At 43.5% G+C, this 131,544-nt stretch overlaps 2 protein-coding genes across 5 annotated transcripts; both read right to left on the bottom strand.

Annotated features, from left to right (window-relative positions):
• Positions 1-16,763: 16,763 nt before the first annotated feature.
• On the bottom strand, positions 16,764-103,957 carry LOC124476720 (metabotropic glutamate receptor 8-like). The gene is made up of 10 exons (XM_047034024.1): positions 103,424-103,957; positions 74,552-74,768; positions 49,771-49,906; positions 48,742-48,896; positions 48,061-48,198; positions 37,320-37,520; positions 29,544-29,680; positions 28,410-29,345; positions 17,956-18,202; positions 16,764-17,232 (listed from the first exon to the last, which is right to left on the bottom strand). The coding sequence occupies exons 1-10, from the start codon at positions 103,955-103,957 to the stop codon at positions 17,183-17,185; spliced, it is 2,751 nt and encodes a 916-aa protein (XP_046889980.1). The 3' UTR covers positions 16,764-17,182.
• A 3,511-nt stretch (positions 103,958-107,468) lies between these two features.
• Positions 107,469-114,045, bottom strand: LOC124477171 (bile acid-CoA:amino acid N-acyltransferase-like). 4 transcript variants are annotated; one of them, XM_047034805.1, is made up of 12 exons: positions 113,725-114,045; positions 113,492-113,607; positions 113,202-113,398; positions 111,514-111,613; positions 111,217-111,407; positions 110,832-111,001; positions 109,897-110,016; positions 109,634-109,716; positions 109,446-109,539; positions 109,279-109,359; positions 108,896-109,037; positions 107,469-108,494 (listed from the first exon to the last, which is right to left on the bottom strand). In XM_047034805.1, exons 3-12 carry the CDS (start codon positions 113,395-113,397, stop codon positions 108,388-108,390), a joined length of 1,284 nt encoding a protein of 427 aa, XP_046890761.1. In that variant the 5' UTR covers position 113,398; positions 113,492-113,607; positions 113,725-114,045; the 3' UTR covers positions 107,469-108,387. The 4 variants fall into 4 exon arrangements, with proteins under 4 accessions (XP_046890761.1, XP_046890760.1, XP_046890762.1 ...); XM_047034804.1 differs by lacking the exon at positions 113,492-113,607; XM_047034806.1 differs by lacking the exons at positions 113,492-113,607; positions 113,725-114,045 and having other exon boundaries at positions 113,320-113,398.
• Between the last annotated feature and the right edge of the window lie 17,499 nt (positions 114,046-131,544).

The following is a 131,544-nucleotide window of genomic DNA, read 5'->3' as shown; positions in this document are numbered from 1 at the left end:
GAAAAGCCAACACAATCAAAAGCTCCTCTTTTCACTACAAAAGGATTCTGACAAATTATTAATACATGAATTGTCAAATAAGCCTACTATTGAATAGTCCTATACATGATCCACAGTATGAGATGAATCAGATTATGAGTACATGTTTTCCTTTTAATAAAGATCTCTGCACAGCAAATGGTGTCACAACTAGGGTCATTAAATCTGAAGACTTGTTCCACATAGGATCCCAACACCCAAACTGTATGCCTGAAATAAAATGCAATATAAATTTCACTTGTCAGAAATGAAGGCAATCAGATGCTGTCGAAAAATACATCCGCAATCAAAAAAGCATAATCAGAAAAATATATGGAATTCCTAAAGACAGAAAAACACTCTTTCTGCTACCGGTGAAAGGCGATTTGTTTGAGGTGACTACAAGTAAATTGATGGGAAGGAGACACAGGAGGAAAATTCAGGATGACAAATCCTCAGGCTGGATACCACTGTGAAAAGTTACTAGGTTGCACTTGCAGCTGGAAGTCCACACTGATTCCCAAAACCATTCGTCACTTCACCCTCACACTCAGAGTCCCCCGCCCCCACCGACAAATCCCATCACACTTCCACTCCACCTGCAATGGTGCTAAGTGCACCTGTTAGCCAGCCATCTGTGTAAGTGCATTGTGTGTATGTGTGTGTGTGTGTGTGTGAGTGGAGGTTGAGTAAGTTGTGACACTGATGGTAAGTGGCAATGTGACAAGACTTTGTTACCATGACCCCTCTTTGACTCCACCCTTTGCAAGAAAAACACAGTGAGGGAGAAGTCTTTGCTTCCTGTGTCAGAGGACTTAATAGTTTGTGATCCATTTCCGCTCCACGTTCACTGTTTTGGAACACTACGGTACTTGAAGAAATCGATTAATTTTTCAAGGGGGGGTTGCCCCAAGGGAGGAGAATGAGTTTAAACATTCTAAATCAATTCTCAGGTTGATGACATGGCTGTAGACATCTACATTTGACTACATTTTTCCCTCAAACACAAATGTAACACTTTGGTTTATAAATTGTCAACCTCAATTTCATTTTTTGCATTACACAGCAGTATCATAAATTTAAGACTGCAACATATTGTATCACATGCAATTAGAAGACTCAATAGTGTTAAAGCTCATGCACATGAAGCTACGTGGTCAGGGATTAACCTATCTGTCCAGTTTTGAAAACTCTCTTGTGCTTTTAAACTAGTCGGACAAAGGCAACTTGGCAGTGGCTTTTATTTTATTGTATATTTCATTTTAATTGTATTCCACTTAGTATTGCTAGTTTATGTATCCTTAGAATAGTTAGAACATATATAAAAATGTAAGATTCCTATATGTTTATTGTATACACCTTCCTGCCAAAGCAAATTCCTTGTCTGTGCAAACTTTCATGGCGAATAAATCCCTTTCTTGCTTTACACATCCTCTGTAAGCTGATACTGCAGCCTTATTTCTGTAAAACTCTGTAAATGAAATACACAACCAACTCTGAACAAGTTGAAGAACGTCATCACTGAAGAAATTGGTGCAGGTGTGGTCAGTTTCAGGCTGCTAGTGTCTCAGAATAGGAATTTATCATCATGTTCATCTGTTAGGGTTTTCAAATCTCTACAACAGAGTGTTGAGGGCACACATATTTAGATCATCTACACCTCTCTGTTGCTGACACCTGACTTCTTATTTGAGTTAAAATTGCAAGAAATTGCAAAAAAATAAGAAGTTCTGGCAGTTTGCAAAAAAACTTGACGATAATTTATTCATTCTTGTTGCAGACTGTTTTCTCCTGAGCTGAGATAAGATTGCTTTACTTCACCAAAACAAAAATGGATCCTTTCACCAAACAAACATGCAGGTCGAGGACTGTGGCCAGGAAAGACTATGAATAATGGATAGAGTTGATATGGTGTGTCGGATTGGGTTGAAGGAGTAGTTCTGGCTATTTCAAACAGTCGTGTAATATCACAAACAAAAATACAAAGCAAAAGAGAACTACAGCTCCACAAGGAGTAGAACTGTTGCAGCCAATAAATCATACCCTGAGACAATCTCACCTGGGGTTCTGACTAACATTTGACCTGTCTACTATCACAATTGCATCAAGCATCATTAAAAGGATTAAAAGGATCCGACACAGACACTTCCGATTTTTTGGTTGTTGTTGTTGCTCACTGGGGTCTAGTCATCACATTCCTCAGAGGCTCATTAGGATTCGAAGCCCAAAGCCACTGCAGCCTCCTGCTGCTTCCAGATGCATTGACCCTAACTCATCTGAGGCTGTACAGAGTACTGTGCTGTTATAGCCCCAAGATGATACTGGACACTGCCTCAGTATATAAATATCAACACACATCAGGGCCATTATGGGACTATTCAACTTCTTCCTCTAATTGTTCAAGCTAAATAAAGACACATTTTTTCACATTCTTACTTGCTTTGTCAGTCATCTCAATTCCAATTAGATTAGTTTACAGAGAAGCAAAACTTTTTTTACATAAAAAATGCAATCTATGCAAAAAATCTAGAAACGGTTTGATGGGCTTTTTTTCTGCAGTTCAGAAGAGGGTTTTTCTGTTCTTGAATTACAGTCGTTGTATTTACTGTAATACACAAAGTAGTTTCAATACAACTTTCCATTCACCGTGCGTGCCTTCCTTAACTAATTACACATCTTACTACAGCAAAAGGAACATGTTTACACAGGATTAAGTATGTGTTTGGGTAAGTGCAGTAATATAACAGTTTCAGTGAAAAAGATAGTTGTTTACTTATTTTCTTTATTGAGTGTGAATGAACTCAAGTTCATGATATAATAATGCAATTTATGACTCCCACTAGTTTCATTCATCATTGGTTCAGTTAAGACATAAATCTCTCAACCAGATTGTAATATATTTATGACATCTTTAATGCTCCAAAGCAGAGTACCTTTCCAATAAGTGACTTTTCAGGAACTCAATATTGTATGCAAAATCTGTATGGATATAGCAATGTTAATATTTTATGGTGAATAAAAACTTTTAATGGAAGTGGAATATGTCAGTCTTTAATTGCCAGAGTTTGAATAATTCATCCTACTTGAGACTGTAAGCTGCATCACTGAACATCCAAGGTTGCCACCTGTTTCTGTGGAGGAATGTATTCAGTCTTCTGTTTCTCCTAACGATCCAACTGTACCCCACAAACTCCCCCAGCCAACCACACCATTTATTATCAAATATTACTATTCATTTACTTCTGAGGTTGGCATTTGCAACGATAATTATCCCAGGGAATGGATGTCTCCCAACTCTGGTATTACAGATATGATTCATCCCTACACTGTGTGCTCTATGATCTCATCAACAGTGTATTTAGTGGAGGACTGTCTGTTCTTTTAACAAATCCATGTACCTGAACACTGAATTGTGACCAATATTTGAATCACTCGTCCTGCCCCTGACCCTTCGCCCACTACTTTGACCCCTCTTTCCTTTGATTCTTTCCTTCTTTTCTCTCCATTGAGTCTTTCTTTTTTCACTTACGTGGCTTCTTTGTCATGTTTGAAAAACCATGTACGTTTTGGGCTAGTGCCGGTCAAAAAAGTGATTTCCAAAGCAACTGCAGGGAATTGAAGTACGATCCATCAGAAGTACACCTACTTATTTGTATCCCTCAACCATTTACAGTATGTTTTGGTTCGCTGGAAATCACATAATCACGTTTAATCATGTAGTACTTACTCCTTGTCATAGATTTTCTTCCATTAACCATACTTTAGTGTCAATAGAAGAACACTACTTTGCTATTGCATAATAATCTCAAGAGAGCAAAAATTGCCTAAACAATTACAGTCAGTACGTAAGAGGTTTAAATCCACAGCATCACATCTCAGAGAACCTCGTTTATTACCCCATTCATGTCCCATTCATACTTAGATATTTACTGTACAATACATGTTTGTGTGTATATGTTTATGTGTTTTCATGTTCATTGTCTTGTCTAATAAGAGCAGTCCAATGCTTCTGTTATAAATCACCACTTTGAGAAAATATTACAAAGTTGCCTGTCATTTAGAATAATCCCATTAGTTGTTCATAATCATATGGTATAATTTCTAGAAAATTCGGGAGGGATTGTGTACACATTAAATGAGGATTAGGGGATTCCTCATAGGGTATGTGCTGTTTGTTTATGCAAGTGTTGGTTGGATGTCTGGACATTGAACATACTGTATGTGACAGTCAGTGGAAGCTTGCTTGCAAAACATCTTGTTTAGCCAAGCTTTGATCTCATTTAAATATTAATGGTTACATAGGGGGTCTTCTGAAGGACAATATTTCTTGACTTGATGCACGACTGTCTTGACCATAGTGCATGAATTACTTAATATTTTCAAGCTCTTGAGTCACAGCCAAGTCTTTGCGATTGTATAACAGATGGCCATACATGTTTCTATCATACCCACAGACTGCAACATGCACAGGACAATTGTAAAGAAAGAGCGACCAGTAGAACAACAATAGAATTCACTGTCATTGACATTCAAGTGGCACTTTGGGTAAATCATTTAAGCTTTGGTGATTAGGCTTGTTTTTGTGCTTTTGCAATGCAGTGACACAAGAAGCAGCTGGTAATTATTCCATTAGAATTGCAACAATATGTTGACAAAGGCTAACATATTGTAAATATTGTTAGCATTTAACCCCAAAGACGCCAAGGAACACACACATGAACAAGCAGGGGCCCTTGCCATTCACAAACTGGAAAGGTTGTACACACATGCTCTACCGCTTTCACACACATGCATAATATGCTTTCTATCTCACATGAACCAGCTCATTCATACGATTGTTTATTGGATACTGATTCATTAGCTACATTAGATACTGTATATGTGTGTCATTCTGAAATATTTAGCTGTTCTGTACCTGAAGGGTGTACTGTACATACTTTTGTCATGTCCCTCTCAGTATGAGACGCAAACAACCTTCATGACTTCTCTGTGAAGTTTGGGGATGAAATGAGACAAGTGTGTCAAAAGGACAAATTCTCAAATCAATAGGGTAAACCATGTTTCTCTTATAAAACTACCATGTCAAAAAACTGAAGTCAGTGAAGTAGATACATCCAAGAGCCGATTTCAATCTGAAGTGACCGAGGTCTATTCAAGACATGGACCAATCTACTCTACGGCAGGTTTGTCTAATCCTGAATTAAGCGTTAAAAAGCTCTGACAGAAATCAATTGCCATTGCCAACCGCCTTTAACTGAAATTGATTTATGGCCTCATTGATTTTAATGTTTTCCAAGTAAAAGCCAGACTAATTTAAGAAGCTGTATTAGTGAAAGAGACGAAGTAATACTTCTCCAAGCCTGATGCCTCTGTGTCCTTGTCTTTAGAGACCCTTAAAATAAGAGGGGGGTTTTGAGAGTGTTTTAAAAATAAAAGTTTCCCAAGTCAGTGTGGTGCTTTGGATCTTTCATTCTCAGACAGACAGAAAAAAATGTATGAATGAATCATTAAATGTTAAAACAAAAAAATGAGCAAAAAGGTTGTTGCTGACTCATCTGCTAATTATCAAAGCATTCACCATGCATGGTCCAAGTGTCATGTTATATAGGTCAACAATATACAGCATATTATTTAATGTGTTTTCTCATGGGTGGAAAAACACATTTGATGTCACCTCTAGACATCAAATGCTGTAAATGTCACAGAGGGGTGTGTAATTATTTTGACAATGAGTTGAATTTTAACAGCTGTGGACTATTTCACAAAGGAAATGATTGATGTTTCACTTCAAGCAGCAATATTAGCTTTTTTATTTGACTATTACTTTAAAAATAGGTTTTGATGTCTACTTGAGCAGGCAATTTAAAGCACAGAAGATTGTCTTTATAAGTGAAGTGTCATTCTGTTTCAGAGTCACATTACTTTTGATTGCTTTCAATTGAATTGAGGGAGGCAGTATAGTGGTCTTAATGGTGCACACCAGAGTGTTTCATGTCAAGATCAACAGAATTAAGAAGACCGAGTACGAGAAGTGCTACTATAGTACATTTATATATATATTGATATGACCAAAGTCATTATTTAAGCGTATTAACAAAATTACAGTAATTAAGCTTTAAGGAAAAGATGAAGTACTAGAAGAGAATAGAAGCAGGCTAGGTAAGGATAAAGAAAGGTCAATTTACACAGAACATTGCATTTCTTTATCTGGGTATTGATACTTCCACTCTCTTATCATTGGAATTATGTGGTAACCATTGGTAACCACCAGTGTCCCCATGCCAGAATTACATCTGGGTACAGTATGAAATCATGTTCAATCAAGTGGGATTGAAACCACCTTTTGTCTGAGAATTTACACAACTCATTCAAATGCGCTTTCTGTGTTAGACAAGGATACAATCAGAGACATTGTTAAGGTAATTAGCATGGATTCTTCTTTGAACAACACATCAATCTTTAAAGTGATTGATGTAGAGCTACGTTTGTATGATTTAATGGTGTTCTGTGTCCCCAATCTCCATTGAGAATGGTTCCGTGCAACCTGTGTACACTTTAAATCAAATCAGCTATTACCTAATAATACCAGCTGATATTTTCAACAAGCCCTTGATCATGTTGGTCAGGGGGGACTCCATGTAAACAAGTGCAGAGTCAGGTGAGAACTTAAATAACTGTAGTTTGCTTATTCTCCTTTTCTTTGAAATTGAGTGGTTAACATATGGTAATATATCAATATCTAGTAGCATGAGGTATTAATATTATTTGTGCTATCATAGAAGCAACTATAAAAGCAAGCGCTACACTGTTTACATATTTTAGGAGGCTCTCTGGATTGAGGAGAAGGTCTGATTGCTATTATAAAATAAACATTTTCAATCCTTGGGGGCCCAGAGGGTTAGTTAACTACTTTCTCACAGTCAATTTGAACCCCTTGAGTGGCTGAATCTCCTTAACCCTCAATTATTATATTGGATTTATGTGATTAGGCAGTGGGGAATCTCTGGCAGGCCACTGTTAGAGCTTGAGCTAGCAGTTCACAACATGAGACCAACAACAGATGGGAGAGTTTGATGAGGAAACGTGTCTGTGCTTGTAATTCTCCTGTGATTCTCTTTGGATTTTCATCATCTGTGTATTTGCCCTCTCTGTCTGGGTCCTGTCATGACCATGAAGGGACTGTTGTGGCATCATGAATCTTATCTAAGAGAGGGAACACAGTGTGTGTGTGTGTGTGTGTCCCATGACTGCGTACACCAGCCACGGTCACGAGATATCTTACAATGATGTCAAAACATGCCAGGCCTTTTTTTTCGCTCATTGTTAATGTGACAACAATTTAACACATACTCTTGAAGTGCATTTTATGTAATCACATTCATCATATAATCATAATCATATCACATTTTCCTGCTGACTGCCTCACTGCAGCCTGAGGAGGGTGGAGGTATGGTTGTGGTATGATTATTGGTGGAGACCCCCCAAAAAGTTAACCTATGTGCTAATACCACTGTGCCATGCAGCAAAATATTGGTGGGGACTTTTCAATGGTCTCTTGACATCGGTAAGGATCATGTCCTCCCCTAAACCTAAAAGGTAGATAGCCCCACACATGCTTACACTGGATACTTCCTCTCCAGGGTGAAGATTATGGTAGGGAAGTGGGATGTCCACAGTGTTGTTTGGGCGCAGTAGACATATCCTGGAGCAGTCAATTCCAGTTTGGACTGGCTCGCTAAAAACCATGATACACAGAAGCTCTGCTCCCTCTAGCTGGAGAGCAGACAGAGCAGAGCTAATAAGGGAGGTTATTGCTGGCGTGCATATTTCTATTGTGGCATGGAGCCTGCCTCGCTTCCAAAGTCATAATACACAGAATATGCTTAACACTTCATGCACACTGAGGGCCTAATGAAGGGTCCCACATCGTGTTTGTGACATTGTAAGGTTTTCCTGGAGTTGGCATGGAAATACACATTGACTCTATTATGATGGCATCATGGTTGTTGTGCTAAAAGAGTGGAACCCTCCTTGTGTTGCCGAACCTAGCTGCTTTGATGGTGAAAGGCCTTGGTTGATAGTCTAACCATGCTATTCAAACTCCAATGGGTTGTGATCTATTATCAGAACAAGCAACGAAAAACTTGTTTTGTTTTCTGGAGGGATGCTTTTTGTTGGATGAACCTCATACCAAAAGCAAAGATGAGTGGACAAAAACAGTTAAAGATTAGCTTAATCTGGCTGGTGCCCCTCCAATACATCTTGGAAATCCTTTCAGTATTGTCTAAGGAAAATGACTTCTGAAGACAGGCGACACACCTCACAATTTTGTCACAGCATTCATTTAAGTAAAAAAAGAACATCTTAGATGACAGCGTGAGACAACTGATTAGTAATCACGGAACTCTAAGCTCATCCATACTGGAGCATGTCATCTAACATGACACATTGAGGACGTAAAATGTCAGTAAATAAGATGGGAATTACCAAAGTATATGGGAGAAGATACAGAGGAACAACATGACATGTTATATCCGTGTTGTTGACTAAGCGAGTGAGCATTTTGCATAAGATATCTTTGGAGCCACACAAATACGCACAGCGTAACTACAGTTAATTTGCATGGTCATATTTGATTGTTTGATACCACTGTACTACTTTCATTGTTCATTCCATCCATTCTCTAGTGATGTATCCATACCAAGGACAATTCAGAAAAATGTTTCAAAAAATGTTGCAAAGACTGAACAGAGCCTGAAAAAATAACAGATCCTGTTCTGTAACTATAAAATCAAACAGTCACACTGTACATTTGTACAGAAGCTGTGAAATGTCCTATTCGGAGAGGATGGGGGGAAAGTTCAATTAGAGGGGGATTCACTCCATCTGGTGTGCCAGCTTTAAACTTGATTCATGCAGTGGGAGGGATAATAGGTAGCTATGTGTGTGTGTGTGTGTGTGTTGTGCTGCAGGTGTACACAAGCACCATCATCAGTACATCCTACAGCTGTGGCCTGACCTGCTATTTTAAAATCAAGATTTGTGTTTGAACATTATCTCACTATATATCATGATATGCGTTATTGTGTTAATAGGATATAAGGGCACTTTTTGATCAGTGACAAATTGAATATGCAGAAGAGAAGAATACACTTCCTAAAGACACGAGTTAAAGACCCTGAGCCCAGTCTGGACCATTCAGCGCTTGCTAATGTCAATTGAATCGAACAACACCCTCATTCAATAATCAAATGATTAAAATCTTTGAGAGGAAAATAACACATCATTCATTTGATTTTCCTGGCAGGAGCCAGCGAGTAGAGATAAGATGCCTTCTCTTTGAAAGCATGTCACAAGGTCACTGTTCAACACTTATGAAATGACCTTTGAGAATGCTTCTTGGAAGACGTGACAGACAGTCCAAGAAAACTAATTAACTCCAGTCCTTTTATCCTGCATATCTTCCTCATGCTATCTGAGGCAACTCCCTCTATCTCAGTCTCAGACGAAATCAATGAAGACAGGGCAGGTGTTGGATGCAATATAATCTAACCAACTGCATTGTGGGTAAGGTGATCTTCGCCTGTGTACGCCAGGCCCTGTGATGTCACAAGGTTTTGAAATACCTCCCGTGAGGTAGTCTTGGCAGTTTTCAGCAATCTGTATACCGGTATACCAGGAAGACTCCAAACAACCAATCTTGTGTAGAAACTTTATGAGAGAACAACTTCTATCACTAGCCAACTGCCAGGTGTTTTTTTTGCAGCAACATAAAACAATGCCGTATCATATTACATAACCATTTATGTTCATTATGAGATGAATCAGAAATCCTGTTGTTGGGTAGATAACATTTCATAGCAGTTCTCCTCTGCATGGCTGGTTAAGACTGGTAAAGTGTTACTTTTCTCTTTCTGTCTCCAGGGCTCCACAGCAGGGCTGAGGGGGGAGTAGTCCATGGCTGCTGAGGATGTTGGGCACAGCTGTAGATGAGCTGCCACCAAAGAATCATTCTGGTCATGGGGAATCAAGGGCGTACTCTGTAGAGCGCAGGTCGCTGGATGAGTACTTCATCGCCTAACAAAATCAACAGATAAGTGATATAAACCCAAAGTGCCATCAAACAAAACATCTCTCACACATGAAACCTGACTGTGCTAAAACCTCCCAATGAACAGGTGCAGTCACTGAGAAACAGGCGGCTTTGACTCAACTGAAGCATGTTGAAAGTACAAGTCATAACAAGGTGCAGTAGTGTAGTGCCCATTACCTGAGGCCAAATCTGGGCAGTGGCCTCAGCTCAGATCGGCTGTCTCTCTTTTGAACATAAGGTATGTCAGCCACTAAAGTAGTTACTGGTAATACTGATAACATTCTACAGTTTGGTAAAACAATGCTGTAATCAATTATGCTATAGCTTTATACTTCAGGTACATAGTGTAGTGTAGTAGAGTATTCCTTATTAATAAGCCTGCTCCATTCTATAGTCAACTATAATTAAAGGAGAATAATTCCTCCTTCAGTGGTAGCCAAATGATAGATAAATTACTGGCGAATAACAACTTTAACGCATGACAAGTCTTTGTGGATCATTAATTCAGGCACAGGCTGTCCAGCTTGGGTCATCTTTGCCAAGGCTCCCCCAGGGACTTCCAGACTAATTATAGTCTACCTCTGGAGGGAGCAGAAGGAGGTGGATGCTGGGTGTTTGAAAAAATATGTGTAGCCACAACTGAGTGTGTGTGTGTGTTCACATTTGTGTGTCAACCCCATCGTAGCTTGGGTCAGTGGGTGGTCCTAATGGGTGCTTGGTGTGAGAGAGGAGTCCGGAGAGTGGAGATCAAGAGCAGTTAGTCAGCTCGGTGTTTGATGACAGGCAGTCAACCCTATTTTCACCCTGAGTATAAAGTTGTCCACCCAGAACCAGTTACTAGGACTGAATACAAAATCTTGTAAATATTTTCATTAACTAATTACAAGTTTTGTTCAAAGTCGTCATGTCATACATTTATTTTAGACTCCAAATAAATATTTCGGGATCTTAGAAGTATTGATCCAGTGAATTGGATGAATCATCTTACTGGGGTTGTTGTTCATTAACCTGGACAATTTTGATGTATGAGCAGTTGGGCAGAAAAAAAACATTTTTTCACAGCTATAAAAGGAATTGTATTTTGTAAAAAAAATTGCCCCAAGAACAACAATTCTAAGAAAATGAAGGGAATTTTCAGGGAATGAGGCCGACTGTATCCTTAAACACGTGATGGGGGATGAGAAGGAGCTGTGGTTTGGATTGTTCTTGCTGAAGCTCATCATCCCAGCCAGACTCATCAACAGCCTCTGACGGTACATAGTGGACGTCCTATAGTGCATGTCACAGCGCTTACATGGTGGCGTGAGCAGACTGCCCGAGGTGGGACTGTTAGTGCCACACACTGTGTCCCGCTAGCCTGCGTCCCTGCTTACGCCCTCTCTGGCCCTCAGCAGACACTTCTCATATGGAAGGTCGGCTGGAACCCACAAACAAGTCAACATTGCAGCCCTATCTGGGCCACTGTGCACCAAGGGCTCTTTTTATCTGTGGAGCGGGTGTTGTGTGGGTGTGCATCTATGTCGAATCAAGCAGAGGGGAAGGAATGCATGTGTGTGTGTTCATGCTTAAGTGTAAGTGTGTATGCATAATGAGTGTGTGTGAATGCGTGTGTGTGCTTGACTGTATACTTAATGGTGGTGGCAAACCAGTTGCACTGTCAGAGCTCAATGAGATACCACTATTGTGACATATTCTACAGTTAGTGTAAATCCCAACTTTTTCCTAGGTTATTGAAAAGACAAGCCTTTTATTAATCAAAGGCATCAAACCTGAGGACAATGCCATGTCATGTAAATCAATGGAATTTTAGCTAATAGTCCCATTTGCCTATCAAATGTTTGTAAAGTGATCATTATTCATTACAGCAGATACCCATAAGTGGGCACTTTAGTTGAAGTGTGCTTGGTATGTATTTATGCAACGAGGACATGCTCCACTGAACAGGCTCCCTGATAAAAAATGTGAAACAGAGGAAATTATGCCCAGAAAATGTCAAGCGTAATGTGCAAGCAAATGTGACAATAGACAGAGAACTGGTGGTGACGACGCGTGTCAGAGCATAAATAAGCAAGCTGTCACTCCCAGGCAAACGTGTTCTTTCCTTCATTTGAGAAAAGTGTGGGCACAAAACAGAAGACATGACCGTTCACACACAATAACTGCAGATTTGTATCCAACTGTTCTCATTTCAGAGTTGTCAGTGGCAGTTCTGCATCAGAAGTGAGCCTGGTCGTGTATGAAATGTGTTTAATCGGTCTGCACGCTCTTAATATCTAAAGTAGAAAATGCAGTAAGTCGCAACATTGTTATGCTCATGTGGTTAATTTGGGTGTTTTTGTTCTAATCACAATGTAATGACACGTTGCAAATGGCATTTTGAGCTTAGTCATGCGCAACGGAGCGTTTTTTCCTACAACTCATCTCTGATCTTAACTACCTTCGCCTGTTACGATTGTAACCACAGGCTTACAAAACTGAATCGAGCCAAGGAGCAGGATGAGAGGGAAGATGTTGTACAGTCCACGAGAGTTCAGACTATCTGACCTACATGGCGGCAGACCAATGTTCCTCTCCCGTTAACGAGACGGCGGATGAGGCGTGGGGGCTGTGGCATTAGTCATAGTAATGTCACTGAGGATAATTCCTCAGCATCTTTCCTGAGAGCAGTTCTGAGGTTGTACCTCCACTTAGCTCCATTTTCGACCCATCAACTAAATTCCACCCTATCAGAGCAATCGCACTGAGCAGAAAATGGGCATGATTGTCTGTTAAATGTGTCCGGGGTCAGTACTGTGTAAGGATGTGGTGGGGTAAGCCGGGGTTACTCATCTGTGAGGCTTTGAATGTCTCGAGAAATAGATATTTTTTGTTGTACTATGTTGTCCAGTCTTTTCGCTCGCTCTCTTTTAACACACACAGGCACACACACACACACACAGAAAAAGACAGGAAAAACAACACTGAGGCTTTCCAGCTTGTTAACATGTTGTTTGGGTTTAGCATTAAGGAGCAACCATATTAATGGGGTTGTCTGGGGTGTAACTTGTCTAATGGCCACTCTTACCAGTGGATCCTGACTTCAATTCTGAGGGAGGAAGCATCGACGGCTGTTCCCCAAGCTGCCCTGTCCTGGCTCCTCAGACACAAAAGAGCCATGCTCTCTCAGGATCGTGACGGGCAACGGGCAAAAATCAATAGCTCGGGCAAAACAAATTGCCAGGGGGTCATAAAAAGAAGGAACTTCGATTGTGTTCAAATCAAAGGGGTCGAGAAGTTGAAAGTGCTTGGTTTAATGATGGTGTGTTGGGGATAGGCGGCTGCACTTTTGGGACGTTTCTGATAGATAGAGAGCTCATCAACATCGATGTCAATTTGATTCACATAAGAGATCTCAGAGCTTGGTTGGTTCAACAAGAGGTTTCTATGTCACTGTATGTGATTTAACGCAAATTAAATGAACGAGAGAGAATCATCACATGATGTGATCACATAATACTGTCCCTATCTAAAACCCTGAACTCAAGAGACTGCACATGTGTAAAACCGCTCTGTACAGAAACATTTCACTTCAACAGGATCTTCCTGACTGAGACGGACATGTTACTTTTCTATGGAAAGAGCAAGTACAAAATAATACCCAGGTCACATTCTAATTAATCTCTACTTTCCCACATATACCTTCACTGGAGAATGGCAGGAGGCTTAATTAGGACGTTCCTTCACCAGGTAATTGGCAGAGCGTCCAGTCTATAAAAGTGGATGAAGAAAGTGCTTGGTGGTAGAAACCTGCAGTATGCCGTCGTCGTCATCTGCCGCTTGTCCGGGGATCGGGTCGCGGGGGCAGCGACCTAAGCAGGGAGGCCCAGACTTCCCTCCCCCCGGCCACTTCCGCCAGCTCTTCCTGGGGGACCCCAAGGCGTTCCCAGGCCAGCCGAGAGACATAGTCCCTCCAGCGTGTCCTGGGTCTTCCCCGGGGCCTCTTCCCAGTGGGACGTGCCCGGAACACCTCACCAGGGAGGCGTCCAGGAGGCATCCTAATCAGATGCCCGAGCCACCTCAGCTGGCTCCTCTCGACGCGGAGGAGCAGCGGTTCTACTCTGAGCCCCTCCCGGATGACCGAGCTTCTCACCCTATCTCTAAGGGAGAGCCCGGACACCCTACGGAGAAAGCTCATTTCGGCCGCTTGTATTCGCGATCTCGTTCTTTCGGTCACTACCCATAGTTCGTGACCATAGGTGAGGGTAGGAACGCAGATCGACTGGTAAATAGAGAGCTTCGCCTTTCGACTCAGCTCCTTCTTCACCACGACGGACCGATGCAGGGCCCGCATCACTGCGGACGCCGCACCGATCCGCCTGTCGACCTCGCGCTCCATTCTTCCCTCACTCGTGAACAAGACCCCGAGATACTTGAACTCCTCCGCTTGGTTCAGGATCTCCTCCCCGACCCGGAGATGGCACTCCACCCTTTTCCGGTCGATTACCATGGCCTCAGATTTGGAGGTGCTGATTCGCATCCCAGCCGCTTCACATTCGGTTGCGAACCGCTCCAGTGAGAGCTGAAGGTCACGGCCCGATGAAGCCAACAGGACCACATCATCCGCAAAAAGCAGCGACCCGATCCTGAGGTCACCAAACCGGACCCCCTCAACACCCTGGCTGCGCCTAGAAATTCTGTCCATATAGGTAATGAACAGAATCGGTGACATAGGGCAGCCCTGGCGGAGTCCAACCCTCACCGGAAACAAGTTCGACTTACTACCGGCGATGCGGACCAAACTCTGGCACCGGTCGTACAGGGACCGGACAGCCCCGATCAGGAAATCCGGTACCCCGTACTCTCGGAGCACCCCCCACATGAGCCCCCGAGGGACACGGTCGAACGCCTTTTCCAAATCCACAAAACATGTGTAGACTGGTTGGGCGAACTCCCACGTACCCTCCAGGACTCCGCGGAGGGTATAAAGCTGGTCCACTGTTCCACGGCCAGGACGAAAACCACATTGCTCCTCCTGAATCCGAGGTTCGACAATCCGACGGACCCTCCTCTCCAGGACCCCTGAATAGACTTTCCCAGGGAGGCTGAGGAGGCAGTATGCCTGCAGTATGCCTGTCAGAGCCAATTAAGCTTATGGTGCAAGCCTGCCCGGTCTTCCTTAACCAGCTCACGACAGATAACGAGAAGAACAAGAGAAATGACAATTCTGCATACTTGAAAGCGTTCTTCTGCTGGATCATCTTGTTCCTGGTCATAACTCGTCTTTGGAGGAGGTTGAGAGCAATTCGACCGGCGATTCCAAGTCAATTCTGCTTATTCTGACATTTAAGTCCTTTTTTTAGACTTTAGATGTAGGTTACAGACCTTTATCCAACATTTGATTCAGCATTGAGAGTCGGTTATAATTGGATGGCTGTAGTTTGTTTTTGTGTGGTTGACATCATTAATTAAAATTAAGATTATTTTTTGTTGTTGTTAAATCCCTCAACTGCCTAATTTAGGTTTGAGAGGGACAGTAGGTTGTAGATAGATGTGTCACACATAGACATGGTGTCACATACATCTTACAAATAAATAAAAAGGTACAACAGAGGATGTCTGGACAGTGAATGAAAAAAATCTATATTCCCAAGCTATTTTTAGACGCAGAGACTACACCTGGGAATGTTGTGAAGCCACAAGTCGGTCAAAACTCAAATAAATCTAAAACACCTATAAAAAAAGACATTTGATCAATAACTCAGAGTAACAAGTCCAAGGCCAACTATAAACATGGCTAGTAGACCACATAGGATTGGAGACGGGGTTCCCTTCTAAGAAACCAAACTGAACAAAACAAACTGATTGCAGCGCTGAAGGGGAGCTGTTTGGTCAAATGCTGTGTTCCAGCCTCTCTCCAGAGAGCAGTCAGTCAATATCAACATGTGTTCATATTTTATCATGCCTGCTGAATTTGTTAAACAATTAGATACAAGGAGAATTCAAAGGAGAAAGTGTCTTTGTAAGTTATGAAAAATTATTCTTTTTCCGTTGAAGGACAAGCCATTTTGCCACTGGTCAAGACACTGAGGGGGATTAAGCATGTTTTTCGTTAGTTCTTCCTGGCGACACAGGGTGAAATGAGATCATCAACCAGGGAAATAAACAAGGAATGCCTGAGGGCTTCATCACTCAAACGCGGTACCTGTCCTTTTCCTCACAAGAAAAATGCCGAAATATTCATTACATGCTTGAGGAGTTTTCACTTGCAGTTTTTTATTGATTCATCCCTGCCTGTTCCATCGAGCATATTGATCTTCTTGGCTGGTTTTCACATTCTGTCGAGGGACATGTTGTGTAGTCCTACAGTGTGTGTTGAGTGGAGAGCTACGCCCTACGATTACAACATGATCATTTAAAATGACGCTCACCAAATTAGGTGGTTGAGGAGGGAAAAAAACCTTAATCAAGTACCATCTCGACTGTATCATTGTGTATTTGTATTACCATCCAGTTTCTATCTTAGTCCTTCTAAAATGCACTTTCACCAAGCTAAACATTTGCAAAACATTCCTTTATTATAAATAAAGTATTTGTATCAAAATTGGCATGCTTAAACCATGGCATTTACAGATTTCACAACTCAAGGCTACCATTCAGATAGCCAATACGGAGACATACTCATCTCATAATGCAAGTCGGACAGACGACATGAGACAAGAATTTGAAAATCTTCACAACCACAAATTACGTACTGTACGATAAGAATAACAACTAACATGGTTGATCCCAACAAAGTATTTTTAGATTCTCTTTTAACTGGTGTCGTTTTTTTGTGTGTTTACCATCGCCTTTTTTGTTTGGTCTCTAGATGGATTTTGGCGTTTTGTTTTTGTTTTGATACTGGCCCCAAAGTCCACGTCTGTATACATGACAACACGGACAGTTATCTTTTCTGTCTTAACGCCTTCTCAGTTGTTTGTTTGACATTGAGCAAGATTAATGTCTCATGCTTGTTGGACGTCCTGGTCGGCTTCGAGTGAGGCATATCCAAGTCTGCATGGGAATGCCCGCGGCGTTTGGGAGCATCGCTTTTCAAATGGCATGATTTGTGTAGCTGACATATGTAGTTTTGGTCGTCGGCACTGAAAAAATAAAGACAAATTACAAAGAGTGCAAGTTTGCCTTGTTGATTCCTACAGAATATCAATGACATGCATACAGCAGCAAGGTTCAATTTGAACTAAAAATAACTGTATGTTGATATGAGAGTAATGTTGACACAAAGACCAAACAGTAATTTGGAATAAAACAGATTAGAAGCTTTGTGGGATCAGGCCTCTACGAGATAATAAATCAATTTCAAAGAACAAACAAGTAACTTTTGCCTCTTTCAAATTCACAAACTTCTACTGACTTAAGCTGAAGAAACATCTTTGATGTTTAACCCTGAGTGTTAAGAACTTTAATTCTATCAGTTCCATCCTCAGGTGATTTTCCAACAAACTTCGATGCCATTTTTTGCCAAATTAGAATTCAATGGTCTATTTACCAGTCTTTGAAGACCATAACACCCTTAAACCCTAAAGCAATTTGAATTCACCCTAAAGCAAATTGAGACTTAAAAGGCTGATCATGCGAATACGACATGCATACAGCAATGTTACCATTATGATTACCTAAGACTTTGGCCAAACCTGGAGGAAAAAATGTTGAAACTCGTGGGGGGAATGTTGATGTATGTTGGGTATAAAGTCTGCTCCACTTGAGCACGAAGCACGCGGAATATCTCAAAACACATGCTACATTTCCCTAGGCAAACGTCTGCAGAGTAATCAGCTCAATGAAACCCAAACACCCAGACTCACGGTTGGCCTCCATGCCCTCGCAGAGCTCCGTCTTCACCTCGCCGTTGGGCCGCTCGGCGGCCAGCTGGGACAGCTTGCTGGTCATGGTGGCGGCGGTGACAATGGCCTTGAAGCTGCGCTTGCGCTTGGGCACGTTCTGCTCCGGGTGGAAGATGATGATGTAGACCTTGGGCATGTAGAGCATGCCCAGAGACACGGAGGCGCTCAGGCTGAGGGACACGGTCAGGGTGGCGGTCTGGATGTACATCTGGAGGGAGGGAGGGAGGGAGGGAGGGAAGGAGGGAAAGGAGGGGGAGCAGCATTGAGTGGATGGTGGGAGAGGGAGAGGGTGGGCGAAGATAAAAGGAGGGTTTGTGTGGAGGGCGGGGGGGGGGGGGGGGGGGGGCAGGGAGGGAGAGAGAAAGGGAGGTATGGATGGAGAAGCAGGGAGAAAGAGGGAGAGGGATGGAGAGGTAATAAGAAGGAGAGTAGGAGAGGGGGACAGGGAGAGAGAGGAACATCAGTCATTTGGTCCCATCTGCTTCAAAGTGAGTAGCCTAAGAGGGAAGTGCTCTTCAGGTTGGTGAGCAGCTTGTGTCAATCATGCACTGTGAATACAGTTTCAAGGTGCACAGGTCAAAGGTCACTGGGCGTACCGTGCTGAAAAGCAATAGGGGAGTTTTACTATTGTATAAGACCATTAGCCAGGGAACCATGCTCGTCTTATGTGCTCTGGCAGGATTGATTGGTCAGGTGGCTGAGCGGTTAGGGAATTGGGATAGTAATCAGTAGGTTGCCGGATCGATTCCTGTCCGTGCCAAATGACGTTGTGTCCTTGGGAAAGGCACTTCACCCTACTTGCCTCTGGGGTATGTCCCTGTACTTACTGTAAGTCACTCTGGATAAGAGCGTCTGTTAAATGACTAAATGTAAATTCTATCCAATTGAGTCCAGAGACATTTTGGGCCTGCGTCCGTTGTTAACTCCCACTGGATGTCAAAAATGGAACAGAGGGGTTCCAGACTAATACACATGGCGTTGCCTGGCTATCAGACCATACCTCTCTCAACTAATGTATCTGAATCTAAAGGTGTTTGGGGATGCAAGTAAATTAAATCTCGGGAACCTGGGATGGGTAAACTTTCTTTTGAGAAACATTGTCTGGCTGTCTTAAGAAAAGCTGCATCAAATCTACCCAGTGTCCTTTTCTGCTCCCTGCTCATGCTTGGTTAGTTTCAAGTTGGGTTTAACAGTTACTTTACAAATCCACTGCAAACCCACAGGGAGCTTTCCAGCCAAAAGAACTTAACCATGTACAGTACAAAAGCAAATTATGTTTCCTTAACCAAAAGCACACACGCACAAACACTTTGCCTATCCTCCACATCCTTCCACACACACACTACGACATGAGTTGGTGTTTCCTTTCTTCCACTTTGCCATTTTGCCGTTACGCCTATGCCTGTCAAAAAGCACTGATGCAAACGCACCTGCGCGCACACGCCTCAGCCGCGCCGCGAGACCACCTGAGTAGTCATGGCAACCGCCTCAGAAACCCGGGAGCAGGACTAATAGCGCTCTCATTGAGTGGTAAACTGACAGCAGGGAATCCTCAGAGGGGGGCCGCTGAAGCATGTCTCTGCAGTTTTGGCGGCGAAGAGTGAGGAGAAGGAACTCGCAACAGATGGCAACTCTCCCTGGGATCCAAAGATCGCTACAACAGCGATTCCATCGCACATCAAAGGTATCGTTAGAAAAACACATTGTGGACACTGGAGCATAAAACCATTTGTAGGGGCTCTGAGTAACGACTTGGGGAGTGATTTATAATGCAACGACCAAACGTTGTTACGGCCCCACTTACATCGCACATTTCAAGGTCGGACAGGCAGTTTTGTAAACATCACATCTGGAGATGAATTACAAGGGAGACAGAGTAGAAAACAATTTCTTAAAATAGCCTCTGTGTTCAGTGGGAGAGCATTCTTGGGAGAGTATTTGACTGCAGATCAAGAGGTGGGAGTCAGATGGCTGAGCGGTGAGGGAGTCGGACTAGTAATCAGAAGGTTGCCGGATCGATTCCCCGCCAAGCCAAAAAATGACGTTGTGTCCTTGGGCAAGGCACTTCACCCTACTTGCCTCGGGGGAAATGTACTTACTGTAAGTCGCTCTGGATAAGAGCGTCTGCTAAATGACTAAATGTAAATGTGACAACTCGCAAGTCTAAACACCCCTTCTAAGTCGTTTGGACAAAAACGTCTGTTAAATAGATAGACTGCATACAAATTATATTAATATTATATTAATCATACATAGCCAGTGACATACCTATGTTGTTATTGTTTTATACCCCACTGGAAGTCTTTTGGCACAGTTGGTTGACAATTTTTTATATCCTTCTGACTGTGATTCTCTTACTATTTTCAGTCTCCAGCTGAGGCAACATGTGGCTGTTGGCGTGTAGCCCCTAGTTTAAACCAGTTCAGCATGCTCCTTAGATCTATATTAAGAGTGATCAAGTGGAGCCTTAGAAGGCAACAGGACCGACGACTGATATCGCCCTCACATTTGGGTCACAGAGAAATCTGGGGCGCGAAATTCACTGACATTTACAGTATGCCAGAACATGGCAAAATATAGCGACAATGTCGGAGAATGACTAATAAACGTATACCCTATAGCAGCCTGATGCATAATGCAGCTGAGATTGTATGTCAGGGCAAGAGGAGAGGAGCCCTGAGGAGACAAATCGGACCAAGGTGTCAGGAAACTAGGGCTGGATGGTGTCATATATTGAGTTTGCCCCCTGTAGCCTATTGTAGGTTTGGAATGCTACCTTATACCTGCTACCTTATACCTTTAGTCTATATTCTCACCTGCTCTAAAAGGACAGAATGATTGAGAATTTCTCTAATTTTCCACTTTTTCTCCACCAAAGTTCACTTGCTGAGAACCATGTGTGTATATAATTGCAACCACTTATGTGAATGAACACATGATATCCATTCTGCGGTTGCAGAAAGGGTAATTATCCTCAATCATATTGTAAGTGTTTGCAGTAGGATGCATATTTAGGCCTCAATTTTGTATGTGTACTGTGTGGCATCACGGGAGGACGTGAGGTAGAGGGACGGTATATTTCTCTCTAGGAGCGGCTACCATGCCACAAGATGGCTGACGGGAGAACTACGTCTCCCAGAATGCACCACGCCGACAGGTGCAATTGCCTCAGTCCTCTGATTGAAGCGGGAGCTCAGGTGTGGGAGAGAGAGGACAAAAGGGTGGACACACACCAAGCAAAGAAGAGCATACCTGGCACAAACAGAGTTCGATACCAGAGAAACTTTGATTTGGGAATACCGTTGGTAGGTTCCAATTGAGGAGCAACTTTATGAAGCCTCTGTTTTGCTTTAAAATAATTTATGTTTTGCTTCCGAAAATACGTTTTACGCACAGTGGTCTAGCATCTCATGACACCACAACGTATGCACAAGAAAGCTAGGCATGCAGCATTATAAACGTTCTCCACTGCTATCTTCATGTCAACATTGATGTTAAAAACTGTCCACTAGAAGGCAGGTCAGCGACAAAATATTTGGTGGTGAAATACGTTCACAGCTACTACAGATTTTGTACAACGGCAATAACCATGGCGACACAGGAGGAGGTATTGATAATTGTGACAAGGGGGCCTCGTCAGCCATGGGTCTGGCAGCCCGTTGGCCCTTTACTCCTGGGCTGGGGAAGAGAGCCTCAATGAGGCACACCTGTTGCTCATCTACCCCACTCCTGGTGAGTACAAAAAGGGGTGATATGGTGGTTGATGTGGACATGTTTTATGCTACACAGACTCGCCATAAGGAGAGAAGAACCCTAATGATTGAGCCAAGAGGGCCAGAGGCTAAGACACCTGAAGACCGAAGAGACATGCGGACATACATTTCAGTTTCCTTTGTACTGTTTTTGTTTTACACCAAAATGTGCTATTAAAAACCTTCGGCTTACCTTCTCTCTCCCGAGTCTGTCTCAGTGCTTCAAATAACGTATGTCTTTGTCTAATTCCGAGCCAGCTCACATATTTGCTCTTCACCGTCATTGTGTAGGCTACTACTACTCCTGCAGTGTGTCACACTTATCTTTGAACAGGGTTTGACGGGCAGATGGAAAACAAGTTGTACTTTTTCAGGTCAGATACTGTCTGTCATTTTGACTGGTTAAGCCTCATTTTAAACTTCAAAGACCATTTGTTCACTACATCTCAGTCCACTGCAGTATTCCAGCACACAAACTACTACAGCTCACCTTATCTTTATAAGGCTTTCATAGACTTCAACTGAGCAAGTCTTTGATATCTGTATACGTTGACAAATATGATGCGTTCCTTTCCCCCTTACATTTTTTTCACAGCTATTTTCCAAATCTATCAAAGTGGACGATTAGCCTCGCTCGGCTGCGTGGCTTTCATTCACCTTTGACTCGAAAAAAGTCAATATGAAGCGCAATTTTATTACTACCATCCATTGCTATCATTTAAGCTCCGTTCCTATTTTCTCTGTGTACCCGTGGGCCACAGGATGGGCAACATATCATTCGTCTGCAGAGGGAAGGATCAGCCACGGGTATGGGCGTGCAATCGAAACTTTGCTTTCAGCTCTCACCACTCTCAGAAGTTCCAGTACCAGCCCCCAAAAAACAAGCTCAAACACCCTTGCACGCCAAACATACCTACCCAACAGTGCAGCCTGGAAAGCTGTGCAATGATGCTGTATCGGACTTCAAAGGCAAGAACAACAAGGAAGAGGACATCAGCTTCCTGCCATCAGTAATCACACCACCTCTTGTCCACGTAATAAGGCAATCAGTGGTGAAGAGGTGCTTTGCAACAGAGAACCGCTGACAATGGCACAGCAATAACTACCCTGATTATTTCTGACAGTTTTCTGCGCATCATCCTACCTAGGCTGTTCGGGATTTTGACGGATCTCCCAGAGGAGTATATTCAATACTAGTAGCTTAGGAGATTAGTCATGTTCTCTGGGGAAAACCCTGAATGGCCCGATCCTACCAGGAAATAAGGGAGCTGAAGTGAGCTGGAAGTGGAGCTGATGGTTATGGAGACATCCACCCTGGAGAAACAGGTCACTGCTCAAACATATTCTTGATAATACATAATGAGTGTATGTGATAACTGTATTCAAATCGTCTTCACCATCATGCTCTTGCTTTGAGTCCAGGCCCTCAGTGACACAGAGTTGGGCTTCAGTTAAACCACTGCAAGCAATAGCCAGCTTGGGAGGCTTAAATGCAGACTAAAAAAGACAAGTGCAAGTGGAATGAGTCACACCGAGCAAACTGGACATTGTGTATTTTGGGAACTGTCGTACCATGTGTTGACAGCCAATACAACAAGGCTGAAAAGGGTTGCACAGATGTAAAAACAGAAGTGGAAGTACTGTGTGACTCATGTGAGTAGACGAGTGTGGCAAATATTTGAATGAGTACTCCTAATTCTATTGGTGGGGCCAAAGTTTTTCAAAACAAAAGTCAGTTTTTTGGAAAACTTTTCATCAGGTGATTTAGACCAGCCTTCTGGACAAAGTATTTGAGTTTCATTTGTCAGAAGGACAGGATTGTTGATGTGTGTTGTTTGCAGGTCTTTACCAAATGATGCTGTGGGGATCTTTCATGGGGCGTTAGAGAGCAGAGTAATTCTGCAAAGATTAATACAGGGCTGCAGACCGTTTGAGAATTTGACAGCTATTCTGTCTTGTGGCAAAACAAACTGCTATCAGTCCACTGGTAAATGGTGAGTTTGACACATTGGGTTTGCAGCAGTAGCTTGGACTAGCGGATAGTAGGTCTAATTCAAGCTGTGTGTGTGTGCGTGTGTATAAATATGTGTCAGTCATTCGGGAGTGAGAATTGAACTCTCAATTATGCCAGGGACACTGTACAATTCCAGCCATTCATTGATTTTTCTGAGCTGCAGTTATATTCATTGCGTTGTACTATTAGCATATGTTTACACTGGATTGGGATGGGATTGGGCATCCATTTCTTAAGTAGGGTGACGGAAAAGTCAATAGCTTTGACCATAGCTGTGTTTCTCATTCGAGAGCCAAGCAGACACAACATATTTTCAATGAATAATAAACAAGCCCTTGGCATTAGTCATGTTTCTCACCGCAGTCGGGGAAAACAGTTATTGTTCACAGGTGGCTAAAAGATGACTACATAATTCCCTCTCGCGAGAGACTTATCCATATGACGTGCTGGCTCAATAGGACGGAATAGCCCCATGACTGGACTGTGGAATCAGACTTGTGCCGCACAACAAGAAAACGTCTGCACTGTCAACCCAATGACCTGCTCGTGATCACATCCCAAAGTCAGATTTGTTCTTTTGGGGGGAGTTGAACTTTCCATGACGACCCGCCGGGCTTCTGGAGATCTCCCTGGTTCCCACACCAGACGTGCAATGTGGACTTCACACGTTAGCAATTCAAATAGCCTAGGTTAGCCATCTGTGTACAATTAGAGCCGGACTAATATCCGGCCACTGTGCGAGTTTGGCTGGCCCTCAATGCTGTTGATGACAAAGTCTTTGTTGTTGTGTTCAAGGTCAACCATGCAGTAGACAAAAAACAACCCTCCACACATTTGCATACAATAGCATAACATACTGTATAGTGGATATTAAGAAACTGCTTACTAAAAAGTCCCTCAAACTATAATTCCTTACACAAAAATGTTCTTCCCAGTGGCAATTAATTAGGTCTGTATGACAAAACAATGTTTGTTAATGTTAATTTCCTAGTGAAAACATTTGAAGATATAATATGACATGTCTATACTGTAGGGAACCCAGGTGAGATGTTTGAAAGACTGCAGAGTAGCAGATACTTCAGAATACCTGAGACACAAGGAGCTAAAACTAATGAGCCAGAAACACCAGCTGGCGTAAGCCTTGCTTTAACTTAACTGGGTTTTACAAAGGTCAAGTGAGAGATCTATCGAGAACTCATTTTGTTTATTTATTCTGTGCTCCACTGTCGGCAGTCTATAATTAGCTTAGCATTGCACTCTATCGGGATTCAAAACAGGCAGCTTGTGGTTAGCATGGTGTCCCAAAAAATCTCATACAAACTGATTAGTCATGCATTGCTTGATAGGACCCCCCGTACAAAGCAATTATGGTTGACAACAACTGTGACCTTGGAGACAACATAAATCATAAAAATACCAACTACAAAGTCACTGAAAGGGGCTAGATGCAAGCTCCGGGGTCAACATGAAAAGCATGAAGTACTTGTGGAGAGAGGTGAAACCATTCTGAGTTTACCAGCTTGTTGTCTTGTCTACAATACAGACAGAAAAGGAGGGAAAATGTGAGATTTTGTAGAGCTTTGTTTTCGCTTCTACCAGGCCTTTCTAACTAAAATATTGAAAACATACGCTCAAAGTCAACTTTCATCTTTTTCCATATACTGCAGACCTACAGTATATGGATGTGAGCTCACTTAAGAAGTCTGATTCATATGTGCACTGGACATATATCCAGCAATCCATAAGTATTGCCTGCTTAATAAATGAATGAGCTGCAGTATACAGTTTTGGACCACAGTTTCCCAACATTCTAAAGTATTTCAGTTAAGTGACAGCAGATAGACCTGAATACAGATATTGTGTTAATGAGAGCTTGCCTAAATATAGCCTTATGAAGAAAAATAGCCTTCAGTCGCTACATGCCGTCTACATCCTCAGCTCATCAATTCAATGCACTCACACAAATACAGGGGATCTTAAATTGCAGGCCTCCCTTATAGAAACAGCCTGTGGGAGAATCTGGCAACCATTCATCTTTTAAAACCTTGTGTAACGTTGAATATACCATTAAACGCATCCATGGCAACATGCAGTGCTTAATTGTGAAATGTCAGAATCTTGTACTAGTGTTTGAGTTGACACATTAGCACACGCACGCACACACACACACACACACACACACACACACACACACGCACGCACACACACGCACACACACGCACAAACACGCACAAACACACACACTTCAAGACAGTGAAGCCCATTATAAAAGAACATGCCAGAGAACCCAACCACCTTCCTCTTTCCTCTTCCTCAGAGACCCCCAAAAATACAACAAAACTGAAATCCAGAGGTGACATAAATCCCATTAAGAGTCCCACCACACCTCACATGACTAACAGTTGACGGGATCTTTTTCTCAAAATCCCTGTTCAAACTTAAATTAGCAAACCACCTCACGGTAGTGTTATGTGTCTGTGTGGTAATCTCCCACCTGCAACACAATCATTTCGGGAACCTGACTAGTAGTTATGCTGTCCTATCAGAGAACAAGCCAGGCCTGAGTTGAGGTAGGCCATTCATTACAAGCCAGTGCTTACTCGACCGTATTTTAAAGACATACAGTGCCCTCCAAAAGTATTGGAACAGTGAGGCGAATTCCTTTATTTTTGCTGTAGACTGAAAACATTTGGGCTTGACATCAAATAATGAACGTGAGACCAGAGATCAACGTTTCAGCTTTTATTTCCAGGTATTTACATCAGGATCTGATGCACAACTAAGAAAATATCACATTTTGTTTGAATCCACCCATTTGTCATGTGATCAAAAGTATTGGAACAGATATACTTATTATACAGATATAACATATTTAAGTGAATAAGACTTAATATTTAGTTGCAAATCCTTTGCTTTCAATAACTGCAGCAAGTCTGTGACCCATTGACGTCACCAAACTTTTGCATTCTTCCTTTTTGATGCTTTCCCAGGCTTTCACTGCAGCCTCTTTCAGTTGTTGTTTGTTTTGTGGGGTTCCTCCCTTCAGTCTCCTCTTAAGCAGGTAAAATGCATGCTCTATAGGGTTTAAGTCTGGAGATTGACTTGGCCAGTCTAATACCTTCCATTTCTTGCCCCTGATGAACTCCTTTGTTGTTTTGGCAGTGTGTTTTGGGTCGTTATCTTGCTGCATGATGAATGCTCTGCCAATCAGTTTGGTTGCATCTTTCCTTAAATTGGCAGACAAAATGTTTCTGTAGACTTCCGAGTTCATTTTGCTGCTGCCATCATGTGTTACATCCTCAATGAAGATTAATGAGCCCGTCCCAGAAGAAGCCATGCAAGCCCAAGCCATGACATTACCTCCACCGTGTTTCACAGATGAGCTTGTGTGTTTGGGATCATGAGCAGTTCCTTTCTTTCTCCAAACTTTAGCCTTTCCATCACTTTGGTAAAAGTTAATCTTTGTCTCATCAGTCCATAAAACTTTGTCCCAGAATTTGAGGTTCATCTCTGTACTTTTTGGCAAATTCCAGCCTGGCCTTCCTATTCTTCTTGCTAATGAGTGGTTTGCATCTTCTGGTGTAGCCCTTGTACTTTTGTTCATGAAGTCTTCTGCGAACAGTAGATAGTGATACCTTCACTCCTGCCATCTGGAGGTTGTTGCTGATCTCACTAACAGTTGTTTTAGGGTCTTTCTTTACAGCTCTCACAGTGTTTCTGTCATCAACTGCTGATGTTTTCCTTGGTCTACCTGTTCGACGTCTGTTACTTAGTACACCAGTAGTTTTCTTCTTCTTCAGGACATTCCAAATGGTTGTACTGGCTATGGCCAATGTTTCTGCAATGGCTCTGATTGATTTTCCATCTTCTCTAAGACTCACAATTGCTTGTTTTTCACCCAAAGACAGCGCTCTGGTTTTCATGTTGTTTTCACCTCTGAATACAGTCTGCATAGACAAAACCTATCTTACCCAATCTGAACCTGAGTGTAGACATTCAGTGGTATTTATTGATTGAATAATGTATGTAATAGGACACACCTGGGCAACAAAACACACCTGTCAGTCACATGTTCCAATACTTTTGCTCACGTGACAAATGGGTGGGTTCGAACAAAAAGGTGATATTTTCTAATTTGTGCATCAGATCCTGATGTAAATACCTGGAAATAAAAGCTGAAACGTTGATCTCTGGTTTCACATTCATCGTTTGATGTCAAGCCCAAATGTTTTCAGTCTACAGCAAAAATAAAGGAATTGGCCTCACTGTTCCAATACTTTTGGAGGGCACTGTATGTCTTTGGCATTTTTCATGCTTTTTTGGACAGTTTTTAAGTGACATATGACAGGAAAGGCAGGGAGAGAAAGAAAACATGCAGCAAAGGGCCATGGCCGGATTTAAATCCAGGCTGCTGAGGTAAGGGCTGGTATGTGCACTTATCCGGTTAGCGAACAAGGCGCCCCCTAGACTGTATTGAAAAACCTTTGTGTATGGCGCATTAAATATAGCGAGCCTACTCAAGCATCTAGCAAAAGTGAGGATGTTAGAAACTGCCACTTCGATAAACGAGAAACATCCACTTCACTTGCAAGTAAGCCTCGGTATTGCTTTACCTATGGAACATGGACACAGAAAACAAGGTCACTCACCCTCTCCGCTGATTGTGCCGTCCCAAAGAAGATCGGTATAAAAGCTAACCAAATGATACAGGTAGTATACATAGTAAATCCAATGGGCTTGGCCTCGTTGAAGGTCTCTGGCACGCCCCTGGTCTTGATGGCGTACACAGTACACGTGACCATCAGCAGGATGGAGTAGCCCAGCGAGCAGATGAGCGACAGGTCCGAGATGTCGCACTTGAGCACGCCGCGCGCCGTTTCCGGGTCCTGCGTCCGCTGCTCGCCGTAGTCCACCACCGTGTGGGGCGGGTCGGCCGCGAACCACACAAACACGCCCAGCAGCTGCACGGAGATGAGCGAGAAGGTGATGACGAGCTGGGACGCCGGCGAGATGAAGCGCGGCGCCGTCACCGCCTTCTTGCCCTGCTCGAAAATGCGGTGGATGCGGTTGGTCTTGGTGAGCAGCGCCGCGTAGCTGAAGCACATGCCCAGCCCCAGAAAGATCCGGCGGAAGGAGCACACCGCCACGTCGGGCGCGGCGATCATGGGGAAGGTGATGGCGTAGCACAGGAAGATGCCCGTCAGCAGCACGTAGCTCATCTCGCGGCCCGAGGCGCGGACGATGGGCGTGTCGTGGTAGCGGACGAAGGTGACGATGGTGAAGGTGGTGGCGAGGATGCCCAGGACGGAGATGAAGACGGGCACCACGGCCCAGGGCGAGTGCCACTCCAGCTTGATGATGGGGATGGGCTGGCAGCCCGTGCGGTTCTGGTCGGGGCGCCGCTCGTACGGGCACAGCTCGCAGAGGAACTCGCTGGCCTGGAAGTGGTAGCCCTCGCAGCGCTCGCAGTGCCAGCAGCACGGCACGCCCTTCACCACCTTCTTCCTCTCGCCCGTCCGACAGGGCAGGCTGCACACGGAGGCGGGCACAGACGGGTCCCCGCTCGTCCATTGCATGGTCTCCAGCTGGGAGGAGAGAGGGGACAGGAAGGGGGAGGGGGGAAGGGGAGGGAATTTATTATGGAAATGAGGATCCCGACATGATCCTAATCTTCAATCTTGAGTGACCAGATTTCCTCATTCATCATAACATAATTGTATATTTTATTAACCTTCATTTAATCAGGTGAAAAACAAAGCTAGAAGTTAGTGGGTTGTGCCTACGTTTAGATGAAGCTGATCTGTCCAGTGACCTATGACCTTGTACTCTGCCGTCGACCTGTTCATTTGATACTGGAAAATGTCGTAGCGTCCCGGAGCATCTCCATTCTCATTGAATACCACAGGGGTGTTAGCACTTCCTGTAAGACAGGAAATCACACAAAAACTACAATGATAAGTAAATGGCAAACATAAAGCAGACAGTTTGACATATGTTGTACCTCCACGGAGAGGATGGACTGTATTGTTTGTGGTTGTTCATTTTCATTTCCCTGGCATGTATATTACGTTGTTCTGGGACTTCATAGATACAGACAAAACGTCTGTGAGACTGAGTTAAATACCTCTCATCAGTTTCCACAAGATAAGCTCCCAAATGATCTCTCGCACAGGTGTCCGTAAAGATAGTCATCTTAATCCAGTGTGAAAGGAGGAGGGCATGGTATATAAATGAGATGTATGTAAAAATATATATCTCGGGAGAAATTGGAGCAAAATCAATACATGCCGGGGCCTTGGACGTAAGATAAAGAGATATGAGTCACCTCTCAAAACACCACCCACAGCTGTTTGTCTTTCCTTCGTTGATAAATTAATCAGTTCAGACACTTTGCCCCTGTCTTAACGCCTATCAAACCCCTTCCTTTGGTTCGCAAAAGACTAAGAGCTGAAATTATAGTTCCAACTGCAGGGCCTCACATGCCACCACATCAGTGTTTCCCACACATAGACTAATTTGTGGCGGTGCGCCACAGAATCAACACCGGCCGCCACACATTGCGTTTCGTAAAACATTCGTCCGTCTCTCTGTCACTCATGCGTCTTTCCCACATATGCACACAGTCACAACGTCAGCACACGTTAGCAACAATGCATACATATGCCGTTCTAGTAAGACCGATATCAGCGAGCCTTCAGCATTAGTGCCGTAGCTAAAAGTCGAGGAAAGTTGAGGCTACTTTTCGCTAGGTACCTTACTCACATTTACATTTAGTCATTTAGCAGACGCTCTTATCCAGAGCGACTTACAGTACTAGAAGTTTCCCCTTCGTTCTTTTGGTGAGAAGTCTCAAGAGCTAGCTACTTACTCGGCGTCATGGAGCCGACCAGTTAAATAGTTGTTTAGCACTAGCGTTGCTACATGCATAATGCAGAAATGATATTTTAGTTGTTGTTAATTTGTGAAGGTGTGAATCATTTTGGATTAATATTTAATGTACCAAATTATTACCAAATTAACTGTGTAACGAATTATTAACGAAGGAATTATTACGACCCCCCCACCCCCCCCCCCCCGGTCTGACAACCCACACCCCTCCCCGCCACAATTAGATTTCTAATCTGTGGGAAACACTGCACATCTATCTGGCTCTCACTGCAACACTCTGGGGTCTTAATTAGACAGACAAGGAAGTTTGGGGCTCTGCAGTGACTTCCTTATTTGTTTGTTGTTTTTCAAGTTGGAACTCAAGCCTTTCTGTTTTACAAACGAAGTTCCCACAGTCATTTGTGAACTTAAAAAACATGTCCATTATTAAAGGTGCACTCATCTGTTCCTGCTGATTCCGGAAGAGCCAAAGGGGCCAGAAGGTTGTGGGTAAACAGTTGTTAGCTGGTACAAACCTCATATTCTGGACACTGAGTATGGGCGCGGATACAGGTGCTGTAGGAAACAGACTACACAGTCCCAGGGATATGGGCATGAATGGATATGGGCCTGAATACAGTACAAACATGGTTTTCGATAAACAAATGATCACAGGCCTATTTCAAACTTCCAGTTTGTCACACAGTAGAACTCCACAACCTTATTTTATCCTTCTCCTGACTACCTTAGACTGTTTGCTCTCCCAATCATTGCCTCTTGATTGGAACTTTAACAAACATGTTTTCCCATTGTGGGAGTCATTCTCAGGATTATAAGGCTGTGATGTGGTGCCTTGATTGAACCAATCCTGGACATAATCACATGTTGACCCACTCTTTAGACTCCAATTATGTGAGCCACATTCAAAGTACTTTCCTTCAGAGTTGGAATTTAAAAGGAAAGGTCTTTCTTAATGAAGGAGTGCACGCCCACAGTAATTTATCATTTGTGAGTGGGTGCTAGTTTTGATTATGTCTAAGCCCTGCTTCTGTATAAGGTGAATAAATGCATCACAAATCAAGCGCACAGCGATGAATCAGGGAAGCCAAGCGGCCTTGGGATGACGATCTGGTTCTCCCCCGCTAGCACATCCAAGTAGAGATAAAAGTAGGGCTTTCTATAACCAGCTTGCTGTATCTGTCTTGATAAATGATAAGATTTGGGCGCGAGGGGAGAGAGCCATGTCGAGCCTTGAAAATATTCCATATGAGCACTCTGTGATGGGAACTTGGTGCTCTGGGTGAAATCTTAATAATCTAATCTGACGGCCAAACTGTTAACACACTGGAAACTCACACTTTCGCAAAACATAGTAATGCTGTGTGTAAGAAGAGATGTGGTGAAGAGGCCTGCAAAACTAGTGACTTTGCAACTGCAAATAAACAAGCAGAAACCAAAATGTAGACCCAAGTTCTAAAGCCTGGAGTTCGAAGCGTACAAGGTTTGGTTGTCTAGCTCATGGTTTTCCTTATCCTACAGAGAACCTGAAACCAAGTACGTTGCTGTTTTCACATGACCATACTAGAATGACTTGAGGGAGTCGTCAAGGTTTTGACGTATCTTTCACCCGACGTCTCCAACTGCACATCAAAGAGAGAGTCAGTGAAATGGTCTCTCCATTTCCCAACCCCACCCACACTCACAAAGGCAGGCAACATTTCCAGCACACACACACACACACACACACACACACACACACACACACACACACACACACACACACACACACACACACACACGGTTCTGACATCTGCCACCTAATCTTCAATGAAATTCATGGACGCTTGTTAAATTAAGGTTAGTGGTGAATGATTAACAGCCTGGATACAAGGATACTGCAGTATATTCAAGATCATTCTTGATTTGGGCCTTAAATTAAGCAAGTCATCACTATTTTGTGAAATTTGTGAAAAATTCAATGTCTGTTTTGCATACAGTGGGCAGGGAGGAACAGGGATTATAGACATGTATCTTTTGGGGGATAAAAAAAGATAGAATGAGTGGGTTGTTAGAGTTTCCTGAACAAGCTTATTGTCTTATAATCCATAGCTTTGTTTTTGAGATGCCTCTACAGTTAACTGTATAGCAGAGGCATAGGTTTCATTATACATGTCCCATCACTTTTTTTCTGAAATGTACACTTAAAGGCTGCACCCTCAGTAAAAAAAAAGACAGACGCTGTCCCACACACATTTTAAAACATATCCATGCCCCTGGTGTACTGGAACACATTCTGACATCCAGCAGACGGTATTTAGGACAAGAGCAATCTCACTGATACTCTACTGATGCACTGCAGTGAATGTATACTTCCACACGTTCGTTCCCTCGAGTGAACTCACATTGTTGCATGACAATAAGGTTACTGATGCGTTTTATTTCACAATAGGTGTATCGTTTGTCAGGTAATCCATACCAACAAACATTAAGTCTACATATTGTGAGATACATTTCAATATAACTATTCATGTTTTCAGTATCCTACAGGAAGCGCTGTAGTTTTCAAATGGAATGCGTTTCAAAACGCCCACAGTGGAACGTTTAAAGAAGCCTCCCAGTTCCTTTCAGTTCAGTTTTAAGGTGAACTTCCATTGATTCTTTGGAGGAGTGTCTACAAAAGGCCCTTCTCTGACTATGTGTTGAGTACTGAGCATCACAGCCATTTGGATTTGAAAGCTCCATGGCAACTACTGTGTGTCTGTGTCCTTGTGACAACAAAAATGGACACCATGGGTAAAAGCACTAGCAAGCCAGCTGGCCTGGAGGTATACAATTGAAAGAAAAAAATAACAGTTTGTATTGAAGACGGCTCTGACTTCCAGGAGCCACATTCCCAAGTATTTACTTTAACGGTGCCAAACCCCCCACCTATATTTCATTTCACGGTATATCGGCAGGGAAAACAGCACGAACACTGCTCATAGATCCTCAACTGCCATTTGCTGCTTGGGGTGCCAGGCGGTGATGTGGTGTCAAGTTTCCAATGTCAGTCCTGCTGCAAGGCAAATCAGGTAAAAGTGCTTGTAGCCATGAGGTCTAACCTCTTCAACCCCATAGCAATTTTACAGTTCTAGGCGTAGAGCTGTCCTTTAAGACACTGACAGGCAGTATTAGGTCTGAGGAATGACATGGGGATGGGGGGGATTTCTGACCCATTGAAATCATCTTCTCGCATTGATTGCTCCCTGGCTTCTCTGGCTAGTTTGTTAGAGTCAGGGAGAGTAATAGACTATTCAGCATATTTCACACTGTCGGCCTGTGCAAGGTATTAGAAAGATTCACCACTTTGGGTGTGGATTTCTTGTGTTTGTTGCGCATCTTTGTTCGGCCTTCCCTTTTTTTTATGTATTCATTAATTCAGTAACACATCCTATCACATTAAGTCACACATGCGTGCTTCCTTGTTCCTTATAGGACCACGAAAAGTTCAGACATTACATCTCCCAGATGGCCTGCATAATGGAACAACAAAAATGGCAATAGGACTGCTTTTCATCACCCTTATTGTTAACTGTCCCTGTCCAAAGTAATCTGAAACATCCCCCTGACGGCCTGTTCTATTCTTCCACGCTCTAGTAATCGTATTCAAAACAAGACGCATGGACAAGGGGACTTGGTGCAGAAGGGCTTATCATAGCAAATGTTAGCATTAGGGGCAATTGGAGCTGTTTATGCTCAGTCTCCATTAGCCTCGCAACGCTAATCTAAAAATAAGGGTATGCACGCGGCCACTGGGGCGAGTGGAATCATGCTTGAGCTGGCGATTGTCCTGCGGCCTCGGTCACAGTCACTGTCAGAGTGCTGCTTAAAGCTGGACGTCTGATTTGCTACATTTCAAACTCCGATTTATGGGTAACCCCGGTGCCCTGTTCTCAGAAAAACAGTGTGTGGCAGCACATACACAAACACACACACACACACACAAACTGGTGATGTTCATGTGTGATACGTGTGGATTATGCTAAGGCTCTGCTGCAGGCTCAATCAAGCATGATTGTGCCAGTCAAGGGACACACACAGAGCGTGCAGGCCCAGCTCTGATATGCCCACACACATCTTGAAGCATGCATGTGTTACAGATGTTTTACAGTGTACTGTATACCCCTAGCAAAGTGATATCAAGTGTGGAGCACATGTGCAGCCTATAAGAGCAAACACACCCACAATAACAGACACCATAAGAACCACACACAAGACCACAATCATGCTTGATTTCACTTTTGAATGTGTTTGTCTAAAGGATTTAGGCTAAACCTTCAGCCTGAAGATTTGCAAATGTATGCATGTGTGATCTGTCATCAACAACTAAAAATACGATTTTGTTTCAGCAAGTGGGTCTTGCCATTTGCTGTCTTTCATCTCAGGCCTGTGGTGAGGTATTCTTTGCTAATCCACCATCACCCCTGATTACCTCCCAAAATAACACAGGACTGCTCCACATTTCACCATGCCTGGAAGAGAGAGGAATCCCTTCGAGGTCTGCAAAATGTGGAAAAATCAACCAAGTGAAGCTTTACCAATTCTGCATGTTTGCCTGGCTAAGCCCAGCGAGTGCGCCTGTTTCCCTCGGCTTTGTATCTCCTACAGTGCCCCTTGCTTGAGACGCAGATAGGAGAATTATTCAAATCGACTTTTCTGTTCAGGGTGAGGTGGATTCCGTGGTGGTAACTCTCCTGCCTGAAGTATTAAACATTTCAAGGTAGATCAAGGAGAAGCACGCGGGGCCAAGAGAAGAGAGATGAAGGCAGGACTTTTATATTTTTTTCATTTTCTTTGGCCGTGTTTCGCAAAAGATGATAAAGTATTGTGATAATTCCTGATTGAAGCAGTTGGGCTGGCTGGTTGTTGCTAGTTTCAAGAGGAAGAGAAAAAAGTTGAATCTTTGCGGTGTGGAAATACTGAATGGTTGGGTCATACAAACACCAGAATATTGACTATATCAGGTTTTATTTCAAAAGGCTACTCACAATTACACAAATAATTAATGTAGCATTTTATGTATTGAAGACTTTTTGGGGTTAGATACTATTGAAATCACATGTGCTACAAAAGACTATCGCTAAGATGATGGTGTTCTTAAATATTTTATCCGTGATGACGGATAAATATCCGTTCACTTGTAATTGGTATAAAAATTACAAAAAAAGTGTTTTAAAATGAAACTGTCAACTCAACGATTGACAAACTCTTTGCTAGAACTGTGCTTTCAGTCTATATCCCATTGGTTCCTAATTGACAACATATACCCTACACCAGCTGCAACAGTATTGGCAATTAAACATTTAAACTGATCTCATATTCTCAGAAATACCAGATATCAAAGCCCTGCCTTTTCCTTTAGCCCCAGCGAGTGGCAATTAAAATACAGCAGAACCCAAATCCATCTGAAAGCACGATTCGCTTCTGTCCTCAAGACTTTTCAAAGTCTATTTTTGCTAACGCTAGTCTGATACCTACTCCAGGAGAATGTGGCCCAGCTTCAAAAGATGAGCCGCCCAGGCAAGACTCATGTCTGGCATGTTTTCATGTTATCCATTACAGAGTACAGAGGCCAAAGCCCATTATTCAAAGGACAGTTCTTAGTACTTCAATAGGTTGTGGTGATTGGGTTGTTTAAAAATGCCTAGAGAGTAGGTCATTTAGGAGATAGTGAATATTAGTAGACAAAGACATAAACTACTGGAACAGAAATAGTTCTCAGAAACGTGGTCAGATGTGACGATGTGAATGATGATGGTTTTTTCCCTATTCAGGACTCAGGAGAGCAGTGAGGGGGAGAGGTGTGTAAATGGCACGAGAGAAAATGGAGTAAGATGAAAGAAGAAAGTAAAGAGAAGCAAGGAAGACTGGGATAAGATGCAGGGAGAAAAAGGCAGGAGGGAAAGAAGGGAATAATGAATAACGAAAGAGCCAAAGAGGGCGGAAGTGTCAGACGTTGGGGGAGTTGGGATGGGGGCAGAACTGGATGAAAGTGAAGAGAGACTTAAGAAGAGTGATAAAAAAGAGGAATGCATGCCATTATTGGGGTCAAGAGTAAAACCTGCACAGGGAATTTCCTCCTAAAAGATAAAGATCGCTCATCGGTCAACTGAAAAAAAGGCCTTGTATGCGTATAAATAATAAAGACTGCAAGTGTAACTGGAGTGCTACAAGTTCCTAACCTTATTAGGGAAGGTCGGATGACGATAAAAATGATGAAAGATATTTGAATATATGAAAGTTGAGCATTATCAAGGCAATGGATATTATTTTGAAGAATGAGATGATGTGACATGACATCGTTATGTGATAAGACAGACACAAATAGTCTGAAAATTGTTTACAGTTAACTTGTATGGTTATAAGATAATGAAACTGGAGTTAGACTCACTTCTACAGCTATTGTGTTTGATGATTTTGTAGAGAGGGTCCTATGCACCCCCCCCCTCCCCTTTTGTCTATATTGTTAGAGATGGCGCAAAAAAAGAACACATAAAAATAAAAAATCTAAATTCACACACCTGCATCAACTAAGCATGAGTCAAAACTAAAAAACTAAGCACAATATTTAAACAATCAAAAAATAAAAACAATACTTTACATCACTCAGTCGTTTGCAAATGTGCTACAGAAATAAATATGACCAGACTTACCGTTGAAGTTGACGCCCCGGATGTGGCTGAGCAGCTCCTTCCCGTCGATGTTGGCCATGCGGGGGCACAGCCCGGGGTATCCGGAGCACAGCTCGCGGTGCATGCGGTGGAGGGCGTGGGCCATAGCGTACACCGCGTCCATCACAAACTGCACCTTCCCCTCCTGCTCATAGGTCGAGTCCCTGCCCACCTTCTCCAGCGCTGACCATCGAAAGGAGGAGAATTTGGGTTATTATCTCGGTTTGTTTGTGGTTGTTTTGGTGGAAATGTGGTATATATGTTCATGAACATTTGATCCTAGCCATTTGATTTTCCTTTTCAGGGCTTACTGCACATGAGCACACCAAGGTTAAGGCTAGTCCGACCGTTTTGCACTATGGTAGTACAAAAATGCTGACATGGTTGTACAATTCGATAGAACACCGTCCTTGCACCGTGCAGAAACTAGAAGCAAAAAGGTCAATACATCTCTGAATGAGTCACACTGCCTGGGATTCAGCAACTTCGTCCTTGGCTCTTTTCAAGCTGATCTTGAGTGAATAATACCAGCTCACAATGTAAACTCAATGAATGTAGAAACGCTGCATTGAAAGCAAAACCTTTTCACCTTGTGTACTGTAACAGCAGACAAAACGGTGGTATTCAACAATGCACACGTTTCCAAACGCATTTCAACACCCAGTTCTTTATAAAACATGTGACTAGAATGACTCATGTTCAGCTGGACCTTGATTTTTTTTTCTCACCACAAAGTTGTGCATCAGAAAAAAGTTTGGGTTTCCAGACATTCCACCCATTTGTACAAGTTATTTGAAACTGACAAAAACGCAGGAGATGTCTTTCGTGAACACTTTTATGAATGTTTGTATCTAATCTGTGGACTTCCGATCTCTGGAACCATCCTATAAATGCCACTGTAATATTTGTCACCACTTTCCTTATGTATTTATTTATTTATTTATTTATTGCACATACCTCAAGGCAACAAACAGGGAGGGGAAAAAACAAGGCTAAGGCAATGACTGTGAACTCATTGGTCACACTGGCCCTGAATTAGTGGACATGACAACTTTGAATTAATAGGAATTTATAAATGAAATGTAATTCAATTTAATGGCAGCTGTGGGTGTGACAGATCACTCTGAAGTGGGAGACATTTTGCTCCAGCAGTAAAGACTGATTACTTGTCTGTGGTGCCATAATGAATAGTACCGGTGCTGAACCAGGGAGCCAGTGTCTGACAGGATGGAGGCGTGATAGACATGACTGAGGTGTTAATTTTTAACAGTTACCAGCTAACGTTGGGAAAGGTTAAGGTGTAGACATTGTCAGTTCACTGGTGCCTACATGTCAAAGACAGCAACACTTGAGAACAAGAGAAATCATGCGAAAATGAGACGCTGCATTGTAAAATAGAGTCAAGTATTCATATATTGTCCATTTCAATCTTTCTATTTCGTGCTTAGCTTAGACGGAGTTCTCTTGAGTTTTAGATTTTTATGTTTAGGGCCTTAAATAATACCAAACTAGCTCTGGCTTTAAGTTTAACTACACATTAGAAGAATCTTATGTGATCTGAGAATCTTATGGTGCTGTGGCAGCTAATTCTCTGAGCTAATTCCTGGTTTGTGATGCTCTGATAAGGTATGCAAATATGGGAATAGGGAATAGTCAATATTTCCAAAGTGCTCTTGCAATATGAATGTAAAAAAACATATTTTGCGCAAGGACATTTCCTTAAAATATTAATAATGTATTATTATTACCTTCAAATAGGTAGACAATGTAACAGCAATTCCTGGTAAATCATGTGTGATAATCTATGCTGTTTATAACACATGGATATTTCTATTATTGAAGAAAATTGACATTAGAACCTGGTAAGACAAAATCCCTGTTTGCAAAACAACATGCACTCTGTTGCAGCGTCTCACCAAATAGTGACTCACGGCTTACGGGGGGATAATGTGCCTGTGTGTTTGATAACGATACCAGCTAACCGATGCAGGGAAGATGAAATCCTCAATCATATTGAATGATGTGTGGCAATAAGCCTGACGGACAACTTCATTACAGACGCTGGCGTTTCAATTAAACATCACTTACAAGGGCAAATTTAATTCCCCCTCTACAGGACAGACGTGCGTTTGTTTTCCCCCTTTCTATGAAGCGCGAGGGGATACTGCTGTTTCAATTAAATGAGAAAATCAGATAAATGACAAACTAATTACAGACAGTCTTCGACTGTGAGATAAGATGAAATAAGAATAATCCCAGCTGTGGCATCAGTACTGAACGTATACAGCATGTCTGACAAGCCGGAATATATTTACATTAATATTGCATCATCATGCAGCCTTATTGTTTATGGCTAGCGTCAAACTTTTGTCATATTCTATCAACGTGGCATTAATAATGGCAGTCTGGCATTGGCTGGCCTCAGAATTTCATTGTTATAAAGATATCAAGTGGAGATATACCATACAAGATGACATGAAAAGAAAACCGCTCTGCAGTACATGTAATAAATGAATTCTGTCTGTATCACTCTTTTCTCGATTACACAGTTGTTTGTCATTGTATCATGGTCTTTCTGCGAGTATTCACTGTGATAGGTGCAGCCACCTCCAATGATGAGATTTCTCTCAGTACTATTGTCTAAAATCCATTCTCCAACCCGATTGTTCAAACATACTGGTACTTGACTTGTAAGGACTATATTATAGGCACACGAATAATCAGGATAGTATTCAGAGAGTTATAGTAAGTTAGTGAGGTCAAACAATCTTCAAAAAAATATTCATATCATTTTCTTCTAATTCCTTTACTTGCCATTATCATGTCCATCTGGTTCTCTTTGTAGCAATATACTCTGTGGGCAGCTGAGTGGTACAGGAACTGACTGCAGATCAAGAGGTCTCCAGTTCAATCTGCCTCTCCCCTCTCCCCCTACACTGCCGTTACTAAGGATAAAAGCAGCTGCTCAAATTAATTAAGTCAAATTACAATCTGCTAGAGAAAGATGAGATGAGAGAACAGTAGAAAGACAACTTGATACGCCCCCTCGCAGCCTCAAAGGGATTTAGAGTTGTTATAAGACGGTGAACCGGTGTGTCGACAGTCTCTGGTCGTAGTGTAGGAGGAGGAGGAGCTGTTGGACGCAGAGGTTGTGTGAAGTTCACGTAATTGCCACAGTCGCTCAGCATTAATGGTGCGGAGGGGACAAGCCTTGCCACAACCCCTACTCTCTTCATGACCTTAAACGCTTGTAACGTTTGAGCAAGTCAGCAAGGTTTCACCAGGAGACCTGTAGATGTATCAGGGTTTTTGCTCCCCCACATGAGTCAAGCACAATGGGATCATTCAGGTTTCAACAGCATGGATGAGACAGATAAAACACTGGACTTCTTTGTTTGCAAACTGTCTTTGCAGAGGTGATGGGAAACCATTGATTCTGGCTCCACAGTAGGACTGGTTTCACAGCAACAAGTGGTGAGAGATTTTAACTGTGTCTGTTCATCAGGCAACAAGATTAAATGGATACAACAATGATGACAACCCTGTCCTTTGGATAAACAAACACATGAACGAATAACTAAACATGATACACTTAACGGCTTGCGGACAGGGATCATTTGACCAGATCATTTACGTGCCAGACCAGGCTCGGACAAGCCTGGACCTCAACTAGCGAGAATCCCAGATGGCTAGGCCTGGCTGACGAGGCCACATCGTAATAAATCGGGCCATAAACTGGGTGCTTCGCTAATTACTTTTTGTTTTCGCTCATTAAGAAATTAAATATTTAGCCTGCCTTTAAACTAACAAATGTGTAATTACACACCAGCCTGGGCCACTTCGGCTGCCAAGCTTATGTCTACATTTGACTGATGCAGCTCTGACAGCTGAAAAGAAAGGCGGGGGTTAATTTGCGCTTTTTATGTCTGCATATGTTATTTCCTTCAATTAACAAATAATGATAATCGGACCTGTTGTTACCACCTGTCTCTTGACAGGAGGTAAATAGCCTTGAGCTTCAATGTACGACTGCAAATTCTAGTGATATGCTCCTCAGCCAACTAAAAATCATCCCTCAATTTTCTGCCATTGTACTCCGCTGTGTCTAAGAGGTGGTGAGTAGATAAGAGATGAAAAAAATCTAAAATTTGTTAAATACTTGTGTATTCCAAAACCCTAAAAGAATGATATTCTTGATTTTAATACCATAATGTTTTCTGCTAATGAAAATGATTGTTGTTGAGCAACAACAACAATGATGTTATCAGGTTTCTCTGTAAGCATAATTCAGCTACAGTATTTTAATGTGAGATGATACAACGACATTAACATGTCTGTGAAATACACATGGCACCACACTCCAGATAGTCAAAGACTTGACTACACTAATAACCTTTTATACCTCTTATTCCCCTACAGCTGTAGAACCATTAACTCTGGCTTTGCCATCTTTCAAGACAAATGTAAACGTTATTTGGTGCTAATGGCTACCTTGGGAAGACATTTGGCAAAAAGGACTGAGCACAAGAAATTTCCATTTGTACTTTCTCAAAGAAAGAAAGAAAGACATAAAAAGCATGCCTTCCAGAATGTTCTTGAGTGGTGTGCATTTAGCAGTACTCGCTGTGGCACCGACAAAAGGCAGCACCTCCCCTTAGCTCTCATGCTGTTTCCAAATCTCGAGATGGGTGCCTTTAGAGAACCGGCAAAAAGCCAGTCTCCATAACGGAGGGGAAAAACACACACCAAATGTGTTGAATAAATAAATAACTGGGCTTTGTGGAGATTGCTTTTCATCTGTCGATGATCAGAATCAAGTACACTTGTCGAGTGCAAAAGACGGTGCTAGGAATAGTGCTGTAGAAACCAACTGTCAAAATAAGATACAATATAATGCTTTCATGTTTTCCCAATGTATGTCAGGGAAATTTGTACAGTTTTAACTCACTTTTAAATGTGAGAGGGTAGACAACAGACCTATAGTAGCTAAGCGTCTTTAGAGATGGGATAAACAAGCTGAACGGACTGCAGAGTGCAACCAAGCACACAGCTGAGATGAAATATTCATAGTCCTATCGACAACACTGACAGCTTGTTTTGTCTCTTGGTACAGAGAATTTATCCTACAATACTCTACACTACCTACATAACTATATATCCTAACTACACTACCTACATATTCTATACACTAACTTCAGAACCTATTTACATTACCGACATACCCTACTATATGTGCACAAGCTTGATGCCCTTCAGGATATACAGTCCAGTAGCTCGATATGCTACATACTGTATGCTGGCTACCTATGTTCCAGATGAGGGGAGCTGATCCCCTGCCCCTTAAAACCAGTCTCCTCCAGGCAGGAAACAACAATGATGAGACACTGTTGGTTGTGGATCTCCACAACTGTTGACTATTCAGTAGTGCCATATAGGTCAATTATTATGAAGGCTAAGATAAAGGTTAGATGTTGATGTACAGGTGTATTGAAGGCAGTATGGCAAAAGTCATGTTTCACAAAGTACTGGATGGCATTTCAAACCATTTGTACTACTGTATTGCCTGAAACTGAATTGAAATTCCCTTTTTTAGGGGGAGGTCAAAGATGAAGACAATAACAATTTGAAACAATTGGCATTAGGTGGGCATACACACACACCGACAGTCCACACATACACACACCGACAGTCCACACATACACACACCGACAGTCCACACACACACACCCCCACACACACACGTTCAGTACAAGCATACACACCCACACACCCCACGTGTAGAGTACACACACATTCACACATACTAAATTACTAAATCATCGATTAGTCTCATTCTGTCTCACATGCCTGAAGGCAGGGGGGGGGGGTTGGGGGCATAATTACGTTATTGGATTGCTTTTAACAGAGGGTCATACTCTCTCTGGGAGGAAATGAGCAGTTAAAAGATGGGGCTATAAACATGTACACTGTTCAACAGAGAGGAACACATCAGCAGAGGTGGGAACACCCCGCACAACGGAACATTGGATACAGTGAACTCTGACCCCAGGTCAGTATATCTGTTAAATCTTTAACCATCACAATGACTTACAGTTAATGACTGTGGCCTTACATGAACCATCCCAGAGCAAACACCTTTTTTTTTCTTCATCTGATTCATTCATTTATTCTTCATCCTCTTTCTCTCTTCCTCCTTTTTCTTTTTCTCACTCCCTCTTACGCGTCCACTCTTTCAACCCTGTATGCCAACACTATCAGCCATAGGAGCAGTTGCTTTGCTCTTCAATGCAGCAGGCCAGTATCATCTGCCATGCCATTGCTACAATTTCATTATCATACGTAATGTATCGAGTGCACCTCCACACCCCTAGGGCGTTGCACTACTTGCGTGGTAAACCTTGTCCTGGAACAATACTTTGGCCTCTTCAGTGAGTCAGTAGTTTAGTAAACTCACAGTGCATGGTGGAAAATGTGCATAGGTAGAGTATACTTACAGTCTATTGCCATGTCTCTGTTTTGCATATGATACAAAATAAAATAGTGCTGTTCAAGTGGGGCATATATTTTTAGCTCAGTTATGATAGTGTATTTTTGTACACTAACTGGTTAATCCTGTTTGTGACTGAGCGAATGAGTGAACAGCCTCCGGGGTATTGTACGTGGGCTGTAGTCACAGTCTTGATCTTAGTCATGTTGGGATGCTCTGATGGTATTTTTGGCGTCAACAAGAAACAATAATATTGTGCCACACGGAAGCGACCACGGTAGACTGAGGCTGCTGTCTTCTGGAATGTTCCAGTGGGACAGTGACTTGCATATTGGTCGAGGTTTAGCCTACACAGCAGAGGATATGCTTGTGGTTGTATTACAAAACTATGCAATCTGACAAAACTGTAGGATGTGAAGAGAGCAGGGAGGACGGCAGTAACACAATGCTAAAATCAAACACCATTAACGTTCCACATGATATTGGAGGTGTGCCCCGGAGAGGGCTTACTGAATGCAGGCTCTCTCTAGTTACAGTGTTTCCTGTCTAAATGAATCCTTTGTGGAGGAACACATGGCTGGATGCGTGCACACACACACACGCTGTACACACACATGCACAGACACAAACACACACACACAAATGCACACATGCACCCTCACACACACTGTTTGTAATGTAATTTATATGCAGACTCTCAAATGCAGACACACAAGCAAACGTGTAATTCCACAGCAAAGGACTCACACACAGACAACATATTAACCAAACTCCCACATGCTCGCAAAGACAGATAAATACACCCACACAACACACACAATAAACAGCCCCCCCCCCCCCCCCCCCCCCCCCCCCCCCATACACACACACACAATGTACTTTTACACACATAAGCCATTGCTGTCTTAAGAGGTTTGTGAAAGACAGGCGTGTATTGTGTACAATATTGCACCGGCTGCAAACTATCGATACACAGGTACACAATAAAGAAATACACGCCACACGTCCACACACAGACACATACACACACACACAGGTGGTGTATGACCAGAGGGGTGTTGCTGATTCAGCCGTTTGTCTGGTTACATGATTACTCTTCTGAAAGCGATGGCTTCTGATAGAAGATGCCTATACAGCGCCTCTCTCGTTCCTCATGGCACTAAAACTCAATCTCGAGTTGCTAATAAAATCTATTCAAGCCGCTGCTCTCCCTGCCAGCTCCCATGAAGAGTGAACAGTAGGGGAGGCCTCCAGAGTGCTTGTGGCATCACCTTCAAAACTTCCAGCCTCATGGGAAAATCACACCCGACTTTATCACAACGCTGGACAGCTGAGCTCGTTTTTCTTCTTCTTTCGTCAGTTTCTTTCGGTTCAAACGGCTTGGCCACATTCACCACCAAATCCCCAATCCGAATCCTGCCGGGTGCGTCGGACTAGTCTCTGAAGGATCGGGCCCCTCAACAAGTGTTCTTGTTTCCAAAAAAGACCCGAACAATCATCAAGGTTTTAGATGTTGATTTGTTTTACGCCCACCCCACTGCGAGGACATTGTCGTCAGCACAATGGCACTTTGTGGTGGACGAGCTGTGTGCTAAGCTAAGTGATGTGGAATTCATTCTGGAGATGCTCCCCCCGGGCCTCTTGCGCTGTTTGTCTCAGTAGACCGAAGTGTGATGACTTTGTCTAATTTCCGGCGCAGCGAAAGTTATGGCGACACTTCGCGTTTGCGCATCTGGTTTGTTTTTTTATGGGGTGTGTGTTTTTTGTCAGGACGCTCTGAGTTATTTATATAGTTTTTGTCGTCACGCCGTCGTGATTTGATGTCTGCCTTCCCCCCTTCTCCCCTTAAAATGTGTGATAATAATCACAGGAGCTGGGTTGTGTGTTGTTGACAGACAAATCTATCAGCAGTGAAGTGTTATGTGCATCCTAGTGTAGATAAGATACAGGGGGAGAGATAGACAGAGGGAGAGACAGACAAAGAGAGGGGGAAATAAAGGGGGTGGGAGGAAGAGAGAGAACAGGAGAGAGAGAGTGCAGGGAAGACAGCGCGAGAGAGGAGGGGGAAGGAGAATGAACGAGAGAGGACGGAAAGAGAGGGAATGTAAAGCAAGCATCACTCAGGAACGACAGCTCTGTAATTATTCTCATTACTTCAAGTCGCTGTGTCAGAAAAATAAGCGTTGTCGTGGATATGGGCGAGGGACGGACGTCTGCATTTGTGTACATTCTAGGAGAAAGGAAATAGAGTGTTGAGCCAAGGGACACAACCACATTACTACAGACATTCACAACCACATGCAAGACGAGAACAATGGAAGAATGTCTAATGTATGAAAGTCATCCATGAATGTGCCATGGGGATGAATTATTGTTATTAGGATTTACAAATGTAGAATGCACACACACACGAGATAAATAAGATTGGATACCCATGACTGCTTAAATCCGAAATACACACAAGCATAAGTCACACACACACGCACAAATAGTCTTCCTCCTCTCTCTCCGGGGGTCTCCCATACCAAAGTATGGCTTCAGATCAGACATTCTGTACAACTTGTCTGCCACATGGCCGATGCTGCCCCTGGCTCTGTCAGACACCCTAAGAGCCCCACAGAATGGAGACTACCTCATCTAAATGATAGCAAACAAGGCCTCTTTGACCAAATTCTTGTTTTCAAACTCGAGTTATGAGTCAAGTTCTGTCTGAGTGGAAGTCACTGCTCGCCGGTCTCCCAGCATGCGCAACCCGCCCTCTCCAGAGGATTCAGAACGCAGCAGCCCGTCTGGTCTTCAATCTACCCAGACGCTCCCATGTTACCCAACTCCCTCCACTGGCTTCCCATCACGGCCCGTATCAGATTCAAGACCCTGGTACTGACCTTCCGAGTGGTAAACAGGACTGCACCCGACTACATCAAGTCTCTCCTCCAGTCTTACACCCCCACCCACCACCTACGGTCTTCTTCTGACAACCGTCTGGTGGTCCCACCGCTCAAGAGCGTTTTTTCACAATGTATGCTTCATGTTTTGGCTACCCGCAATGTTTGGGGCAGTCTCGTTGTTATGATCAGTGACCTATGCACTTTTGTAAAGCTCTCTCTTGGAAGTCGCTTTGGATAAAAGCATCTGCTAAATGAATCCATGTAAATGTGAGTCTATGAGGTTCCTGAGGTAATGGCCTTCAGGTCTAACCACTTCAGACAAATACTTGAATAACAAGTAAGGGACTCAGCTAGTCATGACACTTTAATCGGAGGCTGTCTGTACATACTGGACAGCCACTGCTTTAATGCCATCTTACGGTCCTCTCATCTGACCAGGACGTCTTGGTGCTGTGGCTACACAGACGGTTTGAGAGCCACATGTACAGTTCTAGAGAACCGTGTCACATGACTGAGTGGGTCACCTTTGCTGACAGTTCTGTCCGATATCACAAGTACTTTGAGCATGTGGGGATGCCGGTACAGTGTTGACACTTTGGCGAACAAACTTTCGACTTTCTGTATTTCTGGCCTGCCGTCTCGGCAGTGGGTTGTTTAAACAGGCAGGGTTTGCGTTAGGGAAGCAAAGCCTTGTTTGTCTGTCTGGCTGAGAACTGGTGTGAGGTCTGTTCATGTACACAGGCTCTGTGATATTGCTGTGCCTAAATGTGGATGGGGAATGTCAATACTATTTAGACCTGGTGCTTTGGAGAGATGAGGTCTTGTTTTAGAGCTGTTCATGACTTTCAAGTTTTAGGACTTCGAAGGCTATATATATATATATTTATATATATATATGCTTTTATATATATGAGTATGGAATCTGATACACTAGCACAAGTGTACTTAACCTTTACATGTGTGTACAGTACTGTTGCTACAGTATAATCCAATTTTAAGAAGGGCATTTGAGTGGAATTCTTTCTATGGACAAATACTTCAGCACCAACTATGCAGACCTACAGTAAATCTACTCTGAAGCCAAATTTGGCTAATCTTAAAATCCACCGTCATGTAATCAGTCTGTAATCAAGCTGGTCAATGTCTATATGTAACACACTTACATAGAACATATATACAACATTTGCATTGGTTTATGGGACTCGTCCAAACCTTCACAGGATTGGCGCTAGGCTGTGGCGCTAGGCTGTGGCGCTAGGCTGTGGCGCTAGGCTGTGGCGCTAGGCTGTGGCGCTAGGCTGTGGCGCTAGGCTGTGGCGCTAGGCTGTGGCGCTAGGCTGTGGCATACCTGTACATTTCTTAGGGCTCCCTGGCCGTTTGCCATGCATGCCCAGCTTGCAGCTGAAGTTCTCCTCCCAGAACTCAGCAAACCACACATTCCGTCTGTTGTTGGAGAGGGAGCGGCTTCGGAAGTACCGGTCGAATGCTGCAATATCCAGAAGACCAGGCAGTGAAAGAGAATCAATGAAAGGAAACCAACTTATGTGAGAAATCGGGGTGCATACTGAATATCTGATGGAAGAGTTTAATTCATGTGTACAGGTATCTTCTACATTCAGTGCCAGTTGTAACAAATCACATCTACTAATCGAATCTACAAGTCTAATCCTGATTTCAAATATGGTTACTGAAACAAAAGCAACATATCAACATTTACAGACAAGACAGGCCCATCTCTGTACTGGACTAGAGGGCTTTTTTTCTTTAATGGCAAACCTGGGAGGTTTTACATTGCAATGAATCCAGTAAGTCCAAAAAGTGATTACTATGAAAGTGCTGGGATTTCAGGCACTGCCCATTAATGTTTTACCACTATACTAATCAGTCTGCTTTAAAAGCCTTGAGACTGGCTTCCTTTGTTTTGGAGTCACTCAATTTGGAATTTGTTTGGCTGGCGTTCTGTAGTCTTCCGGAACGCTGCCACAACAATTTCGATCTAGCGAATTAAACCAACGAGGCTTCCACTTACCGTCCACAGAGGCCCTCTTAGGGAGGATGGTGACGGCGCCCTCGGCCACCCTTTCCTGCCCCACCACCGGGGAGATCTTGGAGCCCCAGCTGTCCGAGCCAACCCACAGGAAGTGACCCGTCTGGTTGTTCCGCTTGGCGGCATCCAAGATACGCCTATGGGAAGAGAGACAGAGAGACCGGCCAGTGAGAGGAGAGAGAAGGTATGGGGTAGAGAAGAGCACATCCCATTCTTTCACAACACCAAATCAAGTGAACCCCCGCCCACCCGAAACACCAAATCAAGCACACCTTGTCCAGAAATCTTCAACAAGTGACAACAAGATGCTTATTTTACAGCGTTCCCCTGACATAAAGATAAAAGGTACAGTCTCGTTCACGATAGGTAACCTTTGAGGTAGGATGTCATCAAATCAAGACAGATTACCAGAATGTGCAATCTCACTCCCTCTCTCATTTTCCATTTCTCCCCTGTTCCTCAAGTGAAACACTGAAATATGGAACGACGGCAGGGGTTCAGTGAAGATTGGGAAACCTGGCTTAGTTCCTCAACCCTCTATCGAGGACAATGACTTTTGAGGAGAGTCCACTCTCCCTGGGTAGCAGGTGTTTGAGGTGAGAAGCGTGGCAAAGTGCTTTCATATCAAACCTGAAATTATAACAGTCGATAAACTGCACTTCTTAATTTCAGCTTAATCAGATCCAGCAGAGATAACCCTGAAACGATATGCATTGAAGAGTACTGAGGTTCAGGAGAGCTTTGACGCATTGGTCCTCTTAGCCCCGTGTTCTCAGAGTTAATCGAAACATCGTTATCTCAATCCTCAGTGAAGAGTTTGTGGATTAGCTGATGGAGGATAAACAATCTGGTCTTGACTCAGAGTTGCCTAGAGTGCAGTGATGGAGTGTGTGTGTGTGTGTGTGCAGTGCTGTGGGTGCTTGTGTTTCTTTTCAGGTGTACTCGTGTGGGTTCATCCGCCAGCGTGTGTCTATACAAAAGAGACGGAAAGAATGAGAGAGTGAGTCACACCTGATATCGTCCTCATTGGCAAACATGATCACGGCGCGGGCGTTGGGGGTCTCCAGAAGGCGCAGGATGAGCTTGTCAAACTCCCCCGGCTTCGGCTCCCTGGGGATCTTCAGCGACTGGGCGATACAAACTCCACCTGGGGGAAGAGCAGATGCATAAGAGGGTGAGAGAGAGAGACATAAAAGAGAGGGAGAGAGGAAGGAGAAACTCAGAGAGTGAAAGAAAAAGAGGGGGACTTGGAGAGAGAGTTAGAGGGTTAGAGAGAGGCAGTGTTAGAAAGAGAGAGATAGGGAGATAGATTATTCTCTAATGTGTTGACTTTTTTAGTATCCTTTTGAGTACAGATATAAACATGAAGTTCATAAAGAAATATAATTCGAATGTAGGGAGACTGACAATATGGAAGAAAGAGATAGAGAAAGTGAGAGCGATGCCAATAGGAGAAAATGGAGGGGTAAATTTAAAGTGGAGAGATACAGACAAATTAAGGGTGTAGAAAGAGCAAGGTGTCAGAAAGGGAAGGAAAGAGAGAGAGATGGAGACGGAGAGAGAGAGAGACAGAGAGAGAGAGAGAGAGAGAGAGAGAGAGAGAGAGAGAGAGAGAGAGAGAGAGAGAGAGAGAGAGAGAGAGAAAAGTATGGGGAGTAAGAGGAGTCAAAAAGGCCAGGTGTCGTGTGGGACAGAGAGGTTGGGAGAGAGAAATTATAGGTGTTGTGTGGGGTTGGAAGGGGGAGGGAAAGATGAAAAAAAAAAAAAACAAGGAGGGAGTTGAGACAGACAAGTTAAGAGGGTGAAAAAGAGAGGGCCGGATCGGGGAGGCTGAGAGTGAAAGGAAAAGTTTGGCTGAAAACATGAGATAGGGAAAAGCAGAGGGGAGAGATAGAGTGGAGGAAAGGAATGAATTTTAAAAAGAAAGAAAGGGAGAGATGGAGGGTGGGAGCAGGGTCACGACAGATAGAGTTTAGACAATGGAAAGAAGACAAGAGAGAAAGAGCTAGACCATTATTATCTGATTCCCTTGACGGAGACTTTCTCAGCATACTGATAAGATATTTTGGGAACAGAATGACAAAGTCCATCTCTGTTTCCATTCCACCTGGTCCAGAATACAAAAACACTTAGATCCTCATTACATGTGATGGTATCGTCACACCTAAGTGTTAAAAAACATCAGCAGTTGAAAAACATAATTAAAAAGTCTTGTGGCAAGGTGTTTGTGAAACTGCTGAGAAAGTGGGTGAGACTTTCAGTATCGGTATTTCCAGCAGTGGGCCATGGCTAGCAGTAGGATACAGCTAACAGTCAAAAAGGCTAGCATGAGGACACGGTTAGCAGTAGGACATTGGTTGTAGTAGGACATGGCTAGGAGTCAGACAGGTTAGCAGTGGTACATGGTTAGCAGAAGGGGAGGCCTAGCAGACATGCCTACTGTAGCAGCCAGAAGCTAACATGGAACCCGTTGTCGTTTTTAATGGGGATCTCTAATAACACTGCATCATTCTCAGACCACTGTATTAAATCATGAGAGCAGAGCGCTGCAACTTCAAGCGATGATCTCCCCTCTGGAATCCAATCTCTCCTTGTTACAGTCCATTTCATGAACATCTGGACCACTTTCATCTCCCCAGTGCCTCCCCAACAGAAGGCCCTTTGTCTGGGGAGACATCACCGTGCCTTACGGGTGTCCAAACACGACTCGACTATTATGCCCTAAACATATTCCCCTTCTAAGGGTAAACACCAATCTGCACCATGCTTTGGCATTCAGGTCATGCTTGGAAAATGGTTATCCTTTATTTTGGATCATAATCCCTGTCATGATTATTTGAGGGAGCAGTAGTTTTAGGGGTTTGCATTTAAGTGGATGAGATGCACTATGACAGTATGTGTGTGTGTTTGTGTCGGTTGTCTTTATGCATTTCTGTGTCTATAGGACTGTGCAGGTCTGAGCGTGATTTTTTGTGTGTTCGTATGTGTGTGTGAGTATGTTTTAGTGTGTTAAAATCTGTAATGTGTGTGTTTGTCTTTATGTCTGTTGCAATCGGAAAGAATCTCATGACAAAATAAAACTTCAAAGAGAACGCAACTGTGGTAGGAGATTAGCCGTCTGTGTCATGACAAAATGTTCCCCAAGTGAGCAAACGCGGGTTAGGCAGTGACTTTGCGACTGGAAGTTGCCTCCAGCATCAGATCTCAAACCTGATTGCACTATACATCAAAGCTGAACTTCTATTAAAAGGGCAAAACAGATATCTCATCCCGTTGTGTGGTCAACGTCATTAGATATTCTGTGTAGATTTGACTGATTACATGCAGTGTGCGATCTACCAACATGTTTAGAAGACTTACTATCTGAATCTACACCATCAGTTCTACAAAGGCCAGCCTATATGGAAGGAACAGTTGCATTGTATCTGGAACTTTGGTAGTAGCTGATGACAACCAAGCCCACATTCCGTTGATGAGAACAGGGAACGTTTAATTTCAGAGCACTATAGCCACCCTTTGAACAATGCTAGGTAAATTACTGTTGGAATATGATGTGAGAGTGCGTGTGTGTAGCCCACACAAATCCATTCAAATTTCTGAAGAGATTAATTGTGCCCTAATGGCCGGACGGATTCCCCCTGGCACAGTACAATGTAATTTAACAACTTAACGATCATGACTCGCTCTGCCCCGCAAAACTGTGGAGCCCCTCGGCACTGTTAATATGCTGATTCTTTTGTATCATTCAATCAAGTCTCTTTGTGTGACATAAATGACTCATGTCCCCTTTTGTGGCTTTGTGGAAATGACACGGTGAGGGGGCACGAGTCATTTACAGGTGTGTTTTCACGACATCGAATAAATCACTTGATGAATAAATAAAAAAAGTGAAGGGGTTTTCGGTGTGCATCAGCTCCTTGTTGATACCAGAGTGAATCCAATTCTCATGGTGTGACACCTCCTGCTGTTTTAGTGCTATCTCTCCTTTCCTCCTTGCACATTTATTATTAATGGAAGCCCTGTTGATTGGTTGGTAGGGGGATGGGGATGAGGGGGAGATAGGGGAGGGAGGAGATGGAAGTGGAGGGGCAGGTCGAGTGGAAGGGGGGAGGTGGAGGGTGAGAAGGGGGGTGAAGGAGGGCCAGGGGAGGGGGAGGTGGGCGGGGAGACATGGAGGGGGACAACGGGTAACATGCCCCCTCCACTGCAGTGGATCAGAACTTGTTTCTGAACTATTTTGGACTCAACGCCAGAATATCCCATTATAAAGCGGGTGTGATGGCGATGTCAAAAGGAAGGAAAAGGTGTTGAGCACTGTCTGTTGGAGCTGCGTGTTGTGATACAATGTCTGTGTCAGCACGCCTACCATCACTCCAACGCAGCACAAACGATCCAGTTTTCACACCTTTGACTTGTCAGGGGGAGATGAAGAAGCTCTCTGCCCAGGTAACTAGACTGATATATCAAGAGATAACACTTTCCATATTCTCCTCACTTTTTGTGGCATGCAGTGTCTAATTTGGGTTTTTGCAGATATACACAGAACTGGTAAAAATGTCCATATTTCGATAAAGCAAATGCATCTTATTTCCTGTGGGAAATAAGGACAGCAGGGAGGAAGGACAGCAGGATGGGACAAAAGCAGAGACGGATTTCTGTGGTGGACCCCCTGGCATGTGTGTCGTATGTGACACACTTGAATGTTATGCTATTTACATCCGCATATGAACACAATCATCCACGGTGTGGTTGTTTAGGAGTCTGCATACTAACGATGGAGCCTACAGTATTGTGCCACGAAGCCACTCCTTTCTGATAACTACAATTCACACCGTAGAAACTTCCCCAAACACTGCCACCTAAAAAAACCTATTGGGAAGCATACTGCTACGACCCATCTTCCCTCTCTACTTTAATGTGTACTCCTCATTTGCCTGTGAAGATTAAATTTTCCCTCAAAAATTCAATAAAAACAATTGGAAAAGGGAAGTTTACCACTGACATATCATTACTTCTAGTGCAGCCCCTGTTATGCACAACAGAACAAACCTTTGAAGTTCCACTGAGGTGGAGTTCCTGCCTCAATCAGACAAGGTAGTATGATAGCAGGCATCTGACCTCAAGTTTTACCCCCCAGATCAGCTTTTCCAATTTAATTGCCATTGAGAGATTTTGTTTTGGTCCGTCAGAGCCATCTCAGCCGTCTCTGTCGTGGAAGGAAAGGGAGAAAGCAAAAGCGCACACTGGGACAGGGTTGCAAAGCTGCGGGAATCTTACTCACAGCTTTCCCTATGGGCTTATTTTGATTTGTACTGTTCCAGTACAGCAAAGTGCATCAGAAACAAGCAGTGCCTGCCCCCGACCCCACCTCTCAACCCTCGCACAACCCGCCTACAGGCTCTCATGTCTAGCAGGCCTTCACTGGGATCGTCTGAACCGAGCTACCTTTTAGAGGTGAGCTGAAAAGGACTCGTGAAGAACAGACCCTGTGTTTGTAGGGCGAATTTGAGCAGATAGCATTTCTCTTTCTTTGAGGCTCGCGGTTGGATCAGCGCTGCGGTGTGCCGTCTGCAGTCTAAAGCACCCTCGTCTCTGGGTACAGAGTGGCTGAGTTGGCAGAATACCGCACTGACATCCTACCCCTCTGAAGCCCCTTCAGCCCAAACATTCTCAGATGTCTGAGAGCGAAATGACTCCGACAACCCACACTCTCTCAACCCACCGCCTCTCCAGTCACACAAAACCAACATTCTAACGTTCATTATCATCATAAAAAAATACTTGTGCTGAGAAATACAATGCAAGTGCTTGAAAACATACACAGAACACTGGACTTTAAGCTCTTGCTTGGGTACCGCATTAATATTCTCACTTGGAAATGCCATTTGTACTGCCACACAATGCTTTTTCCTTATATATGCTAAGATGGTAAATGGCCAGTGTCATGTCTAATTTTCTGGGTGCAAAACAAAGTGTGCCTATGAATATGTTAGTGGAGCTGTAATAGCTCCTCTAAAGCTTTTGGCTTCGTCGGTTTAATGTTTTGCGATTTTGCGCATTGGCGCATGTTCATATTTATAATAATACCTTCAATTTAAACATTGAAATGTTAGACTCTAGTTTCCTACACTGTAGCAGTTGGTTGCTATATTTGCATGCAAATTTGCATGGGCTTTACTTTACTGTGAGAGAGAGGCGACAAACTGACTCTTCGATTCACAATTCAACAATTTAGGTAGTGACGTCACGTTGCTCAAATATTTTCCATTCCAAACCAGAATAACTGGAGTACTTACAGTATCTATGGCAGCAAGGAGAACAGATAGTGTTTCTTCGATCTGTCTTAAGGATGAATAGCACAACAGAAACATCCAGAAACATCCAGCCTAGACTGTATCCTGGGGGGTATCTGTTTGGATCTAATTAAATAGCTTTCTCATCTGTGTCCACTGATAAATTGGTGATGACAACCACTTTTGATTGTAAATTGAATAAGGCTGTAGGTGTAAGTTAGTTCCAAGCCTGCCCTGCCTAGACAGACAGAGAGATGGAGACTTAGACAGAGGTTGAGACCACAGTAGATCTGTCAGCAAATCCTCCACAGTAAGGATGTTAATGTCATTTCACGTACTATTTGAAAAAGGACAGCCGCGTCATCCAGTTCAACAAAAAGATGACTTATGGAGGGTCAAAACCTCTATCTGAGCCGTGCCATCTGTCTGCAGTTCACTCTCTCATCATCACACCCTCGGCACCTAGCTTAGCCTTGTGCGCTGCGCCCTTTTAATTCCCTATCTATGTCACCTCAGCCCTACCAGCAACCTGGCTTTTTAAGATATTCTGTGACAGGTATTTGAAACTCTATCACTTCTATTTCAAAAGTATGGTGTTTTGGGGGCCTGTAGAAAGTGTGATTGGAAGGAGAAGGGAGAACTCCTCCAGAGGTGATGGTGCCGGTAAAAACCTGATGCTGCCCCCTTTTTCTTGCCTCCACCTGAAATGTTTGTTTGGTTTTCTTATCTGGCCTCTGGGCAGTGTGTTCCCTTAAACATATTCAACAGTCCAGGCAAGAGACAAGATTTCACTGCAATTCCCGAAAGACTTGGCATTGTCAAGCGTGACACACAATACGTTTTGTAGCTCTTTCATCGTGACACTCAAGAGAAAACGCCAATGTATATCAGAGAAGCTGAAATACACAATGATACTGTTTTCCTGGGACTTTTTCCTTTTCCTCTGTGGGGTATAGGTTGATTTAGGTGCAGCTATATGAGCGTATGTGATATTGCTTATTAAAAAAAGGGCTATACGAATAAAGTTTGATTGTATCCAATCTGCTAACAATGCACTTGTGTCACAGGTAGCAACATGAGTGAGCTTATTACATCAATTAGTCACAGTTATATGATTATCCTCAACTGTTTATTACGGCCCTTTGGGTGTGGGGTTGGAAGAACATTTCTGTGGTTGGGTATCCTTGCTGAAATATAGACTTAATACAATGAAAACATTTGTGGGAAGTGTGGACCGGTTGCATGGCAAGAGGGTCAAATTTCAAAAACTATCTAATCAGCCATGACCATGAATATATAAACCCATCTCCTCTTGCTAGGAACACAACTTATTTCCCATCTCAAACCCTTTCTGGAAAGGTGAAACCAAAAGATCTAACCTGATAGCTGAGAAGGAATATCCACAGTTTTATGGGGAAACCCCTCAGGAACACAAACTATAGCTGGAGGCATGTGACATTTCAGCGTTGAATTTTACTATTAGTCAGGCAGTAATATGTATCTCCTATTAGATTCTTTGATGGATACCCTCATAACATTTCAATATGCTTATTATTTCACTGCATCCATGATGGAGATAGAGAGAGGGTTACATATTCATGAGCAAAGCTTTGGTTACAAGGTCTGTTGAGCCCTCTCTTCTAGGATCCACATTATGCACTAGCATATCTGCAGACACTACATTGCGATGCAAAACAAGACACTGTCCCTATCATTGACGCTGCACAGCATCAGATCCTACCAGCGTTTCTTTATCCCACATTAATTCTATCGATGCTCTCTGTCACCGAGCGAGATCATTTTGAGATGATTCAGTATTCATGAGCGCTGTAGTGTCAGGATTTTTACTGAGATAGTGATAAACCAACCAACATGATGGGTGACATATATATAAAATATAATACGCAGGCAGACTTTTTGTCATCATTGTCATAGTTCTCCCTCATGCCTCCGTAGTCAACCAGGAGTTTTCCACTACAGAAACAGGACCTAGTGAGTAGGTCTTAAGGAGTTGAAATCTTGCCCATTTTCAACTCAACTGAAGTCCCCTTTCTATAAAACACCACACCATCTCAAACAAATTGCAGTGATATTTCTGGTGGCTTCTTAAACTTAATTGTTCTGCTCTCTTGCGTTGCCATACCTTAATACATATCAATAGACTGATATGATTCATCATGATGACAGAACCAAATGAAGAATAGACCTCAACTGTATTGTACTCGATGGTAAGAGGGAAACTGATATGTCAGACGGACCAGCATGGAGATATTAAACTCATACACCCATAAATTCAATAAAATATCTATTGATCATTTCTTCAGTTGAATGTTTGTCTTCCCATCAAAACTCAGTGGACCTCAGGGTCATTTTACATAACTATAGAAAAGGCATGCGAACAGGTGTAAAATAAACACAGACACAGACACACACATAAGGAAAATGTGCCAATAAAAGACATGGGACTGCACTTCTGGCTCCCATGAATGAGATTAGGATGTTGCCACTGCCTCTTGTTGGTTGGGGATTGATTTCCACGGGCTACATTAAGCTCTGAGAGCACATATCTATCGTGGGCCACAGTGTGGGAGCATTGCATCCAAAGCCGGCAATTTGTCACTCCTCAAACAGAGTCCTGCGGTTCGCTCGCAGTACCTCGATTCTTTGCTGCCGACGGAGTCCGGGACACCACCCAAGGTTTAGGATATTATTCAGAAACACTCTGAGTGTTGACAGGGAAGAAATGCAAACGGGATCTTGAGAGGTTCCTCTGGACTCCCTCTGAGCAGAGCAGAGATTTTCATTAAGTACGAGCAGGAGGAAACTTCAGGGAAGACATCCACCCAATGACGCTGCCAAGACTTTGAGAGGAGAGAGCTCGAGAGAAACCAAGACAAGTTAAAGGGAGGGCATCTATTGAAACTGGTTTCCAGAGGGATAATCCTCAAACAGCTCAAGCAGAGTATTGAAAGTCCTCTCAGAAATGACACTTGGGTCGGTATATTGGTTGTTTACAGCTAAAGAAGTGGTACATGTCCCCATGGCTGTTGGGGTGAGTTGTGGATACTCAGTTATTTGTGTGTTGATTTTACTATAATATCCATCTTTCATTTACTAGAACAAAAGAAAGATGCATCTTTGTAAGAGAAGGGGGGCTGTCAAAATACCAATAAGTAACTGGACAACTCTAAGTGATACAGTTTAATAGAATCATAAGTTATAGTTGAAACAATCCCCTGAAACGACCTTTGAATTCATGGTTTGCCATGGAAACCACCATTAATTAATTGATGGCTGCACAGCTTCTGCTAAGGAGGCATGAAGCGGGCAGTCATTATGAGGAGCATGCCCACTCAAGGCCTTCATTTCCCAGCTTTGAGGGCGTCCACTTTGAAGAATGAAAGGTTGCTGAATAGAGATGGAAAGATAAGGTTTAAAGTCCTTTAGAAAACCAAACTTTGTGAGGGCAAGGCACAGGCTGAACAGTCACCTACTCTGCAAGAACCTATTGTGAAAACGTTGTTCTTTTGTTCACACAAAGATGGAAGTGGTGTTTCAAGCTCATGAGGTGGCAAGACCAAAAATCCATAATATGTTTTCATTATTTTATTCTTATTACTGCATAGTGGCCATTCATTTGAATCTGGTGTGTTGGAGCAGGGAAACATCTAGAACATACAGGACCGTGGGCCCTGTATGACCAGGACTGACTAGCTAAATCCCCCAACACAGATGGAGGAACAAAAATAAGACTTATTTTGCAAATAGTGGGCCTTTTCTTCCCCTCTCTTGGTAGCTGTGTGCTTTGCCATGTTTGCTATGTTTTTTTCCCCTATTGATAAGCTATTTATGTGTTGTCATTAGTGCATTTCTGTTAACATTTAACTGAACAAGCAGTGTGGATCCAATTGAGACAGAACCTTCAGTTCTTCTTCAGGGTTAATCCCTTCCGAGATCATACAGCTGGATAATCACTGTACTGTTCAAAAGCAAAGTGCATGAGATGGGATATTTAGACCTCTGTGAGACTGGCTGTTCCACACAAGAAAAGTGTGTGAGCGCTCCCGTCTGCAGACCTATAATAGGGAGCTATCTCGAACATATGTGAAAATAAGTCATGTTTGACACACATGTTTCCAGAACATTCCTGCAGCAAATCTTGTACAGTTCCCCCGGGGGCTTGCTGCATGAGTTGGCCAGAGATTTGCCCAAAGTTCACCTAAAAGGCTAAATTATTTTGGCTAAAATGGAAAACATAAGTTTGTCGCAAATTTGCAAGAACCAGTTGACCAGAAGCTAAGGGTAGCATTCTGAATCTCCAGCATGCCCTTGTGTGTATTCACTGAAAAGGAAAGACTAAGGATGGATTTAAACAAGCTGGCTAATAAATTGCACACAATTACAAGAGTTAAATACCATGTAAATGTATTTATAAAGTAAAGACATTGCACTCTGAGGAAATAGTAAGTCTGTGAATATATATATTGTTTTTTTTGTCCCCAGCAGGCTAAGTCACTTGTGAGTATAAGTTCAAGAGAAGGACACCTTTTTAAGGAACTGACTTGCAAGAGAGTTGTTTAAATTGTGTAAGAAAGCAGCAACAAGAATATATCAGTACCCTTTCATGTCGGTCTGCCTCGCCCCCCCCCCCCCCCTCCCCCTTCTCTATTTTATGAACACATCAACCCCCTTTTGGCTCGTTACAAATAAGTCATTGTAAACATTACTACCTTTGACCTCTCCTCGTTTAGTGTGTTTTAATTGCTGCTGAAGATCCCTCATTACTGAGTTGATGCCTCCCTCTGCTTGACTGTCGTCTCATTAAACCTTGCTTCTGTTGAAGACAGAAGAAGTTTGCGTTTACGATGAGACTGGGCAATGATACGTGATGTAACACAACGAAATCCAGCGCCACAGCCAATGCAGCTGTGTCTTGGGAGTCTTGTCAAGGTCGTTCCTCTTGTAAAATCATTCAACATTCAAGTGTTTCAACAGATCAAGAGCTAAAACTCATCACATAGAAGCCGTTATATTTTATTGCACTAAAGGTTTCCCAGAGATTACAGAAGTCACAGATATGTCACCAAACATAGATACTGAAATACTAAGAAGTTGATGATAATAGTGAATCCCACTTGTTTTAAATTGCATAACTTAACTATCAAAAAAGGATTAAAATACAGTTGGAGAGAAAGATATTAAGGCCACACAAAGGACCCCACCATCAGCACTAGCGATAAAGTTAATTAGAAGATGGATATTAAACTTGATAATGCTTAACACATAGAATGGTTGGCACCTAAGACAGACACTAACACCTTCAAGTCAAGCATAATTTGTTTGACCCTTCACTCTCCATTGACATGAACTAAAGAGAGGTATTCCAACAGGCATGTATTTCCCCATTGTGAAATACAGCCGAGTACTATGATCTGGCATTGTGAGAAAGAGAAGCCAATTATTAAATTACTTGTTTCATCAAACACTATAATATGTATGCTCTCTGCAGAAAGAGAAGAGGTCCATTTCTCAAGAGGTGTTTGCAAACCTTTCTGAAGAATATAATTTATGTACAGTGAGTGACTCCAGGAATATGGTGGCAGAAGGGGTTGTTTGATACAAGGACCGTGATTGAAAAATAAAGGGAATCCGTTCATATTCGACTCTTCTAGAAAAACTTTCCCTCGGAAACACTGCATGTCCTCGTCTTCCCTATACATTTTTTGTGCAAATGTTTTGTGCAGTATAAATATCTCTTTAGTGAGTGAGACAATGAAACTGACTGTGGGCAATCCATTTTTACTTTTACATTTACCGGATTATAAATACAGTAATTCACATAAAATAGCCCTTATCTATAACACCCTTGCTCAGAGCTTGAGTTCTTACTTTCCTCTGAGAACCTGATATGTAGTGAACAATAACACCTTCATCTATTACCAGGAAAAAGGTTGCAATTTATATTTTATCGTAATCCTTTCGCGAAACAAATAAGGCAAATACAAATAGATATTTCAATACAGTGAACCAAGAACAACTCAGGGCCCGTAAGTGGTCACTGACGGTCAGCAGACTAATGGGCTAGCATGAACTTGCTACTTGGGTATAGGTTACACAGGCACCTTTGAGCTGTGGCACATATACACATATTTGGAAAGAACGCAGCATTTCAAAAAGATACCTCCTAAAATCCTTTTTGTCTTTGTAAATACCAATTGTCCACTCTGCTTGGCAATTAAATGAATTGGTGAACAAAAAGTCCACTCAGTCAAGGAAAGATCAAGTCCAGTTGGTTTTCCTTATCAGCTCTTTGTAAATTAAATTATTTCAAAATCACATTTATGGAGGGAGGTGTGGGAGTAATAAGGAAGATTGTTTCTCTCGCTCTGAATATTTTTTAAACTTGAGATTTCTAATTATTCAGAACTCATCGAGAATAGATCTATGGTGGAACTAATTGGAGCACATACTTTCTCCCACAGTGTCTAACTATGCTTTCTCTTCTGTAAAGCTCAGTTTCTCCCTTACAGCCACGCCTTTTCATGTTTTCACTTTCATGAGAATCCGTTTCCTACCGTTCACCTACTCAGTTTGTTCCACTAGCTTCTTTTTGAGTGTGCTACTCAGTCAAACACATGTTCCCTGTGAGATGAGTAAAGTAGCTGGAATGCAATACCTTATCATAAAATATTAATACCTCACCATTCTACCCCTCAGACCATACTTTCAGGCTGAATACCTTACATATGTAGCTTGCTACTCAATTCAGAATTGTAGCTCCTCCTAGTTTTTAGATACAGTCTGTACCACTGTGTTATACATGGTCACTATCCTGTTGTTCTCTCTCTCTCTCTCTCTCTCTCTCTCTCTCTCTCTCTCTCTCTCTCTCTCTCTCTCTCTCTCTCTCTCTCTCTCTCTCTCTCTCTCTCTCTCTCTCTCACTCACTCACTCACTCACTCAGTCACTCAGTCACTCACTCACTCACTCACTCACTCACTCACTCACTCACTCACTCTCTCACTCACTCTCTCACACTCTCTCACTCTCTCTCATTCTCCCTCACTCTTTCTCACAAAGTTTTCTCTGCTACAGTTCTTTCAAGGAAACAAATTCATGTGGGAAGCGTAAAGTCATTTTGTTCTATTAAACCCCAGGAGCCAATTAGCAATACGTAAAATGTTCAGACATGGAACATTTGTTTACAAGGAATGCAGTGATCTCAGCTTAAGCTTTCGCAATACGAGGATAAACAAAATCTGGACAGACCACATACAACCACCTACTCAATATCTGTGAATGTGTGTGTGAAAGAGACAGAGAGAAAGAAGGAGGAGAAGGGACTGAGCTCGATTTCTCTCCAACAGGATTTCATAGTGATGATGCATAACATAGATGAGCATATGTAGAATGACTGCTGCCAACTGTTGAAGGACATCTGCAAGAATATCCTGTACAGCTATCTGTGTTGTGCTCCTTTCACTAATACTATCATCTTGGGTTTTGATGAGAGCATATTCCATAAACACAAACTTTAACAAACCCTACCACGCGGACACACACACACCGGGACAAATTTGTGCACACACACACACAATTTACAAAGTCATTAAATTCTGCTTTGACCAATCTTCCCTTTCATCGCAATGCAATATAAGACACGTAATGGCTTCATTTTCCAACTGCAAATTGAAAATCTTCAAGCACTGCTTCACTTTGATGCTCTGGAACCACTGCTGTATTCATTCACATACTGTCAAGAGCATTCCACAAATTATAAGCAGAATAGGCTAGGTTAGGTGAACATTCCTCTAGGAATTCTTCAAGATGATTTTGTTGGCTGTGGGATTGCTGCTTGTTTGTTTATATTTCTTCGCTCCCTGGTTTTGTATCCCTCTGTTAAGATAGTTTGATGTCATGCACTTCTGGAATTTCTGACGGGAATATCCAGATTATTAAAATGTTATACCAGAGACGTAACAGGGTGCCTGTTCTTAATCCCGAGGCAAAATGTATCGGACAATTTGGAGAGCTGGCCGGGGCAGGAGACTACTGAGAGATGATTGGGAGTCAGATGGCTGAGCGGTGAGGGAGTCGGGCAAGTAATCAGAAGGTTGCCGGATCGATTCCCCGCCGTGCCACATGATGTTGTGTCCTTGGGCAAGGCACTTCACCCTACTTGCCTCGGTCCCTGTACTTACTGTAAGTCGCTCTGGATAAGAGCGTCTGCTAAATGACTAAATGTAAATGAAATGATTGGTGGGATTTAGGACATGATGACTTGCATGGGTGAATGTATGATAAAGAATAAGAACTGAAACATGAATGCACAAACTGGAAGTCGTTGCAGTTTCCGAGCAACATGAATGTTCACTGGAGTCAATTCTCTTCAAGCTTGGCCAGGTCGTTCGAGTCAAGTCCATTTACTTGTTTGCTCAGACAGTGAGAAGTATGGTCTTATTGTTATTGGCACTTTGTGCTGTGAGTAAAGTGTAAATTAGCAAGCTGACTGTTACTGAAAATTATTCTGCCAACTTTCAATGGCAGTCAGCCTTGAATAAAGTATTCTAAAGCCCATCAATAGTTCCACCGTTGGGAGGAAGGCTGATGTACAAGTAATCCCTCTGACAGGACCATATTTGTGTACTGTGTGGACATAACTGTACAGTATAGGGTAGTGTGAACATTTATATTGGCTTTTATTCAGTCTTATCTTGAACTATGCTTCATGGTCTGATGGAAGGTGGGCAAACTGGATAGTGCATTCATTTCAACCAAATATACTGGAATGGTCAAAGTTACATGACTTGGATTTCAAATAACATTACAAAGGCATGCAAATTACTAGGCAAAAATGTTTCAAAACGAAGGTTTTAGAAATGGAGAAAAGGAGAAAAATGCCAGGCATTATGGCCAAGGCCAGAAGAACAAAAGCTATGAAGAAAGAGAGAACAAGGAGGAGAATAAATGCAATGGAAAAGAAGAAGAGCCATAGAGAAGAAGACAGCAAGGAGAAGAAAAAGCTTTACAAAATGGTTCCCTTTTCCACCCAACGATCCTCTTTGAGGAACAACCAATCAGACATGATCCTTACTCATCAACACATAGTTGTCATATTATGACTACCACTGCAACAGGAATTCTCACACAATGAGGTGGGGTGGATCATTGAGCACAGACTTCTTCCAGCAACTATTTTCGAGGTGAGGGTGAGTGTCTTCCAGCCTACAGTGGCTATCTTAAAAGTGTTATAGTAAATGCATGTATGAGAGTTTGAGCCATCTTGATTTCTGACCAAGCATACAACAAGCTGCAATACGATTTCAAAGGACACGCCATAAAATGGGACATCCAAAAACTGTTTCTACACCCAGACTAAAGGCTGGGCAGCCGATAGCTACACGAAACACATGTTCTATTTATTTTCATTTACTATTATATTATTTAGTATTAATTATTGTTACTGTTTTTGTTAAGAATAACTGCAAGGTATTGTGAATGTATAATCAAACTATTATTATCATCATCTCTCTGTGATATGACAAACCTCTGTCTCTCTGTGATATGACAAACCTCTGACGTCTGTCATCATGAAGTGCTTCGAGCAGCTAGTCAAATCATTCTTCTGCTCCTTGCTGCCTCCCACACTGGACCCTATGCAGTTTGCATACCGGTCCAACAGGTCTACAGACGATGCCTTCGCCCTGACTATGCACACCACTCTCTCCCACCTGGACCAAGGGAATACGTATGTGAGGATGCTGTTCATTAACTACAGCTCAGCATTCAACACCATCATCCCCTCCAGACTGGTCTCCAAGCTTGTGGACCTGGGACTAAGCAGCACCTCCCTCTTCCACTTCTGACGTGGAGGCCCCAGGTGGTGAGAATCTGTGAATGCACCTCATCCACACTGATCACCAACACAGGCTCTCTCTTGTTCTCCTTGTTCACTCACAACTGTGCGGCAACGCACAGCTCCAACCTCCTTGTTAAATTTGCTGATGACACAACCATCGTGAGCCTCATCTCTGACAGTGACGAGTCAGCCTACAGAGAGGAGGTTGATACCCTGACATCATGGTGTCAGGACAATAACCTCTCTCTCAACGTCAGCAAGACTAAGGAGATGATTGTGGACTATAGGAGGCGGCAGGAGGAGAAGCATGCACCCCTAAACATCAACGGATTCAAAGTGGAGAAGGTCAGCTGCTTCAGGTTCCTCGGGGTGAACATCATCAATGATCTCACCTGGTCTGCTCACACGGACAAGGTGGTCAAAGCTGCCCGGAAACGCCTCTTCCTCTTGAGGAGACTGACGAAGTTTGGCATAGACTCAGTCATCCTCACTAACTTTGACAGATGCTCTATAGAGAGCACACTGACAGGTTGCATCACAGTGTGGTATGGGAGCTGCACAGACAGGGACCGCAAGACCCTACGTAGTGTGGTCCGTTCTGCTGAGTTCATCATCGGCAGGAAGCTCCCTGCACTACAGGACACCTACACCACACACGTTGCCTCAGGAAAGCTGGCAGAATTCTAAGAGATTGTTACCACACATCCTTCAGTCTTTTTACCCCCTTGCCTTCTGGCCGGCGATGCCGTAGCATTCGGCCTCGCACATGCAGACTGGACAACAGTTTCCAAGGGCCATCAGGCTACTGAATGGACATTGAGATGGACATTGACTCACCTAACACTAGTCACTTTACACACTGGTTGCACTATCAGTAATATTGCACTACTGTACTTCTCTTGTCTTAGGCTAGATTAGGTTTATAAGGTTAGTATAGGTTATTATGTGTATTAGGGGTTTTGAATATTGTATAGAATACAATATTATCTGTATATTTAAGAGGTTTAGTTATTTAGCATACATGTAATCTACGTTCTGTGTACTTACATGTCATGTTATGCCAGGTTGCCTTGCGTTATCTTGTTCTAAGAATTTCAGTTCCCAGTCTCACCATGTGTTGTTCTGAGCATCTGACAATAAAAGACCTGAACTTGAAACTAACTTGAACTCAATCTTGGACCTGGGGGAGCCCTTACATAAAGCTAAACTCCGGTTGTAAATGATACTGACGATCAAAGTTACTGTAGATAAACAAAGTCAGGAACTTGGACTTGGGCACAGCTCCAGTAATTGGTTCTCTGCCACACAGCACAGTCTCTTCAAACATTCAACGGATAGGGTTCATTTACAAGTCAGCCTTTTGTCACTCCTCCACCCGCTGTGATGACAGGATGTTTCTCTGTCAGCCTGCTGGAGAAGCTCGGTTCAACAACGTTTAAGTTCCGGCTGCTCGCTGCGCGGCGTGGGGCGACAACAACACCAGGGACGCCAAGGAAGCCACCGGGCCCCATTTTCCGAGATCACACACACTTATTCCACGCTGTTTTGGATGTGTCCTCTGTTATTACCCACTTCCTCATTCCCCCAATCTGTCCTCGGGTCCCCGTGGGCAGCCTATGAAAAATGTGAGGATGATTTGAGAACAGCTGTGGCCTGGTCTGAGGTGATCATGTTTTGTCCATGAGGCCTTGCGGTGCTTTAGCTATGTTTAAACTCCCTTTTAAAAAATATATTTTTTACCACAAATGAACAACAACACAGTAAAACAAAATATGCTTATGCCAGTCAGAACCTGCGCAGGAGAAGATGGCAAAACCCGGGCGAGAAAAAAAGGTTGCTCCTGTCTGGCGACCTCAATGTTGGTGAAGCACACACGCGGAATGCCTTTTGAAGCCACCTCCAGTGTACACACTCAGGCCAAACCTCAGAAAACAGGATCAACATTGTTCCAATGGCTAAGGGAATTCTGCCTTATTGCTGGGCTTGAGGGCATAAACACCTCTGTGGGTTTAGCTAGTATGGAGCAACATGCACAGTAGCAAAGGTCACATTACTGGCCAGGGGCAAACAAGGAGTCGTGAAGCTAAAAATGTCCCTAAATGACTCAGACGGAACGGATGTTTGGCATGTCTCAGTAGACTGAGTACAACGTAATAACTGTAGCACCAAAGGGGATGTAATTCTCTACATTTCAGACCTGGCTAATCAAAACGCAGAATGACTGCCTATTTATCACGCTGCAGACCCGGTGATGGCAACATTATTACATGCAGGGCGGATTTGACCTCTCTCAACCCTCTCTCTTCTAATCTCTCTCTTTCTCGTCTGATCTCTAGCTCTGTCTTCCAATCTCACTCCCTTTCTCTTCCAGCATCTCTCTCTTTGTATAGTATATGTCTTGTAAGTCTGATTCAGAAATGGCAGCATGCATTCATGAACCCCAAAAAACAACCTCAGAATGAACCCAAACAACAACAACAGCAAAAGAAGAACAAATCTATAAACATAGCAGAACAAAAGCTGGTGAACACATCCTGCAGCTATGGTTCTGAGGTACTAACAGTCCTGTGATTTCTGGCACAGCTGCCTGGGAAGTGTCTGAAGGATAGAGCATGAGGACAATATTCAGTACAAACCTGCTGAGCTGTCACTGAGGAAAAACAACATTAGGTTTCAGTTTTTTCTTATCTCAGGCTGATGCCCTGAACACTTTAAGCTGCTTTGTGCATTCTTCATCTCACTTGTGTGATTTCCTCCCCCATTTTTGTCGTGGCATTTCCTTCCCAGAGGCTAATTCACATTTTCAATGTATGGATAAGAAGAAATCTATTACTGCAGTTTTTTTTCAATAAAATAAAAGAGGCCAATAAGTATACAGTTGTTTTTACATTTCACATAAAAAAACTCCTTCGCTAGTACCATGTTCCTTGGACTGTATGTCCTTCTGACCTTGGCTGCTTCTGTTATGAATATGTTTTATCCTGTATTTTGACCCAGTTCTAAAGGTCAACATAGACGTACTACCTTTAACAGTCATATGAAACCCACTGGAGCAGAACTCCAGGGAGGTTTTCTGGTCTACAGTAGCTAAGCTACTCCAGTGGAATCAGTCGTGGAGAGTTTTTTGGGGTGTTAGTCTTCCAAGCCAGTGGAGACAGTTTTTAACCATTGTTATACCACTGCCTTTAACTGCAGGTTTAGCATCAGTAAACTACTAGCAATGTTATTAAATACATATGAAATGCCCAGAGTGATTCAAATGATGTTCAGCACACTTACAATCTCGGATGTGGTAATCAAACCTTAAGCCCCAGACTTAGGATAACGGTAGTTACTGTAACTATGGAAATAATACACTCCTCTCATTCGAGTAAACCTAAACATGATTTCAATAACTGACACATACACATTGGTGTCTTGGGTAACATAAGAGGAGATAAACAAATGAAAGGAATATGGGGGTGTACAAGCTATATAATCAAAAGTAAGTGGACACCACTTTGTCAACTCCATATTAATGACCATGATTTTAGGAATGAGATGTTTGACAAGCATGTGTCCCTAGACTGAGCCAATATCTACTGTACATGCTAATGGCCATATGGTGCCTATAACCACATACCCATTTTGAATAACGGACATGAATACAGTTGCATTGGGTCCAGTGGGAGAGGACGTCCAGTTGTGAAGGTCTAGTTGTGGGAATATGGAGGGATGAAAACATTTAAATCATCGTTTAGGATGGATGAAAAACACATACGTCCTTGATGATGTGTCATTGTACGAGGGTTCGTGTTCACCTTGAGACCCAAATCGGCGGTGTTCATAAGTAAGGAACTGTGTTTATTGTACTTTGTCTCCACCATATGTTGCCATATGTACAAGGAACTTGATGAATGTCAGCCTTCAATGCATTCTTCATGGGAGTGTGATAACCTTAAGTGTGCTTGTGGGAGACGTTCTACAGTGTGGTACTGTAAATACTCACGTTTTTCTTACAACAAAGCAATAAGCAATTAGAGCTGTTCTTGAGAAAAATTGAAGGAAAGACAATAAATCTAAGATAATCCCGGCCCTATAGGGGACAAGAACAACATAACTAGGAGAAGGACCAGCAGAACTCTGCAGTTAAGGAAAACTGGAATAGAACCTCTGCTTCGGTCTCTCATGCTCTCTGTTCATTTGATTCATATCATCTCCCTGCCAGCTAGGGACATACTGAGAACATGTCAAGAAAGCCACCAGACATGGCGTTTGAACAGAAAATAACTATAAGCTCACTTCCGTACTTCTGTTGTGTGTACTACAGTCTGTAGCAGTCTGACCATGCTAGACCATATAAGGAAACGACTCTGTACATTCTATGTATGAACATGTTCAGCTAATGTACATAATAGCGATTGGCAGACAGTTGACCCACCTGATCCTTTTCATTGCTGTGCGTCCTTCCGGCCTGCCTTCTAACAGAAATACATTTTATCACCTCTCGAACCACCACATGCACATGTCTGCTGTGGAGCCTGGGTCTTCTTGGTATGTTCAACTGACCCCTGCAGTGTGTGAATGGTTCTTTCCAATTCTGCAATGTCAATAACGACACTATCTGTCACGGTGAAGGGTTGCCGCGGAAACAGCTTGGCTCAGCCAAACCCCAGGTGGGCTAGAAGAGTTATGAAAATGGCAGATACGGAAGCTGATGGCAGAAAAGTTTGAAACTTCAAAGGTAGCAAGGGAAGAAAATACATTTAATCGAACTCCTAATAGGATTACCAGGCGGGGGAAATTATTATTAAAATAAATTTAGATATTTCCTACATGGGTGTTAGAGGTTCTGCTAAAAGAAAAATGGTATAGTTCAAACAAGGTGGTTCCGGGCAAAGACAGAATTCCATTTGCCATGATATTATGTAAATGGCATCTTAATCCATGACAGCTTATCCCTGCCAATGAGGTCAGAGACTCATCGTGCATCTTGACAGTTTTTGTCTGCAGCCGGCCTGGCAGTGAGAGGCATGTTAGCTGTCGGGTGCCGCCGTCTTTATTCAACCTAGCGGGAGAATCCATTTCACTCCCTGGGTACAGTGATTGGGGATCATTACAGTATAATAACAGGAGAAGATACGGCTTCCCCCCCTCCAGGGCCTCTTGGGGTCTAAATGGAAGCTTCCAGAACCCTGTAGTTACGCTAGTCTGCAGGTGTAGATAATTGATTCACAGTTCTGTTGATTAGAGGTGGTTCAGTGGAGCAGAGCAGGGACATCCAGAGGGCCCAATTTTAATCAGAGGTAAAGGGACAAGGGGTTGGGGGAGGGGTTGCATTAGGTAGGTAGGTCGGTTGGGTAGATACTTCATTAATTGCTAGGGGAAATTGCGGCATGTGGTGGACTGGTGAGATGAGGGACCAAACCTTTTTTCATTTGTGTCAGATCATTTTGGGAGTCTTTACACTACAGGGTCGACACGTGGCAGGTGGGTTTTGTCTGCATGCCAATGGGAAACATCCTTGAATCCTTTTCTCAGACACCAGCCAAACCGCTTCTCAAACAGAACAGTACAACTAAAACAAAGTGCCCCGGGCAGAAAATGACTCAGCTGCTCAACAGACACGGATGCCACGGGCAGAAAAGCGGTTTCTTTTGATACGGCAATGTACGTCAACTGCTGTTCAGTACTTGACGTTGTTTTTGTGCACTCTAAACCAGAGACCCCATTCCCAACTCCCTTTCCGAGAGCCTTTGACGTTAGCTTCCAGGTCAGACCTCAGGGGACATGACACGTTTTTTGTTATTGTCTTCCGTTCTCTCGGTCCGTGGCGTCAGACCCCCTGGCGGCCGTCCACCGCGCCGAACGCACCTCACCCGTCTGTCACCCGTCGTCATGGAGACGGGCTCGGGAGGAGAGTGGCTGTGGGAAGTGACAGGTCTCCCCTGTCTCACCTCAGCGGTTGTTAGTGGGACTCCACACGTAGCTGGTGTTCACAGGGCGACTTCGAGGTATCTGTTGCTGGAACAGAAAAAAACTGATCTCTCCTTTCGAAAGGCCGAAATAGACTCCACTCTGAGTAGGTGTAGGCGCTCGCAATTAGGACTTGGAGGTGTACCGTTTTCTAGTGGGATGCTGAGGACAGTGTCACTTTGATCCTGTAGAAACATCCAACCAGGATGCAAACGGTCTGTCTATTTTTCAGTATTGTACTGAGGTAGGTCAGGGAGAAATCAGCACCAACGGGTGGAATCGTATTCAGTAAAAAGCTAAACATGACTTAAGTTATGCCTTTGTAATTTAAATGTTGTGATATTTTTTTTAAAGATTAAATCTGCATGAGTTGTAATTGTAATTTGTTTGACTTTGCTCTCAAAAGACCTCTTGAGTTGAACTCTGGAGGATATTACATTCAAGTCTGATGTTGACTTTCCACTATCATTACCATGTAAAGCTCTTTCCACGTCCCTCTCCCCCTTTCACGCCGGCAGAGAAGAGAAGATTGTGTAGGCCTAGGTGTGGGCCTAGTTGCTATTCATCTCTGCTACCCCTGCGGGGCGTTGTCCTTCACATCGAGAACAACATAAGGAGTGCGACCTCACACTGCGAAAAGCGGCCTGCGCTTTCTGAGGGCCTGAACGCGACCCGCCACGACGTGCACACAGCTATGAAGAACACCACCTTCCCCATCTGTCTCTCTCTCTCTCTCTCTTAACGAGCAAATTGACATCAGTGAAAAAGATACAGGCAGGTATCATTTTGTAGCCTGGTGAGAACAACACGGCTGAGGAATGGCCTTCATTATGGAGGACAACGTAGAGGAGGGAGGTGCTGTTGTGACTCCCCGAGGTAAAAAAACAAAACAACCCGTCTCTGCCTCTCTCCGTATGGCTACTCGTTATTAATCCAAACCTTTTAAACCTCATATTGCTTACATTTTTCACGATTACTGTTGCTCGCACCATTTATATCGAGATTATGCTGTTGTTTTGCCATGGAAAGCTGGCTATGAAGGCATTCTCAGGATAGGGTGTTGGGGGAGGGGAGAAGGGTTGCAGGAACGGGGTGGGTTAAGGTATTCGCTACATGGCAATCAGGTCTGATGAAGGAGCTTTAATGAACAGCCAGAGACCATCGTTGGTTGTCCTAGATTGTAATTTGCCGCGCAATCACATACACTTCGGTTGTGAAAATGTGATTTCTTGTACGGCTAGTACAATGTACCATTGGACGCTGGATGTTTGCACACTATCATTCATTGGTTAACTAGAAAGGAATATTTGGAACAGTGCATTCATACGAGAAGCCAAGATTGAAACTGCATTTCTGTATTACTGGGAAGCTTTTGATGTGTTTGTGTGGGTTAGTTTACTTGCTTATTGGATACCTACTAAACCATCTCTTTCTCTGGGATTAGCTTGGATTTCCTAATGTTGCAATTCTAAATTGCGTGAAGGGAGGCCTCTATACACACGAAAATCCACCATCAGTTCATTCCAAGGCTAACGAACCAAATGAGCGCCTGAGTAAACCAAATTGCCCCTGCTTTGTTTTCAATTGCATCCCTTGTTCCTCCCAGTGAGGGGTTTTATCTCAGCTCTGGGTGGTTGGTATTCTCACATGTGACAGGAGAGTTCAACCCAAGTAAAATCTGAGGCAGAAAACGCCATCTATTGGCCACCACACCGGACACCTACTCCCGCCCTCGCATCGGCATGTCAGCCAACCAGGATCTCTGGGTGAGTGTAAGAGTGCATTAGGACTGTTTAAAGAGGCCATCTTGTTTTCCACCTGTGCTGCCGTGCATCATCCACTTCAACGTCCCACTAGCCTGCTGACGGCTTGGAAAACAGGTGGGGGGAGTCGCGGGGCGATCAATAGCTCTAATTGATCCATTAGGCGCAGCACTTATATGAATCAGAGGAAGGCAGCGGCCCACAAGTATTAGGTCTGGCGATCGGAAGGCCTTTCCATGCTGCGGTGTAGATCTGGATCATTTATAATATGCCCGGGGCTACCAAGCACGCACACTGTTAATCTTGGACATACATGTTACAATTTATGAATTTTAATTCACCGATTACAATTTAATTAATGTGTGGCCTCATGCCTGCGTCTGGCAAAAGCTGCAATAATAATTTGATCACAAGGGCTGAGGAGGAGGGGGGGGAGGAGAGAGAGAGAGAGAGAGAGAGAGAGAGAGAGAGAGAGAGAGAGAGAGAGAGAGAGAGAGAGAGAGAGAGAGAGAGAGAGAGAGAGAGAGAGAGAGACAGAGAGACAGAGAGACAGAGAGACAGAGACAGACAGAGAGAGAGAGAGAGAGAGAGAGAGAGAGAGAGAGAGAGAGAGAGAGAGAGAGAGAGAGAGAGAGAGAGAGAGAGAGAGAGGAAAAAAGAGAGAAATAAACTTAATTGTGACATAGGTCATAGAAAAAAAACTGCCGTGTATTTACCAGTAATTACATAGATAATCTCTTTCATTAGCTACCGGTGCCTTCCCTACTCAACAAAACACGTACGTCCTAGCGTCATGTTTAAATTCCACCCTTCACAAACCAACTCTAAATTAATTTGACCGGGAAAGGGAGGCAACGCAGGAAGAGAATGCCATCTCATTTGTAGTCTTTTCTCTCATAGATTAATTTCTCTCTCAAGTGCACACAGGCTTTGTGGTGTTTGAAGCATGCAACGTCTTGACATGTGAACCCAAGTTCTCCCTTGTATTGTCAAGACAGCAAATGCTGAGCAACTCACTGTCAAACTAGACAATACTGAAGTGGATGGAAGGGACACCGCTGAGCAACGGTACGTTTTGTTCTGTATCATCTTATTTTGTGTGTCTCTTACGAATCAAACTTTTGTTTGCCAACAGCAAGTCTAGGGATCAGAGCCACTAGCTTGTTTGAACATCCTAAGATGACAAACAAGACATTTTGTTAGCCCTCCTCACTTTGCTACGGTATAGTGTGTATAGTTACACTGTTAAAACACTGTAAAGACACAAAAACAACCATGTATGTTCAAAAAGTCACCTAGCTGCCATTTTGCGACATACTGATGTACAGTCATGGCCAAAAGTATTGAGAGTGACATACATTTTGTGTTGCAAAGTTTGCTGCTTCAGTTGTTGTGGTGTTGATTCACATTGTTCCTCAATTATTGTGCAGAGTGATCAGATGGATCATTAGTATGCAGAGTGATCAGATGGATCATTAGTATGCAGAGTGATCAGATGGATTTTAAATAAAAGCTTAATTGCCCCCCCAAAAATGTAATGTATCACAAAAACCCACATTTCACAGTTTTTGGGCCCTGGCATAAAATGACTGCTAACAGAAGTCATATCATCAGTACAGGGAAAAGTGTGATCTAGTTCCAGCCAGGTGAAATGACTATCATTCTGATAGGATTTTAAGAGCAGTTTGATTGCTGTAAAAGAGGGGACTATTAGCATGTATTGGAAATGTTCGCCAAAAATAGTTTTCAACCCTTGAAATGTCCATTATTGTTTTCCAGTATTCCATACAAACGTGATTTTTTTTTCCTCAAATACTGAACTAGCAAACTTTGCAAAACCCAAAATGTGTCCCTGCCAAAACTTATGGTGACGTCTATACAGTAAACAACGACACTGAACCGAACGCATGCTTCGCCTACAGTACCTGATTCCCTGGATATGTGGACAAAGGCGTCGACCCCGCTTTCGCCGTAATTCCCCTCCGAGGCCAGGGTGGACACGTAGTTCCAGCCCATGGCCGTGACGATGTCCAGCATGGCCTGAGCCTGGTAGGAGTCGGGCGGGACCACGCGGGAGAAGAAGTCGTAGCGGGTGTTGTCGCTCAGCTCCGGGGCCGTGGAGGCGTAGCTGATCTGGGGGATCTGTGGAGGTGAGGAGGAAGAGGAGAGGAAGAGGGGAGGAGGCCGTCAGCAGGGTGGAGATAAGACAATGTACCCTTGGACGACGCTGGCTCGTGTGATTACAAGGTGAAGCCAGCCTGACATTTGGGGAATGATCTCGAGAGGAGTGTGTTCAAAATGTGGGCAACCCCCAGAACATGTCATCCAGGCCAACGGACCAGTTACCTGGGCCACTAACTGACTAATAAACGGCGGGGTATATTTGATGCCAACACAGTAAAGACAGACAAATGGACAGACAGACAGACAGACAGACATTCAGACAGACAGAGAGATAGGCAGGCAGGCAGCCATAGACAGACAGACACTGTGGGGAACCAGGTCATAGATTCCCTGGCAGACAGTTAGACAAGTCAGGGAGCGGTTGGATAATGGTCCTTTAGAAAACGATTGAAGGGTTGATTGATTTCGCTTCAGCCAAAGGGCAGACGGTGCTGGGCAGGGCCTACAGGCTGTCTCATTGGTATTCAAGGCTGAGGGGGGCGGGAGAAAGACAGACAGACAGGCGCAAAGGCTGTGCCAGCAATACAAATGCCACTCACAGCCTGGCAACTGGAGCCCATCTCTGTTCATTCTTAGACAGCTACAAATTAGAGGCTGGTAAATACAATGCAGCGGGTCCTGTTGCTCCCGCATCCTGTTTAATCCAACATCACCTGTGTGGTGCAAACATTCGGGAGTGCCTTCCAGGGGGTTAACCCATTGGTGTCTGGTTGGAGGAAATTAAGACCTGTTTAATTCCAAGGAGGCAAGATATTCAGGGCTGTAGTAAAGTATTTAAGATATTGAGAGCATAGTAGATGATAATGAATAACTTGAGGCAACTTCTAAAGCAGTCATAATCTTCTCATTTAATGAATCTTCTCCATTAAGTGATTAAGATCTGGGCTGAAACAAAGCCCACTTCTTATTTCTGCTTTAATGGGGTTGAAAGGATAGATTTCAAACGGCCGTTATCTGCTATAGCTCTCTTCCTTTTTTCCTTCCTGATCACACGTTAATCTGATGAAACACACAAGCTTCATTGCAGGGTCAGTTCAATGCATTCCAATAGATTCCAGACAGTGAGGGTTTCCACAGGGCTAAAGTGCTTGCGGGTTGCAATATAAGCAAGATAAATAATACTGGCCAGTGGCCACAAGAGATCTCGCCGAGTCTTCGTAATACACACACACACACAAACTCAACAGTCCTACATCAGCATAATGCAATGCAAACTTCTAGGATGTTTTAAGGGTCGCATACAAAAATGAATTATGCATAACTGCATTAGAGGTCGAGAACAATAAAACAAGTTGAAATAAGGGTGTGAAATATTCAATTTGACCAGTGTAGCTATTCCAGTAATTTCAGAATTAATTTGAGACATAGTTATTTCAATTTTAGATGTCATTAAACTTTTTTAAACTCTTCAGATGCTTTTGTTGTTGTTTACTTTTGGGTTTCTAGATTATACTGGCCATGAAGTACAAAAATCCCTCTTCTCTCAAATGCTAATCACCTGGGAAATCAACAACAATATCTCTACCGTCGTTTGAATGAAGTGAAAGCTTGAAGATAAAATTAAATAAAGTTAAATTCTGTTTGTAGCCTTTGTAGAATGACTGGCTTGACCAGACCAGAATTCTTAAGACCGCCACTTTAATACCACTGATGAACAGAAAGATACTGAGAGGATGCAAGATAGAAGAGAGATAAGAGTCGAAGAGAAAATAATTTTTTCAGACAATTCATGGATTATGCATACTGAAGTTTGACACACAAAATAACAAGGATGGCTTTCAACTTTGAAGACGCCCATGTGGCAACAGCATTGCTGTTGATTGTACATCTATATGAGATTAGTTGGCTAGGTATTGAGTCACTTTGCCTTTTCCAAGCTATAAGCATAAAAGATAAATCATGTACTAGTTCCACACACGGCTACTGTGGCCATCCAGATGTCCCCACAGCAGGGGGTGTGTGTGTAGAGACAGAGAAAGTATGCTGGTGTGTGCGTGAGTGTGTTTGTGAGTAGAGACAGAAATGAGAGAGAGTGCGAGAGGGAGGAAGAGGAGGAGAGGGAGAGGTAGGGTTGGTAGCAAAGACTACATGTATACTGAGAGGGGAAGAAAAAAGAGCAGCTGGGAAATGTAACTCAGGGCTGAGCAGATGTACCCTTACATTCTCTGTAGGAGTCTGTAGAGAGGGGTGGGACTCAAAGTTCTTTACCTGAAAAGGGCTGGGGAGCTCTCTGAATCCACCACACCTGCAGAACACAAGCTCCACTGTGTGCAATTGATATCCTCGTTTGGAGTGTTTCTTTTAGGGGTCTTGAGGTAAAGATTGACCTTAGGTGTACAGCATCAGACGAGTGACGTGATGCTCTAAGATGTCTGGGAACCCATTCATGACTTCCATCGTTGTCTTCTCTCTGTCTCTAAACTATAAGGCCTTTGTTTTATGTTGACGTTCACACCATACTGAAACAGGAGTTGGATCGCCTTCAACAGTCTCTTGTACATCAGGCTTGCGCAACCTCACTTCCCTTTTCAATAATCCAGCTGAAAGTTTTCTGCAGAGAACCAGAAAGCCAGCTAATGGAGATGTAAAACCATGTGGGTCGCCGGGCTGATATATTGTGTCCTCACAATCCTCATAGTAATAATCCTCCATAATCCTCAACCTAGACAACAACCTTTACTTAAGACAATTAAGCAAAGAGCTTAGTGCTAGTGTCTAGTGTCCCAATAAAGTCATGTAAACAGAGATGGATGGAACCATATATTTGGCCTGTCGCCCACTCAAATGTTTACAAACTCACAAGAAACCGACACGCGTGTTCACATGCGATCTGCACCATTAAATCCCATATTGACAACCGCCTGTTCTGAACGCTACACTTCTGCCTGCCTGCTGGTAATTAAGAAGAAGATTCAATTTGACATGACAGGGCATGACTCTTAATCCAGTTAAATTTGATGTATCTTTATTAATCCATTTATTTTCATTTCTGCTCCTCTAATTACATTTGCTTCATCTCGACAGGCACTTTTCACACAGATCTACATCCATCCATCTAGGTTGGAGATAATCTGTATCTACATCGTTCTCTTGTCTAAAAATGGCCACATTTACATTTCTTTATGGAACATTATCCAAGGTGACGTAAGCAGACAATATCAGATAAAAGGTTAGTGCCAAGAACAGTTTGTGCTTACAAGACAGGACAGCAACGGTCTCATATATTAAACCCCAACATCACAATACTTATATTGGTCCTACATTCTGTCTCAATCACATACTACCTTCATTTCTTTTCACGATGTTATCCCTGCCTAGTTAATGCAAGGGGTTCTGTAAAAACCTGCTACTTCTATTTCTGCGTAGGCTTTAGGGACAAGCACTCATGACAATCTAAGGTGGCATGTTGTCTTTGTTCAATGTGGCGACAAGGAAGTGACAGGTGAGGGGGGCACGCTGAAAACAATCATCAGGGATGGCTTCAGGTCCTGGGTCAGCGTTTCCCTGTTGTTGTTCTTATATTCTCTCAAATTGCTCTGCCCAATTCTCAACAAAATGCTTCCTTTGAAGGATGCTTGATAAAAGGAATTGTGAGTTTGAGAGAGCGATTTGGACCACATGTTCTTTAAATATATTTTATTAAAGGAAAACAAGAGTCACTGTGTTTGTGTTTTCCCTGGTTCCTTATTCTGAGGCTGATAGTATTTGAGGAACAAAAACCTTTGGACTCTGTTTCCAGTATGCTACACGTCTGTCATGTTTTCAGTGGAACAAACAGTATAATGTAGGTCCACGCTTGCTCAGAAACACCTGGAGAGTGTAATAAACAAACTCTCACGACAGATAGAATGACATTTTATGTTGTAGCATTCATATTTCCAACAGAAGAACTAAGGGTTCTAGCAAATCAACTATTAAAGATAGCTCAGATTGTTATGGATTGATGATGCCCCCATGCACAAAGCAAGGTCCATACGAAAATGTTTTGGCGAGTCAGATATGGAAAAAACATGACCTTCTTCTGCACATATCCCTGACCAAAACACTATCAATCATTTATGAAATGAATTCTAACACCATCTTTAAGCCAGGTCTAATCACCCAACATCAGTGCCCAATATTTGAGACCCTTGTCACAAACTTCAGAAAGTGTTAGACCACATTCAGAACAAGCTACACTGGTGTTAGCATCAGAATATAACATAGACAAGTAAAACCTGTCTCCCGAGTAGAATAATCCAGTCAATGTCATCATTATAATAACTCCAACATGTTCTGCAACAACTCAAACGTGGTCATGAATGCCTTGGTAAGGAGTGGTAAAAATCTGGGATTGGTCCTGCAAATACAACTTTCTGGGATCTGAGATTTTGATAATGACAAGAAACGGGTACAAAATGTGACTTCAAATGTAGTATATTGTCTTGAGTAAACTTCTTCCAGACACATTGATCTGACCTGAGATCTGGGGACTCTTGATTTGCCGCCTGTTAGTCTGCTGTCGCTGTGTGGAAGGGACAAAAGAAAAGGGCCCGCAAGAATCCAAGAGAAACCGGCATGCTGTGATACTCTGTCATCTGCTCCATTCGGAGAACCTGCCAGGCACTTTCTGAAAGCCTTGGCAGGTTTCAGGGGAACACAGTGTAGCTTTGCAGCACAGCCCGGTTGGTCTAATGTGGCTTGTCTGGCTCATTCACCCATTAATGGTGTTGCCATTTTTTTTTTACCTGGGTGACCATGCTTGTTTTGCTGTGTACGAGCGCCAAACAGCAGCCAGACAGCCTAAGTGGTAAAAAAAACACTTAGACGGCAAGTCTGGTGAACATGTGACATGCTGGGTCCATCATGGTGGATTAGAGAGGTAATCCAAACCCTCTTCACTATGAAGACTTTTCCACTAATCCCTCTATGGTACTGTATTAGCTGCTCTTCACCAGACCCTCCTGTGACGCAGTGAATGAATTCACCCCACAATTCACCCTCAGACGGAACGCACCCATAACATCACATAACATAACATCGCGTCACAGAGGACAACACCATTGTTTCAACAATGTCTCAGTTCAGGGGAATCCGGTAGTGGATATTTCTGTAATTAGTGGCCTTATGCTTACAGATGTTATGGTTCTTTATCATTTTCTCTCACAAAAATGCATACGCTCCCACAAACACGCTCACACAAGTAAACTAAAACACACAAAATCTTAAAGAAATCGTAGAAGCTTTTTTTTTTGTGAAGCTAAACCTGACTTGAACTGAGAAGGTCTAATTACACATGAGCCTTTACTGCCTGACAAATTAGTAGTTAGTGGCCCTTCCCAATCCAAGTCCAACTCACAGGCAGGTTTTTTTTGGTACTGGAAATTACTTGGAATGATTTGTTCTGTGTTAAAGTTAAACTTGTTTCTGTGTATTTATTTACACATCATTGATCCACGATGCCCTACATACATTGTGACATAATTGCTGTATACAGTTTACTGAACTAACCTCTCTAACCAATTTGAGTCAATCTACTGTACAGATGAAACTAAATAGATTATGGTATCTCTGGTATCTCTGGTATCTCTTCGTGTTTGGTAACACCAAAGATCCTTGACAAAAAAAAACACTGATTCTGTATGGATTATTCTCTTGGTTGTTGGGTGGCTAGTTGATGGAAAGTTTAGACACAGGTGATTTTTTTTTTTTAAAGGCACTCTTTTCGATGTGTCGATTTAGATACCAGCCACGCCCAAATGTCACCACGGCTGCTCCTTTCACACTGGCAGAAGTTTGGTAAAAAAGAAACGGCGTGCAGTGACGCACCAAAGTGATGTCAACAGAGTCTGCTGATTCGCCAAGTGTGCTCGGCAGCATATTTTTAGCTGGCAGGTGTGAGCTCCTGGGTACAGTAGCATGGCAACCCATCTGGCAGATTTTCATCATGTTCCCCACACAATGACAGACAGTACAAGTCAAGCGTGTGCAACTGCTAGTGAAACATCGTTGAAGTAATCAGGGCAAGGTCTACCACTCCTGTAGCCACCGGACATAATATGATGAGCTGTGACACGGGCACTAAGCAGGCAACTGACAGTAGGTTTTTCCAACCAGCTATCCTCTTTGACCTGGATAATCATGTTTAACTAACTGATTGATTGAAAACTCATGCTATACATAGAGACATAAATGTCCTTGGCTGAGGAACAACATCCCTGTATAGGCCTTCATTCATGTGGCTACAAATCATTTTCTTTGTCTCCATTTCTTTTTTCGCCCGTGAATGAACACTGTCTTCCTTCCTTCCTCTCCTCTTCCTTTCTCTCCGACACGTTTAGCAGCTCACTCTCCCAAATCCCCGTCTCCAAGCCTCCCTGCCACCTTCCTCCTTTAATCCCCTCGCTTCTCCCAGCCTCTCAAGTCTCCTCAGCCGTCACCGCAAAAGTTAATGACAGTCCATCCCCTAACCCTTTCCACCGCCCACACTTTCCTGATTCCCCTCCCCAGGGCCTTCATTTCCCTTCCATCGGGGGAATTTTCCTTATTTTCTTTTTTCCCCCCTAGCTCACCTTCCAATCGTTTTAGCTCGGTGCCCCTAAGCTCTGCATACCTCCCCAGTGAGTTCCCCTGGCTACCCAACAACCCCTGCCTTGGTAAGCAGGTGACTGTCAGATTCCTCCCGCTACGTCATCACTGTTTATTTTTCAGAGATGGGGATATTTGGGAGTTAATCCACCTGACAGCCAGACCACCGCCCCCCTGCTGCTGATAATCTTTGAGTATGTGGTGAAGGAAAATGATGTCCTTTGTGCAACAAACAGATCAAATTCACTGCAGAGTTTTTCTCAAAATATTTAGCATGTTGCTAAACATCAACAGCAGCTGGTCAATTAACAATAGAGTGACAGTACGGTAAGTGGCTAGTTACAAACTGTTGCTTTCAACTGACAAACAGCTATAATTAATGATAGAAAGAGATACACTTATCCAATCCATGTGTAGATACTGGAAATCTCGCTAGAGGTTCACTATAGTAGCTGGACACTAATGACACAATAAATGAAAATGACATGCATTTAGTCATTTAGCAGACGCTCTTATCCAGAGCGACTTACAGTAAGTACAGGGACATTCCCCCCGAGGCAAGTAGGGTGAAGTGCCTTGCCCAAGGACACAACATAATGTGGCACGGCAGGGAATCGATCCGGCAACCTTCTGATTACTAGCCCGACTCCCTCACCGCTCAGCCATCTGACTCCCTCCAAAGATGTGGCATAGATGCTCACAAGATGCACACTACATGCTAACTAGATGTACATTAGGTGAACAATGACTGTAATGCTATACAAATGACGACAATCACTCTCATGCTAAATCCCCGGCTCTCAACAGCAACCTCTGCATCAACAGTTCATATCTGATTGAACATTGATTATGGATGTTGTGTGAGCTCATATTTGGTGAGTCTGGAATATTAGTAGATCTCCTGGAAAGGGAAAGATTAACCAACTCTTAGACCCTGTCAGCATGAAGGAGAAAACAGGATTTATTCTGATGAAGGCAAGGCTGAAGATTAGCATAAGTCACCCTCTGGGTACACTGTGGGAAAAAAATGCTTAGCTGCACTTGTCAAAGTTTATCTACCTGACAGGCAGACACACACACAAAGTGTTTGTGCCCTTTCCCCCTTCCCTTCAGATTGACGCGTGCAAGCATACAACTATATAACCAAATGTAATACTTGAAGTACTTTACTACATGTAGACCTAAAGTGTCGCAAGAAAATTGTATTGTACTGTATGGACTACTAGCCATTAGTACGTCAAAGAAAGTCACCTATAAACCATCAACATATCATCAGCAAGGTCGGGGATTACTGAGTTGCTGGGTTCCAATGCAAAGTCCTCCATTAACATAAATAGCAAGACATAGTAAGTGTTAGCATTGCTTTTCCTGAACATAGTTTACCTTGACATCACCCCTGCTGTGCTGGCTTTGGCAACTAAGAAACACTGAATCATTTACAAGGGAGAAAGACACACACTAATCATTTCCCTCGACTTGCATTATTCAGGATAGACTAAGTTGCTTTAGTAGGTAATACTTTCATTTGATTTTCAGCATGTCTTAGGACGCATTTGGAAGCTGGAATCACTCTTTTTCCTGTCCTCTGACTATTCCATGTTTATACGGGTAAAATGAGGACACACAATTCAGCTACCACAAAGCATACAAATTACCTGTGTACTTTGGTTCTATAGCTATATCCTAAAACATTGCTGTTCTGAAATGTGCCTTTTGGAAATCTGTCCCATCACAACACAACTCCTAAAAGATTGTTATGTTGGTGCTATCGCAACAACAAACCATCGCTGCACAGTCACTGAAGGCAATGGAAGTGCTATGAATACGTTTTACTGCTACCAATTCACGTCAGAAGTGCCATTATTGTTAAAGTAAATCGCACAAGATATTCTCCCCCCCCCCATCTGCAAACATGAAAAAACACTATTCATCAACCTGTCCTCTTGAATCAAAGTGACATCCTTCTGTCAAAGGTTTCAGTATCTTGCAACAGCTAGATGTCCATTAAGGATTAATCTAAACTCTATTGTTGAGTATAAAGTAGTTACAGTAAATGGCTTTGGGCCAGTTGTGTTAATTTATCTCAGTGTCTTCCATGCTGCTGTTCGGATGAAGAGATGGGCTGATGACTGAAGAGCCCTGTACAATAAACTTTGTTTTTGCTAAACTTTGAAGTCAAATGCTATTGAAAAGCATTGGCTATCAGCATTAGTCATGCAGTGAGGATAGAAAAACAGATTTGAGTAAGTTCAAGATATCCCTTCCTGCCTACTCTGTCTTACATCGTAGCCCACCTTGTTAATTTCGATATATTTAGCTGCTGACAACAGTGTAGGAACACAGTGTTTTTCTTTGGAGAGTTTGCAAGATAGTTCCTTGGGCTAATTACTGCCTACTCCCTCAATAACTGCAGTCTTGTAATTGCTGGGTTTGGGAAAGAACATAGTTGAAACGGCTAGCCTCACGTAAAGACCCAACAACGGTAAATCTCTCTGCTTTGAGGGTGTGGTGAAATGGATGGGGATTACACTTCTGTATGCTTCTGAGACTGGGTATGCACAGGGTAGGGAGACTGCATTTAACAGTTAGGACTGTGAAGATGTATCCATTTGAAAAACAGCTACTTGTCTTGAGGTCTGTGGTTAGGGAGTTTTTTTTATCAAAAGCCACACCGAGGAGATCCAGCGGTACTGAAAGCGAAGCTGATTCTGACAACTGCCGTTTTCAGATCTACTTTCAATTATCCTTTCAAGCTGACAGTGCACAGCAGGGAATTCAATACAGCCGCAAAACAAGAAACTCTAATCCACAAAAACGAATGTTCAGGAATATTGTCCTCCAGCTCCTGAAGAGATGAGGATACTTCAACCGTCAGTTGTTCAGATTTCTTAGGAGTAAAACAAAGTATAGCAGAACTTGCTTAAGTCTTTTCTTTCTTAAGTCTTTTCTTTTTTTCTTTTCTATTAGAACCTTAGACTGAGACATGATTTAAATAGCGAGAATCATTCCGTCCAGTGAAAAGACCCTAGTACAGCTATGACGCACTTTGGGACATTGTGACAGTGCAGTGTGAGATTAAAATAAAGCCTGGTGTCTTGCTTGGGCTGTCCTCACTGTGATCTAAGGCTCCCTGGTTCCTAAAGCCCTATGGGGAGTCCTTGTGGAGCAGGATTTATGTAGATGGATTCCGTCCGAATAATATTTTTCAGTGTACTCAATGGCTCACTTAAAGTCTGGCCTTCTCTTGGCGGAGGAATTGAAATGGAAAATATCCTCTCCCGTCTCAGTCTCACTTCTTAATTATCAGAGAGTCAGTCAGCCTTAGGTGCGACAGAAGCTAGAGTGCATCCAAACCTAATTTAGGTGTGATGTATTCTGATTAGAGAGAAAATAGTTCTGACAAATAGAACAGGGAAGGAAAGTAGGATTGGAAGACCTGACCATGACTCAAAGACAGGATAACTAAATGTGTTGCTATTCAGGTGCCATATACCACACCACAATGTTTATTTTTGCTAAAACCTTCAATAAACTAAACAACTCCCAGCTCCAGTAATGTGATGTTTATTTATGTTAGGTTTAATATGTGGTCAGCTCTTCACTTACAAAACACTGGCAGGCTGTATTTATGATCCTGGTCTTAAGAACAGGGAAGGGTCAGAAAGCCAGTCTGCAACACTAATGAATAATGGATTGCGGTGTAATGTAATGTATATGATTACCCTTATCCGAGCCAAGATCATCTGAAGGTCATTGTCTGGGGCAAGTGTAGCTGCGTGTACAGACACAAACAAGTGTCAGCACTTGTTTTGACAGTGTAAACTGACAGATACAGTATGGAGGCGGGAAAGAGAGGGAGATGGAGTAAGAGCTTAAGCGGTGACTAGGCTACACTACATGTTTACTGCATCCTCAACTTTGGAGCGATTCAAAGTTTCCCACAAAAGCTGTCCGGGGGGCGTGGGCCAGAATACTAATGAGAGGTTTATGGTTAACAATTCAGATCGAGGACTGTCTGCCCCAAGAGAGACTGAACACATCTCGGATCTAGTCCAGGGTCAAGGATGCAGGGGGGGTTTTTACATAAGTTTGCATTGTTTGTCAAATGCTGAAACACTCAATTCGAACCTTATCCAGAAGAAAATATATCCAATTAATGATCTTCTAGCGGTTGTCTCGAAAACGTTCAAATATTCAGTTATGACTTCAGAACTTTAGTACGCAACTCAGTTAAAGTACTGTGAGCATAGCCTACTGTCTGATACACAGGTTTGGTAACACTTTATTTTGATGGTCCATCTGTTGACCTATCTGTTGATACGATCAGTAACTATTCAGTAGCATGTCAAGAATGTATCCGTTTAAATTCAACAAAACTGTTTCAACAGATATGTAGTTATGCATTCAACTCATATTTTTCTTTTAACATTTACATTGTCATTTAGCAGACGCTCTTATCCAGAGCGACTTACAGTAAGTACAGGGACATTCCCCGAGGCAAGTAGGGTGAAGTGCCTTGCCCAAGGACACAACGTCATTTGCACGGCCGGAATCGAACCGGCAACTTTCTGATTAAAAACCTCCCTACCTTTACATGAGTATATACATGCATATACATGAGTTGTGATAAATGTTTATGGTGGACGTATTCAGGCCAGGGAATTGGCTATAAAATGTTGAGCAACCTGACCAAAAGTAGTAAAAATAAAATAGCTTTTTTTCATTCCTTTGCTGCCTATAATTTTTGTTTTACTGTACTTTATAGCCTGGTATTGACTTAAGTTAACCAGTGTTATTGAACAGTTTTGCTAAACGTTCCTCTTTATGTACAAATGGTTAATATGTGTTCTGTTGACAGTTTATAGGCATTCTACAACACCCAATGGTTTTTCACTTTAATTGAATGGTCCTAAAACATTTAGTGTAGTATGCCTTTTAATAGTTTGTGAATAATCAAGAAGAGAAGCACATTATCTTTAGTTGAGAATCAATACATTATCAACAGATAGTAAAGGTATCAGTTAACTGACAATTAGTTGAATATTGGTTAAAAAACCTTGAAAGTAAGCAGACATTTTGTAAAGTCTGTAGATCAACACTTGAAATGCACCTGATAATCTACAGACAGCTAGTTGAATGCATAACTACATATCTGTTGAAACAGTTTTGTTGATTGTAAACAGATACATTGTTGATATGCTACTGAGTAGTTACTGATAACCTACAATGTGTCAACAGAAGGACCATCAAAATAAAGTGTTAACCAAGAGGGTATTCCATTTCATCTTTTCTTAGCTGCCTTCCGCAACAGAACTGATGTGAAGAACACAAAGCAGGGTGTGCCGTTTCAGCATGTCTGATATTCCTGGATATTGACTGGCCACACAAATGTGATCCAGTGCGTCTCAACCATCACGGTGTAATTGGAGCAGACCAGGCGGGCGGCGTGGCCAGCTGATCCAGGATCAGGGGGATCAAGGCGTTGTTGGCTCTCTCGACCCACAGACGCACACAGGCCTACGGGTCAGTAACCAAGGATGCCCGGTCAATCACACAGAGAGGCTTTTTTGCAGCTGAAAGGGAGATAAATCTCAGCTGGTCTGTTTGCTTCTTACACACACACACACACACACTATTGCTACACCGAACACACTTTTATTTTCCTGTTTATTTCTCCCTTTCTCTCTCTCCCTTCCCTTGCTTTCGCTTTCTCCTCCTCCTGCTTTCTATCTCTTTTCCTCTGTCTCTCCTATCTATGTCTCCCTCTCTTTCACGCACACACACACACACACAAACGCACACTTCTACCTACACATCACTGTGACAGTGTGATGACAGGAAGCAGGTCCTCGGCTGATCTATGCCTTGATGTCCAAGTGCCCAAGGGGGCGTGTGGGCGGGGTGGGGGTGGCGGAGTTCAGCAATGAGACACACGTGTCAGGACACATGAGTATCACCACTTTGGGACGGCCCACGTGGAATTGGCAGAGGATTGGAGGAGGCAGAAAAAACCCTTTCATCCAATCAGCAATCACTTTGTGACAGCTAAGCGTCTGTCCAGTCCCCGGGGGAAGCTGATGTCTCTTGACAGAGCTATATTGTTACAGTCTTTTCAGAAATGACGATGGGGCTTAAGGAAAATGTCTGTCTCTTACCTTGTAGCTACAAGTGTTAAGCACACAGCACCAACACTTGTCCGATTTGAAGTTGGCCTCCTTAAGGAAATCCTCCACTGACAAAATACTTAAGAACTGTGCACGATCTGTGATTATCTGCTGCACTTGTACTATATGTATGTCGCTTGGATAAAAGGGGGGGGGGGGGGTCAAATTGTAAGATGTGTTACTTAAGCTGTTATCCCTTGAAACGCAAGAATAAAATAAATCAATGAATAATTGATTTTGATCAGCTATTATCAGCTATGCATGTGTCTGTGGAAGATGAGGTTTACAACCCAGGTCTAAAGAACATACAGGTCCAAGTTCAATCAGACAAAACATGGTTGTCATCATCATATCTGTTTCTTTCCACTTCCACTAACCCAGAGGAGCCTGTGTGCATTGGAGGCGAACAAATTAAGTGATTTAATTACACAATGTCACGGAAACATCACACAGCAGGAGAGAAGACATATATAGATGTATAGACACGCGCTAGGCAGAAATGCAGATGCTAACGGCATCCGGCTAGGCATGAAGCCTAAGTGGTGACGGTTGAGGGTAGAGGTTTTAGTCAGAAAATACAAAATCTTGAAAGGAAAAGTCGAAAAGATTGCCCTCTTTGTTAGAGTATTGTGTTAATACATTGCTCGGTGACAGGCTTGTGAATTTTTAACAAAGAAAACAGGGAAGCTTTTCTTCTACTGCGGCTGCAAGACACCAGGCCCCTGCACCACAGCGCAATGAACAAATGACTGGTGAGTATCAAAGAAAACCTGCCAGAACCTATTATGTCTAGTGTTTGAACATAGAGCGCCACCCTCCCTTAGGATGTCCGGAAATGTCAAACTGACACATGCTTACTGGGAAGAAACAGCTCCAAGAAGTACGTTTTATTTTTATTATTTTTAAGGCACAACCAGCTGGCAACAAACCGTTACATTTCCTCTATGATCTCTGAGAGTGTTCAGAAGCATCCAGTTGGTTTTCTAAAGAAAGTTTCCTGAGTAAACCTCTGCTTTTGGTCTGCCCCTGGTTGTTAGTCAATCATGGCTTTGCGCTTTTCAACCTGGGTTTTTATTTGCGAGAGCTGCACAATTGTTTAATGACGGCGTAATGCCCTGCAGACCACAAGGGTATTTCTTAGACGGCAGCCTATAAAAAACATAACTCGACCTGTTATACCTCTCATCTGCTCATTTCTGCATCGATGCTTCGCTCTAGAGTAGTTATTGAGTTTAATCGATAATGTTTGGATGCTTATTGCGAACGGGAAAACCGATCTTGTGATTTCCATGCCATCTCGGTCGAATTCAAAAACGGTATTCTCGACTCATTGATCACCACGCAATAATGTAACAAGCCTTTATCGGCTTTGACAGTTTGCACAAGACAACGTGACCGCATCGAGCAACAGTTTCATTTTAAATGGCAGACCTTGATGCGGGCCGCTGCGTTCTATCGGTGCTAATTGTGCATTGATTGGCCAGTCATCTTACATGAACCTGTGGGGAGTGGGAGGGGGAGGGGGGTCCATATAAACTATGAATGATCAGGAAGAAAAGCAGGAAGGAGGATTAAGGCAGTCTCCTGCCCTCGGTAATTAAACCACCGCTACAGAACCATTTCGGTAATAACCACCTCTGTGGCAGAAAACCATTTCACTCGAAGGACAGCAGCTTGCCAACACAACAAATTATTTGTTTGGCCACATGGAACAGTGCCTTTATAGCTTTACTTTTTGTAGTTGAATTATGTAGCCTTGGGCTGTGTTCTTGCCCTTTTCCCCCTGCGGAGTATGAACAGAACGGGACTTGTCTTCACCCAACTAACATGTAATGAAGATAAGTTGTTGTTTTCTTGTTCATTTGAGACAAATTCAGAACCATCATTTTTTATTTTAAGGTCTCTATATGTTTAGACAACAAGCACTGTCTCATTCTATATGTTTGACTTATAATGAATTATTTCACCAGTCTTTGGATAACCAACGTGTCCTGTGGATGTCACTAAGGGGAACTAATGGTGACAAACTGTTACAGAATTGTCATTATGAATCATTGTCATTAACATCATCCTCATCATGGTTCATGTTGACAGTCTGGCTGTCTTACTTAAATAATTTTTTTACAATATTCCAATGAATGGGCATACAAAGCATTATTATTAGGCACCACACAATATACCGTGCTCCCTGGCAACTATTTAATAAAAAATGCAGTCTACTTTCAGGAGTGTGAATGCAGCTCTCCTCCACCTTCACTCTTACACATTCACTCACATCCAATCTGTGAAAAACACAGGGCTGTGAAGCCGCCTGGTGAACAAACTCGTACATACTGTTCACTGCAGACTGCACGTAGGGCTGAGATAATGGAAGCGTAGGGAAGGTAGAGTACACTCATAACCATGTTTTCCAGGGAGGTAACTGACATTAAAAGCACTTGCATTTCCAGAATACGGGACTGTGTCATTAAATCGATGACTATTTCCATCTGTGCCTAACGCATTGGTTCATCTTCTCCGCTCTGGCGTGACGTTTCATCTTGACACCCCGTCTATGAATGATTGTGTTTCACAAGTTGAGCGTTAAGAAGTGCAAGATAACACTCCCTCGCTGTAAGTCATTGCTACACACCGGTCCAGGAGGTCTGATGTCAGTGACTCCCCCCCACAACATTGTTCCATTGCCTGTGATTAGACTCCACAGTTCACTCACACAACAGATCTATGTAATGGATGGAGATGCCCAGTAATGGATCTGTTGGCGGTTATGAGGAATGAGCTTCGGAGGTGGCTGAACTTTCTCAAGGGTGTAAATCTAGCACTTTCCCCTGCAACACTGGAGGTGGCGACTTTTCCGGAATTCTCCAGTGAAATTAAGAAAGGGGAGAAGGCAGAGAATGGATCTGATTACCTTTCAAGCCGCTCCGAGTGTAACGCCTGTGGAGAAGTCAATAATTACCGCAGAGCTAGCACCAACCAAAGGTCAAAGGCCGGGGTCAAGATGAAAAAGAAAACGGTTAAAATATCCCTTGTTCAGTGTTACGGCCACGTTTATATATTTCTGTCTGCGTCCGTAGAATGGTCCTCCCTTCTGTTTCTCATCTGTCTCTCATTCATACATTCAGGGGTCCGTCTGTGATTGACTGTTCCAACTTCAACAAGTCAACTCCATGCGACTGCTCCCGACCAATCAGCTAACTTCCCAGCTTCCATTTAGGCCCCACCTGTCTTCTGACGATTGATTCTGTAGTTGTGCTGTTGAGAGTCGACTTAGTTCTGTGTGTAGTTCGTTGATGTCGGCTCTGTGTTTGTTGTTGATTGTTAAAAGTATCAAAGTTAGTAGTAAATATCATCCTCTCATTTAGTGTTTGTGCCTTTAAGTGCTAAAGTGCTTTCTGTTTGGTTTGAACATTCGCGCGGGAGCTAGGGGATAGGTAAGCTGTCCATGGGCATACATCCCATCATGTAGCATTACTTTTGTTTAATAACACTAGGTATGGAACAGGTGCTACCCCATGTTTTTAGTACAGGGCTGTTTTTCAATTTGGTACTTTTACTAATTACTTTTCTTTGGCACCGTTCATGGTTCCCTTGTTACCCTATGACAATTATTTTGTTGTAGTAAATATCCCTTTTGTGTTGAAACATTATTGCCTACGTTGTTGTGCTGTGGCACACGCACTCTGCCAAACACGGTTCATTTATTTGTTAGGCCCCTTCTCTCTCCCTAGAGAGACAAACCAAAGAGAGGGTTGTAACACTGAGTAAACAATGGTTTTAACGGCTCCTTTACATTAACCGTAATCTATACCCAAAAGGGAAAATAATTCCTACGGCAACCCAGGGGTCAGAGGTGAACGACCCACCAGGGCTGCTACAGTGTGAGTCACAGTTAAAGGGTTCCCCTTGAGGCGAGTCCTGACCAAATGCATCGGAAGAAAAAGAACAGTGAGCGAGGGTGAGGAGATGGGTCTACGCTCAGTTATGCAACCCAACGCCTCCGGGGTAGCCAAGACCCCACGTTCCCCTCGACGATGAGCTAAAGAGCCTTCAAACGTTAGCGCCGCCGTTCAGACATCAGCCCGGCAGGAAGCTCCGTGCCAACTCCTCATCCCGAGGCGGTCGGTACCGGCTCTGCGCAGAAGGATGTTTGAAGGAAGGATGCAGGTGGGAAAGACTGGAGCCCCCCAAAAAACTGTAGGCTTAGCCAGAATATTATTTTGGGGGGGTCCCATCTTAAAATGAGGAGCCTTTTTATATATACACACATAGCTTGCTTCTGATACAGGAGACGGCTGAAATAGGATCAATTGTATCCCCACCGGTGAAGAAAATATATGAACAGAGAGGGGAGTATCGAAAGCAGAGTGGGGAAAACCTCCCGAATCCCCCCCCCCCCCCCCCGGCAATTCACAACCTGACAATAATATAATAACTACCTCTAACCAAGGCTCCAGTCTGCAATTAAAAATGGCAAGAAATTGCACCTACAGTCTCACAGCAAACACATTATTTTTAACTTCAAACACTTCGCTGGTGGATTCATGCAGCTTCATCCTTGACCAAACTGTTTTCCTCCCCAGCAAGTCTGATCGTCAAACACAAGATAAATGAAAGAGGCGAAGCATGTATATTATTCATTTGAAGACATCTTTGAACAGAGTGTGTTAGCTGTTTTCAAGACGCGGCCCGGCGATGAGCTATCTGAACATTGTTATCTAAAAGCTTTCCCGATGAGGGGATGAGCTAGAAGGAGGAGAAGAGGAAAGGGGGAGGACAGCGAGGCAGGGGTTTGGGTGGAGATGAGAGGTTGTGTCTCAAAGTCTGGCCGGCCCATGAGTGGAGATGACAACCGCCATTACAAAGCATGATTCAGCTCTGCCTCTCTGTCTGCACTGTGGATTGGGTTTGATGGCTCTTTAGCAGAGGTGAGTGGTGGTTATTATGTGGCGTTCCACCTCTAGGGGCCTCTGTCTGGATGGCCATAACTGGCTCATTCCCTGTCTGTGGTACGGTGATTGAGAGACATCACAGCAGTGGAAATGTGTGTGTTGGGGAGGTAGGAACCTCCACTAGCAGCTGTGAGAATGTTATAACACAACTGTAAGCAAGTAGTGGGGATATTTAACAAACAAATCCTATGCCCTGAGTGCATTGAGGCAGTCTTTAGTCTTAAGCCTTTTAGTTTGAACTTACCCTCTCAAATAATGATCATGTATAGTTAGTATACAGTTGTACAATACTAAACACTGCAGTAAGGTATAGTGGTATAGCATGGTATAGGTTTTACTGTTCCTGGTTGATAATATTTGCCATAGCAAGTTATTATCACCAAAACAGCGTCCAAACAATATTTTCTCCAAAGTCTTTTGAACAGTGCACTCTTCAGTATTCCCCCCCTCTTGCTCTCCTTCTCTGAGCTTCTAGAAAGCCCATTAGGGTGACAGGTCTGGAGGGGGGAACTGCCCCTCCGCAGCCCCAACTCCTCATTCCAATTTAAAACTCTCAACGCTAGTGATCTAGCTGCATAGGTCAGTCTCAGTGAACTCCAGAGACATTTCGAAAATTCACGACGCAAAACCTGCATGCTATACTTGCACCCGTAACCAAATTGACTTTCACAACGGGAAATGCACACTTAGAGTCCTGGTTCATTTTCACACCGCATTCTGAATCATCTTTGTCTACTTTTACTGCTACACTATAATTATACACACTTACCAGAAATATATGGTGGTTAACAAGACATCCAAGGCACATTAAATCCTTATTGCGTGCAAATGATAGAAGGCTGGTTAGTTTCCCATCAGTTACCAAGGGGAAATAGGCACTGTAAATCTTCCCAGACATGTTTAAAGGCTCGGGGTTTCCCTTGGAGGACTCAGTCAAAGGGTAACGGCCCTCAGAGCTGTCGTCCATCAGAGCTGCATGGGTCTCCCTAATGGAGGGGTGGCATATAATGAAGGCTCTCACAGCTGTGATCAGCCTTGACTTGTCTGACCAGGGGTCCATCTTGGTGTTGTAGGGGGTTTCATTATTGGCCAGACATCCAAAAGACGTTTAAAGGAAGAGGGGTAAACGGAATATTATGATAATAGTAATTATAGTATAATAGTATGAATATTAACCAAATATTCTGGAATTACAGTTTTTTGATTCTATAGGTTAAATCAGAGCAAGAATGGTCCAAGTAAGTGAAAGGAAATATATATTTAATAACATTGCAAATGAATTAAACTATGAATTAAACAAATTACAATTACAATGAAGGTTTTAACTCTAACCTACTCTACCTTGATTATTGTAAATCAGAGAAAGAGTAAGAGGTGAGGAAGAAGGAGAAGCCAGTTCTGAGGAGAAGCCCTCAGGAGATGAAGGATCCCAAGAACAATGCTTCACAAACCCCTTACTACCCACTGTCCTCTGTAAAATCAGACCACATCTTGACCCTATATATGACTAGCAATGCTACAGTAAGTTACACAATGAGGTGTGAGACCCACCAAGTACAGACTGTCCTGCAACTCCAGATTTTTTATTAATAAAGGAAATTATGTATTAATAGTGCCTGGGGATGGGATAAGCCCTATTATACTGAGAGAGTTGAGGAATGTTCCTTAGTCCTCTCTGTGATTATGGCTTAATCTATGGTAAATTGCAGGTGATATCTGGGTGTACAGTCAGTGATGCTAACATGCTGTGCTTTCCCATGTATGGCCTTTTAAGTACATTTTCTAGAATGTTCAATGAATTGGTTCTGTGTGATAATGCGGAAACAAACCAAGTAAAGCAAATTGCCATTCAGGTGAATCTGTTCCATGTTGACTGCTGCAAAGAATATAACCCATTACAGTTGACTGGGACTACAAATGTAGTTCCATTGTTAACAGATATGATCCCCACTCATGTTGGTGCTGTTTAAATACACTGTAGAGAAGTGCTAAAGAATTTAAATAGAATTACTGTGTGTGCATTTTAACCACAGTTCTGATATTCGGATTGATTTACACTACCAATCTAGCTAGTAATCCATTTCATGTCCAGTCATGTCTGTTAACTGTAACATACATTGCATGTACCTTACTTGATTACATCATTGTAATTTATCTCTACCATTTTAGACTCTGTCATCTTGTTTGACTGACACTGTATGGTAGCTTTCCCCAAAGGGCCCAGCCTGGCACTGTTGGTACAATACAAAAGTTATTAGTTAGAATCATTTTTGGAAGATCAAATTGTTGTCCTCAATAAAGTTTATTGCTTTTGCAACATTCCTAATTCGCAGATGGAGAGCATAGAAAACAAACGAAGTTCCGGATTTTGGTTTAAATTTAATTTCCCATCCTAATTTACAGACGGCAAATCCCTCATTCACACCCCATCAACCCTTTGCAAGTATGTAATCTGGTTATATCTGGTTGTGTCTATGGTTTAGGATGCATTACCTTCTCACCGTCAGCGAGATTGCACAGAATTAGCAGCAACAAGGGATCAGTCACTTCCCTTCATCAGTCTTAGGAACATGCGCAACCCAAGGCAACCGGCTCTGTCATGACTGAATTACAAGGCCTACTGTACAGTATATTGCTTTTACAATCAGATTGGTGGTATTGTTTGCGTCACCAGAAAACAGAGCTGTCACAGAATGAATAAAAAGGAGAGTTTGCTATTTATCTTATGGTCTATGTGTATTGCAGTCCAACGATGTGGAGTGCACGGGCAATCAAGAAAACATGTTCTGTCATTAAGCCGTGCTTCAAAACGAAAAGTGTTTGTCTATGAAAGCCTTAGGATATGACTGGCGAAAGTGCATTTTTATTTAAAAATATCTTGACATTATAAAGTTCTTCCATGTGCAATTTGTCCTCGTACTCATCGTCACCAGTGCATGGAACAGATTCTCTCTTTTCAATGTCATCATCCTTCTACAAAACCCCATCTTTTAGTCAAATGAAATGTAATTTGTTATTCAACAACCAAGTAATCTAGACTCAATTAACTCCCAGATGTGTAGAGCGGAGCTCATGCTTAGAAAGCGGTGATTAATTTTTTAGTCGGTAATAGGTAAGGCGGCATAATTTTCACATTCGCCTTTTTACCTTATCAATATTTGATGAGAATACTGATTGGACCTGACATTCTCCTCAGAAAAGGATGTTAAGGTCATTTTAGAAACCTTCTCAGATGGCTACATCCTAGTCCATAAACAATACATATTTCATTCTCCTCCTCCAGATCCAAGAACATTGTTAGAGTAATCAACGATATCAAGAACAGCTACAAGCGGATGCTTGGTGTTTGCAAGTCATGAATCCCCCACCCAAGCGTTCACCATGCTAATGATCCTCCGTTCTGTGCTGTCTTACACACACCGGTCACATTCATCAAATAGTTGATATATTCTAGACTTCAAAGTTGCACAAAAAGAGAATTATAAAAACGAATGAAACACTCACAAGGTGAGATTGTGCGAGGCACGAAATTTGCATGACATTTGCACAAAACTGTACATTCTGTACAGTTTGCTTAGCGTCACACTGGAAACTGGAAGCGTGCATTCCGACACCTCTCCCATCTGCAAGATTCCAATTTCCATACTCCTCCCTTCCATACCCTTAGCTGGTGCATGGGAGAGCGAATGACAGCTTATGTTTATGTACTTACTGCAGCATTGGCGAGAATATGTGGGGGGTAAGGATGTAATAAATCGAAGGAAACCTTTGTGTATCATTCGAATAAAACTGACATTCTACAAACGGAACAGAAAAGCAGCCGCAAGATTCAGGGAAATGACTCAACCACCGACAAAGCGATCAAGGCTCACAGGAAAAAAGAAGTCGGGTTTTCTTCAAGAAAAAAAAGAATAGATCAGTGCCGACTCAAAAACGATACGTTTCTTCAGCACACGGTGTGGATCTTCCTGTGGAGTCAAGGAGGATGAGTGGGACTGCACATGCCACAACCCTCTCCCACGGTGGGGGTCCTCCTGCAGCAGGCTGCACAGCTGCACCTCGACACTTGACTGGGACTCAGTTTCAAAAGGGCCTCTGAAAATTGTCCTGTGTGTGTGTGAGGGTGGTGGGGGGGGGGGGGGGTGGGGGGGGGGGGGGGGCGGGAGGAGGGGTCGGCATGCTCCTCAACATGCTAATCCGGGTATTTGATTCTGGCCGGTGGAGAGATTACGGGGGTGAGGTGCTTGGCAATATCATTGAGAAATGAAAGACGGCGTTCCAGAGGATGAGGGATCGGAGCCAGAAAGGGCACGAGTTTGTCAGAGGTCCAAATGTCACAGTTCAATATGCCTTCAATGATTCCAATAGAAGGAATAATGGTGCCACCCTGAAGACCATCACGATTTTTGCTCTTGATTTTCAGGTTAAAAACAGAGCCATCAACACTGCTACATAAGGCCACGAGTAAGGCTACATAAAAAACAGCTGGTATATTAATTTCTCTCCTTTTCTATTTAGTATGCAAACTGCGGAGTCGTTAAACAAACTACTAACTAAAACGTCATTTTCCAAAGAGCTGTTCAGTCACACAGTTAACAGCATGACTCCAATTCTCTTGATAGTTCAGCATGACTCATCCCGGATACCATCCAATATGTTGAGAATTCTTGTGCACAGGAAAACCACAGGCCAAAAGTAAACCGATAGAAAGAGATTATCTTAACACACACATACACACACACACACACACACAAATACAATTGTTTTGCGAGGACTTTGGATCCCCATTGACCCACTCTGTGTAGATCTGAGGAAATGACTATGTGAGTAGTCAGTGCTGCAGGTCTTCCATAGTGAGGATTCCCATTACAGCAAATGGAAATTAGATTTACAATATTGCAGGGCTTATGCCATGGTGAACTCTGTGCAATTTATCAATCCTGGCAACTCTGGGTACTGGCCAGTGAGAGTGTAATCGCAGTGCATTTAAAGTAATTACTATGGGCTCAAAATTATGTTGCCATCCATTTGCCAAGAGACATGATGTAAAAGGTTTACATGCTAGGCGTAGCTGAGTCATTGTTGACGGATTGGGCAACGCCTTCTAGTTTGTTGTTAATGCCAATGTGGGGTTGGGGTTGTAGCTTTGATTGTTTGATATTCATTTTATCCAAAAGAATATAAGAACATTAAAGATTTTGGAGGTGCATAATGATCATGTGTTTCCGTGGGTTATTGATCTGTACAAGTCACAAAGCGTTTGAATCCCATGAGATTTCTCTACCTGCCTTTGATTGATATTATGAACAGCAGTTCTGGGTTTTAATTCTACAGACTGTATACTTTACTTATAGTGTATATTCTGTGGTCTTGGCAAAACGGGCAACAATGTGACTGAGACTGAGAGATACCATGCTGACAAATCATCTCTACGTCAGCCCTCAGTGTACAAGACATGCATTAATGATCAAGCCGCTTAGTCAGCTGAACAACGGGGATCTCTTTATCACTCTCTTTTCTTTCTCTCCCCCCCTTCTCTCCCCATCTCTCTCCCGCTCTTTTCTCTCTCTTTCGCACAGACACACACACACACAAATCTTTGGCTCGCTACATCACATATATTGCCCAGTAATCTCTTCTTTTGCGCCGTATTGCATGAATGGCACAATAGATAAGGTGAAAATCTTTAGAAAATAATCCCTAAGCACCCAAGTGGCTCTTGCCCCTATGTAAGGCTGTCTACTGACGCTCTCTAGACAGGCCTGGAGGTGCCGTCAAACTAATATCCAAATGGGTTTAGTTGATCCAGGGTTTCCATCAGGGGTGGCAGGGTGATAGCCTAACAGAGAAGATAATTAATTTGATTGACTCTCCATGGCACATCTAAGTGGTGTCATGGCATTTCAGGCTTTTCCAATACATTTCCTATCAATCTGGTTAGGATATGAACTGCGGGCGTCACGGTGGCCCCTGCCACTACCTGTGTGGCTGGTTAATTATAGACATGAGAGACTAATGAGGGACATAAGTCTCGGGTGCGTAACGGATAAAAAAAAGGACGGTTCCAGAGATCAACGGTAGACAGCATTTGAAAGCAGAACACATTTCTTTTTTCAAAGATATGTTATCCATTTCTAGAAATCATGGCATGCTTATGAACAAATAAAATGCAGGGGAAATGATCTTGTGTGTTCTAAAAATGCACTCCTATGCTTTTTTCAGATGCCCAATTAAGCCAGCTGGAAGTTCAATCCATATGAATAGGACCTCTGAACCCGCCTAACCTGCAGTCTCTGCAACTCCTCACTAACAACCACAGCCACGCGTCAAGACTGCCAACACAACCCCAGCAACAACTAAGAACAGGTAGGAAGGCATGATTTCAAAACATAAAAAAACATGACAGGGAATCCACCATCTCCACCCTAGTGAGGTGTCTTAATTGAACTGGCTCCTGGTGCCCTCTTCCAGACTCGCCCAAGACGAGAAGGCTCAATAATGACATTCAAAAAGGTCTACCCTGTTTTTAGAAGGGTCGGTGGAAGAAGGGTTGGGGGGGGGGGGGGGGGTTGACAGGATTCTGATGCAACCTCAATTACATGTTCAAATAGAGGAGCAGCTCCCTATTCATACTCTGTCCCTCGTCCCAAATCCGCACGGACACACACACACATACACACATACTTGCAGGAAGAGTGCAGACAGTATATTGATTAAGACTGCATTGCGACACCTCTAGCAATCTAATTCTATAATGGAAATCAGGCAGTGGCCGTCACACGTTAACTCCCAAGCAAGATGAGTTGCCCCCCCGCACACATACACACTCATGTAGGGCCAGCACGTACACTGGGACACCCTGTGCTGTGTACACATTAAGTAAATATTGCCAACTTTAAATGCTTAAAACCTATGATCATCATTAGCAGTTTAAATGATTGTGTATGGAAGAGAGTGAGAGTGTTACTGGAGAGCCAAATCCTTCACAGAACCCTGTTGCTACAGTGACTGTTTATTACCGCAATAGGTTATTATTATTCCCTTTTCCCTTAAGGCTATAGATTGATCAATAAAGTTATAACTTCTCTCCCGGGAGAATCTGTTTAAGTATTTTTAATGCAAGGGCACATCTTATTTGTGTAACTTTTCATTCAGTGTGGCTTTTGCTATGTTAGTACCCTTTCGAGTGAGTGTGTTTTGCGTGTGTTAGTTAGGGGGATGTATGCGAGTGTGTCGATGGGGAGTACGTGTGTACGTGTGTGTGTGGGGGGTGGGGGGGCATGGGAGTGTGTTTGTGAGTACATATGTGGAGGAGTTATACTATGCTGTGTGATGATAGGTCATGTTTCCACGGGACATCATTGATGACATCCCAGGGGTCAACAAATGCAGGGAACAAGAGAAAAATGTCATTACCATTAATACCATTTTATTTTGGTGATGGTGATGAATGATTATTTCAAAAACAAGGAAGACAAAGGTCAGTCCTGCAGGGAACAAGGTAGCAATGCGAAGCACCATTGTGTCGATCGTCTCAAGGCTTGTATTAAAAAAATCTTCCCTAATGATCAGAATCTGATTCGACTCATCCTTTAATATCCTGAATGGCACATATTTCTTTTGCAGTACTACAGGTCTGTACTGGGACTTTGGCAGTGATTGGGATTTTAATATGTGAGCAATATTTATGCTTACTGATGACACAGACCCAGGGGCATTTATTATTTATAAACACTCTACCGTTCATAAACAGTCAATCGAACAGCGAGCCTGTCTTAGACTATTTGTCTAGGACCACACAATTTCAAATGTGGGGTCATATAGAACCAAATAAGGCTGGTACTGTATCCCTTGTACAATACATTTATTCAAAGGTGTTTTTGCTGTTGTCATGTCATGTTTATTTCCTTTTAAAAGGCATCTGTTGAACCAGAGGGGCGTTACCACGTGAAAAGTTGAATGCTTATAGGTATTCTCCCCTTCTTCAGCCTCGCTTGTCTCACTTGAAAAACCACTCAGGCCTTCACGGTAACGGTTCGTTACATTGCACCCCTCCTTAGACACATTGTTTGACTTTGGAAAGCTCCAGCAGACACGAAATCTCTTCTCATACTGGGGTGGTGTCTCAACACTGCAACATCAGCACTATCCGGCCTCTTTTCCTCGGGTCCTTTATGGCTAATTTTAGGTAACTGATGTTTGGTAGCCCTTTCCTACCTCATTAAGAATGCCAGACTTCAACAAACATGGAATCTCCATTGTTAAAGATGATTTATGTGACTCCCTCCAGATTTTTGCCGGGTATTTCTTTTTACCATGTGACATACCCTGGCTTTGCCTTGAGCTATAGTTTGTCTGAATTATGTCCATACTCCCAGGAGAATTGTCTTTTTTTCGTAACTAACAATCCCAATTGTTATCACGCGTTTTGGTAGTTTTCCAAGATTATTTAGTCGTAGAGAACAATTTTATGAAAGAGTTGTGGTATTTGGCCAAATGAGGGACCCTTAGTTTTGTTGTCACATTCGAACTTGAACGAGCCAGAAATGTCACCGTCGTTTTGAACTTGTCAACAAAAGAGTTTCTGCTGGATGGCACACACACACACACACATACACACACACAGCCTCAGTGGTTGAGTCATGCTCACACATTAAGCACATGCAGCGCACACCACAGGTCAGCCCAGCTCGGGTCAGGAGACACGGTGGAACAGTGGAGGGGCCACATCAACGTGGAGTTCACCTCCAGGCTTCTGCAAGCTCACCCAGCCATAAAGCAGTGGAGCTCTCAGTCTGTCCACGCCTGCCTGCTCACATGTGCCGCTGATCACATCATCTTCATGTTCGTGACAGCGGCTTCTCTGGGCAGTTCTGAATTTGCTCGGGTATTATTCAAGTCCCCCTATGCACAGTTCCTGACTTCATAATTCTAATTATGTGGTGCAGAGTGACATCATGTGCATGTGCACACACACACAGTTTGACCTGACAGGTCGGTGGGATGTTTCCTTTCCTCTCTCTTTCCTCTCTCCTTCAATGTTTAAGACCCCAATGAAGGAAAGCACACCACAAACCACAGATCCAACAGTTAAGAGGGGAAGAATTGGGGTGAATGAAACGTGATCGCAGCAGCATTGCTTAGGGAAAACTAAGTCCCAGGAGCACTCTTCTGTTTGTCCAGGATGAAGCTGCAGCGCATATCCATTCCATTACGGAGATTGTAATTGGGTCGGCCTCAGCACACTAATCGATGAGAAGGAAAGAGAAGTTTGTCTGTTTATGTGAGCCAATGAAGGGTGAAATGTGAGAGTCTTTGTCCAGGATGCAACGCATCCTATAAAGGACACTGATATGGCGGACTTCTGATTATTTTTTCAAATATCCCCCAGGTGTCTGTGATGAAGAGGGAAGAGCCAGAAGGGGGCAGGAAGGAAGCAACAGATGCCTTGAGTAGCTCCGGAATAAGGAGACATGGTTCGCTCTGATTCGCGTCCCGAGCAGATGGCTTACACAGTCCACTTTGTTAGGGCAACACCTTTAAATGTAGCCTGTCAAGTCCCTTCCTCTCCTCTGAATTCGACCTCTGTAGCTGCCTGCTTTTGCTGAGGAATTCCATCAGCATTCTAATGTGGTCGGCAGAGCCATCGCTTATGGCCCCTGGCTCGAAGGCGACGATCCCTCCTCCTTCCATTTGTCCCCGCGTGGGGAAAGGCGGGGGGGGGGGTCTGTCTCTCCCTTTTCACCTTTTCTCCTCAGTTGATCAGATATTTATTCAATCTTTATTCATTTCCGCGAGCTTTCCCAGTCATGCATTTGCCGACTATGAAAAGAGGCACTGAGCCTGTTTGAGAAATGCGGAATGCCAACGCATGTCTATCGAATTTCAGGTCTGCTATACTGAGCGTTTACATGCTGTGCTTGGAACACACAAGGAGAAAGATAGAGACAAGAAAACGCAATGAGACCCACATTTTACCAAGGGGCAACACAATACTCTTGATTCCTATGAATATGTATGTTCACCTGGCCCTCCGTGCAGGATCACTAAACAGCACAGATGTGAATAGTTGTAAATATACAAAACACTTGAATTCTTTCAAAACACTTAAGACTGAAGTGAACTCCTGTAGTCAGCCATGTTGAACATCTCAAACCAGTTCCTCAGGGATTCTCACACTTGAAAATACTGCGTGCCATAATTGTAAGAATAGTATAGAGAATAGAAAGTGCTTGTTCGGGAAATTCCTGTGTTGTGCACGGCTTAGTACTCGCTTTGGATGATTGTACAAGTCTTCATTTCGGACACCATACTGTACATCTTCCAACCCACCAAACAACGATTTTAGCACTGACTCCCCTACTAATGAGCTGTCATAATGCAGCTTAATCTGCTTCAATAGGGAACAAGCCATGCATGCAGCCATGATGTTAACGTGTCAATGCAGTCAGTGTAGTGCAATGTGACATGGCATGACAAGACGACAACATTGATGTCAAGAACATCTTGGAGTTTACCACACAAGGCAAATCCCTGCATTGGGATAAGGAATGTTGCATCTGCACAAAGAGTTTGCTTTAGTGGCATAGAGTCTAGGAAAGTCCCTTCCCCATCAGAGTCATCACAGCTAAGCCAGCGCTGTTAACCCAATGGAATCACAATCTTTCATATAGAATACAATGAATCTGACCTGTACAACAGTGTTGTCCTGTGTACACTTCTACGCAACAATCCTGTTTCTGATTGGTCGACTCTTCAAAGCCTGGACATCTACATAAGACAATCAAGTCCACTTCACCTGATTCCTCGGAATCACTGATTACATCTAAACAAGCCTCTTCATTCTGACTCGGACCAAACACATGCACACCAAGACAATCATGGGATCTTGGCAAAACACACCTCTAAGGAACTTAAAGGAGCCTCCTACCTTAAACAGCCGAAGGATGTTGGCCACCATGATGGACACCGAGCTCGCCGCGGCCCCGATGACCCCGACAACCTTATCCGGTTTGGCGAAGATGGGCGGGTCCCCGTTGGCGCATCGCACGTCCGAGCCGTCCCTCTCGATGAGCGCCTGGACGAAGGTGAGCGACTGCTCCAGCGCGTAGGTGTCCCGCGAGCAGGTGTCCAGGATGCGGGCCCCCAGGGTCACGTTGGGCAGCAGCTCGGGGTCCTTGTTGATGAGGTCGATGGCGAACAACATGGCCTCCAAGCGGTGGATGCCCTTCTCCTTCTTCAGCTCGCCGCAGGGCACCCCGCGCTCGCCGCGGGCATGCACGGGGAACAGGCCGCCCAGCATGATGTCCCCATCCAGGCGAATGGAGTGGGCGTACTCCTGCACGGGCGGCTGGGAGTCCAGCGATGGCTTCTGGGCGGCGGACAACAGCCAGGAGCACTCGGCCGTCAGCAGGAAGAAGAGGAAGTGGAGGGAGAGGGAGGGGGGCTTGGACTCCCTAGCCATGGTGTGCGGAGCGGGACTGTGGCGAAGGGGAGGGGTCAACTGGGGTATCCCAAGAGCAGGTTTCTGGAGGGTGGTGGTGGTGGGTGCACGAGGTAGGGTGGACCATGGGTGCCTCCCTCACTATGGCAAGGCAGGGTAGGGAGTTTCCACCTATGAGGGGTTACCTCTTGAAAGGACAGTGCCCCTGATACGCATGCCTAGCATCACTGGAGATGGAAAAGGGTAGGAGTTGGAGCTTTAGCACAATGTTGGTGCCGAAGCGGCTGTGTAGACTCAAGCCCAACACAACGGGGATGTTGTTCACAGATCCTAGATCTCAGGAGCTCACAGCATCGTGTTTGTGCTGGGTGAGATGAAAGAGAAGAAGAATTCATCTGTTACAGTCAAGGGTGGGGATAACACAATACAAATGTCTACAATATGCGGCACACATTCTGATACAGTAGTTCATGCCTTGCATTTGGTTTACCCCGTTTTGCATTTCTCACTCTCTTTCTTTCTCACATATACACATGCATCTTGACAGACAAACAAACAAAAAACCACATGACACTGCAGGGAACCTTCCTTTGAAACTAAAACATCTTCAAGTGAACACTGTGTGCTGTCACTTCTGCATGAACTAATGCTACAAAACGGAGAATGTGCTTGATGAAAACATCAAAGAAAGCATTATCATACAATAAGCTGATGTATTGGGGATGAGACTAATCATTTGCCTTGATGTTAATTTAAATACACATTAATTTTTAATCCCTATGGCATCATGTAGCCTTCAGGGAAGTCTCATAGGTATTTTTTTCTAACAATGTATCTATTTTTCTGTTATAGAGTACAACAGCTTGATAGCATTCAAAAACAACCCACCACACAGTCCGTAACAGTACCACTGCTAGGTAGTAATAGGGTGATGTATCTCATTAGTTTAAATACTTAGCCTCCGTATATTGACCACAAGTATCAAATTACATTCTTTACTTTTGAGCACATTTTCTTTTGCATATTGACTACTTTTGTTTGCAATTGTTAGGAATTCTTACGCAGTCTTAAATGTTAAGTTTAAAAAACCTACTGGTTTTACGATGCTCCATTTTATTGCTATGCTGTAGCCAAGCAATTTTGAGCCGTTGAAAGTCCATTGAGATTGCCTATTTCCAATTATGTGGAGTTGATAGCTCCGTGTTTGTAATGATGTGGGGTAAATTTGATTATACAACGTTAAAGCTTGAACAATGTTTAGGGCTCAACATTTGGGTAAAACTGTTCAATGATCCGTACAGCGTCTCGTGTTGCCCTCTAGAAGCTATAAGCACGCGCACCTGTTCAGCACCAACCTTCCGAATGGTGCGATATATAGGCTCAATGTCAATAAGATCAATGTATTTAATCCAATCCAATTAAGGCAAAAATAGATGTTTTTAATTAACCGGTGTTGTACTGTTTGAAAAGATTTAAACTAACAGGAAAACGCGAATTTATTGCAACTCTTTCGTTTGAGTGGATTCTGATTAGGCACTGATTTAGCCGCAATTGAATGAGTGGACAGAAAATGACCATTTATATTTACAATTAGCATGGAATTGAACGTATGGACATAACTTCGTCCACCCTACTTCGATATCTTGAATATTTCTCATGTTTAATGAAGGTGACGTTTGCATTGTGTTATGTTTTACACAGCGTTTGTAGACTACAAGATGCCTCTGCAGTTTCTAAGCCATAAACTACGTTCCATTAAACTGACCATTCAAATGTGTAATCAAATTACGCATTCATTGCCGGTTACCTTTAAGCAATTCGACATGATTATTTTGGAGCAATTTGTACTCATGCTAAACACGTGATATGTCTATGCAATAGCCTACAATAATATTTTTTGTTTTTTACATTCTGATACATGTTGAAGTTGCATTGATATTTTCCCCACTAGACTTCGACAATAGGCTATCTATCACGGTGGATAACATCACAACTCACAGCAGTTAAGACATTACATAACACAGGTACAACCTTTGTTTTCTTAAGAGTTTGTTGAATTAAATCAACCAATTACAAATGGGACACTTTGAGGAAAATGGACAATATCTTCATGTAGCCTTCCTATTTTAACCTACATTTGATTACTACTTGCGGGATTATACTCTCAACTAATACACTCCGCATCTTAAGTGCGAAGAGGCAATATTGTTGAACTTTTTTTCCATTCAGAAACATGTGTCATGTATACGGATTAATTTTTAGATAAATTCAACAGTTAGTGGCTTACCTGAGGGTCACTCGTGCTCTCCCCACAGCTAGACAAGCCTATGCGCGTGGTGCTGAAATCTCGTGGTGCTGAAAGAACAGCGCATCGTGAGACCAAGCGAGCGCTTCTCGGTCTGCTGGAATCACTCAATACTCCCACACCGCCGTGATTGGTCTACCGACTCTGATACATCTCAGCATTTAGCGTAATTGTTTCTGTATGTTTTGTTGTTTCACATTAACATTGTGACTATTAAACACTTCAACTAATTTGAAGTGGTTTGAGAAAGAGACGGGCAACTGAAACGTAATTATGAAGTGACGCATTGCATTGCGGTGATATAGCAAAATATATTAACTATGCCAAGCCACCCTACAATACCCAAATATGCTAAATGCGTCGATTGCACTATGTACATTGTGAACACGAGTCATGACTTGATTTCAATGTAAAAGTGGTGAACGTCATTCAGTTTCGGGTCTCTGTGGACCGATAAGCTACAAATGCCCTTAATAAAGGAAACACTAGGTGCTGTTTAGAAATTAACTATTTTTATATTTGTATTTATTTATGAAACGACCAGGCTTCATACACCCAAGGGAAAGTCTGTATGGCAAAGGAAAGCATGCGTTGGCATTTTATGAAAGTAGGCTATGCCAAACCATAGTTGGAGGGCGCCATCTCGTGGTATAGTCTTCCAGGCTATTTCGATTTACAGAAGTTTTGGTAGAGTTAGGGAAAATGATTTATAACTGTCATAAATAACATAATATTTGACAATTTAATAACTTACAATATGACTTAACTCATGGATAACTACACTTTTAAGCCAATCAAATCCACTAGTTGTGAATTCTAAACTGTGAAAACAATCAATTCTACAAATGGGTGTGCTAACATACGGTCAGTACTTTTAAACATAATACATCTAATGAAACACAGTGGTAATTTGACTTTGACAACTTGAAATGTAATTTTTTATTACATACTGTGAAAAAATAATCATTTACACAGGAATCAAATCTAGAATTTGCAAAAACCTCCTGTGGTGTTTCTCCCCATTGCATTTGGCGCATGTGTCTCATGTAAATGAAAGACAGGAGACAGGGAAGAGTCCCAAGGTCCAACTAAGGAGATTCAAGGAACCAGTTGTAAGACCAATTGTAAGGATGCTCCTCAGCAAGGGATTAGTAAGCATACTAATAACAATAGTGTGCCCTGCTGGTACAATAGCAAGCACACTAATGAAGTGATACGAACAGAAGCCAAAAAACAGTCTAATTTTATTGTCGACCTTGGAACGCCACGTTAAAATGAGTGATGAATGCATGAATGAAGCATTTATTGTCAAATGCAAAGAAAATCATGAATTAAGTAGGCAATACCAAGAGGAGCCAAGAAACATTGTCACGTTATTGTCGAACAGCATAAATGAAAGTGATGAATGCAACGATAAATGAAGCGACACCAAGAGGTGCAGGGATCCAGTGTGGCTCCAGGTGACAACAGAAATAAAGGCAATAAAGGGCCTGGAACCAAGGCCGACCAGGATGGCTTTTGTCCTACAAGGGAGGAGAAAAACTAAAAGCTGATCAATTACTGAATGATTTTACTAGTTTTTTGCAAGTTAGGCTAATAGAAACAAGAGTCTTTGACTCTTGTATTTGGAAAGGATGTCCTTCAGGTTTGGGGTGTTGAGGAGTGAATAACCGTTTTGCCATTCAATGTACTGTAGGGCGAGCAGTTTGACCAAAACAATGATGAGGGGCAATAAAAAAAAAAAGTTATTGCGCACCGGCAGATCAAGGAAATTCTGTTTGAGGCCAGTAGAAGGTGCTCTTGTGGCTGAAAGAGGTTATTACATTAATGAATTCGAATGCAGGTGAGCAGGCCTGTTAGCAGAACCAGGTTAGCCAGGGAAACACACAACGTTACCCTTTTACATATGCCACAGTTATGCATAGGTTCCATGACTATTTTGGATTGACAATTCTACTCAAATGAGGTTCAAAATTCTTTGAAAATAAACATTCATTTTAAAGGCCGCAAACAGCATACAATTAAAATCATGTCTACCCTTGTCTCTGACGAAAGGCATTGTAGATGATGGACAGAGATGAGATTTCAGAGGTGTGATTTCAGAGGTGCGGTGCTAGAGAGGTCTATGTCTTCTCAGGTTGTGGTTCTAAGTACTGCGGTACAGGTGTTCCTCCAGGAAATCAAGGGTCTTCCTCCAGGAGTCTTCCTGAGCAAAAGAGTGTGGGACAGTCTTTCCTCCCCAGAGAACCATCACTGCATAGCAAGTTTGAAACCGTTTTAGTGAGACCTGAGCTGAATTTGGGTGTTTGGAAGTGAATTTGCATTTGGTTTAGTAGATTTTACTGGATTAGACATGCACATTTTCCTTCTGACAAAATAGCAACCACACATAGAACCAAATCACCATGTCATCAACGTCAACTCAGCGCTTTCTCTACAAACAGAATGTATATTTTGGGTATCCATAAAAGTAGGCTATTGTATACGCTTGTGCAAATAACCAAAATTACTTTGCAGAACCTGATCAACAAGATTGTTTGTTTTTTGGGGGGGGTTTTGCGGGTATTCAAGTGGCATCGGGAGCTATTTGATTAGACAAAGGAAGTAGGTAAAAAAATCATGTTGAACACTCCTAAATGTAAAATGAAACCTACCCTTCTCCCCGGTCTGAGCTGTGATGAAGTTGCTGGCCAGTATGTGAGGGGTGTATGGAGGCTCTATGAGGTGGCCCGCTCCAGGGTAGGACAGCACCGTCAGGAGGTGGCTGTTCCCTGCACTCTCCATCATTTGCTTCATCTACACAACAAAAAGAACAGGACAAAGTTGAATGTCAGACATACAAATAAGACAGCATAAGACATCTTTCCCACAAAGTCAATGTTGAAATGCTATGAGATTTGCCAACCCCCCAGATTTTGCTCACAAAGTGCCCTAATGTATAAATATTTGCCTTATTCAAATAACTATTTACATAAATAACACTATCAAAATAGAGATTTTATGACCTAAAGACCTATGAGGATGTGTTACGACTCACATCTTCTGCTGACTCGGACGCTGGCCAGTTCTGGTCATCCTCCCCAACGATCAGCAGAAGAGGACATTTGAGTTGCCCTAACTACGGTAGTGACACAACACAACATTCAAGCCTACCATAACATCAAATGTCAAAAGTGGAAATAATAATCTAGCTTGATATCTTACATCCACTTTCTTTGAGGGGTCTGTTGGAATGGGCAGGATCAGATCCCGCCAGATGACTCGATTTTCCTCATCGTAGCGAGTGTTCCTGACGTTTCTGTATGCAAGCAAAGACCACCATAACCGTTTGATGTGTCAACGGTGAAGCTGAGTCCACTTGTTTTGCATTGGAACAACGAGGGGACACTTACTTTCCGATCTGTGCAAACACATCAGCTATGGATCCTTTGACGGGCTGGACATGGCTCCCACTCACACAGACCAAACACCTGGGCTGGGAAGGACAGGAAAGTTCACTAATGTGTAGGCATAGAAACACGCATGCAAGTCCCAGGACCCTGTTGTTTTAAACGCGTCTAAGTTTCATGGCACTCGAGCAGAGCATCGCACTTGTGTGCACATCGTACACGCATTAATGTTGACAAACATGGCAGACACGTTCATTCTTACCCACCTCGATCAGATCGGAGTACACAGCCATTCCAAGCGCCACTGAGGTGCCAAAGGACAGGCCCAGTATGCCAACTCTGTCTGCACACACTTGAGGATGCTGCTGAAGAACGTTGAATGCAGCCTGGGTTTACATGGGAACATGAGTTAAATGTGTTATATATCTGTTAGTTTGATATACTATACACTGTTAAGTATATAGTATTTTATAGACTGTGTATCCTATTCCATTCACTTTCTATATATATCAGAACATGATAAGTATTTTCTGATGTGGTTATTAACTGAAAATTCAAGATATTTACAGCTAGATGTTTACGTGACAAGAAAATTGAATCGTCGTGAATTACGCTAACTCATTTGATGTGGGATTTGTTTTAAAATTCAAATTAGTAATATATTTTTTGTTTCACTTAAACAAAGAAGAGGAGATATTTGCATTGTTTTACATGGTTTGGGCATCATTTTGCATGTTTTTTTTTCCCTAACTCAGAAAAAGTGTCTTTCATTTTATAAAGAAAAGCTAAGAGAAAGTTAAATGAGCCCATTATTATGATTATGATTGAAATGTGGGTTGTCTGTATTGTTACATCTCTATCATATAGTATCAGTTCACAATAATAAAGTAGCGTTGTGTAGGTAAGCTGCTGAATGTAACTTGGACAAGGTGTGTTGGTATGGAAGAGGTCAATGAACCTCTAAACAATATAAAAAAGTTAAATTGCCCTCAGACTGATGGCTACCTTTTTATGTGCTAATTCTTCTACGGTGAAGTTAAATGATTGAATAGTTAGTTGATAGAATAGTAGACATTGACAACTTAGGTCAAATGATTGATTTACCCTTATATTGATAGACTACGGTTGTACTTTTCCCATAAAGGGGATCAGCAGGAAGCTGTTTAACACAGTAATTCCATGACAGACTGGCTTCTCATACCTCAAAGTAGGCATTCCCTACATTTCTGGAGGAGCTGTCTGCTGTTTTGATGGTGAGGTACTCCAGGGCCAGAGAGACAAAGCCTCGAGACGCTAGGAGGGCAGAGCGGTACTCCACCAGACCCCCCCCTCCTCCCCACAAGTCCAACAGGGCGGGGAAGGGCCCAGGGCCTGGAAAAATAGACAAACAATAAACCAACCATCTTCTTTGGATTCGGGTTGGAGGATCCCATCCAACAAACAAATGGAACTTTGTGTAGAGCATCTAAATATGCCAGTGAATGTTATTGGAAATAGCACATTATCGTATTGCCCTGAACAGTCTAGAACGTTGGGAGTTTAAGCTTGAGGTGCTTAAGAAAGCTCATTAAATAGATATTGCAAACCTGGAGGCAGGAAGAGGGTCCCCCTGACTCCTCCCTCAGTGAAGACGACCCGGCTGACCCCAGGTGCCATGTACCAGCGCTCCACGACCACACTGGCCAGCGCGGCCTGCTCTCCGAAGCCCTGGCTCACGTGGCCTTTGTACACAGAGATGCAGACTAACAGAGGAGTATGGACCTCTTTCTTTCTCAACCTGCAGTGAAAATACTGGATTTATTCATCTGCTGTGTTTCTATTGGTTGAGAAGACTTAGTGGAGACAATCATTCCAAAAGTTCTAGGAGTGTAAAGCATGTTTGCCTGAGTCCAGGTCGACTGCCTGGTACTGGTCTTATACTCCATAGAAGACCCATAGGTTCAACGCCATCATACGTCCCTCCCAAGCTTGCATCATTGGCACCTATAAGAAAGACGAGGTTATTTGCAGACCTACTGATGAAGGTCAAAATGTGTAATGACAATGCTGAACATATGTTCCCAATATAATCAATCCTCCAGATATAATAAGTAATGATAATGATGAACTTATATTCCAAATGTATGATTATGCACCAAGATGTGACTGTGTCTGTGAATGTGAGAAATAGGCCTTGCTCAGGAGAGTATCTTTTAGTGAGGAGAGGAATGCAATAGTCAGCATACTAGAAGGGAGGTGGGAGGGCTATACTAGGGGACCAGGAGAGTGTATAATGGGCCTCACAAGTCTTCAGAGTGGGAGTCATCACCAGGAGATAAAAAAGATTCATTAGACCAGGGGTGTCAAACATACGGCCCGCGGGCCGGAACCGGCCCCCAAGGAGGTTCGATCAGGCCCGCAGGATAATTTGAAAGTGGAAAAAATGCATAAAAGACATGGAATTAATATTTTTAAATCGCTGTAATTCATGGATTATCCGCTAAGGGGCGCACTCTTTCCATCAGAGTAGAAGACAAGCCGCATCACTGAGACAGACTGAAAACAGCAGACGGTATCAATTAATACCTTGGTCTCTACTAGGGATGGGCGAACGATGCCTTGTGAAGCTTTGGTGGTTTCTTCCGGATTGTGCCGGCCCAAAGAGCCGAACTATCGGCGCTTTGAAAATGAACAGCGTCATCTAGCAGCCGTTTAAACTGGCTGAATGAGGCGTTGTGGTTGTCTCCGACGGTAGACTACCCTACGTTATTCAATATTTAATTAAGGCTACATGTGTTCATTTTGATCTGATATTAGTGCTCACACATTAAAATGTTGTGATACATCCGTAGGCCTTTAGAATTATGTCATTTTCTCACAGTAAAAGTTAAAGAATATCGTACGAGATTCACTGGACTGGGGCGCGAACTTGGGATCCCAGATTCGCATTAACAATATGTAACCGTACAACGCTTTAACCAACTACACCACCGAAGAGATCATTACTTGTTAAAGCGGTTGGACGGACTTTATACGATATGGTCTTTATATCAATTAAACTAGATAACACAGAAGAAAGACATGATATTTTGGTTATTTATAGCAGAGTATGGTATAATTTTAATGGTCCGGCCCACTTGACATCTCCCTAGGCCGTATGTGGCCCACGATGCGAAATGAGTTTGACACCCCTGCATTAGACAGTGGAAAATGTATCCCTTAGCATCTGGACATCACCAGCCCCCCACCCCCCCTAGGGCATCATCAGACCTCTGCCCTGTCCCCTCCCCCCCTTGGACATTATCAGACCTTTGGACTGCCCACAAACTCCTATTGAAATCTAATAGGATGAGCGCATCCCCTCCCCACTGTCTTCTGACCAATGACCTAACAAACACCTCCCTCTCAGGTAGACCTGAGACACAAGACCTGTGTGCCTTGCTCTAGTCAAGACACCTTGGTGTGTTGTATTCATTGTTTGTTGCATACTTTCTTATTAATAAAATACAAAGAACTTGGTCTGGCATTTAACCTTGTATTCTTCTCCACCCAAATTAGAACATACTCTACAGTACACAGTCAATTTTCATACCGTTCACCACTCCCAAAGCATCGCTAACATAGTGTCCAAACGAATCCCAAAAGTCACCGTCGTCTGAATGGATCTGCGCGTGCAATGTGATCTGTTGAATGGGTGGCAAACTACTGACTTGTACCGTGAACTTTTCATCCACGAGCCCTCTGGATGGGTCAACCGACAGCAAAGGACACGGTGTTATTCCAGCCATTCTGTAACCAGACAAAACAAGATTTACTTTGTGGGTAAATTTGACTAACAGCGCATTATGCCTGTATACTGTAGGCTACTGTGGCTTAACTTACTATGTTTCGTACGCGTAGCGCGAGACAGTTTGGACTTGTTCACTAATAACAAGGCAGGGTCAAAGTTTAGGTTTATAGCCTACTGCACGTCATCGCGCTAGACGGTGAAAAAAAATCTGAAAGTGGTGGTACAACACAGACACATTCACATTAGCTGTAGCAGTCAGTAGAGTATGCCAATCCAATCACTGCTTGCATACAATTGTACAATGGAAAATTACCATGAAACTTACCGTAGCATTGTTGTGCATATTTTCCCCAAAGAAAAAACAGCTTTTCCAGTCAAATTTGTGTTTGTTTTTTTTATAGGGAGGGTGGGGGTGTTCTGGTCAAAGATGGGCAGCTACTAGTCCACAAAACATTTTTAGCCGCGCTCCCCTAAAAATCTTATTTTGGCAATCAAATTGACAGTAAGTGTCCAAGTAGCGCCCGGCCTTCTTATACTACGATTTCGTTTTTTTTTAAGAGCGCTTGAATGATAAGTTTAAGTTTGTTTGTGACACTTCCAGCCTGTGCTTCACAATGCTGAAGTTCTAGCTGGACTACGAGTTGACTTCTTCTTTGCAGTCTGATTGGCCTCTCGCATCTAACTGGTTGAAGCAAACACCGCCACCTTCTGTGCTGGAGTTTGTGGCCTGTCACGACCTACCTAGCTATAGGGTTTTCACGGACGCGTCATCAGACCGGAAGTCGCCATCTTGGAGGCACTCCCTATCACAACACTGCACTGGCACTGAAGTAAATCCCGAACGTCGGCGAGGAAAATGGTGAATTATTGCCGTGTTTCAGGTTGTTCAAATAGGACAGATCGAGAAAATCATTTGGTTTATTATCGACTTCCAAAAGTTATTAAAAACCAGGGAAAGGAATGCCAGAGATTGTCAGAGGAGGCGCTTGTGGTTGGCAAAGCTCAACCAAGACTAATAACAAAATAGTTTCTCACCACTTTTTATCAATAAATGATAACATGTAGGCTTATCTTATCTTATGAAACTAACTCAGATAGTGTACAGTGTAGGCCTATATAGCAAACTGGGGGTCTTTGAAATGAAAAGAAAAACACGATTGAGTGTCAGTTATGGTTAGGTTGATTTAAGACGTTATTGCATTACTTACTTTGGCCTTCACAACACAACGGTCGTTGAGGACTTGGTACTGCATCTCCCTCACCCATCCACACACCATCTGATTATAGGCCTCCAAACCTTTGTAAGCTTTAAGGTCTTCCGCTGTATATGGGCTCGGCGAGAAACTAGGTAGTTCACAATATCTGGATATCCGACTGATGGCAGAATCACAGGGTCCTCACAGATCCAAGAAGAGGGAGCTAACTGGTAAGGATCTGCAGCGCCAATAAATCCAATTTTCTCATCATACCGACGGTTTTCTTGCGGTCCAAGGCCTTCCCTGTATGCCTTAGGATCTTGGACACGTTTTGGTGGCCTTTTCGGTCGTTTAGACATGGCTAGAGTTGTACCAAAGAGTATAGAATTTGCGTTATTTTCGTTGTACTCCGTTGAGTTGTTTACATCGAGTGCCTCCAAGATGGCCGCGCATCCGGGTTACTGCCCAGAATGTGATGTCCGTGAAAACCCTCTATAATGTATTCTCCTTCACACAACCCAGTGTCCATAAAAAACCCGACTAAAATCCTCCAACCTGATCCCACCTTTCCCCTCTCGCACTACACCTTCTAAGTTCAAATCCCCGTCCAACCTCTCCGACCTTCTCATTCAACCTTTCCCTTTCATTGTCAGACACCTCACATTCAGTACATGCTCAACAGTCTCCTCCACCCAGCACCCTTCATACAATGCATCCCTGTTACGACCTAGTACATAACCTATTCCATACCACTTCCTCCAACCCCCCAGTACCACCACTTCTCCCCTTACACAACTGTTAAACAGAAAAAGCCCCTTCCTTTAGAGCTATCATCCCCCTGCTTTTGACAGAGTGCTGTACTTGCCAGGATCAATGATTTGGGATGAAAGTTTGCCTTTCAGTAGTCCTTTCTACTACTACAGGAAGCTCCTAAAAGCTCTCCAGTGTTATTTTGGCCACTTGACCAGCAGGTGGGGCAATTATACAGGTAAGTATGAAGGTCGAAAAAGAATAGAATGCTTGGAATGAAAGATAACAAATTGACAATGTATTATTACATGTTTTGTGGCAAACTTGTTTATTGAAGAATATTCCCACATTCTTGAGCTAATCCAAATTTCAATCATCTTTAAAAAAGCTAACAATTAATGGGCAGTTCTCAATTACATTGAATTATGTTGTTATCATAATGGTTGTGCCATTAAAGGAAGAGGCTGTATAATAGTGATAGCACTCTGAGAAAAGGTCTCCTTATCCTTTTCCAAAACATAATTGTTTATGCTCTCATGTCCTATCCCACCTCTATGACGCATGTAAGCTCTCTGCAACATAATACCTTAAGTAAAACCACAACTATAGTGTGTATTATTGAGAGAGATAAAGAGACACAAATTGTGCAAGAGAGAGAGAGACAGAGAGAGAGAGAGAGAGAGAGAGAGAGAGAGAGAGAGAGAGAGAGAGAGAGAGAGAGAGAGAGAGAGAGAGAGAAAGAAGAGCCCTTATGTGGGTAATGGCATAGCACAAGATAAAGAAGAGGACTAATCCGTTTCCTGTCAGGCACTCCTTGAGCTTCAAAAGGCTCCTATCAAGCACACTCACCATCACAACAAAGTTTGTGTTTCAACATGAAGCCTTGTTTCCTCCGGTGTGTATGGGTGTCGGCCATGTTTGAACCCATCCTGAACCAGATGTGTAGCCTTTAAAGCACAGCTGTCAGGGTATTTTTGTCATGAGAGTAGTGCAGAGGAAGGCAGTGTTAGCTGGGCTTGGCTTGAGATTCTTAGGCGAACAGCTCCCCTAAAATGTGTAATAACCTGGTGTAGCAGAAAGATGGGAACTTGTGTTATAAATACTTGGGGAGGAAGGAAGTCTTGAAATGGACAGTAGATCTAAATCATGCTCACACCCGAAATGTGTGTGCATAGGGAGTGTTGCTGAAATATGCAGATGTTTTTGTTTGTGCAGGCAAATTGGTCATAGCGCAGACTTACAGCGCCAGCATAAGACAAAGAGATAATCTCACCGACATACTATTTTTCCTTCACTCCTGACATGTACAATATTTAATCCATATTTAGTATCACACCAAAACAAAACACTGGTATTAACATTCTTAAGCTGTTTACCAACAAAAACCCACACCCCCATTTAACCCTACGGTGTAAAGCTGTTTGTGTGCGCTACAGTAGATTCACTCTCTTGGAAGGGCTGTAGACAGTCCCAGCTGAATGCCTGCATGCAGCCCATACTGCTGATGTGGGCATTCCTGTAGGACAGAGTTGGCCAGGACAATGAAAAAGAATCACAAATATGGAGCACAGACAACAGTGGGATGAGATAATGAACATTTAGTTTCCCCCTCCTCCTTTTTTTCGTCTCCACCTCCCAACCCGACATTCCAACTCAAAGCACACTGTTATTTCAGGGGTTGGTGGCGGGTGGGGGTCGGGGGGTGGGGGTGGGGGGGTGGTGTTAGTGGACAGGACTGTACAAGCTCTGGACTGGATCAGCCAGGCGCACATGGGCGCGTGTAGAGCCGGTGATGTCATTATGGATGGTTAGGGGTGAAGGTTTGTGTGTGTGTGTGTCTTTCAGGCAGTGGTTTGAGGGTGGTAAGCTCCAGGGTGTGAGTGAGTGGATGTTTAGATGAACTGTGATGGAGGTGATTTATGTGTTTGTGTTGCCTTGGGATGGGGTAAGTTGGGAGTCATGGCCAAAGATATTTTGAATGATACATATATTTTTGCAGATAGTGAAGGAATTGTTTCAGACCATGCCCCAGTTGGTTTGCTTTTGTGTCAGAATAATTGAGTAGAGTTCATCTGAGGGTCCTTGGAGAAGGCGAGAAGTGAGAAAAACAACACCTTTTCCTGACAGAGCCCTGGTCGTTTGGGCTGGTTGGAAGATTCCATGCTGAACCACACACTGCATCTTACCGAGCTGAAAAGGAACTCATCCGAAACGATTTTTACTGTTTCTAACAGTGTATTCTTTCATTGGGCTGTTGAATGTGAACTGTGCAAAACCCAAGCCATGAACCTTAGAGCTTGCCCGATGATTTCTACTTGTGTCTCACAAGCAAACCAATACATCCACATGAAGATGTTTATATACCTCTCACAGCTGAACAGTTCGTGTTCCTCCTCGGTATTCCCCCTCCAGAGGCGGGGTCCAGCCACCCAGCCGGGGGAAATTTGGGTCACAATCAGCAGGAATCCGAATGAGCTCAGCCTCGTTAAACCAGAACCATGTGAGGTCCGTTAGGCCAGAGTGGAATCAGACGTGGTGATCTCAGCGTCTGTACCCTAACCCAACCCCCCCGTCCCCCCGTTCCCCCTGTCCATCACACAGTGCAACCTCCCAGTCGGTCCCATGGAAACGAGCTTCGTCTCCACTTGCTGTCTCTGGAAGTCTTTAACGCTTAGGGGGGAGACGTCCTCCCTCTCTCTCACTGATACTTTCCATACGTCTCCCTGCAAGAGAAAAAAAAAAATGTGCATACCGCAACAACAGACACACACATTCCTGGGCTGGGAGACTACTGGTGGGAGAGACAGGGGCAGACTGAGAAAGGAGAGAAAGCCGACGTCTTCATCTCTCTTGTGTTTTTGATTTGATTTGTATAGAGTTCAGCTGGGATTTGAAATATTTCAACCTGCTTGTTTTTTTGTTTGTTTTTTGTTGTTGTTATGGAGTGGAGAGTGCGGGGGGGGGGGGGGAGTTGGGAGTGGAAGTCAACATGTGACATGTCACAATTTTCATCCCAAATCCTCTTATGTTATAAAATAATTGAGAACTCTTTGTGCTGGTATATATACATAAATGTTTAATTAGACGCTTTGTTGAATGTCATAACAATGAAACTGCTGCGACACTACACCCTGTTGACAATTCTCGAGAGGGTTGTATGATATCATGGTACAAACCAATTAGACGTGAGTTCATACCTCTGCAGAACTATTTACAACAGGACAGAAGCCTCTGGTGCCTGGCAGCTCTGAACCAACAGACAATCAGTCGCCGGCCTCGCAGAGCCACACCCCCACGAACGGACAGTAAAAACAGACAACAAGTCATTCCAACCTCGCCTGCGTAAACCCAATGACCCCTCTCTCTCTCTCTGGGAGAGCCCACCCAGCAGTCACACACACACACACACACAGGCGCACCACACGCCCATGCACCTTTGACCCCTGGAGGGGCCCCGGGTTGCTGCGGCGTTAGCCAAATGAGTGCACAATCACAAACCAGGCCCTCGTCTCTGTATCATCCTTTACTGAGGCGTACCATCTGCCCCCCAGGGGCCCTTTGACCTCCAGCAGGAGACCTGAAACATCGGCCTTGGAGGGGGTTTATTGACAGGGTCGTTGATGGATCACTGAACTTCAGCAGGTGCATGGGGTATCAGGTAAGAGGAACGTGAATCCCTGAAGGAGAAAAAAAAAGAAACAGAGAGAGGGAAAGAAAAAAAGAAGAAAGGGGGAAGGGAGGAGAGAGCAGATCAAATGGTCATTTTATTTCACAAAAAAAATGCATGTTGAAGATGGATTTTGGATTTTTCTTTCTCTGGGAGAAAATGAGGCCTTTTGGAAAGCAAAAAGAACGAGGGAGAAAAGAAAGAATGTAAAACAAACAAAAACGACAAAGACAGGATCAGCAACGGACAAAAAAGGGAGAGGGGCCTCGGAATGACAGGACACAACACTTTTTTTTTCTCAAACAAAACGTAGCAACTCATTCACCCCGTGACACAAGCTAGTAGTTTAAAGAGTTCAAGCGTCTGCTCTGGGACAGTTACCAGACCCTTCCACGGTGGCGCTCTGCACTCGTCGACCCCCACAGCACAGCCTGGCTCTCCCTGGGTATCTGTCTGTGGGCGATAATGGATGCCTGGCACTTGGCAGGGCATCAGATGCCCAACAGCCCTCGCTCCATGCTGGCATTCCTTGGCAGAGACAGCATGTATCTGGCCCCCATTGTATTTCCTGTGAGAGAATGAAGATTTAGTAGCAGTTCGCTACAGTACAGTTATCCACCACTGGTTTCATTGTAGTGGGGAAATCTCAGGCACTTGTTTAACTTGATATGTTTACAGGAACAAGCTGCCATTAAGCCATTATCTGGCCAAACAATGAGGTACAAAAGCTTTGAGACACACCAAACCCCCATCCACTGTCTAATGTTTCTGTTTGGCCACAGCGCTCCATCATATTCCACTTAATGTCAACGTTACCGCCACAGAGTCTACAATCTATCGGTCAACGTCAAAGCAACGATAGAACAGATCAGAAGATATATCATATAGTAAACAAGCACATCCTTTGTGTTTGTGTGGTATGACAAAAACAAATACAAAGCCGTAAATTCTAACAGCGTTTAGCAGTGCTAATTTTATGGATTTTGCTTATATTAGTCTAGCCCCTAGAAAATATGCACATACAGTACATACACAAACACATACACACACACACACACACACACATACTGTATGAACTACTAATTGTATTAATACTCATATTAAAGTAAATATTTGTAACGTCTGTGTTTGTAACGATGTTGGATAGAGCAAGTTGTATGCATCAGTCAATCTAAAGTCCACTCTCAAATTGTTTATTTTCCAGTGGTATATTTTACCAAATTATATTGGACCAAACCTAATCTACAAAGGTCTGGCAGAGGAAGCACAAGCCATATAATATACGATTCAGTCCTTTCAGAGTCACGTTTGACAAATAGCCACAACCACCCCCTTCAGTCTGGATATTTACACCCATGATAAATTAGCTACTCCCAATGATGCTAATAACCACGCCTTGTTGAAACCATATTGAGATGAGTTAAGAAGACAAAGGTTGGCTGTCCCGGACCTGATGAAAAATGTTTGACACCACTCCCCCTGTTGCAGAGAAAGGGTACGCTAACAAAGCTAAAATGCTAACAAAAGGAATTGGTTAAAAAGCATATTGAAATGAATGTTAAACACATGCGTAGCGGGGGTATCCTGCCATTTTAAGGCGGGATATTCATGGTCTCAATTGGCATTGTCTGGTTGTTTAGCCGGGTGACAGACAGTCTCTCTCTGGAGAATGAAGCCACAAAGGAGATGGCACCTGTTACTAGACTGGCTATGATTATTCAATCATGGACCCCTGGTGAGTGTATAGGGGTCTTTGTGTGTATATTTGAGTGTGTGCGTGTGTGTGTGTGTGTGTGTGTATGTGTGTGTGTGTGAATGAGCACAAGTGTGTAAGAAAGGGAAAGACAGAGAGACGTAAATTTAAGACTGAGAAACTCATCTTAATGGTAATACATCTTCAACAATGTTTTAAATTAACATGAAAAAAATAAAAAAATATGATGGAAAAGGTCGGAATACATTAATCTTTAGTGTCAACAGAATTGGAATGTCATTATGTTCAGTTGATGTCAATCCAAATGCAATACACTACTAACTGGTGTGAAAGAATCGCAACACGGGACATTCAGCTCAAATCCGCCATTTTTACATAAACAAGCTGCTATTGTGGCCTCAAATTTTTTAGACCACTCGATTTAAAGCCAACTTGCAAAATCCGAGATGCAGACGTTCTTCTGTTTGGCTGCAGAATGAAAGGATCCCGAAAGAGTGATGTGAGTCGCGTTGATGACATCACAACACTTTCATGCGGCATCGCTAAGACGACCAGCTACATTAGGGGTGGTCTGTTCTGCAGAGGAAGACGAAGAACCTTGCACCATGCGGTGGAAAAGCAGCTAGACAATGGCAAACCTTCAGAGTGAAGACATAGGGACCCATGGGAATATCCATTTGGAGTCCTAACAGATGGTGTACAGAGAGACCATGCACCCCCCCTCCCCTGGCCTCTTTTGCTCTCTCTGCCACACCCTTCCCTCTCCCTCCTAAAATCCCCCTCCCCCCATGAAGCTCAGCCCCATCCCCCCACAACCCCAGACACAAACCCCGCCCAAGTCTCTCTACCCCATTGGTTTGAACATCACCTCAAGTCACTCCTCATACATTTGTCTTTTTTTACATCTTCAGCCACGCAACCCAACTGTACAACACCCTATGAATACGCCAGTGATGATTAAATCCATCATTACCCAATGCTGCCTAACACAATAACTCATGTAGAGTCCCGCCGCATAAACGGGTACAGTAACATTGTCTCTGTCATCCATCCCTGACAATATGGTCAAGTGTCTTCTACCTCACAGCTGGGTAAGTGCTACTTATGCAGTCACTATTCATAACAGGTGGAACCCTGCAAAAACCAAAGAGGAATTTGTAATCTTAGTGTTCCACCTCAAACCTGTTTCCAGAGGGTGTTTCCTCGGTTACGAAGGATTTGACGGACGACCCCTTGTGGACCATACCTATTAAATTCTGTTCTTGGATTTCTCCACCTCAACCCCCACTCACTTTCTCACCCCCCCAAACCTGACTCTCTGACCCCCATTTAGGAGCCTGGGGCAGGACCAACTGGTGCAGAACAGTGGGGGTTGAGGTTGGCAAGAAATCCATAAATAACAGGAGCTAAGGATCTCCACACACACACACACAGACACACACACATATAGTCCCTGGATTAACTAGAGGAAAGATTCACACTCATACAGAATTAACCCCATGAGAAACGCAGCACACAATGTACCTTTTTATAGCGTACTTAGCCCGACGACCACCCATACAAACATCTTACATTGTGCACCTGGGGAAAAACACCCTGCTCCAGTTAATGGGTTGAGGGAACAATTAGAAAAGAAGAAGGATGTCAACGAATCGTGTCTCTCTACTGTTCCTCATCCTCCCTCTCAGCACCTTCCCCTCTTTCCCATAATCATCTGTCCTTTCACCCTTACTCTGCTGCACTCCTTCCTTCACACGCGTTCTCTCTGTAACGGAGGCACACGATAAAACGTAATTGGGTTCAGATCTCTGAAAGACACCGAGGGCATGTGAGGACACTCCAAAACCTCACTCGCCGTGTTATTAAGGCAGACTACAACGAGATGTGTTTGTGTGTGTGTGTGTGAGAGAGAGACAGAGAGGGGGGTAGAGAGGTAGAGCGAAAGAGAGATGGGGAGAGGGAAGCACGGCTTTAGAGATAGAGAAAGAGTTTATTTATAAACAAAACAAAACTTTCAAATATTTACAGTGTGAAGACATGTACAGATACTGTAAGCACACAAGCACGCAAACACACACGTATAAACTCTCTCTCTTTCCCCCTCTCTCTCTCTCTCTCTCTTTTTCTCTCTCTCTCTGTCTCTCTGTCACAAACACACACACACCATGACCACCAACACCAGTTTCAGACTGTCTGTCTCCTTGTCGACCCCAGACTTGCTACAGCAGGAAGCTAGTGGTTTTAGTCCAGTCACCAGAACGCCCTCTTCCCCCTCTGCACGGCCTGCTGTGGAACCACAACTCAGCCAGTGACACGTCTGGATCTGGATTCAGACGCTGTGTGGAATGTGACCGTGTGTATATTACTGTAATGTCTGGGCAAGATATCTGACCATCTGTGTTCAATATGGGAGAGTTTGTAAGAGGGACGGAGGGAGCAGAGGGAAAAGGAAACTGAGAATGTGTGAGCATTGAAAATTGCCAACTCAGGATGCCTGCAGTACAACTGCACAGTCAGGGCAATGCATGCACTTAGGAATCGACGGAAGCACGCCATGGAGGTTAGGATTAGGGTTGACGGTGTTGGCGAATGAGGATCACCTAGCCTGTGCCAGGGTGCAGAGGAGGTTAGGATGTACATTAGAGAACGACGCAAAGGACGGAATGATCAGGAGGGATTGCTGTCTGTGCCTGACTGGGTGGGGTTTTCCTCAGCCTCTGGGTTGTTGAGTAGGTGTGTGTGTGTGTGGAGAGGGGGAGGGATGCTTATGTGTCCATACAGTACACAATTGTGTATCGGCTGACACTGGTGCGTGAAGTGAGACGCAGAACAGCGAGAAGAGAGAGCGTTTGAGCTGTGTGCGCAGAGAGCTGCTCCTCTGCTGTCACAGTGAGAACATGCTGTCCTTTTCTGGACTCTACAGGGCCTCCACAGGGGGCACACACTGGCCACTTTTGGAATCTGGGAGGGAAAAAAATCCAATAAAGCTGTGCACGACCAAACACCCACTGAGCAGACAGACAGACTGTCGCTACGCACACACACACACACACATACATACATATACACTAGTTGCATAATTCCTGAGAAAAAGCACGGCTGCTCCCTGGGTTTCTCCAGTGTAGCACACACAGAGGGTCACTGTTTACTTGTGTTTCCCTTCTGACCCTGCAGAAGTGGGGGAATTGATAACAGTTCTGTCATAGGTCCCACATGGCTATTCTTGCCCTGATTTACTTGGCCCACAGGCAATATTTACTTTCGATAGTGGAGTGTGAGGTTTATTCGAGTACAGTCTGACCTGTTTTTAACCTGATATGGACTGTGGCCTTCCTGGAAGCTCTCTGTTGAAAGGGACAGTCTCTCATCGAAGCCAGGCAACACAAAAATGCGAAGGGATTTGCTTTGACTGTTTCCGATAAGAAAAAGAGTCATTCTGTATGTAAAGACTGAATGTTCTTTCTAGAAATCTTTTCTTTTGGTCCATCTTGTCCACTTGATATAAATGTACGAGCTGCTACCTTCAATGAACTTCACATGAAGCATGTAGTTATAGAAAATGTTCATAGCAGGGTACACAATGTACACACCAAGCCAGGCAGCCCATCTCTACAAAGAGGCAGACCCCGAACGTTAATTAGCTCACTGATTAGGCTTACAATCTAGGACATGTCAGACCTGTCAATCAACCTACTGGTACTTCCTGTGCCATTATGCCTCCCCCATTCCCCTGCCATGGCAACAAGAGCCCCATGCATACTATAGTTGCTTCAAGGGACAGACACCATTTCGCTGTCACCCTCTCCTACAATCCCACAGATTTCCTAATTGAATGTTTTCTTTCTTGATACTTGCTCTGTTTATTCTCCCTGCCTTTTTCTCGAAGAGCTTCAGGCGAGGAGATCTAGGGATAGGAACCTCATGATTGGACCCTATCAAGTGCGCAAGAGAAGAGTAAGGGAGCATAGTGAAGGATTTGAGACTCGACACTGGTGTTCTCCCCTGACGGACACTTTTGGGGCATGTTGTCTTTGAGACCTTGTTGTAGCACTGTGTTATAACACAGTGCACCTGTGTCCCACACAGGATGTTGTTGTGTTTGGGGTTATCTTATCTGCTGAATTATGAAAGATTGTGGTTGAGATTATGCTATTGTTGCACAGTGTCTTGTACATTCCATTCCTTGGCAATAACTCGTTATATTGTTCCACTTCTGAGCCCTTCTAGTACTTGATAACTGCTGCACTTTCTTTATCTATTTTTACATTTATTTTAATGAAGTACCAGTTAATGAATAAAAGCACCAGATAATGAACACATTTGAATTTCAATTGTATTCCCCTCCTTGTGACCTTTCACCTTCCCTTGACCTCTCACCCATATCAAGGGCAGAACTGTATAAAAGTAACCAGATATGTGGTGGATAGGATATGACGGTAGACCAAGAGGTCGCAGGTTCAAATCCTCCTGTGCATTGCTTTGGATAAAAGCCTCTGCTAAAAGAATATGTTGTTATCATAAGTGCAGTGTTAGCTATAAATCCAAAGGTTACGTAAAGGTTATGTTCCACCAAACACATATGTGCAAAAAGTCATTCCTGAGGTCTCAGCTAAAAATAGTCGTCCATTGGTTTGACTGGAAGGAACACAGGTTCTGGGCGAATTCTCGAATGTGCCTGGTAAGGGTAAATAACGCCTGTGAACTTTGTCTTATCCTTGACCTTAAAAGAGCATTAATGGAGCGTGTCTCTTCCCCAACTCCCTAACCTCCCTTTCCCCTTACTCTCCTCTCCTCTCTCTCTCTCTCTCTCTCTCTCTCTCTCTCTCTCTCTCTCTCTCTCTCTCTCTCTCTCTCTCTCTCTCTCTCTCTCTCTCTCTCTCTCTCTCTCTCTCTCTCTCTCTCTCCCTCCCTCCCTCCCTCCCTCCCTCCCTCCACCCCCCCCCCCTCTCAGCAAACTGGTTGTGAATGTACTGAATGCAGGGAACACCAGGGCGGTATGTCCATGTCTTTGAGTCAGACTGATTGATGACTGATGACGTTCTATTGATTTATAGGTGCAGCTCAACCCCCGGATAATTTTGCAGGTGCAAAAGTCAACCTAAAATAGCCGGTGTGTGTGAGCACTGTGGTAAACACGTGGATGGCCCTGATTATGTGTCTCTGTGAAAGGTGGGTAGTGGTGGGTGTCAATGTGTGTGTCAATGTGTGTGTGTGGAAATCACACACAATCCATATCTCGGTTTTGGAAAAGGGGGGGTTGGGCTTTCCCAACGCTACCAAGAGCCAGTCCAGCTGTCTCCTCCTTTACAACTAGACTTGAAGCACGGGCTGGACCACCTTCACATTCCTGGTGTGCGCCCTACACTCCATGTCTATGTGTGTCTGTCTGCGTGTGTGTGCCTGTGTGTGTGTGTGTATGCATCCCAGCACTGTCTGGCTACCCCTACTTGGTCAGCTGTTCCTTAATAGCTCTCCAGCTGCATGGAACAAGGGATGAGTCGTGGGGGCTGGAGGGGGGCCGGAGGGGGGCTGGAGGGGGGCTGGAGGGAGGAGGAGGTGGGGGGTGGAGATGGGGGAGGGGAACGGTGGAAATGAAAGCATGGCCTTTCTTGGGTAAAGGATGGAAATGTGATTAGTCTCTTGGAATGTAACGTTGACCAGACCTCCCAAAAATGATGGGTACTTGAAGAGGGGGTGTGTGTGGGTGTGAGGGGGGGGTTCTATGTTCGAGAATTTCAAGGAACTGTGACTCAAGAGAGGAGAGGGGAGGGGGGAGGACAGGAGAGGAGAAGCGATGAAAGGAGAGGAGATGAGGAAATGAGAGGAGGACCCGAGAGGTTCTTTTAGCGGCTATGTTATAGTACTTTCATTGAAGGACATACTAGAGAATACAACCATACAAATATGGCTTCAAGAGCTTTAGTTATTAAACATTTTGTTTATTTGTTTGTTAAATAGCAACATTTGCTAAATACTTGATAATAGTATCTTAGATTTGTAAACTTTTTACAAATGTATATATGCGGACCAGCTGCACCCGCATGTGCAGACACGACTACACTAGTATTTCACATGGTATAGCATAGGCTGGTCTACCAGCCCCAAGAAGCAACATCGCCATCAAAGTTGAGTCACTTTCCTTATGTTGATCAGGGATTTCAAAATCCTGTTGAGAGAGTCTGAGAGGCGGAACATGTGAACACAAACTAGATGCCAAGGAACAACCCCTACCCCCACCCACACCCCTCCCCTCACACACACCCCACACACATACCCTCGTCCAGAACGTTTACCGTCTCCAAATGAGGTCATGGGAACGCTTTGTAGTCGTGGCTCCGGGAGAAAGCTCTGTTGTCGTCCTCTGTGGATTGGAGGGTTCAGCACACTTTGCTTTTCCATGCTGAGAGAGAGTGTGTGTGGGGACAGTAACTCTATTGTGCTCACTGTTTGGTTTTGGAGGGCTTTGGAGTGTGTGTGCATGGAATGGGCGTGGATGGTGTTGGGATGTGTGTGTGAAGGGCAGGGATGTGTGCGTGCGTAAGTGTGTATGTCAACATGATATGCGAATAAAGGGCACGTACGATTGATGTAAGTATTTGTGTGCGTGTGCGTGTGTGTGTGTACATGAAGGTGTTTTTTTTTCTTTGTTTGTTTATTTGTATGTTTGACATGCATGGGCAGATACTATAAGTTCAAGGCCATAGGTTGTGTGCATGATTTGTTGAATGGAGCTTTTTGTGTCTCTGTGTATGTGAATGTGTGTGAGTATATTGATGTTGTATGTGTGGGTGTATACAGTATGTTCATATGCCAATAAGTGCTTAAACCATGCTTCACTGTTGCAGAAGAGGGGGCGGAAAGTTTCCTTCTCTCTCACTCACCCAGACACACACACACACACACAAACACACACACGGCCCCAGACAAAACAGTATGTGAACGTACTGTATACACCCACGCATACAACATCAATAACACATAGACACGCATTCGCTTACACACGTAAACACGCACGCGCGCTCGTCGACTTCTCTGTTGACGTCCCTTTCCTCTCCTCCATTCTGTCTTCCACAGGAAACAAAAGAGGGAAGAAAGGAGGAGTGCAGGGATCGGCGTTGCCGTTTAGGGCTGATGTTTACCAGGGAGCGAGGGGAGCTCGGTGTCCACGCAAGCAGGAGGCAACTGTGATGCAACATGGGTGTAAGGCAACGTGCGCAAACACGGCGGCACACGCATGAAAGAGGACATTGATTGGAAAAAGATTCAGCTCTGACAATGAAGGCTCTCTTGTTTCCATCTCATCGGAAGCCCTGTCAACATGTTTGGCCCGGGAGGTGTGGGTGTGTGTGTGCGTGTGTGTGTGTGTGTGCGTGTCCATGTGTGCGAGGCTGTCGTCCCTCAGCGTGGGAAGTGCTTGCAGATCCGGCTGGAAATGCCGTCGGAGCATTGTCACAGCAGAGCGGGACGTTGCCATGGTGACCCCACTGCGTACGCTGGCGTGTTTGACGGGTGTGTTTGCATGTGTGAAACGGTGTGTGTTCTGTGTTGAAATAGGTTCTCGGGAGTGTCAGGGAGAGATCCAATTGGATTGGGACACACGATCAGCTAACATCCGCCCCTAACCCTCCCCCCCCCGCCCCCCTCCTCCCCCCACCCCACACACACACCAAACCAAGCAGTGTTAACAAGGTTGCGCAACACTTTCCCAAACTTGCCACCAAAACGCCATGTGCATTTCAAGTTGTCAACCCCTCCCCAATCCCACCCCAAACACAGACACAAATGCAAATGTGAACATCCACACACACACAAATGCACACACACACACCAAACCCCTAAGAACTTCATTGTGTGTTCCAACTATCTTACAAGAGGGTACCCCGGTGGCCTTTCACAATGGCTCAGGGTTAAGAGGGGGTTAGATAGGGTTAGTTAGTGTCTGGGTGGCATCAAAGCCTGCCCGTTTCTTCCCAGACAGACCTTTCTGTCTTTGTCATACACAGACATACATCTCTCTCTCTCTCTCCCCATCTCTCTCTCCCCATCACACACCTTCCGCTTTATTGAGCGACTCCATTCAAAGGCATCAAGCCCATCCCTTACACAATAAGAGATGAAACCATCCAATGCAAACCCCCACCTCCCTCCCTCCATCTCTCTCACTCCCTCCTCTCCTCCCCCCACACATCTCTAATCCACTCCCTCCAGCCCCCCACCTCTCCCTCTCTCACCCCCTCCTCTCCCCGAACCCCACCTCTCTCTCATCCACTCCCTCCTGCTCCTCTGCCTCTCCTCTCTCCCCATTTCCCTCCCCTCCCCTCCCCCGCTCTCTTTTCACCTTCCCCCCCCCCCCCCCTCCTCCCCTCTGTCATCTTTCCAGACAGAGCGAGGGAACACGGAGTTCCAGGCGTGCACCCTCCTCAGACCAGGGGGTGGGGGTGGGGGGGTGGTGGGGGGAGAGAGATGCCGTCGACGCTGGCGAGCGTCACCCTCCCTGCTACGAGCTCTGGAAAGCAGGGAGAAGGTCACAGTGCAATTACGGAGATAACGGGCACTGACATCTGGAAAGGGTAACGCGTCCTGTGCCTCGATGCTGTCGCTCGTCCACACAGAAACTTTCCGTTTCCGCCGACGTCGAATGCAGGGGGGTTTGGTTTCAGATCATACGTCAGTGGTGAAGTTGATCCTTTGAGAGGGTGAATCAGTGGAAGGATTGGGGGTTATTCACTCTTCGCCAGCTCACAGTTTTGTGTCTTGATTGCGACAGATTGCGTTGAGGTTGGCGGTGTGTCATTGTGTGTTGCTTGTTCCCGTATAAACCTTTCATCTTGAACAGGCTAGGCATGCAGTGATTCAACTGAAGAGATAATACAAATGTCTGCATAGTGCAGATGCTTTGAAAGATATACCTCCAAGATGTGTGAAGTCGCGCCTACCAAGTATCTTCAACTCAAAGTTCTTCTCTGCCGTTGACCTCTCTTTGCGCCAGGTACGCTCTTCCTCTTTGGGTGGGTGGGTCCGGCCTTTTGTTCTCGCTCCCTCCCCAACCTGAGCTCCCGCCTCAATCAGGGGACTGAGGCAGGTGCACCTGCTGGCGTGGTGCCTTTTGGGAGGTGTAGTGCTCTCGGCAGCCATCTTGGGCCCGGGTAGCCACTCCCCAACAGCCACCACACGTCCTCTTGTGATGCCACAATTCATACTTCAAATGCAGGTACAGTATATCTAGTTGACAGTTTCTCTTTCTCTTAACCATAAACGGTCGTGCCCATGGTGAGATTCTGGGCCTGATGCAGTGTTACAGTAACAGGAAGTTCTGTGACTTGTGCACATGCTCTCCAGAGTGTCTGGAAAAGAGGCTGTCACGTCTGCTGTCTCATGCTCACAACCCCTCTGAGTGCAAAATAGAGTTCCTGTCAACGTCAAATATCCTGGAGTGCCCCCTCACCAGATTTGCGTAACTGACTAAATACAGCAATACAAACACAATAAAAAGTCTTGTGACTATGGGTCATAATAGGTTGGCCATGATTCACCATGATTAACAGACCATGGGCTACTGTACTAATTTAGGAGAGAGAGAGAGAGAGAGAGAGAGAGAGAGAGAGAGAGAGAGAGAGAGAGAGAGAGAGAGAGAGAGAGAGAGAGAGAGAGAGAGAGAGAGAGAGAGAGAGAGAATGACAGAGAGAGACAGAGACAGACAGAGAGAGAAAGAAAGAGAGAGATAAATAGATAGATAGATGGATTACTATTTAGACTACTATAAAAGTACTTTATTCATCTCCCTATGAAAACTGGAAAAGGAACATTTAATGAGCATTAAGTCACCTAGACATCTGGTCATCAGCTTCATAAATGACAAAGCCCTGTAGCATTGATTAGTTTGAACCAGAATGTCCACAAACCACTTAATACTAAATGTTCTTGTCTAAAAGTGAACAAGGCTATACTGTGCACTGTGTCTGCAATGAAAATGTTATTATTTTCTCTTCCTAGAGATTGATTGGTAGGTCCCAATGTGTTTGTGTATGAGTCAGCCTGTGAGCGTTGGAGGGAAGGGTTGAGGGCTGAGTAATTGAGTACTTTTTTTCTGACAAATTGTTCTTGACTCAGAGGCTGAAAAGACACAGTCTCTCTCTCTCTCTCTTTCTCTCTCTCTTTCTCTCTCTCTCTCTCTCTCTCTCTCTCTCTCTCTCTCTCTCTCTCTCTCTCTCTCTCTCTCTCTCTCTCTGCAGAGAAAAGTGGGTTTGTTTCTCACACTGGACTCCAGTGTTCCCTCCTCTCCTCGTCTCTGCAGCGGCTGCTCCTGAGACGACTGGAAGAAAGAGGAAAGAGAGGGGATGGGAGAGAGAGCGAGAGCGAGAGAACGAGGCAGAGAGGGGAGACGTGGACTATCACACTCGCCGCTCCCACACTGGGCTTCTGTGCCACCGTGCTCGAACTTTCTCAGCGTAGTGGAGGAATAGAAAGGGGAGAAAGAGAAGGGGGAGAGAGGGATGGAGAGAAAGAGGGAGGGAGCGGGAGCGAGTGAGGAGGCAGGGAGGGAGAGAAAACAAACAGCAGTGGTTATGTGGTCAGAAGTTCTGTATACACAGACAGGGAACAAGACGGAGTGGACAGAGAAGAGCAAAAAATGAACAACAAAACAAGTGGAGAGACTGTCAACGACAACAACAACAGGCCTGTGAGAAACACATCAACTTTAAGTAAACACAAACCTTTGAAAGGTTCACACACAAAAGAATGACACCAAAATACACAACAGAATGAAGTGTGTGTCTGTATACGTCAGTGTCCAGTGGTCTAGGATGAAGACGTGTA

The sequence above is a fragment of the Hypomesus transpacificus genome, chromosome 14 (assembly GCF_021917145.1).
Source record: "Hypomesus transpacificus isolate Combined female chromosome 14, fHypTra1, whole genome shotgun sequence".
Classification (NCBI taxonomy): domain Eukaryota; kingdom Metazoa; phylum Chordata; class Actinopteri; order Osmeriformes; family Osmeridae; genus Hypomesus; species Hypomesus transpacificus.
This window is presented reverse-complemented; position numbering and strand designations above follow the sequence as displayed.

Excerpts from the sequence above, each read along its gene's own strand:
- LOC124477171 (XM_047034804.1), bottom strand. Across the intron at positions 111,408-111,513 it reads GGCAGTCGACCTGGACTCAG|GTTGAGAAAGAAAGAGGTCC; the intron begins GCAAACATGCTT and ends TTTTCACTGCAG. Across the intron at positions 109,540-109,633 it reads GTGTTTGCACAGATCGGAAA|AAACGTCAGGAACACTCGCT; the intron begins GTAAGTGTCCCC and ends GCTTGCATACAG.
- LOC124476720 (XM_047034024.1), bottom strand. The coding sequence starts at position 103,957 with ATGGCTAGGGAGTCCAAGCCCCCCTCCCTCTCCCTCCACTTCCTCTTC. Across the intron at positions 49,907-74,551 it reads CCACATATCCAGGGAATCAG|GTGGAGTTTGTATCGCCCAG; the intron begins GTACTGTAGGCG and ends CTCTTCCCCCAG. Across the intron at positions 29,681-37,319 it reads CCGGGGCGTCAACTTCAACG|GAAGTGCTAACACCCCTGTG; the intron begins GTAAGTCTGGTC and ends CCTGTCTTACAG.